Source organism: Salmo trutta, chromosome 19, assembly GCF_901001165.1.
Source record: "Salmo trutta chromosome 19, fSalTru1.1, whole genome shotgun sequence".
Classification (NCBI taxonomy): domain Eukaryota; kingdom Metazoa; phylum Chordata; class Actinopteri; order Salmoniformes; family Salmonidae; genus Salmo; species Salmo trutta.
Genome location: NC_042975.1, coordinates 42321618 through 42465796, shown reverse-complemented (window position 1 = coordinate 42465796; position 144179 = coordinate 42321618). Strand labels below are relative to the sequence as shown.

At 43.8% G+C, this 144179-nt stretch overlaps 4 protein-coding genes and 1 non-coding gene across 9 annotated transcripts; 2 read left to right on the top strand and 3 right to left on the bottom strand.

Annotated features, from left to right (window-relative positions):
• The first annotated feature begins 19465 nt into the window (after positions 1-19465).
• LOC115153711 (cornifelin homolog B) lies at positions 19466-21141 on the top strand. The gene is made up of 4 exons (XM_029699309.1): positions 19466-19589; positions 20071-20178; positions 20322-20476; positions 20717-21141. Exons 1-4 carry the CDS (start codon positions 19493-19495, stop codon positions 20834-20836), a joined length of 480 nt encoding a protein of 159 aa, XP_029555169.1. The 5' UTR covers positions 19466-19492; the 3' UTR covers positions 20837-21141.
• Positions 21142-58569: 37428 nt separating this feature from the next.
• LOC115154622 (T-cell leukemia homeobox protein 3) lies at positions 58570-67353 on the top strand. The gene is made up of 3 exons (XM_029701062.1): positions 58570-59443; positions 61613-61850; positions 65856-67353. Exons 1-3 carry the CDS (start codon positions 59002-59004, stop codon positions 66067-66069), a joined length of 894 nt encoding a protein of 297 aa, XP_029556922.1. The 5' UTR covers positions 58570-59001; the 3' UTR covers positions 66070-67353.
• A 1742-nt stretch (positions 67354-69095) lies between these two features.
• On the bottom strand, positions 69096-73603 carry npm1a (nucleophosmin 1a). Its single transcript, XM_029701061.1, has 11 exons — positions 73449-73603; positions 72139-72218; positions 71913-72032; positions 71706-71799; positions 71391-71497; positions 71071-71117; positions 70939-70990; positions 70772-70852; positions 70418-70558; positions 70173-70247; positions 69096-69918 (listed from the first exon to the last, which is right to left on the bottom strand). The coding sequence occupies exons 1-11, from the start codon at positions 73495-73497 to the stop codon at positions 69868-69870; spliced, it is 897 nt and encodes a 298-aa protein (XP_029556921.1). The 5' UTR covers positions 73498-73603; the 3' UTR covers positions 69096-69867.
• On the bottom strand, positions 69994-70064 carry LOC115155114 (small nucleolar RNA SNORD61). The gene has a single exon (XR_003868008.1). It is a non-coding gene; the product is annotated as a small nucleolar RNA SNORD61 (small nucleolar RNA).
• Positions 73604-76467: 2864 nt separating the features above from the next.
• LOC115154620 (Kv channel-interacting protein 1) lies at positions 76468-120500 on the bottom strand. Of its 5 annotated transcripts, XM_029701056.1 has the most exons (9): positions 120176-120500; positions 119341-119502; positions 80740-80864; positions 79497-79566; positions 79308-79378; positions 79057-79164; positions 78864-78968; positions 78634-78696; positions 76468-78407 (listed from the first exon to the last, which is right to left on the bottom strand). In XM_029701056.1, the coding sequence occupies exons 2-9, from the start codon at positions 119426-119428 to the stop codon at positions 78360-78362; spliced, it is 678 nt and encodes a 225-aa protein (XP_029556916.1). In that variant the 5' UTR covers positions 119429-119502; positions 120176-120500; the 3' UTR covers positions 76468-78359. The 5 variants fall into 5 exon arrangements, with proteins under 5 accessions (XP_029556916.1, XP_029556915.1, XP_029556919.1 ...); XM_029701055.1 differs by having other exon boundaries at positions 119341-120500; XM_029701059.1 differs by lacking the exons at positions 119341-119502; positions 120176-120500 and adding an exon at positions 105726-106032.
• Between the last annotated feature and the right edge of the window lie 23679 nt (positions 120501-144179).

Genomic DNA, 144179 nt, shown 5'->3' with positions numbered 1-144179 from the left:
TAACCCAACACCACCTGAAAGGGCGACAGGTTAGTAGAGGAGTGGCGGAGAAAGTTCTGCACCACCTCGCCCACTCTCCCGGCCGGTCCTGGCAATAGGACCACAGAAACCTGCCCACATCCTGGTTAATTCTCTCCACCTGCCCATTGCTCTCGGGGTGAAAACCTGAGGTCAATCTGACCGAAACCCCCAGTCGCTCCATAAACGCACTCCACACCCGGGACGTAAACTGGGGACCTCGATCAGAGACGATGTCCTCAGGCACCCTGTAGTGCCGGAAGACATGGGTAAACAGGGCTTCTGCGGTCTGTAGGGCCGTAGGAAGACCGGGCAAAGGGAGTAGACGGCAGGACTTAGAGAACCGATCCACAACGACCAGGATCGTGGTGTTCCCCTGAGACGGCGGGAGATCCGTGAGGAAATCCACCGACAGGTGGGACCATGGTCGCTGTGGAACGGGGAGGGGCTGTAGTTTCCCTCTAGGCAGGTGTCTAGGGGCCTTACACTGGGCGCACAGCGAACAGGAGGAGACATAGAGCCGCACGTCCTTCACCAAAGTGGGCCACCAGTACTTCCCTCTAAGACCCCGCACCGTCCGCTCAATCCCTGGATGACCCGAGGAGGGTAGCGTGTGTGACCACCGGATCAGACGATCACGGACACCGAGCGGGATGTACCTCCATCCCGCGGGACACTGAGGTGGAGTAGGTTCTGACTGCAACGCCCGCTCGATGTCGGCCTCCACCTCCCAGACCACCGGTACCACCAGACAGGAGGCTGGAAGTATGGGAGTGGGGTCGATGGACCGCTCCTCGGAGTCATAGAGACGAGATAGTGCGTCGGCCTTGGTGTTCCGGGAACCTGGTATGTACGAGATAGTGAACTGGAATCTCGTGAAAAACATAGCCCACCTGGCTTGGCGAGGGTTCAGTTTCCTCGCCGCCCGGATGTATTCCAGATTACGAAAAAAAAGAAATGTATGCATTCACTACTGTAAGTCGCTCTGGATAAGAGCGTCTGCTAAATGACTAAAATGTAAAAAAATTACGGTGATTAGTCCAGATGAGAAAAGGGTGTTGTGCCCCCTCAAGCCAATATCTCCACACCTTCAGGGCCCTGACCACGGCTAGCAACTCCCTGTCCCCAACATCATAGTTACGCTCCACCGACCTCAGCTTCTTAGAAAAGAAAGCACAGGGGCGCGCCCGAACGCTGTGACAGCATGGCTCCAACCCCAGCCTCGGACGCATCCACCTCCACTATGAATGGCAAAGAGGGGTCCAGATGCGCCAGCACTGGGGCTTCGGTAAACAGAGTCTTCAGCCGACAAAAGGCTCCGTCCACCTCCGCTGACCAGCGCAGCCACACCGGGCCCCCCTTCATCAGTGAGGTAATGGGAGCCGACACCTGCCCAAAGCCCCGGATAAACCTCCGGTAGTAATTGGCAAACCCTAAGAACCGCTGCATCTCCTTAACTGTGGTCGGAGTCGGCCAATTACGCACGGCCGAAATGCGGTCACATTCCATCACCACCCCGGATGTGGAAATGCGATACCCCAGAAAAGAGACGGCTTGTTTGGAGAACTCACATTTCTCGGCCTTGACGTACAGGTCATGCAGCTAGTAGGCCGGCGACAACGACCGCCGAGCGCCGCCCGAACGGGGAGAGGCGCCACCTTCTGTAGCCGTTGTGACACAAAGCTTGATGTAGTCATTGTGTGCTAGGAATATGGAACCCAATACTAAACATTTGACTACTTTAAAGTATTTGGAATTTGTCCAAATACTTATGACACCTTCAGATGGGAGGACTAGATAAATAAAGTGTTTTATTTGTAAACGGATACACTATATCCAAAAGTATCTAGACACCCCTTCAAATTAGTGGATTCGGCTATTTCAGCCACACCCGTTGCTGACAGGTGTAACAAAATTGAGCGCACAGCCATGCAATCGACATAGACAAACATTGGCAGTAGAATGGCCTTACTGAAGAGCCCTGACTTTCAACATGCCACCATCATAGGATGCCACCTTTCCAACAAATCAAGAAATGGGGTTCTATGGCTGAGCAGCCACACGCAAGCTTAAGATCACCAATGGCAATGCCAAGCTTCAGCTGGAGTGGTGTAAAGCTCGCCTCCATTGGACTCTGGAGCAGTGGAAACACGTTCTCTGGAGTGATGAATCACGCTTCACCATCTGGCAGTCTGATGGCCGAATCTGGGTTTGGCGGATGAAGAACGCTACCTGCCCCAGTGCATAGTGCCAGCTGTAAAGTTTAGTGGAAGAGGACTAATGGTCAGGGGCTGTTTTTTTCATGGTTCGGGCTAGGCCCCTCCAGTTTCAGCATGACAATGCACCCATGCAGAAAGCGAGGTCCATACAGAAATGGTTTCTTGAAATCGGTGTGGAAGAACTTGACTGGCCTGACCTCAACCCTTTCGAACACCTTTGTGATGAATTGGAACGCCAACTGCAAGCCAGGCCTAATCGCACAATATTAATGCCCGACCTCACAAATGCTCTTGTAGCTGAATGGAAGCAAGTCCCCGCAGCAATGTTCCAACATCTAGTGGAAAGCCTTCCCAGAAGAGTGGAGACTGTTATAGCAGCAAAGGGGAGACCAACTCCATGTTAATGCCCGTGATTTTGGAACGAGATATTCTCAGAGCAGGTGTCCATATACTTTTGGTCACGTAGTGTATGTATGAAAAAATGCATATGGGGGGCACGCATCACCGGGTGCACGCTGCACTCGGTGTCAAAGGAAGGCCAATAACATCATCAAGGACCTCAGTCACCCAAACCACGGTCTGTTCACTCTGTTACCTTCTAGCAGAGACCGAGAGACTGAAAGAAGCAGTTTATCTCCATGCCATCACTGATGAACAGCCATCACTAGCCGGCTGCCTGCCTGGTACTTTGCCCTGCACCTTGAGACTAATTCCCCATTTACAGAGTCATTGAACACGGGTCACCTCATATTCTGTTGTTTACTCACTGTGTAAGTATATACTGTATTCTCAGGTCAGCCTTGGTAGTACGGCGCACCTGGAGCAAATTAGGATTAAGTGCCTTGCTCAAGGGCACATCAAAATATTTTTTTCACGTTGTCGGCTTGGGTATTCAAACTAGCGACCTTCAGTTACTGGCCCACAACGCTCTAACCACTAGTTTACCTGCTGCCATAACAGCTGCAAATGTGTGTATGCAACCAATAAACTTTGATTTGAAATACCCTCAAATAAGAGGTGACATTCTGTACTGTCGCCTCATTTGAAACATTTGATCTCAAAACCAAAATGCTGGAATATAGAGCCAAATTAAATGTTTTAGCTTCACTGTCCAAATAAATATGTAGGCAAAGGTTCATCCACAAAGTTCTCTCAGATCTACATTTTGCCTACCAAAATAACACTTCTCCTCAAACCAAAAATGTTCTCATTGTCTTCAACAGTGATCTTGTGACTTAGGTTAATTTCCAAAGACTACCCAAAAATAGGTTCATTTCCAAAGACTACCCAAACAGGTTTTATTCCAAATGAATTACAAGTCTGTACTAGTTGAGTGAGACAAAAGTTCTGGGCAGAGCACTGTGTTCCTTTGACTTTATCACCATCTGGTGGTACTCTCACTGTACAACAGCATATCACATTCCAGGAAGTATAATCAAGGTTTTACATTAACACATGCCACTTATCAGACTCGTTCATACAAAGTGTAAAAAAAAACACCCACTTTAGTATCAGTTCAAGCATATAATTTATTTTTGTTTTAATGAGAATTGAATTACTGTAACTGGAGATGAAGTAGGCCTAACCCTTTTAGTGATAATAATTGTATAACTTTACAGCTATCGGGAAAAGGTCTGAGCCAAACTGACCAATGGTTCCATATTAAAACAATGTATCATTGTATTCATCGTTCTGATTCGGAACTGGATTTTACATGAACCACCAAAATGAATGATACACCAAGAGCAGAGGGAGGCAACTTGTCTGAATGTCATATGATTTTTTTTAGACCAGATTAGATTATTATGGTGATTGGTGAAGGACATTGGACAAGAAGCTAATTCTAAAAAAAAGTTGCCTTTACACCTCTATTCAGGGATACATTGAAGTTCACTAGTTCACAGTGAGAACTCCTTCGTCTAGGAGCTCAAGGGTAAAAATAAACTACATTACAACATAGACAGGGTATAGGCCTACTAAGCTTCTAATTAGGACATGCATGACAAATGAAAGTCTACAGTGTATCTATCATGTTTTAGAACAGATTTTACAGACACTTCATTTGCACCAAAACGAGACAGTGTTGTCGACCATCAAAGGCTAAAATAAAGTGTATTTGTCAACATAATATGTGAAACAATGAAAAGGCATAGGTCAACTCATTTTTAAGGGGCATGTCTTGATGGGTAGGGCCTTCTCGTATGTGCTTATGTTTCAGCCTGTCTGGCTCCAAATCTATCCAACTTGCTCCCCTCCTGTTCAAAACCAGAACAGCAGCAGAGATGCACCATGTTCTCTCTACTTCCTTGGGACACCCACCTTCCCCCCAGGAAGAGCTAAACTACAGGTGATGCGCATGCTGCTATTGTAAACTTTGCAATGGGCACCTGAACTGGGTTTGGTCCAGAACAAGTGGTATTCGCTTCAGAATTTCACAAATGAGCACGATAGCTTCTTGAGGTCTGGACAGTCTGACAGTGTTCAGGCAACAGGAGAGATATTGATTGATATGGGGAGGCCATTGTTGTTCATGACGTCATCCAAGTCCTCATCCTCTATCACCACTGTAAAAAAAAATATTATATATATATATATATATATATATATATATATATATATATATATATATATATATATATATATATATATATAAAATGCAGGAAAAAAGACATACAAGGTTCATCTGATTCTGTAGAATCATACAATTAAAATAAGTACATTATCTGGTCAGACTAACTTAGTTATTTTATCGGTAAACCTAGAATGAAACTATATTTTAGACAAACTATATTTTCAGTTTCTTTCGTCTCAATTCTCGTTCCTTATCTTTTGCTTGCTTCATCTGCCGCACTCACCTCTCTTCGACCGTCCTATTTGCCCTAGCTTCGGGGCCCGTTGGCCTCGTCTCCGCTGGGGGGAGTCAGAGCTCAGCACACCCCTGTTGAATCGACTCCCCAAACCAGGCACCTCACCAGACTCGAGTGGGATTACTGAGCTTGGCTGGAGTACGCCAGAGGGGGGTAGAAACTCGGGTATTCCCGCTATTCCGTACATTTCCACTGGTTGAGGTGCGCTTTCACGGTTCTTTCGGTTTTTCTCTGTCTCTAGAATTCCCGACACATCAGCAGCGTCCGAGCGCTGCTTCTCCTTGTCCTTGCTTCCACAACAGTACAGCATGCAGGATACCGGCAGATATTTTAGTGTTGATGAGATAAATGTCGTTGTTCTTGGCTAAAGACGTAGTTAAAATGGAGAATGTGGTAGATAACAAAACTCATGAAAATCAACTGAATACACATTTCACACTTTGCCGGCACAGTATCCCTGCTGATCCACAACACATTTCTTTTCATAAATGTCAGACTATTAAATTACAACATTCTAGAGGCAAATCAAAACGAAAAATATCAGCCCTTGAAACTGTCACACTAAATTTGTTGACGTCTGCAGACCAAGACGCTTGCTCGACCATTGCGCAAAACTTATCCCAAATGCATTTCACCATCAATATGGTTTCAGTATGATTCACTTTTCTGCTACTCTGGTAAAATATTGGTGTACATTATTTCAAACCTTTTCTATAACTAGTGGTCATTGCAGAGAGTCCTCTTCACATACTTCCCATTGCGATGTGTTGTTGTGATTTTACAGTTGAACATATGCCCACTCCCAGTACGCACAGTTTCGACGTCTTAAAGGTGTAGACCGTCAACGATAAATGCGTTATTACAATCCGGGATTTCCCAAACCCGCACCTGATAGCGTCATGATGAACGAATTGAAGTTGCAGGAATTGTGGCAACATGTTTAAAAAAAATCGATCCCTCATACACTCGTATTTATGGAATTCCATTACAAACAGGTAAATAATAAAGAGACTATAGAGGTTGTAAATCTGATCATAGTCACAGCATTGAACAAGTGCCTCCATTTAGCTGACTGGGTGGAGGTAGAACAGACCTAGTTCCGTCAGACACAGTCACAGAATAGGCCTGCATATTTCAGACATCTGGCCTTATTCATTTAGATGTGTTAAATTGGTCTTTCTGTTTGTATGAGTCATCAAACTTTCTGATGAAGGTGTTATTTGGAACCTGCATGGTATTCAGCTTTATATCCTGCTTCTCATGGTGAGAGAATGTTGGAAAGACTTGGTGTAGTACATGGCAGGACTAGCTGGGGTTTTTATTGCAACACACTTATGTCCAACATGTCTGTCCATTCACTCCCCTGCTGCAATTATATCCCACTTGTGAAAGGATTTGTCAAAGTAGTAGGACAGTTCTATGTTTGATTATCACATCTCCATTATTAATGTCCTTCCTGGACATCCCCAGTTCCTGGAAATGAGAGGTCGATAAAAGGGGAAAATGCAATGAAGCGTTTTGGTGTTGTGACCCTAATATCTTCCTGAACATGTTGGGTGCACAAGAGTTAAAATGCTAATCAACATTTTTTTAAGTCACTCTAATAAAATGATTCTGAGGTAAGTTGATCTAATATTTGGTCATTTAGAAACATTTATATATAATCAGTTATTCTGGTACGCCCATTTTCTAAAAACAACATATACACTTTTACCATGCTTTGCTATTTTTTGTGCCAGCAATTGACATTGTTCTTAGGTCAGACTAGTTACCCAGCCTGGTTTTGTTTACTTTTACATCATTTAGCAGTCACTATTATCTAGAGTAACCTATAAGAGCAATTAGGGTTAAGTGCCTAGTTGGTCTGGGGATTTGAACCAGCAACCTTTCAATTACTGGCATTGTGCTCTAAACCACTAAGCTATCTGCTTAGCAGTTAAGAATAGATGCAACATAGTAAACATAATTCAGGGACACTCAAATTAGTACAATATTTAACACGAACGACTAGCAACCCAAAGGTTGCGTGTTCGAATCTCATCACAGACAACTTTAGCATTTAAGCAACTTTACAACTACTTTCAACTTTTTAGCTACTTTGCAACTACTTAGCATGTTAGCTAACCCTTCCCCTAACCCAGGGGTGCCCAACCAGTCGATCGCGATCTACTGGTCGATCGCTGAGTGCTTGCCAGTCGATCGTGAGATGATTATACATCTACTAAAATTCAGCCACACAAATCAATGCCTATAATCTCTATCTGTTTTAACGTTTCGACAGTCCTCCATTCACAGCAATGTCTGAAAAGTCATGTGATTTACATGAAATATGACGAGTCCCTGCCCACTTATTGACTGACGTATGCTTAGTTAGCGCAGTCAGATGCCGCCCACCAACTCCAAGTTGAGGTAACGGTGATGCCAAGCAGGTAGCTAGCTAGCTAACTTTGTAGCTAGATTCATTCTTAAATTGTTTTTAAGTTGTGTGGTCGACAGCACCAATAATGAGTGAAGGGAAGAATAGAAAAAAAAACTGAAAACGTGTCATTTCCACAAATAATTATTTTATTATAATTTTTTCGTCATGTCAAACTCAAAATGTGTGTGTCTCATCTGCCATAATAGCATCGTTATCCCAAAGAAAAGTAACATAAAACAACATTTTAAAACCACACACAAAACCCAGGAAAGAGATTTTCCAGCAAAGACTGAATTACGAAGAAGAAAGGTACAAAAACTAAAAAATGAACTGCCAGCGCAGCAATCAATTTTCACAAGGCCTGTGACCAAAGGGAAGGCGGCAACCATAGCATCTTATTGTGTGAGTCGCGTTCTTGCTAAGCATAAAAAGTAATTCAAAGATGGGGAGACGATCAAGGAAGCATTTATTGAGGCTGCCATCAATGACATTCAGTTGTCCAGAAATACTGTGACAAGAAGATGTGAGGGAATAGCAGAGAACCTCGAGGATCAACTGAAGAAGGATATTCTCAACTGCGAGTGCTATTCCCTCCAGTTTGACGAGTCCACAGATATGGTAGATGTGGCACAGTTATGCATTTTCATCAGAATGGTATTTGACAACATGAGTACAAAGAAGGAACTACTCGCCATTTTTCCACTGAAAAGACACACTAGGGGCAAAGATATTTTTCAAGCTTTTATGGAGTTTGCTAACAAATTCCAACTGCCCTTTTGTAAGCTTGTCTCCATTACTACCGATGGGGCGTCCGCTATGGTAGGACGCATTAGTGGGTTCGTTGCATTGTGCAAGCAGGATGATTCTTTCCCGGATTTCCTTAGTTATCACTGCGTAATTTATCAGCAAGCTTTGTGCAGGAAGATGTTAAACATGAAAGAGGTGATGGATGTTGCGATGAAGATTGTGTGTTCTATTCGAGCAAGAAGCCTACAGCGGAGGCTATTTCGGGCTCACTTCGAAGAGACTGAAGCGGAGCACACAGACCTGCTGCTGCACACGGATGTGCGGTGGCTGAGCCGATGTACATTTTTAGGGAGATTCAGTGAGTTGTTGCCTGAAATCAAGGAGTTTCTCAAGGTCGAACATGCAGAATATGCACAGCTAGAGGACACACAGTGGCTCCTGGATTTAGCTTTTCTCACTGACCTAACTTACATGCTTAATGAACTGAATGTAGAACTGCAAGGAAAAGGCAAACATGTCATCGACATGATCAGCTCTGTGAACACTTTTAAATGCAAACTACAACTGCTCACAAGAAAGCTGCAACGTAAGGACCTGCACTTCTTTCAACACATACATTCAGAACTTGAACGTCAGGGGAAGGATACAGCACAGCTTGACAGTGCACGCTACATGGAGCAAGTCCAGAGCATCTTATCTGAGTTTGACAGTTGTTTCACTGACTTTGCATCACTTGAGCCTATTGCCACTTATATGTGCTTTCTGTTTGGCACAGACATAAATCTGGAAGTCATTGACTCCAAAATGGAATCACCTTTTCAGTTGGACACAACAATAGCAGAAATTACATTTCTCACCCTTCAAAATGACATTCAGCTGAAATCCAGGGCAGCCACTGAGATGAAGGAAGAGTTCTGGGAGCTGCTGCTAGAGGAGAAGTATCCCAACATAAGAAGATGTGCCCTCAACTTATCAGCCCTTTTTGGATCAACCTACCTCTGTGAGTCTGCATTTTCTCACATGAAGATAATAAAGTCCAAGTACAGACCTACTATGAATAATGACCACCTTGTGGCCTGCATGAGACTTGCAATAAGCTGCTACAGCACTGACTATGAAACCTACTTGCCTCCACCCAATGCCAAAAGTCACACTAAGGTAGGAAATTAAATGAGTTGCACTTATTTGTGGATTTTATTTTATTGGTCCACATTATATTTGGGTACCAAATAGGTATCATAGCAGCAGGTCCATGCTCAGTGGTGTGTTGCGTTTCATACATTTTGTTGGTTAGTTTAGATTTAGAGACTGGTAGATCTCATCAGGCTGGCAAATGAAAAAATAGATCTCACGTCAAAGAAGGTTGGGCACAAATGTCAAAACCTTAACCCCTTAACCTAACTCCGAATCTTAACCTAAACCCCTACCCATAGCCTAGCTAACATTATCCACCTAGCTAACATTAGCGTTAGCCACCTAGCCACAAAAAAAATGGAATTCGTAACATATTGTGGTGTTACAGGACATACAGTGCATTTGGAAAGTATTCAGACCCCTTGACTTTTTCCACATTTTGTTACTTTATAGCCTTATTCTAAAATGGATTAAATTAAAAAATTTCCTCATCAATATACACACAATACCCCATAATGAAAAAGTGAAGACATTTTTGCAAATGTATAAAAAAAAACAGAAATACCTTATTTACATAAGTATTCAGACCCTTTGCTATGAGACTCGAAATTGAGCTCAGGTGCATCATGTTTCCACTGATCATCATTGAGATGTTTCTACAACTTCATTGCAGTCCACCTGTGGTAAATTCAATTGATTGGACATGATTTGGAAAGGCACACACCAGTCTATATAAGGTCCCACAGTTGACAGTGCATGTCAGAGCAAAAACCAAGCCATGAGGTTGAAGGAATTGTCCGTAGAGCTCCAAGACAGTATTGTGTCAAGGCACAGATCTGGGGAAGGGTACCAGAAAAGTTTTGCAGCATTGAAGGTCCCAAGAATACAGTGGCCTCCATAATTCTTAAATGGAAGAAGTTTGGAATCACCAAGACTCTTTCTAGAGTTGGCCGCCCGGCCAAACTGAGCAATTGGGGAAGAAGGGCCTTGGTCAGGGAGGTGACCATGAACCCGATGGTCACTCTGACAGAGCTCCAGAGTTCCTCTGTGGAGGTTGGAGAAGCTTCCAGAAGAACAACCATCTCTGCAGCACTCCACCAATCAGGCCTTTATGGTAGAGTGGCTAAATGGGAGCCACTCCTCAGTAAAAGGCACATGAAAGCCCGCTTGGAGTTTGCCAAAAGGCACCTAAAGGACTCTCAGACCATGAGAAACAAAGTTCTCTGGTCTGATGAAACCAAGATTGAACTCTTTGGCCTGAATGCCAAGCGTCACATCTAGAGGAAACCTGGCACCATCCCTACGGTGAAGCATGGTGGTAGCAACATCATGTTGTGTGGATGTTTTAGAGCGGCAGGGACTGGGAGACTAGTCAGGGTCGAGGGAAAGATGAACATAGCAAAGCACAGAGAGAGATCCTTCATGAAAACCTCTCCCAGAGCGCTCAGACTGGTGCGAAGGTTCACCTTCCAACAGGACAACGACCCTAAACACACAGCCAAGACATCACAGGAGTGCCTTTGGGACAAGTCTCTGAATGTTTTTGAGTGGCCCAACCCGATCGAACATCTCTGGAGATACCTGAAAATAGCTCTGCAGCAACGCTCCCCATCCAACCTGACAGAGCTTGAGAGGATCTGCAGAGAAGAATGGGAGACTACTCAAATACATGTGTGTCAAGCTTGTAGCGTCATACCAGAGAGGACTCGAGGCTGTAATTGCTGCCAAAGGTGCTTCAACAAAGTACTGTGTAAAGGGTCTGAATACTTATGTAAATGTGACATTTCTGGGGTTTTTTATATACATTTCCGACAACAACAAAACAATTACAGTTTTGGTTTTGTCATTATGAGGTATTGAGTGTAGATTGATGAGGGAAAAGAACGATTTAATCGATAATAGAATAAGACTGCAACGTAACGTAAATGTGGAAAAAGTCAAGGGGTCTGAATACCTTCCAAATGCACTGTAGCTCTTCCTAGCTACTGATGTGTGGGTCAAGAATGGCCACGACAAGAATGATTCACATTTGGTGGATGTTTACTGAAGGATCTTCTCAGATGATACCGGTATGATGATGATGGGAATTCACATGAAGATACTGGCATTCCGTAGATGATCTTATACAAATGGTGATTACACAAGCTATGTCTAGGCGCCTTTGCTCGGGCACAGATCGTTGTCCACCTCCATGCCATGAGCTGTGGGAATTACTAGACAACTAGCTAACCTAAACATGGCACACCCATTAACGCTATCAAGCGTACAGAACGTACACCTTAGAACACATGTGGGGAACAAGGGCTATGCCATTTGCACTACACTACAGCCCTCCATGAGTACCGAGTCCCTAAGTTACATATGACATAACTACCGTCGTTACGGTCTAAACTTGCTGTAGACTGGTTTAAACAATAAAGATAAATAAACAATGTCCACAGTCTCTCTGACTTGTAACTTGACTGGAAACTACACAGTCCATGTTTTCTTGCTTTTCCTGTTTAACTACTGTTGTATCTCGCAGGTTTGTGAACCTTTCGTCCACGGAGTGTTGTCTACACTGTCTTGTTTTTCTTCGGGTCTTCTCCAGTCTGTGTTTTGTACAGCCGTCGACGGCGTGCAGCAGGCTGACGCTACTTTTCTTTGCTTTCCTGTCTCTCTTTTGGCTCCTGTTCAGAAGCGTCTGAAGCTGTGTCTCTGCCATCTGGTTGTGGCTCAAGTAGTTGCTGAGGTTCCAGGTGTATGGGAGTCTCAGTGGAGACTTTACTCTGCTGTAGGACTTGATTTCTTTGTTGCCTGATCCACGCCAGGATAACCTCACTGTCGTAGGGCTTGAGGCAGTCGTGGTAAATTATCCTTCTGTGTTGTTGTATCTCATACAGCACAGGGCCACGGCATGCAGAGACCATGTGAAAGGGTGCTTGGAGTTTGGGGCTCAGCCCTTTCTTCTTGGTGCTATCCTGGATGTACAGCTGAAGTCTGAATTTTACATACACCTTAGCCAAATACATTTAAACTCAGTTTTTCACAATTCCTGACATTTAATCCTAGTAAAAATTCCATGTCTTAGGTCAGTTAGGATCACCAATTTATTTTAAGAATGTGAAATGTCAGAATAATAGTAGAGATAATTATTTATTTCAGCTTTTATTTCTTTCATCACATTCCCAGTGGGTCAGAAGTTTACATACACTCAATTAGTAATTGGTAGCATTGCCTTTAAATTGTTTAAATTGTTTATTGTTTCGGGTAGCCTTCCACAAGCTTCCCACAATAAGTTGGGTGAATTTTGGCCCATTCGTCCTGACAGAGCTGGTGTAACTGAATCAGGTTTGTAGGCCTCCTTGCTCACACATGCTTTTTTAGTTCTGCCCACACATTTTCTATGGGATTGAGGTCAGGGCTTTGTGATGGCCACTCCAATACCTTGACTTTGTAGTCCTTAAGCCATTTTGCCACAACTTTTCTTGCAAGTATGCTTGGGGTCATTGTCCATTTCGAAGACCCATTTGCGACCAAGCTTTAATTTCCTTACTGATGTCTTGAGATGTTGCTTCAATATATCCACATCATTTTCCTGCCTCATGATGCCATCTATTTGTGAAGTGCACCAGTCCCTCCTGCAGCAAAGCACCCCCACAACATGATGCTGCCACCCTGTGCTTCATGGTTGAGATGGTGCTCTTTGGCTTGCAAGCCTTTGTCATTATGGCCAAACAGTTCTATTTTTGTTTCATCAGACCAGAGGACCGTTGTCCAAAAAGTATGTTCTTGTCCCCATGTGCAGTTGCAAACCATAGTCAGGCTATTTTATGGCGGTTTTGGAGCAGTGGCTTCTTCCTTGCTGAGCGGCCTTTCAGGTTATGTCGATATAGCACTCGTTTTACTGTGGATATAGATACTTTTGTACCTGTTTCCTCCAGCATCTTCACGGGGCCCTTTGCTGTTGTTCTGGGATTGATTTGCACTTTTCGTACCAAAGTACGTTCATCTCTAGGAGACAGAGCACATCTCCTTCCTGAGCGGTATGACGGCTGCATGGTCCCATGGTGTTTATACCTTGTTTGTACAGATGAACGTGGTACCTTCAGGCATTTGGAAATTGCTCCCAAGGATGAACCAGACTTGTGGAGGTATACAATTTTTTGAAGGTCTTGGCTGATTTCTTTTCAGTTTCCCATGATGTCAAGCAAAGAGGCACTGAGTTTGAAGGTAGGCGTTGAAATACATCCACAGGTACACCTCCAATTGACTCAAATTATGTCAATTAGCCTATCAGAAGCTTCTAAAGCCATGACATAATTTTCTGAAATTTTCCAAGCTGTTTAAAGGCACAGTCAACTTCTGACCCACTGGAATGTGTGATACAGTGAACTTTAAGTGAAATAATCTGTCTGTAAACAATTGTTGGAAAAATTACTTGTGTCATGCACAAAGTAGATGTCCTGACCGACTTGCCAAAACTATAATTTGTTAACAAGAAATGTGTGGAGTGGTTGAAAAGAGTTTTAATGACTCCAACCTAAGTGTATGTAAACTTCCAACTTCAACTGTATGCAAGATCTCCGGCAGTGTAAGTCCTCTTTCATATATTTTATTTTGACGCTGGTGAGCTGCTCGGAAATGCTCCCTTGCAGTTCTGTGTGCTTCCTTTAGACCTTCTCCAGGTTGTAGAGGAACTCTGGGCCTTCCATCCTGTCAGACTTTACCTCTGCTGCACCAGACCAGATATCCTGAGGTTGATGGATCTCTCTTCCAAGCATCAGCCGATTTGGAGTGAACCCAGTTATTGCCTGTAGGGAGCTGGGGTACGCTGACGTCAGGAGCTGCAAGTGTTCATCCCAGTTTCGTTGATTCTGGTGGACGTAGCAGTGGATCATCTGGAGTAGTGTGCGGTTGAACTGCTCAACCTGACCATTGGAAGCCAGATGATAGGGGGTTGTCCTTGTCTTTGAGATCTGCAAGAGCCTGCACACACTCTTGGACAGAAAACTTTCGAAGTTGCGACCTTGGTCTGTGTGCACCTCAAGTTTGGCGCTGAAGTGAGCATTGAAGTAATATACCAGTCTCTTAGTAGCAGTTTTAGCTCCTTGGTCAGAAACAGGAAAAGATTCAACCCACAGAGTAAATTGGTCGATGATGATGAGGATGTACTTGTTTCCGGAACTGGATCCTGGAAATGGGCCTAGCATGTCCACATGGAGACGATCCATAGGTGCTCCAGCCTGGTAGTTTGAAGCTTGGCTCTTTTAATGGGACCTGCAGATTTCTGAGAATTGCAGTGCTGACATCTCTCTATAAACAGGTGGACATCTCCTCCCATCCCATACCAGTGGTAGCTCTGGCGGAGACGGGTCGTGGCAAGCTCTGGCGGGTCGTTGCAAGCTTGCAACACTTCAGTCTGCATTGAGGCTGGCACCAGCAACAATGACGATGGGCTGAGTCCTCAAGCTTTCTCCCAGTCGTAGTAGAGAACACCTTTGCATAGTTCAACTTGAGGCCAGCACAGCCAGTACTTTCTTAGTGCAGGGCTCTCCAGGGCAACTTGATCCTTAGTGGGAAGGCTTCCTGATTCTTTCCACTGGCGAAGGATGGAGAGGACAGGATCTTTTTTTTTGCTCTTTGGCTAGTTCCTCACTGTTAAGTGGCTGTAGCCAGTTTACAGTTGGAGCTTCTAGCATTGGAGCATCTGGCTGGCTGTCTTCCTGTGTTGGGTGGCTACTGGCACTGTTGGGCTCCTTGTTCTCAGTCTCTCCAAGTCCAATGCACCTCAGCGCCAGTGGCACTACATCATCTACATCATCCAGGAAACTCGCCCACTGTTCATGCAGTCTCTGGTAGTGTTTACAACCTTGGCATGGTAGGTCCATTACATCCTTGCCTGCTTGATAACAGTCACATGCTCTGGAGCCGTCCCATCTTGACATCACATCGGCGTTGGAGTGGCGGTTGCCTGCCCGGTGTTCAATTTCAAAGTCATACTGGCTGAGCTTTTCCAACCAGTGAGCTAGCTGGCCTTCTGGGTGCTTGAACCGAAACAACCAAGTCAGGCTGCTGTGATCGGAGGTAGTGGCGGAATTTGCGGGTGTAGCGGACAATGGCCGGTAACTCGCTCCTAGTGATGCAGTACCTCTGCTGAGCTGGCATGAGGTGGGTGCTTGCATAGGTGATAATTATCTTCTCCCCACTGTAGTTGTGAAAGCACTGCACCCAATACTGTGGTTTGAGGCATCCATGTCAAGGATGTACTTCCCTTCTGCAGCTGGATACCCTAGTATTTGGGCTGTTCTCAGTTTTTCCTTAAGCTGAGTGAAGGTATTCTGGTGCTCTTTTCTCCACAGGAACTTAGCTTCCTTCCTGAGTAGAATGTTGAGTGGGCTGGCAAAGTTCTGCAAAGGCTTGAATGGAATTGCGGTAGTAATTGCCTAACCCTATGAAGGCTTGCAGTTCTTGCATATTACTAGGAGGTAGCCAGGCTTACACATCCTTGATCAGAGCAGAGTTGTGACTTCTGCCTTCACCACTCACAACATGCCCTAAGAACAGGACTTCTTCCTTGAGCAGGTGGCACTTGGATGACATCAGCTTCAGTCCGTAGCTGTGAAGGGATTGGAAGACATCTGCAAGCCGTTCTAGGCTCTTGTCAACTCTTCTCCCCAGGAAGATGATGTCATCCAGATAGAGCAGTAGGTGTTTCCCATTAGAGTCCACAGAGGACGAGCTCCATGGCCCTCTGAAACGTACTTGGGGCATTGCAAAGGCTGAATGGTATACGGGTGTATTGGTAGAGCCCATATCTAGTGATAAAAAACATCTTCTCCCGGTCCTTTTCATCCACTGTTATCTGCCAATACCTGGATTGAAGATCTAACGTGGAGAAGACATTGGCTCCCCCAAGGACATCAAGACACTCTTCAATCTTGGGCAAGGGGTATGAATCCTTGGCTGTCAGGTTGTTGAGGCGGCGGTAATCAACACACCAGGGGACTCCACCATCCTTCTTACGAACTAAGATGACGGGGGATACCCACTCTGAGGAGGATGGTGTGACGACACCTGCAACCAGCATGCCTTGAGGTGCATTTCCTCTTCTCCTTGGAACCCAAGAGGTGTCTGTTGACGTACTGGCCTAGCCACTCCAGCGTCTATCTTGTGGGTGACAGCAGACATGTAACCTAATTCAGTGTTGGATGTTTCAAAAAAGGGACTTGTACTCCAACAGGAGCTCAATCAACCGCTGTTGTTGTTCCCCACTGAGTTCGTCGCTTGAAGCAGCAAACATGGCCTGGAGATGTTCAGATAGGTCTGTGGCAGCAGTCACTCTTCTCATTTCTGGTCGCTGTGCACTTTCTGCTCAGCTGGACAAGATGGACTGGAGGGGTCATCAGTGAATGTTTCGACCAGGAGGCCAAGGCAAGCTCCTCTTGGTAGAGCGACCTTGTTGCTTGAAAGGTTGCAGAGCCTGACAGGCACCCTCTGCTCCATGGTTGTGGTGACACTTCCGGAGGACACCGCTTCGTTGATACTTAGAGGCTCAGGTACAGTAGAGACACCGGGCTTTGGATGGTCAATTTCACCCAGACTAAACATTCACACTGGTGGCAAGGTTGCGTCTTTCTCCAGGAGCACCCGAGCTATGAAGTAGTCTGGTCTGTCGCTTCCAACTATTTTGTCAGACAAAAGTTCCTCCTCGATGAAGACTTCCATTGGCATGAATAGTTACATTTGCAGCTCTCAACAGGTCCAGACTGAGGAGGAAAGTGTCATGTATACCTCCCATTCAAAGCTCCTGGTGCAGAACTGAAATGTAAGTTTCAGTCCACCCATGGCAGTCATGTCTTTCCCCAACTCAGCATTCCAAAGGAGTGTTTTCTTGAGAGCTGTCTGCTCACTCACAGGGAACTGCTGGTAAAGGCTCTCAGAGAGGATTGTCATTTCAGCTCCAGTCTCTACAACAGCTTGGACTGGGATGCCGTTGACTGTCAGAGCTATCTGCAAACTTGTCCCTCTGTTTGTAGTACAGCTGACTTGTACAGTAGGGGACTGGCTCCATTGGCTGACACGCCCACCTGCAGAAGTGACTTGGCCAAGTTCTTTACCACCTCGGGTATGGGGAGGGGTTAGGTTGAGGGGCCTCACACGTTCTCTCCGGAAGTGTCCTTCCTCGCCACATCGGTAACACGGCCCTGTAGCAGTGCGGGTGCGACTTGGTGAGCGGACTCTCATCCTGTTAACCTGCTGCAGTGGTAAACGTCCTTGTCTCCTCTCCTGACTCTCAAGACTGCTGCCCTCCAACTGCCTGAGAGAGTACTCTGGATCCTGTGGTCCACAGCGGCAGGCCGTTCAAGCTTTAGCTGTAGCTTATTCATCTTCTGCAAGTCTCTGAGCCTCCACAAGTGGGCTGGGATCTTGATTCATTTCCTCATAAGCCACATTCTGGTTCCTGACCCCCTTGAGGAATGCATTGGTTGCTAGTTGATCTCGCAGATCTAGTTTTTGATTTATTTCATTCATTAGGCTCCCCATTAGCCAATGCCAATGGTGACAGCTAGTCTTACTGGAGTCCGACATATAATGAAAAAGACATTACATTAGAGTAGAGGGCCTGACTTAATAAACACTCTTTCCTCAGTCATCAAACCTGATAAAAGAACCAATGCGTCACTCGTTCAACACTTTATCAACCTCTAGGTTTCTTCCTAGGTTTTTGGCCTTTCTCAGGAGTTTTTCCTAGGGAGTTTTTCCCAGCCACCGTGCTTCTTTCACATGCATTGCTTGCTGTTTGGGGTTTTAGGCTGGGTTTCTGTACAGCACTTTGAGATTTCAGCTGATGTACGAAGGGCTATATAAAAAAATAAATAAAAATAAATAAATAAATTACAGACAAAATACTTTACAATTTACATATGTTCAAAAACATTAACATGTAGTGTGTGTGCATCTATCAGTTACACAGACATGTCAGTACATACACACAACAAGTAGGTCACATGGGGAGAGGCATTGTGCCGTGAGTGTTATTTTATTATTGTTTGAAATCAGGTTTGCTGTTCGCTTGCGCTATATGAGATGGAAGGGAGTTCCATGCACTCATGGCTCTGTATAATACTGTACGCTTCCTTGAAAAGACCCCTAGTGGCATGTGTGGTGGGGTAAGTGCGTGTGTCAGTGCTGTGTGTAAGTTGACTATGCAAACAATTTGGAATTTCCAACACATTAATGTTTCTTATAAAAACAAGAACTCTGACGCAGTCAGTCTTTCCTCAACTCTTAGCCAAGAGAGACTGGCATCCATAGTATTAATACTAGCCCCCTGATTACAATGAAGAGCAATACGTGTCACCCTGTTCTGGGCCAGCTGCAGCTTAATTAGGTCTGTCTTTGCAGCACTTGACCATATGACTGGACAATAATCAAGACAAGATAAAACTAGAACGTGCTGGATTTGCTTTGTGGAATGTGGTGTCAAAAAAGCAGAACATCTCTTTATTACGGACAGACCTCTCTCCATCTTTACAACCATTGAATCTATATTTTTGGCCATGACAGTTTATACCAGGATAGGCAAGTGTGACCAGCCAGCGCACTTCCTCTGCAAATTCAGCCGACGACTCCTTGGATTGGCAAAGCTCTCCCAACTTCCTTCTGACTGTGGTCGGGGAGTTCCACTGACCAAAGCGCTGGGTGAGCTGCTCCTTGAGAAGGTTATAGTGCTCCCGAATTTACTCAGGCAGTGAGTATACATTTCTGATGGCTGATCCCCGCAGGCATTCTTGTAGCCGGTCAACCCGCTGAGCACCGTTCCAGCCATACTTCCAAGCCTGCCGTTTGAATGGCAACAGAAAGGACTCCTAATCTTAATTTCCATCGAACATGGCTAGCTTAGCTTTTGGGCCATCCTGTGTGGTGTGATAGTTCTGGTGATTTGCTTTTACTATGTCATGTTACCCTTACTCTTTGACCTTAAGTAGCCTAATTGCCTCGTCCTCTTTTTGACTCTGTTCTAGAGTTGAGGAACAAGGCCTGACCCTGACCTGGAATGTTCAGGATTGACAGGCTGGTGCGGTTTCTAGGAATGTATCTGGGACATGGGACTCTTCCACAGCTCTTATTCAGAAAATCCTGTATCAGATGTCAGTTCTGCTGATGTCATCAATTGTTCAGTCTCAAAGCTCTCTCTCACAGGTAAGAGGTGACCATCTTTTGAGATGTTCAGACTATCAATGGACTTTTATTTTTTACTTTTATTATATTTTATCAATAAACATTTTAAGATAAAATGCACTTGTGAGATTCAGTAAGGTTATACGGAGAGGAATCCTAGTGGTGTTTCAGATCATTTCTTTGGCTCCATAGTTTACTCTCTAATCCAAGTCGTTTTTTACCAGTTAAGGTTGAGATCTACTTTGATTATGTTTTCCTGATGGAAAAGGTTGTTGTAATCATTCGGTAATAACAGAAGACCGGACACTTTTTGAATTATTTTTTGGGGATTGAAGTTTGACGGAATGATTAATGAATGTGTCATCTTTTGGGAATTAGGAATTGTCTGATTACTGGCATTAGTTCTGTACAATGATGAGAACAGCTTAAGAACTGTCTCTCAAAGCAAACCAAAGCCATGAGGGGTTTATTGAAGATGTCCTCTGATCTCTGCCTTTTGTAGTCATCATGCCTTCATTTGTCATCGATCAGCCTCTACCCGTCATGGAGTCCAAGGAGTCTGACCAGTGGAGTTCCGAAATCTGTGACTGCACCGATGACATGGCAGACTGTTAGTGTGTGTGTGTGCATGTGTTTGTGTGATCACATTTGTTTGTGTATATTTGTATGTTAGAGTGTTAGTGTGCGTATCATTAAAATTCATAGTTTATGTAAGTGTGTTTTCTCGATTGGTGCTTCATTCACTTTGGCCAGGCTGTTTTGGATTCTGGTGTTGTCCCTGCCATGCCTGTATACATACAAGGGAGTACGGACAGTGTCTTTGTCTCCCTCTGCTGGACATCTTCGGCATCATCCCACACGTCACAATGTCCATGAGGGTGTCCATGTGCCACCGCTACGGCATCAAAGTAAGTACATTTAGAGTTGGCTGCTTCTGGAAAAAAAATATTACATTTACCGAACTCAAATAAAGTACATTATGATACACATTTTGTCATCCAACCACCTACCTAGTATACTGTGATATTCGTAGGTTTAATAGTTAGTGAACATTTTCCCTTCTCTAGGAATTAATAACTTTCTGGTGCTGGGCCATTCCAATGTCTGCTATATAACCATTGTCGTAAATTTGCTGACTGTGTCTCCAGGGCACCATCTGTAACGACTGTGTGAACGCCACCTGCTGCAACTGCTGTGTCTGGTGCCAGATGTCCAGAGAGAGGAAGAGCCACAACATCCCCATTGTCCTGGTCAGTGCTAGGAAGTAGGAACGAATGACCAACATGTTCCCATAACCTCAATGTCACCGTAGTCATCACAATACAGCCATAACCTTTTTCAGAGTCATGTTTCTGTGTTTATAGAATGTATATTTATTCCTACATGCCTGAATTGTCAGATTGTTTGACAAGAAGTCATTGTAAACAGTGTATATTAAAACAATATTTATGTATGCTTAAAGTGATGTATATATGTCATTCTATGAACTATTATGCCCACATTAAGAACATATATTATATATGTTTTATTCTATAAAATATATATATCAAATAAATATATTTACAAATGCTAACATTTTTCCTTCCTGTTATCTCTGTTCATCTCTGTTTGTTGAATATCTTCATATGTGTCTTTTGTGTAGCGAGAGATGGTGCAAACTGTACGATACACATTTTAGTTTGAGTTAAGTCAGGTTTCTCTTTCTCCCTCTCTGTCCCTCCCTCTTCTCTTCTCTCCCCCTTGTCGTGGATATCAAGTAATCTGGAGCAGTGCTCGATCCTGCCCATGATCGTAGGCCTGCTCCTGCCCATGTCAAACAAGCAGGTGTACTAGCCCAAGGTTTCCCAAACTCAGTCCTGGGGGCCCCCCCTGGGTGCACATTTTGGTTTTTGCCTTAGCACTACACAGATTCAAATAACTGAAGCTTGATGATGAGTTGGTTATTTGAATCAGATGTGTAGTGTTAGGGCAAAACCAAAATGTGCACCCAGGGGGGCCAGGACTGAGTTTGGGAAACTCTGTACCAGCCCACTAGTATAGCAAGCAACACAGTGGTGCTTTCCATCCGCTGGTGCTGGATTGAGGTGAGCGCTTTTCTCCGTGATGGATCGCCGCAATTGATAAGCCGAGTTTTAATAGGCACAATCTTAGTTACAACACCCCTCTCATTATCTCTCTCTTGTTGTAATTTTGCAGTAGGCCTTGTTACAGGCTTTGGTTTTACCATTTATATTTAGAGGTTGAACATTAGCACGTTGGGCACACCGATTGGCATCACCTCATTAGTCAATATGTATTACACCTGTGCTAGCTTGTCATCTCGTTAGTCAGAAGGTGTTTCAGCTGTACTGGCACCGAGGATATTTAAGAGTGGATGGCTCTCCCTATTTGATTTCTAAAATCTCTGTTTTCATTTTGCTCTCCTTTTTGGTTTGCTTCCCGTCTTTAAATTGTGTGGGTTTTAATTTTGTTTGCCTCTACTTGGACAAATTTAGTGGGCTAGTCAACTTTCAGTGAACACCCCCATGAGTGTCTATTAGAACCCCTCCTATTTTGTTTTGGTTGTTAGTGACTCTGTTAGTTTCCCCTTCTGTTTGAGCAACAACTTTTGGTTTCTTGCTAGGGAACATAACAGCCTACAAAGAAAAGTGCACTATTTCATAACAACGTATTCCTAGGCAGCATGTGAGTTTCAAGTTTGGGGAAGACTTAAAATGTATCCTACCATTTCTACCAACCTGCGAGCCAATTATGAACTTCATAAGTAAATTTTTTGTGGAATAGTTTCATTTCAATAACTTTTTAGTTTCTTAATCATTGTATTGTGGTTAATAATACAGATCAGAATTAAAATGATAAAGCTAAGTTCAAATTCCACTAATGCGAGAGCACCAGCCTCTGCCAAATGGACACATTGATTTACCATGAGCCATTGGCGGCTAAAGAAATAGCCTAGGCCAATGTAGCAGTAGGCATATAACCTCCATTGTCAACTGAGTCAAAATACATAAAGCCAACAAATAAACAGAACATCTTGATCAAAATACAGGTTCTTTAAATCACATTAATCTTTATTCCTCCTGTCTGCCTCCCTTTCTATCTGTCTTGACGTTTGCTATCGCTAGTGAAGTGCAACATTGTATGAAATCAATCAAATGAGTGTGGGTCCGGTCCAATTACTGTGTACAAAACATTAAAAAAAACACTTTCCTAATATTGAGTTGCACCCCCCTTTGGCCCAATTACTGTGTACACTGTGTACAAAACAAAAAACACACTTCCTAATAAATAATAAGTTGACTGCATGCCCTTTGGGTGGTGGACCATTCATGATACATACAGGAAACTGTTAAGTGTGAAAAAACTAGTGTGCCTAGCACCAACTACCATACCCCGTTCAAAAGCACTTGAATCTTTTGTCTTGCTCATTCACACTCTGAATGGCAGACATACATAATCCATGTCTCAATTGTCTCAAGGCTTTAAAATCCTTATTTAACCTGTCTCCTCCCCGTCATCTACACTGATTGAAGTGGATTTAACAGGTGACATCAATAAGGGATCATAGCTTTCACTTGGATTCACCTGGACAATCTGTCGTGGAAATAGCAGGTGCTCTTAATGTTTTGTACACTCAGTGTACACTACCGGTCAAAAGTTTTAGAACACAAGGGTTTTTCTTTATTTTTTACTAATTTCTACATTGTAGAATAATAGTGAAGACCTCAAAACTATGAAATAACACACATGGAATCATGTAATAACCAAAAAACTGTTAAAAATAAAATGTATTTTATTTGAGATTCTTCAAATAGCCACCCTTTGCCTTGGTGATAGCTTTGCACATTCTTGGCATTCTCTCAACCAGCTTCATGAGGTAGTCACCTGGAATGCATTTCAATTAACAGGTGTGCCTTCTTAAAAGTTCATTTGTGGAATTTCTCTCCTTCTTAATGCATTTGAGCCAATCATTTGTGTTGTGACAAAGTAGGGGAGGTATACAGAAGATAGCCCTATTTGGTAAAAGACCAAGTCCATATTATGGCAAGAACAGCTCAAATAAGCAAAGAGAAACGACAGTCCATCAATACTTTACGACATGAAGGTCAGTCAATCCGGGACATTTCAAGAACTTTGAAAGTTTCTTCAAGTGCAGTCGCAAAAACCATCAAGCACTATGATGAAACTAGCTCTCATGAGGACTGCCACAGGAATGGAAGACCCAGAGTAACCTCTGCTGCAAAGGATAAGTTCATTAGAGTTACCAGCCTCAGAAATTGCAGCCCAAATAAAAGCTTCAAGTAACATTTCAAAATATACTCAAGACACATTATCTTCACACATATGTTAGATGCATTACATTTCACTGGCAGCTTCAAATTGTGGGCTTCCCAACTAGGCATATAGGCTTGAAATATTCCACCTCATGATCCTCTGTGGCTAAATCATGCTGTCTGGAAAAGTATTTTGAATTATTATTTATTTCTGTATAGAGTAATTAAGCCTATATAATTTTGGCTAATTTATTTCAAGTTGTTTAGGCTGCAGTGATACTGTTACCGAATTTTGTCCTACGCTTAGGCTACTCATCACATTAGGAATTTTATTTCATTGTTAGCCTGCAAATTCTTAATTATAAAGATGATTTATTTTTCCTGCACTCAGCACCCCCTACTCAAAACATCTTCCTGCACTCAGCACCCTCTACTCAAAACATCTTCCTGCACCCAGCACCCTCTACTCAAAACATCTTCCTGCACTCAGCACCCCCTACTCAAAACATCTTCCTGCACTCAGCACCCTCTACTCAAAACATCTTCCTGCACTCAGCACCCTCTACTCAAAACATCTTCCTGCACTCAGCACCCTCTACTCAAAACATCTTCCTGCACTCAGCACCCTCTACTCAAAACATCTTCCTGCACTCAGCACCCTCTACTCAAAACATCTTCCTGCACTCAGCACCCTCTACTCAAAACATCTTCCTGCATTCAGCACCCTCTACTCAAAACATCTTCCTGCACTCAGCACCCTCTACTCAAAACATCTTCCTGCACTCAGCACCCTCTACTCAAAACATCTTCCTGCACTCAGCACCCTCTACTCAAAACATCTTCCTGCAGCTATGGTTTCACCATTTTCTTGTCAGGACAACCAGGGCTACAAGTAGAACACAAAACAATTTGACATAAACAGTTGCATTCATAAGTTTTATGAATGTCAATAAAAATAATGCCCACCAAAGCAAAAACCTGATAAAATAAATGTATATGAATGCTGTAAGTACAGAAATTGTTTGCTCACTGGGAAATGAATATCCAACCAGTCAGTGAGAACTGTGTGGAGTTTGGAGTTTGTGACAGCAACTATGTGAGCTTATTACAGTATTACAGACACTATGTCCTGGGATTTCCTCTGATGTCCTATGTAGAAGAACCCCTTACCTTCTAACGACGCTTGTGAGAGTCGTAGAGAAAAACATGTTACATGTGCATGTTCGCCAGTGTTTGTAGCTCAAACCATTCGGTCTCCTTCGGATTCCGCCCTTGTCTCCCAAACGCAGCTCTACCCTCGTTAATCACACAGACTAATGGTATCTATGGATGCAGAAGGGATAAACACATCCAATTGTTCAACCCAGAAGTCTGTAGCTCAACCATACAATGTTTAAAAGGAGTTAGAAGTCCAAAGTGCACCGGCAATACGGTGGGACTCATTGGGTTAAGCGTCAATCAAAAAGATTTAACACGTTAGTAAACAGGTATGACTAAAATTGTGAGATAGTCATTCAGTGCTTGACAAATTGTGAGCATATTAAGCTTGGTTGAATAACGGTTTAGAAATTCACTTAAAATGGTCATAAGACAACCTCTTATTTCATCATGGAACCTTGCAAGGGTTTCACGGTTGAGGAACATTCTCACTTTTGGATGGGATGCATTGGTGCACTTATATATTTATCCCAGAAAATAAGGCATCACGCCACAATCTGCCCATCTGTGCAACATGCTCAAAAGTGACAGTAGTGACAGTGTGCAAAATCCAGACATGAGATTGTCATGAAAGGGAGTGTTGTAGAGGAGACAAAAATGTCCACAGAGAGAGAAGGTAGGTCTTTCATGCAATTTGTTTGGCTTTTTGAGTACAGAAATTGTGCTGGATGATTTAGCATATAGGTAGTTAGCTAGCGTTTGCCAGCTATCTATTCTGGTGTTGGCTAGCTAAATAACAATAGCTTGCTAGCTGGCAAACGCTAGCTAGCTAGCGAACTACAACGCTAAATCATCCAGCATAATACCCAAGCTAGCTAGCAAACATTAGCTGCTCTTTTTGGTAGGCCTACCAACTAGGCTAGCTATCTAACTTAGTTAAAGAGGTTGTAGTTCTGAAAGTAGTGCTCATGAGCCAGAAGTGGTCCACAAAATTGCGTACCACATCATTGCTCTCTCTCGCTCTGCTGTATGTGTATCTTGCTAGCTGTCACTCAAATGTCGAGGGGCTGAATCTCATTGGCTGGAACTCAAATTGCTAGGGGCTGTCCCATGTGGGGGAAAATGGCGCCACACAGCTTCCAATAAACAGTCACTTTCAAACTAGGGATTTTGTGGCAAATTGAGGTAAAACAGTAATTCTGCTCATAGATTATGCATGTATGAACTAAGTTCCAGAGCATGTCTAACATACAGAATATACTTTCTATGCCTTGACCGCTAACATTAGCTAGCTAGCTAGCTACCAAAAGTTAGCTAACTGGGCTCGATGGTCTTATCTTCCATGAACCTTGTTCTCAGGGTATATTTAACCAAGGGTGTTACATAAGACACACCCAGCATGTTAACGTTAGCTAGGTAGCTAGCTACTTGTGTCAACACTACTATTATGAGTAGTTCCTTTTCAATGTAAACACTAGCTAGCTTATTAGTGTTAGCAAGCCCCATTATTAGTATAATGCTAACGTAAACTCACTCACTTTTGTACATTGCCTTGGTCCGTACAATTGACCTTATTTTAGCGCCACAAAAACGTAATACTTCCAGATCAGCTGTAATGTCAATACCATTATAAAGCACAATTTCTCCCCTTTCCAACAAAATCAATGATATGAGCTCCACGCTGCCCGTTTCTGCATAATTCAAGAAGGCAATGAGCTACGTTGGGTCTTTTTAAAAATGGCGGGTGGAGAAGCGAAACTAATGCGTGACAGTGAGAAGGAGAGGAGATGTGTGGGAAAATTGCTTTTTTTCACTCGATCTGTCCAACTTATCACCTTATTGCCTCTAAAATGTAAATGGAACACTATAAAGAGTTTATATAATGTGTCATTACATACCTATTTGAAGGTTTGTGTCGAATTTGAATTGGGTTTTTAGGGCGGTGCTAAAGTGATCTTCAGAAGTAAACAGCTGTCACGTCCTGACCATAGAAAGCTGTTATTTTCTATGGTAGAGTAGGTCAGGGTGTGACAGGTTTTTTTTCTAGTTTAGATTTTCTATGTTGTTATGTTCTAGTTTTTGTATTTCTATGTTGGGCTTTTTTGGGATGATCTCCAATTAGAGGCAGCTGGTCATCGTTGTCTCTAATTGGAGATCATACTTAAGTAGTTCTTTTTCCCACCTGGGTTTGTGGGAGATTGTTTTTGAGTTAGTGTATGTTTCACCTCTTCGTCACGGTTTGTTGTTTTTGTGGAACGATACACATGCTGCGCTTTGGTCTGCTCCTTCATCATATGACAACAGCGGCTTTGAGAGTCATGATCGCTTACAGTGATGACGCAAAAAATGACTAGGTATCCCCCCTTACCCCTGTCACTGTCCATTTTTTGTTTTTAAATGATGAGAGAAGTGCTACACCTGGTGGAGAGAGATTGTAAGACAGAAATAGTTGCTTTATGCGTGCTGTACGTTATGGCATGACACGTCACGATGTAACGGAGGGTCCGTTTTTTCAACTTTTCTCCAATACTATAGAGCCATTACCATGTCGATCAACGCTTGAATAGAAACGTAGTTCACACCCCAGATTTTGAAGTCAACACAGTCGCTACAGTCCCATTAGTTTTCTTTGTAGCCTCGTTTGAATGTCGTGGTTGCGCACATTTGTACGGAATGGGGTGAGTTTACGTTAGCTGGATAACACAACAACTGGAATAACTGCAGGCTATAGGCCTAAATCCTAAATGCTAGAAATCATAATAATGATGATGATAATGATTATAACAGAGATATTGGAGGAAGGTTTCTATATTGTCTCGGATGCTAGCTAGCTAGTAGGCTAATTGTAGGGTGTCATCAAGGCAAAGGGTGGCTACTTTGAAGAATCTCAAATGTAAAATATATTTTGATTTGTTTAACACTTTTTTGGTTACTACATGATTCCATATGTGTTATTTCATAGTTTTGATGTCTTCACTATTAATCTATAATGTAGAAAATAGTAAAAATAAACAAAAACCCTTGAATGAGGTGTGTCAAAACGTTTCAAAGGTAGTGTGTATATATATACTGCTCAAAAAAATAAAGGGAACACTTAAACAACACAATGTAACTCCAAGTCAATCACACTTCTGTGAAATCAAACTGTCCACTTAGGAAGCAACACTGATTGACAATGAATTTCACATGCTGTTGTGCAAATGGAATAGACAACAGGTGGAAATTATAGGCAATTAGCAAGACACCCCCAATAAAGGAGTGGTTCTGCAGGTGGTAACCACAGACCACTTCTCAGTTCCTATGCTTCCCGGCTGATGTTTTGGTCACTTTTGAATGCTGGCGGTACTTTCACTCTAGTGGTAGCATGAGACGGAGTCTACAACCCACACAAGTGGCTCAGGTAGTGCAGCTCATCCAGGATGGCACATCAATGCGAGCTGTGGCAAGAAGGTTTGCTGTGTCTGTCAGCGTAGTGTCCAGAGCATGGAGGCGCTACCAGGAGACAGGCCAGTACACCAGGAGACGTGGAGGAGGCCGTAGGAGGGCAACAACCCAGCAGCAGGACCGCTACCTCCGCCTTTGTGCAAGGAGGAGCAGGAGGAGCACTGCCAGAGCCCTGCAAAATGATCTCTAGCAGGCCACAAATGTGCATGTGTCTGCTCAAACAGTCAGAAACAGACTCCATGAGGGTGGTATGAGGGCCCGACGTCCACAGGTGGGGGTTGTGCTTACAGCCCAACACCGTGCAGGACGTTTGGCATTTGCCAGAGAACACCAAGATTGGCAAATTCGCCACTGGCGCCCTGTGCTCTTCACAGATGAAAGCAGGTTCACACTGAGCACATGTGACAGACGTGACAGTCTGGAGACGCTGTGGAGAACGTTCTGCTGCCTGCAACATCCTCCAGCATGACCGGTTTGGCGGTGGGTCAGTCATGGTGTGGGGTGGCATTTCTTTGGGGGGCCGTACAGCCCTCCATGTGCTCGCCAGAGGTAGCCTGACTGCCATTAGGTACCGAGATGAGATCCTCAGACCCCTTGTGAGACCATATGCTGGTGCAGTTGGCCCTGGGTTCCTCCTAATGCAAGACAATGCTAGACCTCATGTGGCTGGAGTGTGTCAGCAGTTCCTGCAAGAGGAAGGCATTGATGCTATGGACTGGCCCGCCCGTTCCCCAAATCAAATCAAATCAAATTTATTTATATAGCCCTTCGTATATCAGCTGAAATCTCAAAGTGCTGTACAGAAACCCAGCCTAAAACCCCAAACAGCAAGCAATGCATGTGAAAGAGGCACGGTGGCTAGGAAAAACTCCCTAGGAAAAACTCCCTAGAAAGGCCAAAAACCTAGGAAGAAACCTAGAGAGGAACCAGGCTATGAGGGGTGGCCAGTCCTCTTCTGGCTGTGCCGGGTGGATATTATAACAGAACATGGTCAAGATGTTAAAATGTTCATAAATGACCAGCATGGTCAAATAATAATAATCATTGTAGTTGTCGAGGGTGCAACAAGCACGTCCGGTGAACAGGTCAGGGTTCCGTGGCCGCAGGCTGAACAGTTGAAACTGGAGCAGCAGCATGGCCAGGTGGACTGGGGACAGCAAGGAGTCATCATGCCAGGTAGTCCCGAGGCATGGTCCTAGGGCTCAGGTCCTCCGAGAGAAAGAAAGAAAGAGAGAGAGAATTAGAGAGAGCATATTTAAATTCACACAGGACACCGGATAAGACAAGAGAATACTCCAGATGAAACAGACTGACCCTAGCCCCCCGGCACATAAACTACTGCAGCATAAATACTGGAGGCTGAGACAGGAGGGATCAGAAGACACTGTAGACCTGAATCAGAAGACACCCAGACCTGAATCCAATTGAGCACATCTGGGACATCATGTCTCGCTCCATCCACCAACGCCACGTTGCACCACAGACTGTCCAGGAGTTGGCGGATGCTTTAGTCCAGGTCTGGGAGGAGATCCCTCAGGAGACCATCCGCCACCTCATCAGGAGCATGCCCAGGCGTTGTAGGGAGGTCATACAGGCACGTGGAGGCCACACACACTACTGAGCCTCATTTTGACTTGTTTTAAGGACATTACATTAAAGTTGGATCAGCCTGTAGTGTGGTTTTCCACTTTAATTTTGAGTGTGACTCCAAATCCAGACCTCCATGGGTTGATAAATTGGATTTCCATTGATTATTTTTGTGTGATTTTGTTGTCAGCACATTCAACTATGTAAAGAAAAAAGTATTTAATAAGATTATTTCATTCATTCAGATCTAGGATGTGTTATTTTAGTGTTCCCTTTATTTTTTGAGCAGTGTATTTATTTAAAACTTAAAAAAAAAAAGTTCTATAATCCTCTTTCTCTTTAAAATTGTGGAGAAGGTTGTGTAGATCAGTATGAAACAGATTTATTTCCTTTAGGTTGAACCCTTGTGTGTCAGTTATGTCTGTGTACAGCATATCAGTCTCTCTGTTTGCAGCTGAATAATGACTGTCTCTACCTGTCAGTCAGTCTCTCATTAAGTCAGTCAGACTTAAATATCAATGTGTTTCTCTCCCTCCCTCCGTTAGGCTGCATCTTTTCATGATTAACTGAAGTATTAGAGTGGAGTGTCACTGTGTAAGTAACCCATGCTGATACATACAGTTGAAGTCGGAAGTTTACATACACTTAGGTTGGAGTCATTAAAACTTGTTTTTCAACCACTCCACTAATTTCTTGTTAACAAACTATAGTTTTGACAAGACGGTTAGGACATCTACTTTGTGCATGACACAAGTCATTTTTCCAACAATTGTTTACAGACAGATTATTTCACTTATAATTCACTGTATCACAATTCCAGTGGGTCAGAGGTTTACATACACTAAGTTGAATGTGCCTTTAAACAGCTTGGAAAATTCCAGAAAATGTTGTCGTGGCTTTAGAAGCTTCTGATAAGCTAATTTACCTCATTTGAGTCAATTGGAGGTGTACCTGTGGATGTATTTCAAGGCCCACTTTCAAACTCAGTGCCTCTTTGCTTGACATCATGGGAAAGTCAAAAGAAATCAACCAACCTCAGAAAATAAATTGTAGACCTCCGCAATTTCCAAACACCTGAAGGTACCACGTTCATCTGTACAAACAATAGTACGCAAGTATAAACACCATGTGACCACGCAGCCGTCATACTGCTCAGGATGGAGAGGCGTTCTGTCTCCTAGAGATTAACGTACTTTGGTGCGAAAAGTGCAAATCAATCCCAGAACAACAGCAAAGGAAGATGCTGGAGGAAACAGGTACAAAAGTATCTATATCCACAGGAAAACGAGTCCTATATCGACATAACCTGAAAGGCCACTCAGCAAGGAAGAAGCCACTGCTCCAAAACCGCCATAAAAAACCCTGAATTTCATGTTATGTCGAACAGAAGACATCTGTTCTGACTGTCCAGGGGGCACATTTTGTGACTATGAGTGCATAACACCTTAGAGGCGTAAAAAAAATTGTTTCTCCACATCTGTAAAATGTATGTTTCTCTCCATTGCCTTGGGAGTTGGCATTCATCTTGGCTATGTCATGATGTTGATCACTGTTACTCAACCTTCTCATTTGCATAGTATTTTCATTCCATGAAAAGATTAAATAGAAATTGAAGATGTCCTCTTGGCCCTGGTTCTGTCTTTTGGCCTTGTTAAAACTGATCCTTTCTGTATTTCCTGTTGGATCATTTGAATGATCCTTTACATGGAGAAATAACTTAATCAGTCATCCAGACATGCAGGGTGGCAGGTAACCTACTACAGCTGTCATCCCTGTGAAAACAACAGTAGTAACCCAATGACCAGAGCAGCACATTGGCCCCTCAGATGAGTCCCACTGGGCACACACTGGTTGAATCAATGTTGTTTCCACGTCATTTCAATGAAATGACTTTGAACCAACGTGAAATAGTAATTGAATTTACGTCTGTTCCCAGTGGCGGGCAGATAGACATGCTGCTAGAGTCAGGGCATACTGTATATATCCGCCATTGGCTCAGTCTGCTGTTAATATCCACTGCCCTCTCAATCAAACTACATTTGAGTTTATCTCAGTTTTAACTGATCTGAACTGATCTTAACTTTATTTGTAAAGCACTTTTTATACATTATACTCAAAGCATCAACCTAATGCCAGTTGTAACACTTTTGTTTTCCATGAATCAAAACGAAAGGTCCTCATTCAGGTTTTACAGCTTTTGAGTGAGCTTTCCATTAAGTAGCTTGCATACCTGCAGTTATTCCAGACATATTTTATTGTGCTTCATGACTAAGTCAAAGTCGTCTCCTGTCATCCCAGCTAACAATTCTAGGGAGAGAGAATGTATTTGTCATGTAACCTGTAATGATCCCCAGATGTTTGAGTGTCCAGTTTTCCATTAGTTAGGATGTATGTAAGCAAAAACCTCAACCATGTTTGGTGGGAAGTTGATGAAAAATTATTCTAACCCTCAGAAAACTGGAAGCATTTATGTTTTTGCAATGTTCTCACGAAACGTGTCTAGAACATTGATATTTTATATTCTGAGAACATGGCAAGCAACATCGCAACCACGTTGATGGAATATTCTCCTAAAGTCATGTTCTCAAATTGTTCAGAGAACTTTAAAAAACAACATTGTTCTGTGGGAATTTCAGTACTTCAGCATAACGTTTCCTACAGGCTTCTTCATGCTTCTTTAAAAGTCATGTTCTCAAATTGATCAGAGAACTTTAAGAAACAATGTTCTTAAGTAGAACCACATGGGAACGTGTGTGGAATGTTCTGTGGAAGTACTGAAATTTCCTTAGAATAATCCACACAAGTTCCCATGTGGTTCAATTTATTGTCATATTTTACTAAATTCTGGGAACGTTCTCAGAACGTTCAGAGAATGTATGGTTCTCTTTTATGTCAGTTCTTGGCAATATTCTGGGAATGTTCTACAAAATAGAAGTGTGCACATAAACATCAATAAGCTTTAAATTCCATTCTCAGAAGGTGAAGAAAACTTCCGACAAAAACCGCAAGAAAACTTGACTAGTGTTCAGAGAATGTTCTAAGAATGCTTTTTAAAAACATATGTGTTCCGTTCTCAGCATCAACAAATCCTGGTGCCACAGTGTACTAATTCAATGGATTAGAGACCAGAAAATCATAGGTTTGAATCTCACTGATGCTGTGTCACAATAAAAAAGAAACATGTTCACATGATTAATGCCTAAGGAAATGCATTTCTATGTGTCATATCTGTGCTTGGTGTTGAAAATAAGCTAGCAGTGTTATTTAAAGTCTTATTGAAACATTCAGTGAGAACATTTTAATCTCCAAATAACCTATCATTTCATTTCTCTGAGCGTTAATAAAACCGCCCAGTAAACATTCAAGTAACCAGAGTTAAACATTCTCAGAACCTCCATGCAACCTAAAAATAAACGTTCCCAGAACAGTCAAAATGTTCACTTCTGTTCTCAAAACGTTTTCTTTACAAATTCAGTTTTACCAGTCAGGAAACCTATGGCTTCGTTCCCACAACCAATGTGAAACCAAAAACATACGTTCCCACAACTTCCAAGGAACCGAATGTGCTAGCTGGGTATAGATCCAAAAATATTTCTTCATAATAAAAACTATAAATAATTGATAATAATGGATAATAGTGTAAAATGGGTAAAAAGGGTGCAGTAATTTTGTGGAAGATTTGGTCATATCTTTACAGGGTTACAGCCGGACTGTGAATGAGTAAACAGGAAGCCACAATTGTGTCATGCTGCTATACTTTCCTGGCAACATTTTTATGAGTTTACCTCTGTACACTGTAAAAAAACATCTGAGGGGGGCGAACTAAATAGGATTTAGCAACTAGTTACTCACACAACAAGTTTATTTTGCCAAGACTCGCAATTTAAAATACTGTGTTGGCTTAAGATACATCAGTTTAATAAACATATTGCCCATTGTGCCTTTCAGCAAGTACTTTATTTTATTCAATTTACTTGTTAAGGAATATTTACAATTCAAAACATAGATATCAGTTGAAATATGAGGCATTTAACCAAATAGAGTAAGAATGGGGATTTGTTCTCATTATTAGTGAGATTTTTGTACCTATTTATCTGGTCAGATAGATTTGAAAGATAGATTTGAAAGAACCCTCCATCTGGCCCATAATTGGACCATGGCTGAAATTAGAAAGGAAGTTAATTCTATTAGTAGAAGAGTAATTTACTTTTATTTTGTATTTATTTTGTATCAGTCATCTGTCTATCACTTGCTATTTCCCAACTTGTCTCGTTGACTCAGAAAAAGTTTTGGTCAACTCCAAATGTGAATTGCATGCAACACAAATGTTAGGTGAAGTTCAAAAAGAAGGGGAACTCAATATTTTTGAGTTGGACCACCTTGAATGATTTACAGTGCAGCCAATAATTAGGCTTGAACTTGATGCTGAAAAACCATTTTAAAAAGCCAAACCAACCCACAAGATGCCAGGTATATTCTGCTAGATCTTAGAGAACAATAGAAAGTTGACATTTAGAGCCTGGGGAAGCATACTACTGAAGCATGTTGAAGCATGTTGAAGCAATATCATGTGAACATACAACTCAATAGGAGCACAACAATTAAAACAATACTTATTTTGAAAATATTGAAGGCGTCATGATGCTGCATCTCTATCCAGCTTTAATGTTACTTTTAGGTGGTTTAGGCTTGTTAACAGCATTCCAACCACATCCATTTTTGTTCCCTCAGCAATGCTGATGCTATGTAAACAAAACCAAATCCTTGGGTCACTTGAGTAAAAAGCCAACAATATACAGCATATGTAAAGTCTGTTGTATCTTGCTACTTCTGTGTTATTACAAGACATATTGTCCCCCACAAGAAAATGACTATTAAGAGTGTTGTCTTCCTTGTCATTGTGTCTGCAGGCAGGTCTGATCACCATGCAGCAAATATCATAGTCCATCAGCAGGTGGCAGCACCTTCTCTGAAGGGCTGGAATACCGACCACTTCGACTGCTGTCTGGACATTCATTCCTGTGAGTATCCATTGGAAAACATATCCCATCAGCCCCTATGCTCAGAGTATCCTTTCACAAAGCCACCACTGTAACACTGATGAATAACAGACACGATCAGGCTATGACTGTTTTTACTCCTTGTCGTAAGAGTTACAAAACTAATAGTGTCTCAAAAGAGTGGTATTGTTGTTGCTCTCTCTGTTGATGAGGTGTGTCTGACTGTTTGTGTAGGTTGCTATGGTTTCTGGTGCTGTCCTTGCTTTGCCTACTCCACCTTGGGAGAGTTCAGATAGAGTACCTGTCTGCCCTTACTGGAGCTCATGGGCCCTGCTTGGTTGGTTGCTTTTCAGGTGCCCATCTGTGTGCCACCCGCAAGTCTGTCCTAACTAGAAAAACCTAGACAACACAGCAATCAAATTCAAAATACATAATGTAAGAATGATTCATTTGTAAGAATGATATAAAACATTTCAAGTTTATTTTACAACTCATTCCAACCTTCCAAATATACATTCTACATCTTAAAATACTGTACTTGTACTACTATTATGCATTGCATACATTTTTTTGCTATTATAAAAATAGATACACTTTTGTGTACATTATTGCCATTTCCCATGACTACGATCTTGTTTCTGTTCAGGTGAAAGAAATGTCTGAGAGTGTGTTGCAGGGCGGCCCGGGTGCTGGATGCAGCCACGCTCACTGAACGGGAGTTCCTGGAGGCGCTGCAGGACGTCCTGAAGAACCCCTCTTACCAGCGCAGCATGAAGAGACTGCACTTTAAACCGAGACCAGCTTCTCCACCCCTTGGAGCGTGCTGCCTTCTGGGTGGAGCTGTCCACCTCTGTACTGAGACCTACAGCATGCCCTGGTACTCCTACTACAGCATTTATGTGCTGGCTCTACTACTGACCATCCCACTGGGCTCTGTAGGGGCTCTGTTCTCCTTTGTCAGAGTGCTACTCAAACGAAGGTCCAAGAAGTCAGTGCCCCATCCAGAGAACATGAAGATAGAGAACAAACCTAAAACAAAGGGATAAAAGTGGAAAACACACAACTGGATGAAAAGAAAACAGAGAAAATGTCCCATGCAGATAGTGAGAAAATGTCCCATGCAGAACGGAGAAAACCCAGATAGTGAAGAGCAAAACGCAGTAAACTGGGAGACCTGGTCCTAAGATACAGATGTTTTGATGGAGATTTAAAAAACTAAGTCAAACAAAAGTTGTACTGTATTTCTTACTCACAATTCTCTGTGGATCATATGCGAAAGGTGCTTCTACATCTGCATTGCTTGCTTTTGGGGGTTTTAGGCTGGGTTTCTGTATAAGCACTTTGTGACATCTGCTGATGTAAAAAGGGCTTTAGAAATAGATTTGATTTGATAAACAATACTGGTACATAATGCAGGTTGCATAGTGCATTGTCCCATACATTTGATTGCTGTCACTTTCAGTTGTTTGCTGAAAGAAAGCTTATCTCACCAGTGACAAAATACCTGTCTAAAAAGTACAGAGCAGCATGAAACGTGCTGCAAATAAGATTGTCTAGTATTGTTTTGTCAATGTTCTAAGACAAATCTAAAAACAAAATGATATGTAGAAACTGATACATTTGTTTTTGAGCGCATGAATATAAAAAATCATAATGGGATTTATGTGTTTTAAGTCAATTGGTGATGGCTTAACAATGCATCTAATAATATCTGAAGTGATTGTTTACTATTTCAACAGTGGCGGTCAGTGCTGTTTATGATGAGGGAGGACAATCTTTTTCTCATGAGCATGGCCTTATTTCTATTACACCGTATTGGATGACTGTCATTCATATTGCATTCACCCAGCTCAATGTTACATCGATAGGTTTAGGCTACTACGTGATACTCTAATTTTCCCTGCACCCATCATGAGGTTGTTACAACCTAGCCTATAAATGAAAGCTTACAATGTAGTTGCACACAGGTCGAGAGAACATTTTGAGGTTACAGACAGTAACACATGGAAAGACAGTGACACATTCAATACTGCCTCTTCTAGCTGTATGTTTATCCGTGTTTTGTTCCGTTTGCTTCCATTTAAGAAATGTTTTCAACAGAATTGGTGGAATAAATACACCCCTGATCACTCATAAACACAGTTCACTTTCATAGCAGCCACTTTGCATTCCTTCTTACATCTATGCTCTCTGCTCCTCTCACATTTTCCCTTTGTTTGTGTTCTTCAATGCACAACACATCAGCTTTATGTAACCAGGCAAAAAAAACTTTCCAAGCCAAACCATATCATAACCACCACACACAGCCTACATCGTTGTCACCATATTAGCTAAAGTAACGTCCTAGTCAACATAGCTAATAGAACTAATGCGTTAGAGTAAATCTGCTGCAATCATGCAGTTACGTTACAGTTACTAAGCAGTTTAGCGGTTAAACTGGCGGACCCCTGTGGCAATAAATTCATAAAACTAAAAGCTTACCTTGACTTGGAAGAGTTCCAGTATTGTGTTGGATAGTCATAGCCAGCTAGCAAACTTAGCATCCCTCTGTTTGAGCAGGGTGTTTTGAGTAGACTAAACTAGCTAGCTGCATTTGCTAGCTAAGTGAAACTGAAAGTTTGCTTTTCCTTCATTTTTGAAGAAATTAATTTGTTCTAAACTGTTCAACTATTATTGTCTTTCTCTCTTTGAGTCATCTACTCACCACATTTTATGCACTGCAGTGCTAGCTAGCTGTAGCTTATGCTTTCAGTGCTAGATTCATTCTCTGATACTTTGATTGGGTGGACAACATGTCAGTTCATGCTGCAAGAGGTCTGATGGGTTGGAGGATGTCCTCTGGAAGTTGTCATAATTACTGTGTAAGTCTATGGAAGGGTGTGAGAACCAAGAGTCTCCGAGGTTTTGTATTTAAGTCAATGTACCAAGAGGAGGACGGAAGCTAGCTGTCCTCCGGCTACACCATGGTGCTACCCTACGAAGTACTGTTGAGGCTACTGTAGACCGTTCTTGCAAAACAGTGTGTTTCAATCAATTATTTGGTGACATGTGAATATATTTAGTATAGTTTTATCTAAAAAGGATAACTTTGAAAATGTTTTACTATTTTTATTTTTATGAAATTCACTGAGGAGGATGGTCCTCCCCTTCCTCCTCTGAGGAGCCTCCACTGCTACTGCATGAACATTGCTGTGTAGTCTTACTGAAAATGAAGTGTACATCGTGGTTCTCATCTCTCAGCTGCCACAACGACCACAGTTAGTTTGGTCTTTGATATCTACACCATTTTGTCATTAATCAACGTGACAGTCCACCATTATCAGTTATGTGGTAACTCATGTTGCATTCACTTGATTCCTAAGAAAAGTATCTCAATCTTTTCTTTCTCTTTCTCTCTCGTACACACACACACACACACACAAAAGACCAGTCAAAACAACGTGATTGTGGGTTGTCGAGAAAGCATGTTTAATGTTGTTGTACTCCATATTGACCGTTCAACTCTTTGTAGCATCCACAATGGCAATAATTTCCCTCGTCTGTTCTCCTTCTGACTCTACAGTATTCATCATCTCTTACTGCATCTCCAAGGCTGAATATTGACTCCAGTATGTGTAGTAAACTGGTATATTTATGTTTATGGTACTATTATGGTACTATTAAGTTTCAATCTACGAAAGTATCCCAAGTCACAGATAGGGACAACACAGTGACAGGTATACTGTATCTCAGAGCACATCAGAGACCTGAGCACTGTCTGCAAATTGAATGTGCTTTGCAAGTACTAATAACAGAAACTACACAATGACAAAAGAAAATAAGAACCTATGAGGCGTCTCTTTAACATTTGTTATTCCCTATTTTTTCCAGTCGTTTTGACGCCTCCAAAGATTCTTCAAGAAGAGTAGAAGAGTAGGAGAGTAGGAGAGTATGCCCTAGTCGAGGCTAATGATGTCTGTTTGAGGACACACCCTGAAGTCACACCATCCATAATGTGTGCTGGACGGATGGGGAATGGCATCTGCTTTGTTAGTCTATCACTCAGTGGAGAAATGATTGATTGATAGTTACTGAGGAGAGAAAGGCATGTATTTCTTATGCATAAAATATACAGTGATTACAGTAATTGCGTCCAATGTATAGGTATGATACAAATGCAATGGATTTATTCTCCTTTAATTTTCCGGTGTGTGTGTTATACTGTATTTGCAGGGAGACTCTGGGGGACCTCTGATTTGTCAAAATCACTGCCATTTTGCACTGGCCAGGATTTCAAGTTTTGTAAGAGGCTGTGGAGCAAATCCGTCTGTCTACACCCGTGTCTCAGAGTTCAGAGATTTAATCGACAACACCATCCGACGCTTCGCTCCAGAGCAGGACTAAAACCTGAGAGGAACTCTGCTGAGTGCTATGAAATGCTTGTCTTAGCAATCCCTATCAACTTAAAACTATTATTTTCTCGTATCTACTACTTCATTGAATATTTTTTCACTTACTTCCAGTCTCTCCATCATCATCTCTCCGTCCCGTTCGTTCCCTTTTTCTCCCCTACTTACCTTTGTTTCTTGTTAGTTTTTTTCCTCTTTTCCTCCCTTCTCTAGTTCATTCACCCTTACATATTCTACTTGTCCCTCTGTTATGCAGCATCACCTCTTAAGGTTGCTTTTGTCATTACAAATTGAACTCAAATTGAATAATCAAATTACAGCAAGCATGAACTCACTCTGGTCTTAACCTTAACCACGTTTTCCACCCATTTACAAGTTCGCTATTTATGGAGAGTAAAAACATTAAATGACTGTTCAAGATTCTATGAAACAATTAAGTATTCAATGTGATTTCAGAGAAATATGACTGACTGCTTTAGGGATATTTGTGTTATCCTAAAATCACCAGCAGAGGGAGACAGAGTAACACATCAGATGAGATCCTTACACTGAGCTTTCATCTTTCAGAGTCAAACATTCATTTTTATTTTACCTTTATTTAACTACGCAAGTCAGTTAAGAACAAATTCTTATTTACAATTACGGCCTAGGAACAGTGGGTTACCTGCCTTGTTCAGGGGTAGAACAACAGATTTTTACCTTGTCAGCTCAGGGATTCAATCTAGCAACCTTTCAGTTACTAGTCCAATGCTCTAACCACTAAGCTACCTGCCGCCCAATCTATTCATACATAGATGGCTAGCCTGGATGAAGTGTTCATACAGCACAGAGAAAAAATAAATATGGAAAAAAAACACATGCAAATAAATAGATTGAAGGATGTAGAATGAAGAGATATCGCTGTAGCTAACTGAAGATGCACACTGAGAAGGACTGTAGTCACTAATGTAAGTTTCTAATGACTCCTCTTATCTCATTATAAGCTGTCTCTCCCTCCCTCCTCCATCCCTCTACCCTCCTCCTCCTACCCTCCTCCTCCTCCCCTCCTACCCCCTGGTTGGTTGGAGATGATGGGAATAGCAATGAAGATGCTGCTCTCACAAATTGCTGTTTTCATTAGCTTTGTCTTAAGAGAGGGAGAGAAAGTGGGAAGGGACAAGTCCGCAAGTAGGCATACACAAACACACAGAGAGAGAGAGAGAGAGAGAGCGGGGGGAGAGAGAGGGGGGGGAGAGAGGGGGGAGGGGGAGAGGGGGGGGAGAGAGATGGTCTTAATATCAGTTTAAGATAGCAAGGTCATTAGCCTGTACTCAAGCGATGAGGAATCCTGCAGGTCACAGAAACGTATTACAGCAGCCTACTTAGTGCTAATCAAACTGCCCTATTTGTTTGAACCATGAAGAGATTAAAACTGAAAACCAATTAGAGTAAGACACCATGATCAAACCCTTCCCTCCTAGCCTGACCATTCATATCGCCACATTAATCTTCCCTGTCACTCTCAAAACCCTTTCGCTGACTGACACACACGCACGCACACGCACACTCACACAAACACACCTCTATTTTCCTCGCTCAGTATTACACGTCTCTCAACTGTTTCCATAACAGTTAACTTGTTGTTGATTTGTTTCTCACATGAAATCCTCCTGTCTAAATTCCTTTAGGGCCGCTCACTGTCCCAAAACAAGTCATCCTTACTCCTCATTTCTCCTCTTCAACTGCCCCCTCTCGCCCCATTTCCATTCCGCTCTTCTCAAAATTCTTGCGTTGAAACAAATTGGGCTCTTCACTTCCCTAATGTGGATGGTGTCTGGTATAACGAGTCTTACGAGAGAGCGGTAAAAATAATTGACTCTAAGTCTACGTTCAGCATGTTCTCTACCATTCTTAAGCTTTGCCTACTGTCGTCCTGATTTCATTTGTTATTATGAGGAAGAGATGTGAAGATTTTTCATTTCATGTTTCATGGTCTAATAATGTGCTCGCTCTCACTCTCCGAGATATTCACAAACATTACTCCACACACAGTGTTAAATGTCATTCTCTATGTCCACCCGACTGTGCAGGTTCAGTGTTTATCACACAGAATGTAAGCCACAACACACTAACACCATTCTCTTTGTGCTTTTCAAACATGTATTTTTATCAAGATCTGTTAGATTGAGTTGAAGCTTGAAATAGCCCATATCTGAGCACCTCTCTCTCACACACACCCGCACGCACACACACACACACACACACACACACACACACACACACACACACACACACACACGCACGCACACACGCACGCACGCACGCACACACACACAGACTAGCTGAACAACTCAGATACTATTACTGATTATACACCAACACCAGATGAATGGTCTACACCCAAATTGGCATCCCTTAGACATAAGACCCTCCCCTCTGCCTTTCATTCTCCCTCTAGTCGTTTTCCCTTCTCTTTCTAAAACACCGGTCTTTGTCTGCTCTCTCCGTTATCCATCCTTCTTTTCTCTGGGTCGTCCTCTCCTCCTGCACTGTGTCTCGTCTCCCCCCTCTTTGTCATCGTGTGTCCCGGGGTTATGATTCTTATGATTTATAAGACCCTGCAGTCGCTCTTTTTCTCCCTCCCTCCTCTCTCTCGTTCTCTCCGTCTTCCTCTAATCGTTCATACTTGCATCCCCTCAGGCCGATCTCAGAAGTAATAATGAAAATGATTTAACCCCTATGTGGCCAACACCTCTGACCTCAGTCACACACATGCATGTACACACACACACACACACACACACACACACACACACACACACACACACACACACACACACACACACACACACACACTCTACTACTACTCATCTCCTACTCATCTCCTATTTAACTATAATATGAAGAGCAAAATATGCCTTATTTTGGCATAGAAAACGTCAGCATTACCCCTCTTTCTTTGTAACTAACTTCCGGATTGGGTAGGTTACTTTCTAAATGTAATCTCTTACAGTTACTAGTTACCTGTCCAAACATTTAATCAGTAACGTATCTTTTGGATTACCAAATTGTAGTAATGTAATCTGATTAATTTCAGTTACTTTTGGATGGCTTTCCCCTAAAGAGCCATACGAAGAAGACAAAAAGGATCCATCAAACACATTAGATGTGTCATCATAGTGGTCTCTGACATCATTGGGGTCTCTGAAATCATAGTGGTCTCTGACATCATAATGTTCTCTGACATCATAATGGTCTCTGACATCATAGTGGTCTCTGACATCATAGTGGTCTCTGACATCATAGTGGTCTCTGACATCATAATGGTCTCTGACATCATAGTGGTCTCTGACATCATAGTGGTCTCTGACTTGTGGTCAGACTCGCTCAGGGGTAACAAATTGGCACCTTTTTTCAACGCTGAATTGAATGTCATTTTCGAAAACAGAAAGGTGTCATAATGTACTTTTTTTTCTTTTTTTCGCAAACATCCTTTCTGAATTAGTAATCCAAGAAGTAATCATCTATTTTTTTTTAAGTATCTGTAATCTGATAAAAAAATGTTTAAATCAGATAACATGTACTCGGTTACTCCCCAATCCTGGCTATCTTTACTGTCTCTCTGTCTGTCAGCTGCCAACTGAGGAGTCCATACATATCAAGTATCCTCAGAAATGAACATTTTCCTAATTAGGAACTGTTAATTACACTTTTGGACTAATGGGCTTAATTACCAGAACATAATTTGCTTTCAGATTCACAACATACCTCCCTGATTTAGACAATGATCTGTTTAGTAAACAATACGACTTAATTGCCTACATTTGCATAAACAAATGAACTAATTAATTACAATTAAGCTCATCCTGATGAGTCTGTGTACAATTAGAGTCTTCTTATCCCTGGAGTGAGACCTCACACAACACGTTACGCACAAGAGTGTGTGTGCACGTGCACGTGTGTGTGAGCACAAGATGGTGAGAAAACATAACCAATGCATTCTGTGAAGACTGACTTCGTCATTTTTTCTTTCTTTTCTCCTTCTTCCCTCTCTTTTTCTTTCGGGTTTGGAGATGGAGGGACCTCTCCCCTCCTTTTCTGTGTCGGAATTTAATATGCAACTTTTTATTGGAAAACAATTGCGCGTGCCTGCGTGAATCCTGACCGCAATATATCTGTTAGCGCCCCTAATCCGATCAGTACAGGGAGGGCTATTTATCACCGCAGATCCAGGGCATTTCAGCCTTCTTTTTATTATTTTAATATATTTCTGAGCTATTAAATCACTAAATGATGAATTAGAGCTGTCCGCCACCCTTTCACCAGCTTGACAGAAAATGATGCACTACCCAATTTGAGTGGTCATTTGGACTTTTAAAGACAAAAAATGAGCAAAGAAAAAGTCCAATACTTTTCAGTTTTCTATTTTTTTTCTTTCCCAGCCCCTCTGTGCCTTTCAACTGGGTGTTTCTTAATAATACTGCTTATTTGGGCTTTATTGCCATGTTAGTGAGGGCAGCACCAAAACTATCTTCAATATTCAGCCAATTACTAAACACACACACAAACACACACAATCTCAAGACAAATAGCACACACACACTCTGTATTTCTCTGTTCTGCTTTGTTTCCTTTCACACTTGTGAATACATGCATTGATTCACTTGGTACACACCATCACATCAACTGATCTGTTCATGCTTTGATTTCAACCAGTTGAAACAACTTTTCATTTTATTGTCTGATGATGCGATTTAAACACCTTGCTGGAGATGAAGCTGAGTGTCTACATACAACCCATACTTTCCCATTCATGTTCAGACATTTCCCACAGAACAATTGTTATACATAGCTAATAAAGGTTATATCCTGCCTGTTTGGCCCTGTCCTGGGGTATCGTCGGACGGGGCCACAGTGTCTCCCGACCCCTCCTGTCTCAGCCTCCAGTATTTATGCTGCAATAGTTTATGTGTCGGGGGGCTAGGGTCAGTCTGTTATATCTGGAGTATTTCTCCTGTCTTATCCGGTGTCCTGTGTGAATTTAAGTATGCTCTCTCTAATTCTCTCTCTCTTTTGCTCTCTGTCTCTTTCTTTCTCTTTCTCGGAGGACCTGAGCCCTAGGACCCATGCCTCAGGACTACCTGACCTGATGACTCCTTGCTGTCCCCAGTCCACCTGGTCGTGCTGCTGCTCCAGTTTCAACTGTTCAGCCTGCGGCTATGGAACACTGACCTGTTCACCGGACATGCTACCTTGTCCCGGACTGTTTTCAACTCTCCAGAGACAGCAGGAGCGGTAGAGATACTCTGAATGATCGGCTATGAAAAGCCAACTGACATTTACTCCTGAGGTGCTGACCTGTTGCACCCTCGACAACTACTTTGATTATTATTATTTGACCCTGCTGGTCATCTTTGAACATTTGAACATCTTGGCCATGTTCTGTTATAATCTCCACCCGGCACAGCTAGAAGAGGACAGTCCACCCCTCATAGCCTGGTTCCTCTCTAGGTTTCTTCTTAGGTTCCGGCCTTTCTAAGAAGTTTTACCTAGCCACCGTGCTTCTACACCTGCATTGCTTGCTGTTTGGGGTTTTAGGCTGGGTTTCGGTACAGCACTTTGGGACATCACTTGATGTTAGAAGGGCTTTATAAATACATTTGATTGATTGATAAACTCAATTTAAGTCATCAAATGTATCATTCATATGGTCTTGTTTGCAGTACCACGTTTCTGTAATTTACCGGATTCCATCATAACGTAACCCTCATCTGGTTTAACCTGCTCATTTTTGTCTAGCCTCTATAATCACTGTCATTATTAACAGACCGTTTAGTTTATGCACAGGTGGCTCCAGTGGATTTGGTTGGTTTCAAGGCCTGAGTCACTATTCAGATCATCACAAACAAGATCTTTTAAATTCTTCTTATTCTCTCTCGTTCTACTCTTTTTATTATTTCACTCTTCTCTCTCATTCTAATCTTTATTATTTCACTCTTCTCTCGTCTGTCTGTCTGTCTGTCTGTCTGTCTGTCTGTCTGTCTGTCTGTCTGTCTGTCTGTCTGTCTGTCTGTCTTGTCTGTCTTGTCTGTCTGTCTGTCTGTCTGTCTGTCTGTCTGTCTGTCTGTCTTGTCTGTCTTGTCTGTCTTGTCTGTCTTGTCTGTCTGTCTGTCTGTCTGTCTGTCTGTCTGTCTGTCTGTCTGTCTGTCTGTCTGTCTGTCTGTGTAGCAGTTCTGGGATTGGGGCAGATCTGGGGTTGGGGCAGTTCTGCTCCAGCCCAATAGAGGGCGTTGGTGTGGCCATGTCACAATGAGGGAGTCGTCCCCTGCCACCCTACTCAGGGACAGCTGTCTCTCCCCTCCGACCACCCCCAGGAGTCCTCACACCAATCAGCCCTACCCAGCCAGAATCAATTAGCACCGGGAGGGGGGTGGACGAGATGGGGGAGAGGGCGGCAAGGACCCACAGAGGACGACTGTCCCCACACATGGCCCTGTCTCTGGACACTGTCTCACTCCAGCACCCCCAAAGCCTCCACGCAGCACCTCGCCTCACTTTCCTGTGATCCAACCTCCTCTCTCTTTCTGTCCTCTCCCTCTCCTCCCTGATCCCTTCCATCTGTTCTCCTCGTCTCTTCCCCCTGTTCTATCACTACTGTATCTTATCTTCCCTCTCTTTTGATCTTATTTTTCTCATCCATCTTTTCAATGGTTTACAATCTCCTTATTTCATCCTTCCCCCCATCTCTGTCTTCATTAATAATGGTATGAAAGAGGAAAATATTATGAGAGGGGAGAGATGAAACTGAAGTATAGAGTCAGAGTGTGGACCTCATGAATTACCTGAGATGAGAGGAAGACTTGGGGACAGCGGAGGAGTGAACATGAGAGAGATGGCTTAAGGAACACTTGGTCTTTATTGCTGCTGAAAGTACAATTGAAACCAGTTAAAGATGTGTGTTAATAAATGTTAAATCGTCTTTCAGAGGACAGCTAGAGGGCCTGGAGTCGCCTCTCTTATTGCTTACCCATCCACCCAGCTTCCTCCTCTTTCCATCTCTCTGTCCATCTCTCGCTCTCTCACTCCACCGTCTATCTTTCCTCTCCTCTTTCATTCTCACCTTGGCCCATCTCTCTCTCTCTCTCTCTCTCTCTCTCTCTCTTCAGAAAGCGAGGGATGAATAATTTAGCTTGTAAAGGGACTTCCAGAATTCCTCCATATCCATTCCTTGATTTATTTTACCTCAGTAATATGTTCCTATGTGTTGCATCCCACAGTAACTGAAATGCAACTTGTATCATACATTGGTAAAGTGCAGCTTCATGAACAAGTGATAAAGTATGATAAGTGGTCAGAGCGCTGGACTCTCTCTCTCTCTCTCTCTCTCTCTGTGGATTAAGATGGTATTGATCACTCAGGCCATTACTGGGTGATAATCACTTAGACACTCAGAGATCTACTGACCCATTAACAAACACACTAATTGACAAGCTAGGATGCAGTGGCTGACAGAGAAGCACAGACAGAGATCCACATAACGCTCAATTAATATTGACATGCCTTAGAGAGGAAATCCTAGCACTTACTGCAATACTACAGAGGACCAGTGGGTGTCAGTCCATCTGGGGCAGTGCTCAGTTTTTCTGCTCCACATATTCACAGGAGGAGGGCTGACGCTGGTGGGACAGAGGGAGAAACTCAGCATCAAACAATATGCACTGACAATATTTACACAATGTATTTCCAACCAATAATGAATATCTGAATTCACATTTTGGAGGAAGTGAGAGAGAGAGGGAGAGAGAGAGAGAGAGAGAGAGAGAGGGAACAGGACATAGTTTTGGAGGAGGAGAGGGCGAGGGATTTTGAGATAGCCCTCTCCCACTCATACTGCGCTAATTGCGTTTTCCCAGAGTAGAATTGAGTTCCAGAGGAAGAGAGAAAGGCCAGAGGCTTTTCATAATTGTATCGACAGGAAAATGAATATGATGAATCGCGTTCATTCAGCACGTCCTGGATTTATTGTCTTTTCCTCCGGGCATTAATCGCTGTGAGAAGGAGAGAAATAAAAGAGGAAAGGAAAGAGGAGAGAGACCCCCCCACACACGCGCACACACACACACACACAAACACGCACACACACGCACACACGTTGAATCAGCAGCGGACGTAAGACCCAGGCTTCTTAGGTCCTTTGTAACCAACAGTAACTGAGTTTTCATTGCCTGTTCGTGTCTCTGAGACCCAGTGATGGCGGAGACTAGATGAAACTTTGTTCAGGCAAAGTTCAGTGGCTTAGTGACTGAAGAGTCATGCAATGTCGACCCTACTCTCCTCCCTTTCTGCATCCTATGACTCGCACTCTCCCCTTTCCTCCTGGCCAGTTCGGTCTTCCCCTCCTGCTCCATAGCTGAGTGACTCATTGCTAGCTTACAGAACAGGGCTGCTGAAAAACTAAACTTCCTGAGGCTTTATCATCCTTCTCCCTCCTCTCTACCATCCTCTTCCTCTGTATCTGCTGCAAAATCCATCCGCATTTTACCACTCTAAATTTCAAGCTTCTGCCTCTAACCCTAGAAAACTATTTTCCACCTTATCCTCCCTCCTTAATCCTCTACCCCCCCCCCCCCCAATCTCTGCGGACGACTTTGTCAACCACTTTGAAAAGAAGGTTAATGACATGCACTCCTCATTCACTCAGCCTATTGAGTCCACGGGTCTCAACTCACACAGAACTCCCCTATGCTTTGACCTCTTTCTCCCCTCCTGTGACTAGTGAGGTCTGGCCACCCGACAACCTGCCCGCTCGACCCCATCCCCTCCTCCCTTCTCCAGACCCCTGTGGAGACCATCTCCCGTTCCTCACTTCCCTCATCAACTCATCCCTGACCACTGGCTGCGTCCCCTCTGACTTCAAAATGGCCCGAGTTGCTCCCCTCCTCAAGAAACCAACACTCGACTCATCTGACGTCAAAAACAAGACCTGTATCCCTTCTTTCTTTTCTTTCCAAAACACTTGAGCGTGCTCTGATCAACTCTCTTGTTAACTCTCCCAGCTCAATCTTCTTGACCCTAACCAGTCAGGCTTTAAGACGGGTCACTCAACCGAGACTGCTCTTTTCTGTGTCATGGAGACTCTCCGCACTTCCAAAGTTGACTCTCTCTCCTCTGTTCTCATCCTCCTAGATCTATCCGCTGCCTTCGACACCGTGAATCATCAGATCCTCCTCTCCATCCTCTCAGGGCTGGGCATCTCAGGCTCTGCACACTCTACCTGGCAGGCCACTCCTACCAAGTGACGTGAAGAGGATCTGTGTCTGCACCATATACTCTCACTACTGGTGTCTCCCAGGGCTCGGTCCTAAGCCCTTTCCTCTTCTCTCTATGCACCAAGTCACTTGGCTCCCTCATATCCTCACATGGTCTATCCTATTATGACTATGATGATGATACTCATCTACTTTTCTCCTTCCCCCCTTCTAATACCCAGGAAACGACACACATCTCTGAATGCCTGGCAGATATCTCAGCTTGGATGTCGGCCCACCACCTAAACCTCAACCTCGACAAGACGGAGCTCCTCTTCTTCCCTGGGAAGAAGAGGAGCTCCGCTGGCTCAAAGTCCACTGGCTCAGCTCAGCTCCGCTCCGCTGGCTCAAAGTCCTCTCCATCACGGTTGACAACTCCACAGTGTCGCCCTCCAGACCCTGGACAACACATGGTCGTTCTCGGCAAACATCAAAGCAGTGACTCGCTCCTGAGGGTTCATGCTCTACAACATCCGTAGAGTACGACCCTACCTCACACAGGAAGCGACACAGGTCCTAATCCAGGCTCTTGTCCTCTCTCGTCTGGACTACTGCAACTCGCTGTTGACTGGGTTCCCCACTTGTGCCATCAAACCCCTGCAACTTATCCAGAATGCTGCAGCCCACCTAGTTTTCAACCTTTCCAACTTCTCCCATGTCACCCTGCTCCTCTGCACACTCCACTGGCTTCCAGGCGAAGCTCGGATCCACTACAAGACCATGGTACTTGCTTACGGAATAGCAAGAGGACCTGCCATTGACTACCTTCAGGCTATGCTCAAACCCTACAACCCAACCTGAGCACTCCGTTCTGCCACCTCTGGTCTCTTGGCCCTCCCACCCCTACCGGAGTGCAGCTCCCGCTCAGCCCAGTCCAAGCTCTTCTCTGTCCTGGCACCCCAATGGTGGAACCAGCTTCCCCCTGAAGCTAGGACAGCAGAGTCCCTGCCCATCTTCCAAAAGCACCTGAAATCCTACCACTTCAAATAGTATCTAAAATAATCGCCCTCCTCACCTCGACCCCCCCCCCCCCTTCCTTTCCAGCTCTGACTTTGCTGATACCTACTTTATTGAGGAAATGTGTTCTTATTATGCCTGTGATATGTGGTTGTCCCACCTAGCTATCTTAAGATGAATGCACTATCTGTAAGTCGCTCTGGATAAGAACGTCTGCTAAATGACTAAAATGTCAAATTTACATAAGTCAACCAGGTTACACACTGCCTCAGATACACCAGGGAAATGGCTAGTCTCAGTACAGTAGGTACTCTTTAGGATAGCATTTTTATGCTTGAGTCCAAATAGTCAACATTAAGTAAATAAAACATGTATTTTTCATTTTTCTGCATTTTTGTGACCTTTCAAAAAAAGGTATTCTGCATTTGATCCACTAATATCTCAGACTATTTCCTAAGTCCTTACCCCTCCATTCACAGCTACAGCTACCTCCCTCCCTCTCTCCCTCCCTCTACCAGAGTGCTCTGACTCCAGATGAATCCAGAGCTCATAAAGTGTGTGTTTGAGACCCATCCATCATGCTTGTGTGAGAGAGGGAGGGGAGGCGAGTGAGACAGGACTAAAACAAGTGTGGGCGGTGTGTGTGTGCGTGTGTGTGTGTGTGTGTGCGCGCGTGCGCGTGTGCATGTGTGCGTGTGTGTGCGCACGTGTGCACGTGTGTCTGCTTGTGTGTGTCATCGGGGTTGCGGTCGACTCCATTCCTGATATGCAAGTGTCTGTGTTTTGAAAAGCGATGTGTACGTACCACAGGAGGCTGCTGAGGGGAGGGTGGCTCATAATAATGGCTGGAACCGAGCAAATGATGTATTTCATACTGTTTCACTGATTCCGCTCCAGCCATTACCACAAGCCCGTCCTCCCCAATTAAGGTGCCACCAACCTCCTGTGGTATGTACGTATGAAAGTGCATTGGTGTGTGCCTGCAAACCTCAAACGCAATAAGCAGGTGATAACTGGTGATATCCTGCATTTAGAAAACATTATCGGTGGAGTTCATGGCTGGTTGTATTGGGCTTTAATGACTACTCCATCCATTTAGTATGATGATATTCACAAAACCCATTATTTAACAATATTCCCAGTCACAAATTCCCTTCACTAACCTCTGCACCAGGTTAGGTGACTAGCCCCCATACTCTGACACACACACACACTCACACACAAACAGGATTCAAAATGCAGAGTGTTTGGATGGACTGACGTTACCTCTATCAGATATATTAGCCATCTCTCTCTGAGGGATATTTCAAGCTAAGATGAAAAATGGAGGGGAGCACTGAGAGAGAAAAAAGGAGAGAAAGAGATGGATGAGGCCTATCGTAAACAAACAAAGCGCTAAAAAGGGTGGAATAAAGAGAGCGTTTATGAGTAGATGGAGGGTGAGAGAAAGAGAGAGAGACAGAGAGAGAGAGAGAGAGAGAGAGAGAGAGAGAGGAGAGAGATGGATGGATGAGGGTATGAGGGAGGTGGTGGGCTGCTGGGAGCCCCAGGCGAGGCACTCAGAGAGGGGATGGAGCCAGAAGAGGTAGAGGGCAGGGCTCTGGGCTGCTGCCCCCAGGCAGGGCAGGTGGGACAGCAGGGGGAAACTGGTGGCTCAACAGCTTGCTCCACCCTGAGGGCCCAGCAGGCCAGGAAAAAGCAGGGGGCTGAAGTAACGCTGCTGCCAAGGAGAGGGAGGCCACTGCTGGTGGCAGCTGGTCCTGGCTCCCCCCCACCAGCAGGCAGCAGGCAGGGTGAGAAGGTCAAAAGCCAGTCGTTAGGAGGACAAAGGGAGGCACAGCGACAAGAGAGGATAATCGGCTTTTATTGAGTGCCGTTGACAAGGCTTACAGTGCTGCCGACACTGACACCACACACACAGACATCCCTTGCCCCGCGGGTGGGCGTGAGCAAAACACAAACACACGAATGCACACAGACACACATGAACACACACACACGAGCACACACACTCGTGCACACACTCAAGCACACACACAATAACACACATTATTGCTCCATATCTATCATTATGACCCATCTCCTCCTATGCTTTTCAACGCACCACCCCGCGCCACCCCACGACCCCTCACCCCTTCCTCCTTGTTTTTCATTAGCGTGGTAAGCAGCCACGCGTTCAACCATCATGGGAGCGGTTCTGCACTCCACAGCACTTAACATCAGAGATCTGCGTCATGTCCTTCACTGACCTATCATCTAGAACTACATTCTACCTAAATCTACCTCACCACTCTTTATGTGATCCAAATCTAGAAATTCAAAAAAAAACGAATGAATCCTTCACTCTCATGTAAAAGCCTTTTCCTACAAAACACACCGTGTGATCCAAGGATTTATTTTCGTATCAACACTGTACCTCTCGTAGTATGCCTCTCACCTTTCCATCACTGTTGTCCCATAACCCTGTCCTAGATACCCCTCTCTCCCCCATCATGCTCTATTGTGCTACAGAGCTCAGACACTCAAACATTTGCATTTTAAAACTGATACAATTAATCTCCACTTACCCAAGTATCAAACTCTACCCGAGTATCAAACTCTACCCGAGTATCAAACTCTACCCGAGTATCAAACTCTACTCGAGTATCAAACTCTACCCGAGTATCAAACTCTACCCGAGTATCAAACTCTACCCGAGTATCAAACTCTACCCAAGTATCAAACTCTACCCAAGTATCAAACTCTACACAAGTATCAAACTCTACCCGAGTATCAAACTCTACCCAAGTATCAAACTCTACCCGAGTATCAAACTCTACCCAAGTATCAAACTCTACCCAAGTATCAAACTCTACCCAAGTATACACACTACTCTTGGACACTAATCCCTCTTCGACAATGACAACAAGCTGAAAAGGACTAAAGACAAACTTCAATATCCAAATCCGGACCTGAGACATAACCAACCCTGCGTTAGTGTCGTCAGTCCGCAGAGCATGACGTGTTAAGCCCTCTCACGCGACCGGGCCGTTATGTGAAACCAAAGCCCTGTACCCCTCTGTTTAGTGAGGTTACAAGACACACAATCAACCATGAGGAAGACAAGGAGATCGCTTCCGATTGCAGCTCGTCTCCACAGAGCGTGGCGCGTTAAACTCGGCTCAATCAAGCGTGGCTCTGCTGAGCGGGGCACGGGGGGGGGGGGGGGGGGGGGGGGGGGGGGGTCCAGCCTGGTAATGTGATACACACACACTCAGCCCTGTGAACATGATTGCTATGTTACTGTCTGTCTGCCTGTCTGAGCGTCTATCTCCCCTCCGCCAGCCCTCGTACCCTGTCGCAACACACACAGACACACACACACACAGAGAGAGAGAGAGAGAGAGAGAGAGAGAGAGGAGAGAGAGAGAGAGAGAGAGAGAGGGAGAGAGAGAGAGAGAGAGAGGCAGAGCACCTCTCCAAGGGGTAGTGGGCAGAGAGGGTATCCATTTCCTCCCTCAGGCAGACCCTCTTTCTGCTCTTTGTTCCTTAAATACTCCCAACTAGCAGGTTACTCTGGAGCATGGACCATTGTCTTAAACAGCTGTCAGTCTCACTATCATTATCTGCCTCCCCTCCACTGTGTTTAGCCATCCCTTTTTTCTTTCAGCCTCCATAATCAAGTGCAGCAGGCATTTCTGCAACCCTAACTCTCTGACCGGACTCTGCTGGAGGCCGCAAATGCTGAGGTCTGCTTCCTCTTATTCCTTCTTCCTCCTCTCCCTCCTCGTCTCTCTCCTCCTCTCCCTCACCCCTGGGACGGAGTTAGAAGACTACGATGCACATTTACCCGTTTTTGTCCATTGAACCATCACCGTCACTGTAGTTGAGTTACTCTGTAAACATCCAGGGTAATGGCCAACCTTGTTCCCCGGTGAAAACAGACTTGCTGCTAATCTAAATCCCATTCCTGCTTCCTCGAGAAAAGTTTAATGTTGGGTTCATCATTTCATGCTAAACTTTCAAAATCAATTTGAACACATTGGGAAACACACTGACAGTTTACATTACCTTTAAATTCGAATTCCCTTAGTTGACTAACGGTAACTTTTATAACACTTTATAACTATACTCATACAGTACAATAAAATGACACTATGTCCCTAATTTCCCAAATGAATTTGAATGGTGTCCAATGCCTATATAACCAGGTAATCAGACTGACAGAACAGCTGTAAAACAATACAACTGGTGTTTGTATTGAAATCCTTCCCTTATGCTTTACAGCCATTGTATTTCGATTATATTTTATTGATGATACAATTACTAAATGAATGTTTCAAAACACAAATGAAAGCATTTTTGCTAGCTATAACTAATAGAAGTGCATATACATTGGAGACATTTATACAATTGAATGTATGACCAGTGTAGGCCTGCTATTCATTTTTCCCGAAGATTCTAGGATTGGTGTGAACATTTCTGAGGTCCTACATATCCTTGAGGTGTCATATTACCCTCCAAACCCCTCTGTAAATAGGGCACTTAGATTTGTTTTACTCTCAGAATCTCAGAGGCAGATGCACATACGATTAGAATTGAAAAACACTATAAATTACTTTTTTTTGCAGACTACAGTAAATATGAATCAATTAATAAAACTGGAGGACAATTGATGCTGTGAATGTGTTTGTTTTGGCTTTAAATTGTGTGAGTGGGTCTGGTTGCATGTCATTTGTAGGCCATTAATAAGTAATGGAGGCCTTGTTTTAAGAGCAGATGCTGTTTGAACAAGTGTGTGTGTGTGTGTGTGTGTGTGTGTGTGTGTGTGTGTGTGTGTGTGTGTGTGTGTGTGTGTGTGTGTGTGTGTGTGTATGTGTGTATGCGTGCGTGCGTGCCTGTCGGTATGTAAGTGCATTTGTGTGTGTGTGTGTGTGTGTGTGTGTGTGTGTGTGTGTGTGTGTGTGTGTGTGTGTGTGTATGCGTGCGTGCGTGTGTGTCGGTATGTAAGTGCATTTTTGTGTGTGTGTGTGTGTGTGTGTGTGTGTGTGTGTGTGTGTGTGCGTGTATTTTCTGCTAATGTCTGTGCAGCTGTGAGTACTCTGAGGGAGTCCATTGGCATACGTGTAGGTAATGGAAAGTGTGCAGCAGCAGCTACTTCCAGGCTGATGGCCATAGAGAAAACCTCCTTGGGATTGATGACCTCAGGAAGGGTGAGTGGGGGAGGATGGAGTGTGCGAGTGTGTGCGTGTGTGTGCATGTGCTCGTGCTCGTGCTCGTGTGCGTGTGTGCAGCTAATTGTAGTTCATTAACACAAACTTTCATTCATTAGATTTACATTTGACATTTTAGGCTCTTATCCAGAGCGACCTGGTCCTCAAATGCAGCAGCGTTCAATCTAATCAGTTCTCTATGTCCTTTTTCATCTGGTGACTGCAAGGAAAGTAGAGCTTTGTTCAATCTATTTCTACACGTACCTCTTCTGTACAATTATCAATATTGTACTATTGACACTAGCCACCAATGGGACAAGCTAACACAAGCTGTGGTAAGAAAGGCAATAATATTCACACAAACACCACACTGAGCTTTTTTAGGTTTATTACTGTGCCAGTGGACTCTATATTACATAACTGCATGCCATTGTGTTGGATGGTAATCTAACCCGGAGTTGAGGGCAAACACATATTACTTTACATGATTAAAACACATATTGACGTTACCTCATACCTCCAGCATGCCAAAGTGTTTAACCTTGGGTGCGCTTGTGAGACAGACTATGTTATTTTCCCTCCACAACTTTTGAAACGCACTGAGAAATGGGTGCTCAAACCGATGGATTGACCAAAAAACAAATGAAAGCATGAAATCCCTCCATCTTCCACAAAAAAACAACAGATAAAAAAACAGAGAGGCATGCGAGATGCTAGAGTAATTACTGTGATCTGCATATGAGGGTGCGCGTGCCGGACCGCCCCTGGTGCTGTTTTTATTGCGTGTGTCTGCCTTTATCAATTTCGCCATGCATGGGTAATGGGAAGTCTGGCAGGCTCGCAGCTAAAGCGCAGCAGACAATATGCAAAAAGACGACGCTGCTTTTGAATAATAAATGATGCGCTTTTATAGCGCCTCTAAAACGCCTCTGATGGTACAATATGAAAAGGCTATGATAAGTAATAGTGCATTTAAAAAGGATCTAGTATATTTTTATTACTACGTTTAAAAAAAAGCCCAGAATGAGGGAGACGGGGAGGGGGAAATGGGTTGAATGAGGAGGGGTTGGAGTGAGAGAGATATCAGTATGATTGCAATAAAAGGAATGGAAGAGAAAAACGCCGAAATTCCCTCCCAGCGAAATAACCTGCTTAATGAAAGTTTACCGTCTCTCGTTCTTTTTCTTTGCCACTCTTGTCTCCTCTTATGAAATATTAACTACGTTTTTATATAAAGCTCTAAAGCGTAATGCCCTTTCATATTTTGCCATTGTTTTTCTTGTCGTTCTCTACCATATTATTTTCTGGGCTTTAATGGAGCTGCTTTTAATTTGGTTTACATTGTGCGTCATATGCGTCTTCTGCGGTGTGCTGGCAGACTGACACATTTTACTCCGGGATTTGAGATCAATGGTCGAGTATACAGAATATGGCATGCTTTTTCCTAGTCCTTCAGTTTTCTTCATGTCTTCTGGTCGTTGTCAATGCCCCAATAGTAGGCATAGGTGTAACGGGGATGGAGATGAGGAAGGCGACTGAGTGCAGTATTTTAGGTTTTTTAATAAATAAAATTAAAATAATTAGGGTTTATGCAATATGCATTGGACACAATAGATGGAAATGATTTAAACATGCACATTAAGCAAGAGTCAGAGAGGGCTCTGGGCTGGCCGTGAAGGGTTATCCATGTCCACCACTAAGCGCCATGGGATGACGTAAGTGTCCTCAGCCACTGGCTGAGCGCAGGTCTCAGTGGAATGGTGCTTCCTAGCATCAGCACTCACTAATGGTCTATTAAAATATCAACTACTTCAAAGTAAACGGATTTTTCCTCGGTCAGCTTGAATCCCCTGAAGCTAATCAAACGCGGTGGCCAGGCCCAAGGAGCATAATCGCTTTTACGCGGCAGATTACAAGGAACCACTTAGATCCCATGTCAGCAGATCCGGTGTCCTGGCGCTCCCCGTTCAGTTAGCGCGTGGAGTGGAAACTGTTTTCCACCGGTATAAATAAACGGTGTCCCGTGCCACTCTTGACCGCCAGCAAAAAGTAACCCCACAAAATCTTAAAAAACTAAATTTGAGCTCTGTTTAACATGAATTCGTATAACGAACGAATAGGTCTAACAATGACAATATCTTCAATTCGTCAAACTGAACAAATACCAGGCCTAATTTTAGCCTATATCCTAACCTGAAACATTGGCATAATAAACCGTTGCGATGCGTGTGATTTTTAATAAGCTAGTTGTTTTCACTGAATCTGAAAAACATGCCTTTTAAAAACAAAAATAAATCATGGCTTTTATGCACACAGCATAGCATATAGGCCCGTGCCCTTCAGGCTAATATTTAGCATTGAAACGACCCGCCACTTCGTTGGAGTGCGTGGAGTTCAGAATTTAGCAGCAGCTGATCTACTATTAGGCTATAGCCGACGTGTAATGCATTACACAAATCTGGCTTCCAAGATCAAAGCTCAAATTCGCTACTGATATGAATCGACAGTTTAAGTGAATGAAACATATACATATATATATATTTTTTTACAAAATAGGCCTATGATATCCCATCTTCAGATCAACCGTATAAGGCACGTGATACCATCTCAGCTCTTCATCGAATCAATAGTCTACGCTATGTATATAATTAATAACAGCCTAATAGGATAATAATAACAATAATAATAACAATAATAATATAGCCTAAGATTTTTAATAGGGCAGTAAATCAAGTCAGTTCATTTTCATTGTATGAAAACCATCGAACTTCCACTCTGATTTGAATGAAGTTTACCTCAGCCCCGGTGAAAAGTCTATGGTTGTGTCCAATCAACAAATGAGTGGCTGTTGACGAGGAGTTCTGCAAGTCTCAGTTCCCTCATTTCCACTGCGCAAAGACTGGTTGTTTCCACGTCAGTTTAACAAAAAAAATGCAATGTGATGACATTGGATCAAAGTGGAAAACTGATTGGATTTGAGAAAGTCATCAATTTAAAGCTGCAATGTTTAACTTTTTGGGTGAACCAACCTAATTCGCATAGAATGTGTTATAGATCTGTCATTCTCGTTGAAAGCAAGTCTAAAAACTGGTAGATATGTTCTATATACACTCTTTCTATGCTGCTCATTCTTTAAGTTTCATTTTTTGAATCTTTCACTTTTGGTTTTGTATACCAGCTTCAAACAGCTGAAAATACAATATTTTTCTTAATGAAAAATATATTTCACAGTGGTTTAGATGGTATAATTATTCTCTACACTATACTTTCTTGTTTTGTTACATAAACTGAAATTAAGCGAACTATTACAATTGTAGCAACAAGGAAATGGTGGAGAGATTTCTGCTTAGTCATCTTTAAGGACATTTAGTCTTTTTTTCACCCAACTTTTGACCTGAATCCAATGACATGCTGACGTATTTTGTTGATTTCACTTTGAATTCATGTTAGTTGACAACTCAACCAAATGTAAATCAAAACTAGAAGTTGAAATGTTGTCTGTGCCCATTGGGTTGCCACTGATGTAGAAATACGCAAATTTGGAATGCATGCTACTCATTAAGCCTATCAAAGCATTGTCATTAAATCTCCGAAAGCATTCGGTTTTTCATAAGCCGTGGTTATGATAGACTATAAAAACACACCATTGGTGGTCGACTATAGGCCTACAGCCAATATAATAATGAATCCGCCGCAATGAGCGCTTTTTAAGAAATGATGTCACTTTGGAATGTTCCCTCAGCTCGCATTCAATTCAGCAAATTAAAGTTAAAACTTCAACCAATAAGGTGCATGAAAGCTACTCTAACCAATCGGAGGAGGGGCATAGGAAACACTATTGCGTTCGGGGGGTGTAGTGGGCAAAATAGAATTGATCCCAACTGCGATTGCCCTGCAAAGTCAGTGTGCCAAACATCAGCAAATCGCAAATGGACGGATCCGTCAGAGCCGCGAAGGATGGTGGAAAACTCGCTGCCGTAGAAAGCCATAGAACGCAAACTATCCAAAACGAGCTTTAAACGGGAAAGAGCTGGATGCTTAACTCAACATAACCAATTTTTACTCGTAGGCTACATCATAACCTTTTGCAACATCGGCTCTGTCCGAGGACTGCGTAAAGGTACTGGAAAGGTTCTGGGAGCGAGAATGGAGCGGGCGCCAAGCTCAAGCCCCAGCGGCGTAAATCAGCCCTCACAACCTCCCCAGCATGAACCTATTAGTTTCGGTATTGACCAGATTCTCAGTGGTACCGACCAGGACGGTTCACAGAACACCAGCCGGAGTGGTTCGGATACTGGGAACTTCACAAGTGGAGGAAGTTACCACCTCGGTAGTCCAAGTGGAGCCAGTGCAGCGCCCTTCACGTCGCTTTCCGGTTCTTTCCATGGAATCGCATCATCATACGAGGAATCAAGTGCATACGGAGTGAACTTGACTTTCACCCCAGGAGGGGTGATACGAGTCCCGGCGCACAGGCCGCTGGCCGCTGCAGTGCCTCCTCCTATAGCCAGCGCTGTACCCGGGATAGGCAGCATCAGCTTCCCCTGGATGGAGAGCAGCCAAAGATTCGCAAAGGAAAGATTTGCAGGTAAACTATCTCCATTCAATGTGTAGGCTATTTTAGTCCAGGGGTGGCTTAATCTGGGACTGGGTAACCGACCCTAAAATCACATAGTTGGGATGTACTGCAGCAGACCTGATAATCACCGGGCTGTGGTCATTTCCATTTCACCCCGGTAAAATCAGGGTTTTCATAAGTTTTAGTCTATTATTTTTCAAAGAGGAATTTTCGTTTCACTCATGGAGTTTAAATGGATTTGACCAGGTCCACAAATAAATTATACAAAACTAGTCGAATCAGTTCACCAGATTAACTTGAATTGTAGCCTAATTCCGAAAGCTTTATATTAAGGGAAAACACGGATAGAAATAACATCAACAAGAACATAGCATGCAAAGAAAATGCAAACAGATCAAAATAAGGAAACACTGAATGATTAATTATACTATATTATTTCATATTTCAAAGTAAGGTTTAACCTAGCTCAAAGGAGAAAGACTAACATAAAAAAAGCTTTAAAACATGCGGTAGAAATACTGCCCGAATTAGGTTCGTTCTCTCAAAGCGATGCGTTGGGTACAACGTTACTTTGCAAGTTGCACCATTAAAACTATGTCAATATAACAATAAGCACACTTTTCATGCAGCTTTTACCACACAATTGAACAAGAAAATATGACAAATATAAAAACGCAACCCGTGTTATTGTAATAAATAAACACAGGCCTATTTCACCGGAAGACCAAAACTGTATACTCCCATTAAACTATAATTATTTCACTTTTCATCCATTTAGAACCGTTTATGAAAATAAACACATTTTATCCAAATGTGGAATTAATATTTCGATTTAGATCAATAGGAGGGGTGTGCTGTTATCGAAAGTGCTCAGATACATCGCACAAGTGTTTCAGACTTCTTCGTAGGCTATTAGCTACATCACTTGTCTTTAACTACTCGACTTAATTCTGTTACTACTGAAGGGACCGTTTTTGCTTGGATTTTGAATCCTGTGTGTGTGTGTGTGTCTTGCTAAACGGGACATATTATAATGCTAAGTGTATTATGATGATGATGATTATTATTGTTATTATTACTAACATTTGGCCTATAATTAATCATTATTATTATTATTATTATTTCCACAGAACATATACAGTTATTGCAGTATTTTAAAACCATAATTTGGGGTACTAGAAGGGGTAAAGCCTTTCTGTTTCTATTTATTCAAACTACATTTTTACTTGTAAATTCTAAATGAACTGACAGTATAAAATACTTGAAAGTTACTAAGCTATTCCTACATTGATAGAAATGAGAAATTAGATAATTGGCCAATACTTATGGTAGGCCTACTGTTTGCCATTGTCACGTTGTAATAAAATAATTGGTGGATGCCCTATAACATGTATCAGAACCTCTGTTTTTCTTCTGGGGGGCACTATGTAAAGTTTCATTAATATTGCAGAAGGGTTCTAGATGATGGCCTGTCAGTGTTTTGTGACAAAAGGAAGAAACTCTCCACATCAGAATTGAATGAGGAAAAACACTCCACCTCTTTTCATCGACATCATCAGCATTATTGACTGTCAACATGTCTTCATTTTCTGAATATACAGCCCTGCTACAGCAATATCTGCCACTACTAGGCAATAACCCACTGTGTAAGAGGAAATATGATACAACAATCTTTTGAGCAGTACTTTAATCGACTAACCATGGACTCACACTGAATTGATCATTTTGCCATGTTTCAAAATAAATAAGAATAATTTAAACATATGCTCAACTTGGATTTTCCGTTGATTAGAATTAGATTAGAATTACTCAGAGAAACAAATTGGCCTCTAAAGACCCATAAAACACCTATAAAACATATTCATCTGTACTCCAACATTCCACCTCTGTGAGAGAGAGGGAAGGGTGGTATATAGGTCAAACCAATGAGCATGTACATTTCTTTTGATTATAGTATCAATTTAGAGATTTCCATGCGGACTACAATGTCCTCCAACAAATTGAACTCAACATAAGATCTTGTGAACCTGTGCATGACCTGCTTTCTTTCTTTGTCCAATGTCCGTCCCCCCCTCCACTCACTCACACACACACACACACACACACACACACACACACACACACACACACACACACACACACACACACACACACACACACACACACACACACACACAGCTGCACTGACACCATTCACAGTGACCCGGCGGATTGGTCACCCCTACCAGAACCGCACCCCTCCGAAGAGGAAGAAGCCGCGGACATCTTTCTCCCGGGTGCAGATCTGTGAGCTAGAGAAACGCTTTCATAGGCAGAAGTACCTGGCCAGCGCTGAACGGGCCGCTCTCGCCAAGACCCTCAAGATGACCGACGCACAGGTCAAGACCTGGTTCCAGAACCGCAGGACCAAGTGGAGGTGAGACACTGGGCTGGAGAGGGGGAGGAGGGGAAAGATTAGTTGTTTTCTGAGTGGTGTCTGGAGAAAGATGAGGATCTAGTCTACATTTACTCTAGAGTGGTCAGCAGAGAAACATATAATCAGTTACCACTTTCTGATGTTAATTTTCCATTTTAAAAATGATAGCTTGAATACAATATCCGCAGTAACTTTGACTTCTAATACATGTTATAGAGGTGTGTTAGGTCCCGAGCTAATTGTGCATCAATGGTAATGGGAACTCAATAACTCAGGTGCGCAAAACCTAACAGGCATATTAACTCCGCTTTATGCTACTGTACAGCTCAGCCTCACAAACACAACCATGACCCTCTACAGCAGGGCTAGGCAAACCTTTGGGCTCAAGGGCCATATTGAGATTTCGAAATTCAACAGAGGACCGCACTGTTTGTCAAAATCAATTTAGGTGCCAGAAAAAGGTCAGTCATTAGAATATATAAAAGTCCATTGTAATTTCTCCATACTTTCTATCTCGTTTTAGACGTTGAAGAGTGGCCGGGAGTGTTTTTCTAACCCAACACTGCAATTTTTTTACTCAAACCTCGAGCGGGCCGGATTGAATGAGCTTGTGGGCCAGATCTGGCCAACGGGCCATAGTTTGCCCACTCCGCTCCGCAGTCAGGACACAAGACTAGGGACAGTCCATGGATTATGGTTTTCCTAACACCCGTTCACTCAGCTCTATAGAGTATCATTAATATTGGACAAAGTGTTTGGATCAAAGATTTTGTGACATATGGAAAATATGGCTTGACAGTTTTGGAGATAAAACATTCAGATGTAATAGCTTATCCTATAAAGTATTAAGTGGATCACTTGCACACCCACACAATCAAATGTAATGTAGGGACACAAAATAAATTGTGATGTTATATCACGAAGGAGCATTCTTGGAGCAATAAACCTGAATACAATAAACAGTGTTAAGAGAGTTAGTTTGAAAGAGCTAGCTTTATGAGTATTGCAAGGCATGGCTCTAATGTCATATGTGTTGGATTGGTTCAGTATTAAGATGTGCCTGCTGAAGTAGGCTTATCATTTCACTCATAACAAAAATTAATTAGCTTATCTTATGTAGGACTAGGCTAAATCTATGTGAGCTATGTTGACACACATATCTGCATTTTTTTGACAAAGAAAACCATAGGCTATATAGCCAAAAAGTGTACAACTAGCCTACAACATGGTAATATCAGCTGTGTACCGGCAGTTTCCGCAAGGTCTGAGAGAAGGGAGGGACAGCTAACTTTCCAAAATTCTACACACTTTGCTAAGGGCAAACAGAAACATTTGTTTTATAGCTAATCTCATGTTATTTTACACATTTTGCCATGACGCTGAGAGAAAATGCTGCCGTTTTTAAATAATTTCCTGCAAATCCACATATTTTGCTATTTTTATTTATTTAATCTTTATTTAACCAGGTAGGGCTCATTGAGATTTGAAATGTCTTTTTCAAGAGCGTTCTGGCCAAGATAGGCAGCACCAAGTCTTTACACAATTACAGACAGACAACAACTACAAGTAATCAGGTAATCTAGTAGTACCTGTAGAAAAACTACAGGTAATATAGTAAAAAAAAACATAGAATTCACAAGAGTATAACAAAATCATAAAACAGCAAATTAAAAACATTGACAGGTCAGGGAATCAGCCTCAACATCCTTCATCAATGATTTAAAAACACCAATCGAGACATGTTCTTCCAGTTTAAAAGTATTTTGTAAGGCTTTCCAAGCCGATTGCGCTGAGTACATAAAAGCCCTTTTACCAAATTCAGTTCGGACATTTGGAACAGTTAGCAGGATAAAGTCCTGCGAACGAAGAGAGTACCCACCACATTTCTGAACAATAAAAATGCCCAAATAAAATGGTAGTAAACCCAAAATGGCTTTATAAATAAAGTATTCCAGTGACTGAGCCAAAGATTGACTAGAGAAGGCCAGCCAATCGTTGTATATAAAGTGCAGTGGTGTGTAAAGGTTTTGTAGTTTAAAATAAATCTCAACGCTTCATGGTAAACGGTGTCAATTGATCTCAAACACTGAGTGGAAGCATTCATATATAAAATATCACCATAGTCTAGTAAAGGCATAAATGTAGCTGATACTAACCTCTTTCTGGCTTCAAAAGAAAAACAGGCCTTATTCCTAAAATAAAATCCCAACTTCAGCTTCAATTTTTTAGAAGATTGTTGAATGTGCAATTTAAAAGAGTAGCCATCATCAATCAAAATTCCAAGATATTTATATGAGGTTACAGTCTCAATCTCATTGCCCTGACAGGTAGTAATAGGTGAAAGGTTCAGAGGTCTATTTCTTTCTTTATAAAACACAGTTACTTTAGTTTAGTCAGTATTGAGGATAAGCTTCAATTGACACAAGGTATGTTGAACAGTATAAAAAGCAGTTTGCAAGTTCTGTAAAGCTTTTGTGAGAGATGAGGCACAACAATAAATAACAGTATCATCAGCATAAAAATGAAGTTGCGCATTATGCAACATTTTTGTCTAAATTATTTATACAAATAATGAATAAAAGGGGACCAAGTACAGAGCCCTGGGCACACCATCACAGACAGACAATTTAACAGACATGAGCCCATCAAATTGAGTGCACTGAGTTCTTTCAGACAGATAGTTAGCAAACCATGCAACTGCATGCTCCAAAAGACCTACGCTCGACAATCTCTGCCTCAGTTTAGCATGATCAACTGTATCAAAAGCCTTAGAGAGATCAATAAAAAGTGAAACACAGTGCTGTTTTTTGTCAAGAGCTTCAGTGATCTCATTTAAAACCTTCATGGCTGCTGTAATTGTGTTATGCTTCTTCCTGAAGCCCGATTGGTACATTGATAAAATAGAGTATAAAAACTATTTTAGCTGCTCACTAACAAGGGTTTCAGGTATTTTCGCCAGAGGTGACAGCTTTGAGATTGGCCTATAATTATTTAAAAGAGTTGGATCTCCACCTTTTATAAGTGGTAGGACAAATGATGATTTCCAGATCTTTGGAATTCCATTACATTCCAGTATCATTTGGAGCAGAGAGAAAAATGTGCAGTTTTATAGCTAATCTCATGCTATTCTACACATTTTCCACTGAGGCTGAGAGAATTTTGTATTTTGAAAGGGGGGGGGCATACGCCAGTGGGTAATATCATTATGAAACGTAGCCTATCCTAACCTACCGTTTAGGCTAAGAATTTATTTTGCCTGGTCATCAGCTGCGGACACACTGTTGCGCTCACAGTAGCTTTGGCCTACACACTGTCGAAAACAGATGTCAGGCTCAGTGCAAATTTATCAAACGTAAATACATGCAACATTGTAGCCTGTTATGAAACAATTTGGTGCTTGATTAATGTCACTGAAATACACAGAACTGTTTTATATTTCCCGAAAAATTAGCTTACGTGATGATTTTGTCGTCTAGTCTAGCTACTGCACAGGTTGCCGCTGGAAAACGTCAAAGGTCAAACAACGAATAATAAATTACCAATTTGATACGTTTGCAAATAATCAATACGTTACTATTTTTAGAACGAATAATAATAATAATATTTCTTATAGTGGTTTCTGCAAAATATAAAACATACACAGAAGGTTCTGTTATCTATATTATCTTCAAGATTATCTGCAAGAGTTGCTCCATCTTGAGTGCAATAATGTGCAATCATATTCTGTTTGGCAACATAGGTCAGTGTCCTCTCTGGTCTCTCCCATGAGTCATTATGGCTCATGCCAGTGTGATGTCTCTCCTGCTCTACTGAATCAACCATGTGATAGCTGCTGACAAGTGGTCGTCGTCAGTATCCCTGTTCTAATGTTGGCCTTGATGTCTCTGGGCACGTCACTTTTTCTGTCTGTGTAACCAATTCCTCTAACAGTGAATCTTAATAAGTGTCCTGTCTATGTCTGTTCTGTCCCTGTCCTCTCCCTACCCGCCCTGTCTTCGTTGCCAGGCGACAGACAGCTGAGGAGAGGGAGGCGGAGCGTCAGCAGGCCAATCGGCTGATGATCCAGCTGCAGCATGATGCCTTCCAGAAGTCCTTGAGTGACTCGGTTCCGTCCGATCCACTCTGCATCCACAACTCCTCCCTGTTCGCCCTGCAGAACCTGCAGCCGTGGGCCTCTGAGGAAGCAGCAAAGATGGGCCGTGTCCCCGCTCTAGTGTGACCGGGACAGGGTTGGTCCCTCTGGACATTACACACTCGGACTGGCCAAAATGCTCACCGACTGATATCTAAGAAACTGCACAAAGGTGATCGGTGAGCAAATTGAATTGAATGATTTATTATTGTCTTTCCAGAACATAGCCAAATTGTGTCCGAGGGAGCCTGAAGATTAAACAAAAAACTCCAGTTCCTAAGTACCCTGATATGATCTGGACATGCAGAATGTTTGCTGGGTCCTTTGTGTCAGACACATCCTGGGTGGTAGCCTATGAGCTGTGGCGATGTACGTGACACACGTCACTGAGCCAGCCCTATAATTCCAAACGGACATATTGACTGACTGACACAGCACAGATTGGCTCATCTGTTTCTCCCACGTCCCATCTGTTCCTTCACCACTACAGTTACACTATCAGCTCTGTGCCCCTGCATCTCAGAGCCGACCGGTCTGCAAAGGATGAGAAAATGGATGGGAAACAGAGAGAGATAATACACTAATGTTCAGAGAATATATAAAACGTTGTTGTTGCATGGAATCAATCTCATCATCCTCTCATTTTCCATCTTGAATTCCGTGTAATTGTTTCCTCTTTAGACTGCTAGTTAGCAGGATTTTTGTACTGGGTGGAGACGGACTTAGGCAACACTGATCCTAAAAAGCCACTGAATGTATTACATGCTTTGATTCCAATCTATTAACACTCTGAAGCTCAATTAGGCTGAATAATTACATTTGAATAAGAAGGCAAACTATAAAACCAGATAGCCACAAGTGAGATATTGTAGAATCAACTGCTTACTGTTCTATTGGGCAAGTGTTTAGTGATGTCTGGACAACCCAGATACCTGCTACCTCTTTAAACAGCATCCACCCGGAACACTAGCAAGACATCAACTTTTTATTTCTATATATATCTAACTCATCGAAGGGTTAACACACAGCTCAAGGGCTATTTTAGAATAATAACATTTGCCAGAGGGACAAGAAGCAATCCAGTAAAAGAGGAAGCTAATTATTTATAGTGTTGTTTTATTCATGCCAGGCTGGACCCATTCACTGGGAAGTGGGGTGCATGAGGGTGGTGTATCAGACCTGAGAGGTGGAGTCTGGTTGACTTACTTCAAATGTGGTGTAAAAGACTTTGTTGTATGAGTCATCTGAGAATATTTGAGGCAGTGTAACAGATGGATGATAACAGCATCTCTCCCCATGTATCATACTTTGTATTTGATAAATATGTAAATAACTAAACAAAACCTAATAATAAAAAAAAGCCTTCTCTTGTTTTAGCTTTGAATCACTCTTTATTTTTCAATGCCCTTCTGTTGGTCTCCGTAGCTACGTTGTTGTTTACATGTAAAGTGGAATGTCTGCAGGACATGCTCATTACGCTCAAATACAATGCAAACAAAAACAGCAGAAAGATCGATACCACTAACGTTCTCTCGCACACAAACACATTGACCAGGGAGGATTTAGTCTACGACAGATCTAAGGCACTTACAGGGGGAGATCCACAGAGACCATAAAAAGGCTCTCCCCATTAAAGCCCTCCTCCCCCTCCCTACTGAGTGCTGTTGACTCACATTCAGCTGACCTGGGGGGAGATTGATAGGTCTCAGTGCTGTGTCCATTATGAATGTGGTGAAAAATGGGACATCACAAAAGATATCTCAGCATTCCCATATAAAGCTGCAGAATCCCCAATAGCTATTTAGATAGGCCTATTCATACTCATACACACTAGAGCTGAGCAGACGTGATGGTGCAAGAGGACGAACCCTCTTCCTGATAGTCTGAGAGGCCATTAGGGAGAGCAGCCATTAATAAAGCCTCTCTGCTCAGGATAATTGATACAGGAAGTCTTCTGACCTCCTGGACCTGCTCCAGATCTGGGGGGGAGGATGAGATGAGATCACCCCTCAGGGATGCAACACAACCAAGGCTGTCATCAAAGGGCTTACTTATACACCAGCCCCCTCTGCTGGCCAGAGTCTATAGTGACTCATAAGGGAATGAGATTGTGTGACATTCCAAACCTATTGACTGAGTCTGTCAACCTTATTTGGGACCAAAGCAATACAGAAGATGCATAGTGGTAATTGGGTTACTGGCTGGTGTCTTGTATTTGTCAGTGAGGCAGTGGAGAATGGATCTCCCTGTCAGATACTTTGAACAGGGCTAAAACCATATTTTTAAGGTGTCATTCCATGAAATGTCTGACATTTTGTGTAAATGCTGATAAAGCATTTAACAGTTGGATAGCATACATCTGTGTTAAGCATAACACATCGACCCCGTTACCGATAGATCAATAGGTTAGAAATGCTCCAATAGGGTCATGCTCGTCTTCAATTTCCCCTCCCTGCTGCACACAAGCTTCCGTTACCTGTCAGTAGGGGGGTAATGGCTGATTTAAGATGAAAGTCAACCCACTCAATTTTATAGTAACTTTTCTTAAGTGAACATCAAGATGAGAAAACATGTATACAGCAAGAACAAGAGAGCCTAGTGGACACCAGTAGTCAGCGAGAGGGCAAGGTATGGACACACCTTTTCATGTCACCTGGCAGGAGCCAGGTATATCAACAGAGCGCAGGCCAAGACGTGAAAATATACAGATTGCATTTCTGTGAATCAAAGCAAACTTCAATCGTCACATGCGCCGAACACAAGTGTAGACCTTACCGCGAAATGCTTACTACAAGCCCTTAACAGTGCAGTTCTCTGCATCGTAGCGTTATCGAATTGTCAACAATGGACAGGTGCTGTCTCAGTCTAAGGTGTGCCAAACGCAAAGCAGATGTCTGCCAGACATCTAGGTTTATTTCATGTTCGGGCCTATTTATCAGAGTAGGCCAATAGTTAATCCTCAAAATTCCTTCAGAAAAGCATGTAATATTGTAGTTCATACTTCTGGGCCTATATTATGAGATTAAATGTCCTGCAGAGGCTCATGTAGAGGATTTCATCAAAGGCTTCACACAGAATTTCTATCATCTAGTCAACCATCAATAACACAAAGCCAATCTTCCCCAGCACTTTAATTGTGGATCAGAATATTTCTGTGGATGGAGAACTGCTCATATACTTCATGTATAACAATTAAAACAGAAATGACATGCAGGTTTAATAGAATATTTTTACTTTCAAATGACATTCATGTCACCAGGGAACTAGCTGCTTCACTCTACCCTTACTGCAAAAAATATAAACTATTGAGAATTTCTTAAAACCGTTCAATACAATGCTTGGCCAAAAGTGAACGTCTCAGACCTTAAAGAGCCTACCATCTGGACGGGAAGGACAAGCGTCGACAAACTCAACAGCTTATGGAAGAGACCACTTGTCATTTCACTTTACCCATCATTTAAATAACTCAAAATTAAACAAACATGAACAGATATCTTCCAAAATGCCAGAGGGACAGTTCTGACAAACTGACCGGACTTCAGAATGCCACGTACAACACAGTAAAAAGGATTTAATTTACACATTTACAAAATGCAAAGTTCAAAATGGGTTTCCCCAGGTCCATCCACATGGAAGTTGGAATAGTACCACCCCTCCAATCCTCTGGGAGAGGGTGATGCTGGAAGGGCCAGGGGTGATGGGGCTCAGTCTTATTAGCTCCACACTAGCTGGGCACTGGACATGAAATGCTGCAGCAGTTTAGAGTAACAGCACAAGGCATTGATTCAAACATGGGAAGGGCCAAGAGAGGGTAGAGTAGGCAGGCAGGGGGGATTGACGAGATGGCTGAAGTAATCAAACAAAAAAAAAAGTTTCAGAAAAAAGTTATTTGCTGTCTTCAACAGTTTGTCTCCACTTCCACAGTTCCTCTATGGTCTGAAAAAGATAGGGGGAAAATATTTACTGAAGCATAATCATAACTGTAACTGTCAGAAAACATGTCATTGATGAGAGCTCAGAACTTCTTAGAGGTATTGGTGATTTTCCTCATTGCTGATCAAAACCAAAATAGTCTTCATTGCTCTTTAGTGGTGTTTCGATTCCCTGACAGCACTACGGTCATTAATTTCCCAAACATTCAATTTAAACTGTGTTCTTGACAAACATGTCCCGGAGCAGCATTAACATACCTTGGTTTCTGTGACTTTGAAGCTGTTCTTCACAAAGCTCTCAAACTTGGGCTGGAGTTTAGGCAACTTCCCTCCCTGAAATAGCAAGACATTACATTAGTCTAGATATTCAGAAGTGTCCCTAGTCGTTCGGTTAACAGTTCTTTAGCATACATCAGATAAGATCAGCTAATCACTGTTAGAAGGCCTGTGTATTTCCAGATTATATCATACACATGAAGTGTTTTATAATCCAAGACACCAACCTTCTCCACAGTCACCATCATCTTGGCCTTGAGCTCAGAGATGTTGAGACCTGGTTTGGGGGTCTGGGGAGTTTTGGCAGTTGCTTTGGGGGTCTGTCCATTTTTAGGAGTCTGTCCACCCTTGCTGTCAGGGGTCTTTGCCTGTGAAAACCAGACAAATTGTTAAATAAGACATGTAACATGACTAACATGCAGCACTACAATAATGCTCTCAGAAACAGAAGTGGCCATCTTTAGTCTCAGTCTTTTGGTAAGCAGTGTTGAAAACGCATCAGTAGATCATCAGCTCAACAAATATCATCTTCGACTAGATGCCATGTTATAGTAGGGCTAAACATGTGTAAAAGGACTAACCTGTTTTCCGGCTGGTGTGTTGGCTTTAGAGCCCTTTCCATTGTGGGCAGGAGTCTGAGGTTTGGACGGAGTCTTCTTAGCCTGATAAAAACAGCAAGGTTTCTTGTGACATTTTTTATGCTTTCTCAAGGGCAGAATGAGTATAGGCTTAAATAAAATACACTCACCTTAACAGGAGATTCTTCAGCCTCACTCTCTTCATCCTCGTCATCATCATCCCTAAAGAGGAGTCACATGTTACAACTCCACTCTTTATAAAACCTCAGCGAGGAGCAGGTGCTTTAGTCAAACAGACTTACTCCTCATCGTCATCATCCTCGTCGCCAACGTCCATCTTCATCTTTTTCTGTGAAGGGGAGAAAGGGAAGGACATGGTTAGGGGCATGGAGGTGAGGATGTGTGTAGCAAGAGCTAAGACTGGGAACATTCTAAGAAATGGGAGTGGCCGACTTCAGTCTCAGTCTTTTGGTAAGCAGTGTTGAAAATGCTTCAGTGGATCATCAGCTCAACAAATATCATCTTTGACTAGAGGCCAACGCAACAGTAACGCAGCAGATATGTACACTGACAAGTGATTTCAGCTGGTGTGTTGGCTTTAAGGCCAGTAGTCTGGACTAACCTGAGATTTAAGAGCCGGTGCTGATGCAGGCCTTTTTTTGGACGTTTGTACCTCTTCTTCCTCTTCATCATCTTCATCCTCGTCAAAAGACTGGTCTCCTCCCATCACTGGTGGAATAGTTTCGGTTAACTTTGAGTAGATAGGCTACATTCGCCATACAAGGGAATAGTCATCTTCAGTCTCAGTCTTTTGGTAAGCAGTGTTGAAAATGCATCAGTAAATCAGCTCAACAAATATCATCTTCGACAACAGATGCCATGGCAGCACCAAAGAAACCATGGGAACAACACTGTCCTATAACAAAGTCATACTCACTGACAAGATGCTGGCCACTGATGTGGATGGGCCCGGAACCAGCCTTGAGACGGAAAACTGCTGGGGGTGTGATTGCGAACCCACCAAGACACACCTGCAAGACACAATTAACATGAACACTACACAGGCCATACAACCACAATCCCTCACTCAGGGATGGCACAGCAGTACAGCAGTATTGATGATACTCTAGGTCTGACTACTCACACTTGGCAGGGTGGAGGGTTTGAGCGAAGCCAGCACAGCCTTAACCTTCTGACCCTCCGTGTCCTGTCCTTCCACCTCCACGATGTGCAGCTCATCCTTGGTGCTGAGGTCCACACACAGCTAAGAGCAATCGACAAGAGACACCAAGTTTAGAAATTGTTTCTCATTCCTATGAGGAAAAACAGATTTATATTTTATTCTGCAGAAAGACAGCTGTAACACTCACCATCCTTAAGTCTAGCTGGTGCTCAAAGTCATCCTCTTCTGGGTTGAAGACAACATCCTTCCCAGATTTCAACTCGCAACCTGTTGAGAAAAATAGTAAATTAAAAAAGGGTAAATCATGTAAGAGAAAATTATGCAGTGCTATCAGCAAAGGGATCCAACGTTGGGGTGTGCAACATGTGGGATGCCATGGTGTAGTTTCAGGCCTTGTTTGAGACAGTTAAATAGCTGATACAAAAAGACTCAATAGAACACTAATATTTTTTAAAATCCGTTTGATTTCTTCTTTGGCTGGAGAAAAAGCCTGCACCCAAACCGGTCCTGGGGGAATAAGGTCGTCTACCCTGGACATATCCTTAAAAGGTAGACTGAGGTGAGGCAAACGTGGGCCACCAACCCACGTGGTTGAATGCGCACGTGCACCCTCACCATGTAAATGAAACTAGCTAGCCACCTAGGTAGGTAGACAGGCCATTAAGCAACAATTTTTGGGGTCGCTTAACTACACAATTTATAAAGACACATGTCACGTTTTATTTAAAAAAAATGTTTGTCCAATCAATTTCAATCTGGAACGGTTACCACCAAATCACTGACAATGCGTGCCATGATCATTGCACTTCAAATACTACCTCCATAAAGTGGAATAATTATAAACATAACTTTAGCCAACAATAGGAATTTGGCCAATGTTGACAAATTCGTTTTGCGCTGCATGGACATTATCTTGAAGGCCTTGTGCGCCATCTTTAAATAAAGCACGTGTTGAGAAATTTGATACGCATGGAGGGGTACCTAGCCAGTGAGAAGCTAATGTCCGTCACAAATAAGTCTGGCCCAGTTAACGTTAACACAACACATACAAATCAACCAGGACACCAAGACCCTCAAAACATAACTCAACAAATTTGGTCTCAAGATGCTTGACTAGCTAGCTAGGATGGCTAGCCAACTAAAATTAGCTCACATGTGCTAACTATCGGCTAGCTGGCTAACGTTAGCTAAGTTGAGAGCTCGTGGATAAACTAGAGTTGACAACTGGGTAAGCAAGTTCCATTACCAAATAGTGTAATGCAATGGTATTTAGACCATACGTTGATGAAACTCCGATATATCCCCCATTGGAGCTACAACTAACGTTAGTGGTAAAGTTTGCTAATTGTGCTATATTAGCTTGCTGTACCTCGTGTTGCTTGTGTCCGATGAACAGCATTTTTTTTCTCTCGATACAGTAGCTGATATGTTACTGATATGTTCATTAAAATAAAGTTATCCCGAAAAACTATTGTTAGTTCAAATAGAATATCTCACCATAGAGAAAGGTCTGTGGGCCCATTTGTTCCTCGTCCAGACCGTTCATTTTCTTTGCTGAGACAGGGCACTTCGAAGATAATGAAAAACTGACAGGCCCTCTCACTACGCAGACACACGACCCGGGCTCAATCGCCACGCCTTCTTTCTTCTTCTATTGTATTATGGCATTCCGCAAACACACAGAGGCGCATGCTGCCACCTACTACGTGGGGTGAAAAACTGGGGAACTTCAACGCAGAAAAAAGAACACGGGGAAATATGGATGTATCAGTGCTAGAGGTGTCACTACAGACCCTGGTTCGATTCCAGGCTGTATCACAACTGGCCGTGATTTGGAGGCCCATGGGCGGCGAACAAATTGGCTCAGCGTCGTCCAGGTTAGAGTTTGGCAGTCATTTTTTATAAGAATTTGTTCTTAACTGACTTGCCTAGTTAAATAAATAAAAATATTCACCATAAGTCACATAAATCCATGATCTGTAAATATATTCAACATAAATAAAACTACAATTTGAACTAATGCCGAACAATGTGAGCAAATGGCTTGCTTCCGAAGCTAAGCAGGTTTGGTCCTGGTTGGTCCCTGGATGGGAGACCAAATGCTCCTGGGAGTGTTGTTGGAGGGCACCCTTTCCTCTGGTCTTAAAAAATATCCCAATGCCCCAGGGCTATGATTGGGGACATTGCCCTGTGTAGGGTGCAGACTTTTGGATTGGATGTTAAACAGGTGTCCTGACTCTCTGTGGTCACTAAAGATCCCATTGCACTAATTGTAAGAGTAGGGGTGTCAACCCCAGTGTCCTGGCTAAATTCCCAATCTGGCCCTCATACCATCATGGTCACCTAATCATCCCCAGTTTACAATTGGCTCATTCATCCTCCCTCCTCTCCCCTGTAACTATTCCCCAGCTTGTTGCTGTAAATGAGAACGTGTTCTCAGTCAATTATCCATTCCATTCATTGGGCTATACTTTGTGTCACGTGATGCACAGCTGAAGCTAATTGGCCAATAATTTGTCTAACTCTTTCCAACTGCGAACACCCACGTCAAACTACACCCTGAAATGAATTCACTTTTGAATTCACTCAGTGTTTCTTAATGAACCAAATCTAAAACAAGGGCAAATCCGGAAGTTCAGCCGCCCTTTAAGATTCTGCATAATTTAAGGCAGACACAGGTCGCTGAAGCTGTAAAACAATAGTGTGGTCCAGAAAAAAACCCTAGAGTACAATACAGCAATCTGCTCAAAGGCCTTTGCTTTGCAAGAGAAGCTCTTTTACCTTTCTTATCCACTTTGAGTCATGATATTAGGTGTTGTAGTGGCGATTCCCTATGAACTGCCACTGGTATAGGAGAGCTGTCCATAATGCGTCCACAAAAATCAGCTTTCCTAACGTTACTCTTTCGGGGTGAAGTTCCCATTTATTGCGTATATAAATAGCTCCAAAACACATATTCCTATACAAAAGGTGCAGAGAGAAGTGTTCTATGTGATACAGTAACAACTGTATGTGATACAGTAACAACTGTATGTGCTCTCCTCGCCTGTGATAACTCTTCCTGGTCACCTGTGCTACCTATATACACACATGAGACCAGTGACCCCAACATATGTTGTGAATTGTGATAACCCTTTCCTCTAGTGTACAAAACAGGCCAAAATAACCCTTGAAAGACAACAAATACACAACTCATAAACAGGCCAAAATGGCTCCTACACACCAGCCCCTAATTGTTCTCTGACTTAGGAAGAAACAATTATATAAATGCAAAAAAAAGAGAAACGTATCCAACAATGTATGAGTCTTCACGGAGGGACGATCTTCAGGTCCAGAGGTTGCTAGCACTTAGCCCCAGCTCAGCCTATAACAAGGTAAGCTTGGTTGTAGGTTAGCAGGGGGTGTGCAATCAATAATGGCACACTAGCTATAGTATTTTGTTTTGTCTGTAACAATAGTTATAGTCTTTGTTGTCTGACATAGTAGTCAATGTAACAATGATGGGTTGTCCAGCTATTTTAGACATAAGGAAGCAATTTGTGAGTTTGTTTACTTGACTGCAGTGCTGCTAAAGGCTTTCTCTTAACTGACTTGCCTAGTTAAATAAAGGTTAAATAAAAACATATATTTTAAAAAGGCACTTGAAGGCTGAGTGTGGCATTCCTGTTGTTGTTGGTTAGCTAGCTAGAAAGTGTTCTCCCAAGAAATGACTTAATGAGAATGACACAAAGATTATCCCAATGAATGGAGATAGCTGACTCTCATTTGAACACAGATTTGTAGATAGTAATACATCAACAGACGGAAAAGATGTCAAAAAATGATGTAAGAGTAAAATACAGATCCACAAGCACTTTTTGAATGCGCAAATGCACATTCCACAGTTGTAAATGTTAGGGATTTCTAATAATTTGCTCACAAATCGTTATACATTTGTTCAAATAGTAGCTTTATTTATGAGCTATGTTGAACATATTTACAGATCATGGATTCATTTGGGATTAATCGTGAATATTACATATTATGGTTTCATTTGTGTAATATTTTATTATATTGTGAGTTATGTTGAATATACGCACGGATCGTGGTAGACACACTTACAGAATACAGAAACTATTCTAATAAATCTACTTTCTTCACTATCAGTATTTCTGATGAATAAGATTTTCTGCAGGCTGCGGGGCATCCATTGCCATTTCTTCCTAATTTCCACTCACTCCTTTAATTATTTGCACTGCCTCCACATAAGAGAAGTGCTGGACAGCCCTGATTCTTCCAATTCAACCTCCTTAAGGCACTCCTGGAACTCAGGAAGGTAGTTCCAACCACATCTTCTTTCTAGAATGCGGGAAGATTTTTATTGGTCTAGTCCTTTCATCATAGCTTTTGACGGAAAGAGGCGTATTTATTAATATATTCGATCATTGATTATCTTAATATTTTATTTGATTCACAGATCCCCCTTTCTCCCCCCCCCCCACACACACACACACACAGAGAGAGAGAGAACACAACATATTCTCAAAAACATTTTATTGATAGCATTTGCACTGTACAACATGACATGAAAGCTGAAACTCTCTCCCATCTAAATCTTTCCCAGTCTGAGATTTTGTATGAGGTGCACCTGTTCCTTACATTTTGAATTCATATTGTTTTGCCCCTTTGAAACCTGGAGCTAAACTAATTCAATATATTTACCATCTTGCACACTGAGGAGGAACTGACAAAGTCAACACAAATGAGTAATTCCTTGAAGAAAAATAATAATTTTTTGACATTAGAAGAGTGGTGGCTTTGTTCTGTGATATATATATATATATTTTTTTTAGCTAACTACTGTGTCTCAGTGTCTCTCCATACCTTTGTTTTACTGACACATTCCCTCACTCCATAATAATACTTAGTTCACATTTCTGTTTTCCTCAATGAGTTTAGACACATATATACTGTTAATGCACACTTCAACAGATTAGTCACTCCAGTCACATTGCATTACGCAGATGGTCATTTCACATCATTAGTTAGATCCATCCAACATACAAGATTATCTATCATCATAGTCATAAACTAAGTCTATTGGATGTATTTGTAAGCACACATTATAACAGGCATCCGTCAGAGACAGACAGACAACTACAGGAATAGACGGGAGAGCGACAGCAAAGCCAACACAGAGGTACGGAGGTCACCACGACAGTAGTAAAACAGACACGACATATGACACTTAAAACCAACAAATAATACATTCGGACAACCTCATATTTTACAGCATAAACACGTTAATAAATAAGTAGATAAGTAGATCATATTGGTCCATAAATCATTCACTGGACGCATGAGTTAAATACAGAGGTCAAGAGGTTATTAAAGGTCCATGTCCTGGTCAAGCACATGGATGGTCGGGCACAGAGTAGAATCACGATTCTATTTCTATGGTAGGGAGGGAGGGATCCCTCTGGGTCAAGCATGCATCTATTTTGGCAAAAAGAACAAAGTCAAAAGAACCCAAAGTAGCCCAGTGTAGTTTCCGGAGGTAGGGTTTCCACATATTAAGCGGGGAGCAGCGTATAGGTTTGCGTTTTTCTCAGCTGTTTCACACTTCAGTCTGTGTTGTATGATCATCTGATTTACAAACCTTCATGTCACATAAAAAGGCAGAAAGCATTATCCAGATAATTCATCTGCATGCTCCCGGGCTCAGCAATATGACAATCAAGTCCAGGGGTCTCTCAGCAGCCAGGTCGTTCAAGATTGACGTCGAAATTTGATGTGAGGACGTTAGGAAATGCCTTCAAAACTGTCCGCTAGGGGCAACAGGGGGCGCTATTACCATCAAGTAGGCTTGGGTAATCCTGTGACTCTGGATCAGAAGGCTGTGTGTTTGATCACAGTCGTGGATATTGGTTTGACATTTTTTCATTTGAACCCTATCCCAAACCTTAAGCCTTAACTTAACCATTCAGAATGAGTGCCTAAACTTAACCCTTAACTTCTAAATTTGATGTTTGGAGAAATGGAACGATACAGAGCAGCATGAGCAACAAAAACACTTTGAAATTTGACGTTTTGAGAACATGGATGAATGTCTAATTCTGCAGTGAGACTGTGAGAGCTTGTTGCTCTCAGCTGGTCATTTGGGCGGTTCTGGCTTCATCTGATCCATACAACAGCATGGAGCCAGGCAGAGACATTATTTGGCAAACACATGGACGCTGACAAGTTGGATGAGAGGATGAGAGAGATCGACATACATACACATTCATCCACTCTGACAGACACACACAGATAAACAAACACGCGTGCGCGGACGTACGCACAGGAACGCACGGACTGAAGCACACACACAGAATTCTCTCTCGTTTTTTTTTAAACGGTCTCTCTCCTTCCTTCCATCAGCTCCCTTTTTTACATCACATTTTCGAAGAGCTGCATGGATCTCATCATCATTTCATCCTGAGGGGAGAAGGGGAGAACGACGGTAAGACAGAATGTTGCAAAGCGTTTGTTTTACCACAGGATGTCCCCATTTCACACTAAGCCAGACAGAGGAGGGTTCTCTTATGTAAGCCATAGGGTGGCAATGAAGGAACTCAAAGCATATCATGAAATAGAGATAGCATCTTACATAGATACCGACAGCAATATCGAATGTAGAAACATATGCCTGTACTATACGTACCTCCTGGCATGCGACAATGAATTCCTCTAAAGTCACAACTCCATTTTTGTTTTTATCCATTTTCTATGGGGGAGGGAAGAGGTAAGAGAATTGTACATAATTTTTTCAATATGTATGAAATTGTTATTATGTGGTCTATACTGTTGCACACACCTAAGGGTTTCATAACCTTCTGCAGTAAGCATCTGTTTTGGTATTACATTGTACTGTATGATGCCGGGTAAAGTCACCTGGAAAAAAGCATCCACATGCTGCTTAGGGACATCTCCCTTGAGTGCAGGGTAGGTATATTTCCCCATCATGTCGTAAATGGCCCTCACAATCTCAGTCATCTCCTGTAACACAGAAATACAAACACTGTATTAATAAGTACGTCATATGTAAGTCTTTCAATATAACTGACATGTAAATAAACACACAGACCTCTCTGTTGATGTAGCCATCATTGTTGATGTCATACAGATGAAAAGTCCACTCCAGCTTGTCTCTCAGAGTGCCCCGCAGCAGAGTAGACAGTCCCATTACAAACTCCTGAGTGAGTCACCACATAGGGAGAGAGATTAAAGTGAAAAAATACTGTCTTCGGACTGAGTGATAACACTAGTACAAATAAGATGAAGACATGTTTTATTTAAAGCGTTCTCTGAGTGATGGTGGTGGTGTGTGGTTTGTACTTCAAACTTGATGGATCCATTGCTAGTCGTGTCAAACGCATTGAAGAGATAATGAGCGTAAGTGCTGGCATCTGCAACACAACCAGATACAGGCATGAGATTTGTTTTATCCCAGAGTGCTTGTAAATGAGTCGCAAACAAGAAAGGGCATGTTATGTATCTAAATGAGAGGTGTGTGGTTTACTATACCTCCATGGGGGAAGAACTGGGCATAGATGTGTTTAAATGTTTCTTCATTCACCACTCCACTCGGGCACTCCTGTGGAAACCATGTGAAAACATTACTTCAAACAATGAAATAATGCAGCTTCTTCTGGTGAGCGGCCAGATCAACCAATCATTTACACTCAAATGGCACCACCCTTGGTTAGAGTTAACATGTCAATCAAATCTAACAGCTAATTAACTAGCAATTTGTATATATCTTGTATATGGGGGTGTGTCAATGTGTCAGTGGGTGTTTGAGCATGTTTGTGTGTAGAGAATATATGTTTACATATATTTTCCCATTGGGTGTATATGGGTAACGCAGCATTTAATTGTTGTTATGGTGTATGACAGGCTTAGTTCGTCTAGCTGCAGGCCTGTACAAACCGATTAGCAGCATATGAAGTGATGAAGGCATGAGGCTGAATGCATTTACTTATCGGAGTAAGAGATAAGGGTGCTTTGACATTAACACTTGTAAAGAAGAGAGGCAACATAGGAATGTATACTTTAGAGTGGCAGGGAGAGAGATAGCGGAGGAAAGAGAGGGAGAGAGACAGCGGAGGAAAGAGAGGGAGAAAGACAGCGGAGGAAAGACAGGGAGAGAGACAGCGGAGGAAAGACAGGGAGAGAGACAGCGGAGGAAAGACAGGGAGAGAGACAGCGGAGGAAAGACAGGGAGAGAGACAGCGGAGGAAAGACAGGGAGAGAGACAGCTGAGGAGAGACAGCGGAGGAAAGACAGGGAGAGAGACAGCGGAGGAAAGACAGGGAGAGAGACAGCGGAGGAAAGACAGGGAGAGAGACAGCGGAGGAAAGACAGGGAGAGAGATAGCGGAGGAAAGACAGGGAGAGAGATAGCGGAGGAAAGACAGGGAGAGAGATAGCGGAGGAAAGACATGGAGAGAGATAGCGGAGGAAAGACATGGAGAGAGACAGCGGAGGAAAGACAGGGAGAGAGACAGTGGAGGAAAGACAGGGAGAGAGACAGCGGAGGAAAGACAGGGAGAGAGATAGCGGAGGAAAGACAGGGAGAGCGATAGCGGAGGAAAGACGGAGAGAGATAGCGAAGGAAAGACATGGAGAGAGCAATAGCAGAGGAAAGACAGGGAGAGAGATAGCAGAGGAAAGACGGGGAGAGCGATAGCGGAGGAAAGGCGGGGAGAAAGAGAGAGGAAAAGAAGATGAAGATAGACAGACAGTAGAAGGGAGGATGAGGTGCGTACATTCTTGAAGCCTCGGTAGAGGATCTGTAGCTCTCTCTTGGTGAAGTTGGTCTGGGCCTCCAACTGCTCCAGACCCTCTGGCCTGTGACACACCATGGTCATCTCCAACTCATCATCAATCTTGTCTAGAGAGAGAGAGGGCAGGAGGGAGGAAATGAGGGAGGGAGGGAATGAGGGAGTATGTGAGGGAGGGATGGAATGAGGGAGTATGTGAGGGAGGGATGGAATGGGGGAGTATGTGAGGGAGGGATGGAATGGGGGAGTATGTGAGGGAGGGGTTGGAATGAGGGAGTATGTGAGGGAGGGACGGAATGAGGGAGTATGTGAGGGAGGGATGGAATGGGGGAGTATGTGAGGGAGCGATGGAATGAGGGAGTATGTGAGGGAGGGAGCGAGTGAGGGAGGGAGATAGATATTAATTGTGTGTTTATGTAAATAAACCAGTGTGAAATGTCACAGATGCATCATCATTTAAACATCACAGACATCACAGTTTGTTTCACAGTAAACCATATCAATGTTGCCAGAAAGAATAAGCTTTAAAGTTACCCCGTCTCGAGTCTTTGTATAGGTGGTGAGAGAGGCAGACAGCGAAACATATGGAAAGTTAAGAGAAGTCTACAGAACAATTCTAGAGAAGATTGTGAGAGCGGAGAGAGAGAGGTGTAATGGAGGAGGATGAGGCATGGCAAGTTAAACAAACGGAAGAGGAGTTAAATATGAGAGGAGGAAAAGGGGAGTATGATGTTGGGAGAGGAAGAATACAGAAATGAGGCAGGGGAGAAGGTTTCAGAAGAGAGGAGACTGTATGGAGGAAGAGGTGGGAGGGAGGGAGGATTAGAGGTATGACATTGGTCTCCCCATTATGGACTTGGGGAACTTTATGGATGGTAACTTTGTGCTTTGGGTGCCAGAGAGAGATGAATGTTGGGTAATGATGTGATGAGCTGGCGTCCTCTCAGGAGGGGGCGGGGGAGGGGGAGGGACAGCCTCTGGCCCACTGGAGGAGACTAGGAAACATGCACAGATGTGTTCCTCTCAGAACTAAAACACACAAATACACGTCGCTATTTCAAAACACAGACTCTTGCATATCATGAATGGAGTCCCACGGGGGACCAGTACGGAAAAAAATGTATGAAATGTATGCATTCACTATTGTAAGTCGCTCTGGATAAGAGCGTCTGCTAAATGACTAAAATGTAAATGTAAATGAGTCGATCATCACCCCATCACGCATGCAAGCAGACCCACGCAGGCAGACACACACACACACACACACACACACACACACACACACACACACACACACACACACACACACACACACACACACACACACACACACACACACACACACACACACACACACACACACACACACACACACACACACACACACACACACACACACAAGCTTTGTGCTGGATGTGTCATAGTGTAGTTCATACATGCATAATCTATGAGCAGAATTTACCAGGATTTACCACCCAAAACCACTCCCTTTTATCAGGATAAATACCCGTGAGAAACAGTTAAATAATAATAAATTATTTATATGAACAGCATGACGTGAATTGGAACTATTAAATGATATGCAATGTCTAAATGTGGCTTCTCTACGGACACTGCATGATGAATCATCAATGCTCAGGGTGGGGACAGACAGCCCATCTCAGTATGGAACGCAGTTCACAATGCATGTAGACCTATCATCTATCTCATCATAGTAACTTTTTATTGTGACAGGTAGGCCTACATTTGCTGCAGCATTGTCTGTGCTACAGTAATATAAAGACTGAATGAGTGTCAAATTTATCCATCTCCATTTGGCTTTCAGGAGTCACCTTATTTTCTCCTTGTAAAGATATATATTTTTTAATTGCAGCTGCAGAGTTTAAAACAGCCTATCAATCGAATATCATTGCTTTAAATCAGGGCACGCTCAAGGACTCTCTCGCAGTCTGTGTCTCTCTCCATGAACCCCAAAATAGATAATCCTGTTCTAGATTGATGTATAGCCCTATATTAAGTGCCTTCGGAAAGTATTCAGACCCGTTGACTTTTTCCACATTTTGTTACGTTACAGCCTTAATAAAAATAAAAAAACATCAGCAATCTACAGACAATACCCCATAATGACAAAGCGAAAACTGTTTAAAAAACTTTTTTTTTTTGCAAATGTAATGAAAACCTCCACCTTTTTTATATAAATATTCAGACCCTTTGCTATGAGACTCAAAATTAAGCTCAGTTGCATCCTGTTTCCATTGATCATCATTGAGATGTTTCTACAACTTGATTGGAGTCCACCTGTGGTAAATTCAATTTATTGGACATGATTTGGAAAGGCACACCGGCCAGCCAAACTGAGCAATCAGAGGAGAAGGGCCTTGGTCAGGGAGGTGATCAAGAACCCGATGGTCACTCTGCCAGAGCTCTAGAGTTCCTCTGTGGAGATGGGAGAACCTTCCAGAAGGGCAACCATCTCTGCAGCACTCCACCAATCAGGCCTTTATGGTAGAGTGGCCAGACGGAAGCCACTCCTCAGTAAAAGGCACATGACAGCCCGCTTGATTGTTTGGCCTGAATGCCAAGCGTCAGGAAACCTGGAACCATCCCTATGGTCAAGCATGGTGGTCGCAGCATCATGCTGTGGGGATGTTTTTCCGCGGCAGGGACTGGGAGACTAGTCAGGATCGAGGGAAAGATGAATGGAGCAAAGTACAGAGAGATACTTAAAGAAAACCTGCTCTAGAGTGCTCAGGACCTCAGTCTGGGGTGAAGTTTCACCTTCCAACAGGACAACGGCCCTAAGCACACAGCCAAGACAATGCAGGAGTTGCTTCGGGACAAGTCTCTGAATGTCCTTGAGTGGCCCAACCAGAGCCCAGACTTGAACTCGATCAAACATATCTGGAGAGCTGCAAATAGCTGTGGATCAACGCTCCCTATACAACCTAACAGAGCTTGAGAGGATCTACAGAAAAGAATGGGAGAAACTCCCCAAATTCAGGTGTGCCAAGCTTGTAGCGTCATACCCAAGAAGACTCTAGGCTGTTATCGCTTCCAAAGGTGCTTCAACAAAGTCCTGAGTAAAGGATCTGAATACTTATGTAAATGTGATATTTTTAATAAATTAACCAACATTTCTAAAAACCTGTTTTTGCTTTGTCATTATGGGGTATTGTGTTTAGATTGATGAGGGAAAAAACAATTGAATCTATTTTAGAATAAGGCTGTAAAATAACAAAATGTGGAAAAAGTCAAGGGGTCTGAATACAGGCACTGTATAGATGTCCTAGCCTACCTCTTTCAGGTAATACATTCAATGCAGTATTAGCCTTACTGTACATTTAGCTAATTAATTATGGGTTTTGCATAATAAGCTTGTAACTTATATCCTCTGTTTCTTGCGCAATACGCACACGCCTGTGCTCCGCTGACCTCACTCCTTAAAAAACGCTCCTTAGATCTTGAAGTCCCATGCAGGAAAAACTAGACTAGAATAGCTTGCTGGACATAATTATTTTAGCATTTCTCATACCAATAGACTATTTGAAGAGAGACGCAAGCTCTTGTTTGCTGAATGTTAAATACAGCAGCCAATAGAACTCACGGGTAGTTTGAAAGAAGAGCGAACGCACGATGGCAGCAGCTATAGCAGTTATTTATTCAGACCCATAACCGTTCAATCCTCGTGAAGAGAAAGTCTTCTGAATCTAATTCTAGTCCTATGTTATTCAACGATGTCATGAGAATGATTGAGACAGGGACAACTAAACTTAAAGTAACTGTTGAAAGACACAACAATAGAGAGAGCAAGAGGCACGCTAATAACCTTAGGGGAAATATTATGAAAGGTGTGTGTATATGCATCAGCCTACTAATTATACAAATAGGCCCTATTATATTTCAAAATTCTAATTTGTTAGCCTATACTTGTAACTTTGTAGGCCGCATGTGCTGCACCAGAATCGTATGTTCTCTATCGACTTTATCATGGTTTGAAGATGTGCATAATTCCAGTCCATATAATGCAGTATAATACAATGCAGTACAGTAATACAGTAAAAATTATTAGCCTACTGGAGCTAGTTTCATTTCTTTACCCAAGAGAGCATATAGCTAGCTACATCTGTGGGCTTTTAATGTTTTTCTGTCGTGCGTAATGTGGAGTAGTGTCACTCCCTGATCTGTTTCACCTGTCCTTGTGCTTGTCTCTACCAACCTCCAGGTGTTGCCTATCTTCCCCATTATCCCCTGTGTATTATTACCTGTGTTTTCTGTCTGTCTGTTGCCAGTTCGACTTGTTTGTTCAAGCCAACCAGCGGTTTGTCTCAACTCCTGTTTTACCCTAGTCTCGCTTTTTCTCGTCCTCCTGGTTTTTGACCTTTGCCTGTCCTGACCCTGTACTCGTCCGCCTGACTACTGCCTGTCTCTGAACCTGCCTCCCATCCTGTACCTTGGCCTCTGCTCTGGATTATCGACCCCTGCCTGCCTTGACCTGTCGTTTGCCTGTCCCTGTGGCTACAATAAACATTGATACTTCACACAGTCTGCATTTGGGTCTTAACTTGATTCCTGATAAGTAGCCTATATCATATATCAAAAGCCCCCAATCTTTTGGGCTTTTTAATGTATTTAATGTAGGTCTCATCAGGCTCAGGTAGCATCAGGCTTGAATTTTGATCAAATCTCCAATCAAATCCAGACATAGGCCTATTTATATATTTTATAATGCTTTTACATGACGCTTCCAGTTTTGGCGGGAAACACTGGGTTACCTGGGAGAAAAGTGATTTATCCTTGGGATGGAACATTTGTAAAATACCTGGAAAATATTCAAAACCTCACACGCACACACACCCTACCCTACCCTGCAGGTCCAGCTGTAACTGTGCCAGCATCACTGAGACTTTGAGAAAGGGTGCAAGGGAGGGACATTCAAATGAAGAAGGGACTGTTGCAGAGGAAGTGGAAGGTGGTAATTACATTTGACATGTTTGACATTTTAATTCACAGAGGAAGACACTGATCCCCCCCATCATTCAGATTGAAAAGACTGACTGACTGATGTACTGATCAAATCTCACCTGTAACTCCTAATGAGCCACACTTCACAGATCTTACTACATCACATTGAGTGTTCTTGTCTGTCTGTAACTCATTGGTATAATACATCATTCCAACAGAATCTGCCCAAAGCTTCAATCCCCTTACAGCCGAATCAGCTGATCCTGAGTGCCTAGCTCCTGCTGGCATCTCCATGGTAATAGGTCCCTTAACACACTGTGAAATCACCACCATCCCGAACAGCCTTGCTGGATAGGCTTTTCTTTATCAGTTGAATCCCTTTGTGCAGTACAGCTTATATTGAATTGTGTTCTTTGTTTTGGATCCTCCACGCAATCCTTACATTTGATCAACTTCACAAATTGTGTTTTGGGTTATTCGAGGGTTAGGTCCTCTGCTCATTACTGTATCAGGTGGACATGGTTTCATTTGATTCCATCCTTGAACTGATTTGAATGAAGATCACGTATCAGTACCAACACTGATCATGCAGATGAAGAGGACAGCCTCCAGGTTTATGATAATCTGGATTATAGATGATGAGATGACGAAACATACAGGCTAGACGGCTCTTCTACAGGAGACAGACTTCACACACTCATCCACAGACTCTCACAAAGACACTCATTCCTCACTAACTACGAGATATATCTTTGTCACACACTCACTATGTGAAGTTAATTTACTGTGATTACTGTGAAATGGGCAAATTCTTAGACTGCAAAAATCTTCTCCCCTATCCTGGTCCACCTCTCTTCCAATATTTGTTATTCAACTACTCCAGTTGTTTTCATTTCCACTTGACCTCTTGGTCGATACACTTTCTCAATCCTTCAATCCCTCTCACCAATGTCTCCCTCAATCAGTGTCGCAATGTCTGACGTTTTAGACATTTCTTGTTGTCATGGAGGCAGACAGACGTGTAACATGGTTTGAACACAGGCACTAATTGAATAAATAAATTAAAAAAGATGCACATGCCTAGTTAAATAAAGGTTAAATAAAAATGAAAAACAAACATATAAATCAGCCAAGCGCATTCACAACCCTCCACCCACATAAACAAATATTGTTAAGGAGAACTTCACTGAATGCGTATGTGGTGGCTTGTTGTTCTGTGTGTTTATGGTGATCAAACAACAGTCAGCCTGACTGGGTAGGTTTACATTATGGATACTGACAGGGTCCATACCATAAAACTGTGCAACATACATTCATCTCAGAAAGCCCTTTCTGCAGATAACTACTCACATACAGCACCAGTCGAAAGTTTGGACACACTTACTCATTCCATGGTTTTTCTTTCTTTTTACTATTTTCTAAATTGTAGAATAATATTGAAGACATCAAAACTATGAAATAACACATATGGAATCATGTAGTAACCAAAAAAGTGTTAAACAAATCAAAATATATTTTAGATTTGAGATTCTTAGTAGCCACCCTTAACCTTGATTACAGCTTTGCACACTATTGGCATTCTCTGAACCAGCTTCATGAGTTAGTCACCTGGAATGTATTTCAATTAACAGGTGTGCCTTGTGTGGAAGGACCACCAGAGGGCAGGCTGGGCTCACGGATAGTAGCCCAACAAGGCATGTGTGGTTACAAGGTAACCAGAGGCAATTAAGCACAGCTGACAGTACTAATGACATATTCTCTTTCCCCTATAAGAGAGAGGATGGAACCAGCAGGGAGGGGGAAGATAGTTTATCTCTGTAGAATGGCTACCAAGAGAGGGGAGCTATTCAAGAAGATCCATTAAGATGGTGACAAATCTGTGATTGTTGTTATAGTTTAAAGTTAATCGTCTTGGGTTCCTGTGTCATCTAAAGAAGAAGAAGATGTATGTTGTTCCTTGGGAGATTCTCATTGATTGTGTTGGAGTGTTTGTATTGTCAGAAATCCCTCAATAGAGAACTGTGTTCAATCAAGAGAACCTACTGCTGACTCGTTTATTCCACCTTTCCGCTTTAGTGACACCAATTACTTGGTCCGCTCAGACTTGTTAAAAGTTAATTTGTGGAATTTCTTTCCTTCTTAATGCATTTGAGCCAGTCAGTTGTGTTGTGACAAGGTAGGGGTGGTATATAGAAGATAGCCCTATTTGGTAAAAGACCAAGTCCATATTATGTCAACAACAGTTCAAACAAGCAAAGAGAAACGACAGTCCATCATTACTTTAAGACATGAAGGTCAGTCAATCCGGAAAATTTCAAGAACTTTGAAAGTTTCTTCAAGTGCAGTCGCAAAAACCATCAAGCCCTATGATGAAACTGGCTCTCATGAGGACCGCCACAGGAATGGAAGACCCAGAGTTACCTCTGTTGCAGAGGATAAGTTCAATAGAGTTACCAGCCTCAGAAATTACAGCCCAAATAAATGCTTCAGAGTTTAACATCAACTGTTCAGAGGAGACTGCGTGAATCAGACCTTCGTTTATGTTTATTTTACCTTTATTTAATCAGGTAGGCAAGTTGAGAACAAGTTCTCATTTACAACTGCGACCTGGCCAAGATAAAGCAAAGCAGTGCGACAAAACAACAGAGTTACATGAACAAAGGTACAGGCAATAACACATAATTTTTTGGGGAAAAATCTATGTACAGTGTGTGCAAATGTAGGGAGGTAGACAATAAATAGGCCATAGATGCAAAATAATTACAATTTAGCATTAGCACTGGAGTGATAGATGTGCAGATGATGATGTGCAAGCAGAGATACTGGGGTGCAAAAGAGCAAGAGGGTAAGTAATAACATGGGGATGAGGTAGTTGGGTGTGCTATTTACAGATTGGCTGTGTACAGGTACAGTGATCGGTAAGTTGCTCTGACAGCTGATGCTTAAAGAGAGAGGGAGATATGACTCCAGCTTCAGTGATTTTTTGCAATTCCTTCCAGTCATTGGCAGCAGAGAACTGGTCGAATTGCTGTAAAGAAACCACTACTAAAGGACACCAATAAGAAGAAGAGACTGGCTTGGGCCAAGAAACATGAGCAAAGGACACTAGACTGGTGGAAATCTGTCCTTTGGTCTGATGAGTCCAAAATTGAGATTTTTGGTTACAACCACCGTGTCTTTGTGAGGTTCAGAGTAGGTGAACGGATGATCTCTGCATGTGTGGTTCCGAACGTGAAGCATGGAGGAGGTGTGATGGTGTGGGGGTGCTTTGCTGGTGACACTGTCAGTAATTTATTGAGAATTCAAGGCACACTTAACCAGCATGGCTACCACAGCATTCTGCAGCGATACGCCATCCCATCTGGTTTGCATTTAGTGGGACTATCAATTGTTTTTCAACAGGACAATGAACCAACACACCTATAGGCTGTGTAAGGGCTAGTTGACCAAGAAGGAGATTGGAGTGCTGCATCAGATGACCTGGCCTCCACAATCACCCGACCTCAACCCAATTGAGATGGTTTGGTTTGGTTGGATGGAAAAGCAGCCAACAAGTGCTCAACCTACGTGGAACTCCTTCAAGATTGTTGGAAAAGCATTCCAGGTGAAGCTGGTTGAGAGAATGCCAAGAGTGTGCAAAGCTGTAATCAAGACAAAGGGTGGCTACTTTGAAGAATCTCAAATATTAAATATATTTTGATGTTTTACACTTTTTTGGTTACTATTTGATTCCATATGTGTTATTTCATAGTTCTGATGTCTTCACTATTATTCTACAATGTAGAGAATAGTAAAAATAAAGCAAAACCCTTGAATGAGTAGGTGTGTCCAAACTTTGGACTGGTACTGTACATGTAGCACACGCACACACGCGCACACACACACACACACACACACACACACACACACACACACACACACACACACACACACACACACACACACACACACACACACACACACACACACACACACACACACCTGAATAAGTTAATTACAGTTTTTATCTTGTTATGTTAGTCACTGACAGTCACTCAATTAGCCCTTGTCAGCTAAACATTTATTTATTTTTTGTAAGTTAGTCTAGCCAGCTATCTAAACGTGTAGTAATCATGGTCGAATTACCGACTGATATATAAAAAACTGGAAACATTTCTCTCTACCCCATGGCAAAATGTGTAGAATTTCAGGAGATTAACTCCAAAACTTCATTTTTTTTCACTTCGTTCCCCCAAAAGGCTAGAGCAGGCTATGATTGCATGTGTGGGTATGGATATCCATCACAAACCCCCAAGCCACTGCAGCCCCTCATGATGAGTTCAGATTTTTTGTGGCCCACACACCCATCAAAGTTGCCCATCGCTGCTATAGAGTCCTCAACAAAGAGCTAGGGAAAGAGGGGGAGATCGATAAGGTGGGAATGATATAGAGGATGAAAAGCGGGTAGGAGATAGTGGGTGGTAGGATAGAGTGAATGTGTGAAAAGGAAGCAGGCTGAAGTGATGAAGAGAAAAGGAGAAGAGAAAGAGTGAGAGAAAGTGAAAGAGAGAGAGAGAAGAGGACACAAACAAACATGGAGGCAGAGAAGAATAAAGGAATCCAGATTATGTCTGGAGGGGACAGAGAGAGGGATAAGGAGAAGCGGGTGGAAGATTTAGACACATACCTCATTTAAATTGGAGTAAAAGAAAGAGAACCCCATGAAACCAAACCCAATGAGGGACATACCCTCATTCTGCTCAGCCTGGATACAAAGAGAAACCAGGCCTCTCAATACTAACGGCCTCAATACTTTTATAATACACAGCCAGAATACTGCCACAACTACAGTCTGATTACTTATGCACAACAGCCTTCGGACAGAGCTTCAATACCACATATCACTGCAAAACAAACCCAATTATCTGAAAGACAACAATTCCTGTGACTCAGTCCCATGGTGATCAGGACCAAATACATCCTCTGTGGAAATAGGTTTTTAAGCAGTCAGTCACAATTAGGAGACATCTCCCATGAGTCACAGCCAGGCCCAGACGGGACGGAGGCCAGTGGGCAAATCAGACAGTCAGAGACAGTCTCTGAGGTTAGTACTTCATTAGTTAATGGTTTCTCATCCAATGAATATTCATCAGCACCTGTTCTGACATGGCTGTTTAGAGAGTGGTGAAGGTGGAGGTACTGAGTTTAGTAGTTTTAGATCCCCAAGGTGGAATGTCTCTTTATCTGACACTGCTGTCAGAACCTCTGCGTCACACACTCCATCTATTCATCGCTCCATCTCTCCTCTCCAGGAGAAAAACACACGCCGTCTCTCCTCTCCAGGAGAAAAACACACGCCGTCTCTCCTCTTCAGGAGAAAAACACACGCCGTCTCTCCTCTCCAGGAGAAAAACACACGCCGTCTCTCCTCTCCAGGAGAAAAACACACGCCGTCTCTCCTCTTCAGGAGAAAAACACACGCCGTCTCTCCTCTCCAGGAGAAAAACACACGCCGTCTCTCCTCTTCAGGAGAAAAACACACGCCGTCTCTCCTCTCCAGGAGAAAAACACACGCCGTCTCTCCTCTTCAGGAGAAAAACACACGCCGTCTCTCCTCTCCAGGATGAAAAACACACGCCGTCTCTCCTCTCCAGGAGAAAAACACACGCCGTCTCTCCTCTCCAGGAGAAAAACACACGCCGTCTCTCCTCTCCAGGAGAAAAACACACGCCGTCTCTCCTCTCCAGGAGAAAAAACACACGCCGTCTCTCCTCTTCAGGAGAAAAACACACGCCGTCTCTCCTCTCCAGGAGAAAAAACACACGCCGTCTCTCCTCTTCAGGAGAAAAACCACACGCCGTCTCTCCTCTCCAGGAGAAAAACACACGCCGTCTCTCCTCTCCAGGAGAAAAACACACGCCGTCTCTCCTCTCCAGGAGAAAAACACACGCCGTCTCTCCTCTCCAGGAGAAAAACACACGCCGTCTCTCCTCTCCAGGAGAAAAACACACGCCGGCTCTCCTCTCCAGGAGAAAAACACACGCCGGCTCTCCTCTCCAGGAGAAAAACACACGCCGTCTCTCCTCTCCAGGAGAAAAAACACACGCCGTCTCTCCTCTCCAGGAGAAAAACACACGCCGTCTCTCCTCTCCAGGAGAAAAACACACGCCGTCTCTCCTCTTCAGGAGAAAAACACACGCCGTCTCTCCTCTCCAGGAGAAAAACACACGCCGTCTCTCCTCTCCAGGAGAAAAACACACGCCGTCTCTCCTCTCCAGGAGAAAAACACACGCCGTCTCTCCTCTCCAGGAGAAAAAACACACGCCGTCTCTCCTCTCCAGGAGAAAAACACACGCCGTCTCTCCTCTCCAGGAGAAAAACACACGCCGGCTCTCCTCTCCAGGAGAAAAACACACGCCGTCTCTCCTCTCCAGGAGAAAAACACACGCCGTCTCTCCTCTCCAGGAGAAAAACACACGCCGTCTCTCCTCTCCAGGAGAAAAACACACGCCGTCTCTCCTCTCCAGGAGAAAAACACACGCCGGATCTCCTCTCCAGGAGAAAAACACACGCCGTGTCTCCTCTCCAGGAGAAAAACACACGCCGTCTCTCCTCTCCAGGAGAAAAACACACGCCGTCTCTCCTCTCCAGGAGAAAAACACACGCCGTCTCTCCTCCCCAGGAGAAAAACACACGCCGGCTCTCCTCCCCAGGAGAAAAACACACGCCGTCTCTCCTCCCCAGGAGAAAAACACACGCCGGCTCTCCTCCCCAGGAGAAAAACACACGCCGGCTCTCCTCTCCAGGAGAAAAACACACGCCGGCTCTCCTCTCCAGGAGAAAAACACACGCCGGCTCTCCTCTCCAGGAGAAAAACACACGCCGGCTCTCCTCTCCAGGAGAAAAACACACGCCGTCTCTCCTCTCCAGGAGAAAAACACACGCCGTCTCTCCTCTCCAGGAGAAAAACACACGCCGTCTCTCCTCTCCAGGAGAAAAACCCACGCCGTCTCTCCTCTCCAGGAGAAAAACACACGCCGTCTCTCCTCTCCAGGAGAAAAACACACGCCGTCTCTCCTCTCCAGGAGAAAAACACACGCCGTCTCTCCTCTCCAGGAGAAAAACCCACGCCGTCTCTCCTCTCCAGGAGAAAAACACACGCCGTCTCTCCTCTCCAGGAGAAAAACACACGCCGTCTCTCCTCTCCAGGAGAAAAACACACGCCGTCTCTCATCTGCAGAAGAAAAACAAGCTGTTTGAAGGACATTTTTCTTTCACAAACCGCTGAAGGGGATTGTATGTGTTAGTGATGGTCAAATTATTTTCCAAGAGTTGCCAAGTGATTTTGGAGATGAATCCAACAGCTGTCTGCTGCTGCGTATATCAATGCATTTAATCTGTGGGATGCAAGGTCACATGATTATAACTAACGTCAGCCTTAATTAATGGCAGGATTGTAATCAAGGAGATCAATCTTCCTAACTGATTGTCAATGCGAGGATGTATGAATACAGAATTGCCCCCCTCACCCCCAAGCCATAACTCATATTGGTATTAACATTTTTAAGGTTGCCAAATGGGTTTTTCATTTAAAAAGAACATGCAGTATATTTGCATTCTGTTAACATCTACCATTAATATAAAAACATTTTAAACATCTGCCCCATTTTAAAACAAGAAAACAAACAATTTTGAGAATTTCATCACTGAGAATAAGTCTGGGCAAAAACATGTGAGGTATTTGTAGAAAGCCATGCCTAACATGATTCTGGTGGTGCACCTCATGTAATATCACACAGTGTGACTTATTGCAGTAGTCCCTGGAGTGTATACTCCATATCATAGTACCATCACTTCATAATCCACCCATGAGGCACCAGAGTATTGTTCACATCCCCCTCTTATGCCCCCACAACCCTGCAGTCTCCATGACAACAGCCTTTCAAGCATACGGACAGGAAGAGGTATGAGATGTGAGCTGAGTGCCAATGCACATGCAAAACACATACGCACGTTCTCCCTCTGCTTGTCTTGAGAGCACATGCATGTGCATCTGTGCACACGCAAGCAAGCGCACACGCACATACGCACACGCACATGCTCACACGTACGCACCAGAGAAGGCTGGTGGGAGGAGCTATAGGAGGACGGGCTTATCGTAACGACTGGAATGTAATTAATGGAATGGTACCAAACACGTGGACTCCGTTTCATTGATTCCATTCCAGCCATTGGAATGAACCTTTCCTCCCATAGCTCCACCCACCAGCCTCCTCTGACACACACCAACTGTAATAAAAGGCCTTTGAGTCAGGAGCAATGATTCTGAACCCTGTCTTTCTCAAGGGCATACTTATATATGACAACAATCTTTCAACCGTGCCCGTGGGACAGCATGCAATGTGCACCACAGGAAAGACGCCACATATCTCACACACATAGTCCTCCCCTGATCACTGTTCCTCACTCTCCTCTGCGTTCACTTATGTGTCAGTGATGCTATCCATCTCTATCTCATTTTTCTGTCCACTTTCAGTTTCTCTATTGTTCTGTCCCTTGACTTCTCTTCCTGTCCACACTTGTTACTATACAACCATTAGGGCGGTATGAGTGGACATCATTCCTATAGGTTTTTTATATCAACAGTAATGTCATCCATTTATGTAGCCCTATAGCACTTAATTTGTCACCTTACTGACTTAACTGTCCATCTAGCTATCAGACATATTAGAGAGGGTAACCTTTGACCTGAAGCCCACAACTATAATGCACTATAATGCTGCAATAAAGCAGTCTAAGACTTGTTCTAAGCAATAATGTCTCCCTTGTATTGTCATATTATCATCTTATTATGGCGAATTATGATCTGAATCGATCATCATTGACCATCAGATTTAAACAAAGTCACATAGAAACATCCAATATATCATTAGTTGATAATAAAACATCACAAGGTCTCATGCTTTCAAAGGGATACTTTGGGATTTTGGCAGTGAGGCCATTTATCTACTTCCCCAGTCAGATTAACTTGTGGATACCATTTCTGTATCTCTGTGCAGTTTGAAGTAAGTTGCTAACTACCACTACTAATAATAATAGCATTATCCTGTACATGCTAGCTTAGAGTTTCCATAGAGACTAAGACATGTCACAGCCAAACTCATGATCATTAGCTGCTGGTTAAGGACCATGATTATTCAGTCATAACCATGAGAGTATAGTTCAGATTCTCTATCCAGTTTGGGTGTCCCTGCTTGTCAGGCATTATTGTCTTCTATGTGTCTGTCTTTTGAGTTTGTCTCTCTCTGTCTCTCTGGTGTGTCTCTGCGGTCTGTCTGATTGATGTACAGTGCATTCTGAAAGTATTCAGACCCCTTGACTTTTTCCACATTTTGTTACGTTACAGCCTTATTCTAAAATGTATTCAATTGTTTGTTTTCTTGTCATCAATCTACACACAATACCCCATAATGACAAAGCAAAAACAGGTTTCTAGAATTGTTTGGAAATATCACATTTACATAAGTACAAGACCCTTTCCTCAGTACTTTGTTGAAGCACATTTGGCAGCGATTACAGCCTTGAGTCTTCTTGGGTATGACACAAGTTTCTCCCATTCTTTTCTCCCATTCTTTTCTGAGGATCCTCTCAAGCTCTGTCAGGTTGGATGCGAAGCGTCGCTGCACAGCTATTTTCAAGTCTCTCCCGAGATCGGTTTCAAGTCCGTGCTCTGGCTGGTCCACTCAAGGACATTCAGAGACTTGTCCCGAAGCCACTCCTGTGTTATCTTGACTGTGTGCTTAGGGTCGTTGTCTTGTTGGAAGTAGAACCTTCGCCCCAGTCTGAGGTCCTGAGTGCTCTGGAGCAGGTTTTCATCAAGGATCTCTCTGTAGTTTGCTCTGTTCATCTTTCCCTCAATCCTGTCTAGTCTCCCAGTCCCTGCCGCTGAAAAACATCCCCACAGCATGATGCTGCCTCCACTATGGTTCACCGTAGGGATGGTGCCAGGTTTCCTCCAGACGTGACACTTGGCATTTAAGCCAAAGAGTTCAATCTTGTTTTCATCAGAATAGAGAGTCTTGTTTCTCATGGTCTTAGTTCTTTAGGTGCCTTTGGCAAACTCCAAGCGGAGGAATGGCTTCTGGCCACTCTACCATAATGGCCTGATTGGTGGAGTGCTGCAGAGATTCTGGAAGGTTCTCCCATCTCCACAGAGGAACTCTGGAGCTCTGCCAGAGTGACCATTGGGTTCTTGGTCACTTCTCTGACCAAGGCCCTTTTCCCCCGATTGCTCAGTTTGGCTGGAAGAGCCTTGTTGGTTCCAAACTTCTTCCATTTAAGAGTGATGGAGGCCACTGTGTTCTTGGGGACCTTCAATGTTACAGACATTTTTTGGTACCCTTCCCCAGGTCTGTACATCAACACAATCCTGTCTCGGAGCGATTCGGAAAATTCCTTTGACCTCATGGCTTGGTTTTTGCTCTGACATGCACTGTCAACTGTGGGACCCTTATATAGACAGGTGAGTGCCTTTGCAAATCATGTCTCAATTGAATTTAATTTACCACAGGTGGACTCCAATCAAGTTGTAGAAACATCTCAAGGATGATCAATGGAAACAGGATGCACCTGAGCTCAATTTAGAGTCTCATAACAAAGGGTCTGACTAGTTATGCAAATAAGGTATTTACATGTTTTATTTAATACATTTGTAAAAATTCAAAAAACCTGTTTTCGCTTTCTCATTATGGGGTATTGTGTGTAGATTTATGAGGAAAAACATTTATTTAATCCATTTTAGAACAAGGCTCTAACGTAACAAAATGTGGAAAAAGTCAAGGGGTCTGAATACTTTCCGAATGCCCTGTAGTTGACATACCTCTGGATGGTCGTCTCCTCTGCTTAGTCTGCATGGTCAAAGTGCCGACCACTGCGCCCATGTTGTCGCCGTGGAAACCCGCCTGTTCAAACAAACTGAGGACTGAGCAGTCTTCCTCTCTCTATGGCTTTCTCCCTTTCTATATCTCTGAATAAGCCTCTGCCCTCCTCCTGTCTCTTCTCTGTCTGGTCCACGTTGGGTCTCTCTATGGTGGTACCCCTGTTCTTTTGCCGTCGTTTCTGAGTGAACGAAAAATTGCTCAAATTCTCCTTCCCCAAATGCACACAAGCTGCTCATGCTTCTCCATGCCCCTCCCACCCTGCTCTCATTCACTCCTCGGTCACCCCACTCTCTTTTTCCCTGTCTTTCACTCTTCACCCCCACCTCCCTCTTCCATCCTTCCCTCCCTCCCTCCCTTCCCCTCCCTCTCTCCTCATACTGACACTGCATAACAGCAGGGTAACTGCTGCTGTGCTCACACCTCCAGACTAGTGAATGGTATGGATCTAGAGTATGTCAGGCTGAGAGTGATCCATACTACCCACATTCACTATGCTACTTCATCTTCTCTCCTTCTTCCCTTCCCTCCATGCCTACTCTATGACAGGGTGGAATATCTTTAAGCTAAGTGGCCTCTCATCCTGCTGCATTAGAGCTCTCTAGATAGTACCATCAGAATCTATTCACACCCCTAAAATGGTTTTCATTGCCATTTTTTGGTCAACAATCTACAGAAAATACAAATGTTAACATTTGTAATGAAAATATGAAAAATAAGTATTCAGCCCCCTGAGTGGCATGTCAGAATCACTTTTGGCAGCGATTACAGCTGTGAGTCTTTCTTCGTAAGTCTCTAAGAGCTTTGCACACCTGGATTGTGTTATATTTGCACATGTTCTTTTGAAAATTCTTCAAGCTCTGTCAACTTGGTTGTTGATCATTGCTAGACAGTCATTTTCAAGTCTTGCCATAGATTTTCAAGCAGATTTAAGTCAAAACTGTAACTAGGCCACTCAGGAACATTCAATGTCGTCTTAATAAGTAACTCCAGTGTATATTTGGCCTTGTGTTTTAGGTTATTCTCCTGTGAATGGTGAATTTGTCTCCCAGTGTCTGTTGGAAAGCAGACTGAACCAGGTTTCACTCTAGGATTTAGCCTGTGCTTAGCTCTATTCCGTTTCTTTTTATCATAAAAAACTCCCTAGTTCTTGCCTATGTCAAGAATACCCATAACATGGTGCAGCCACCACCATGCTTGAAAATATGAAAAGTGGTAGGGTACTATGGGGCGAGGTGTGTGTGTGTCCCATAATTCTCAGAAAAACCACAAGATGTCCCCCTAAAAAAATTCTACAGTTCCTCTGGCAGCCACTAGTCTTGATCAATTACAAATGACCTCCGTTTCATCAACATTTTTGAAGTCATTCCATCGAAACGATTTTGAGGTACATTTATCAAATGTTTTGTCATTTAGAAAAAGGTCATTTTGGTTAGTATGTTGGGGACAAGATGCCCCCCCCCCCCCCCCCCTACAATGGGGTGAGATACGCCCTTATGGTTGATCGTTTGTTTCTAGCAGTAATTTAGTCAGTCTGAGGTGAAATAAATACTAGCCAGCTAGTTAGCATAAGGTAATGTCTGCTAGCATAGCCAGATAACCCCCAGTTAGCAGGGTTAGAATTAGGGTTAAGGGTCAGAGTTAAAATAGAGGCCAGGTTTAGGGTCAGAATAGGTGTTAGGGTTAGGGTCAGAAGGTTAGGGTCAGAATAGGGGTGAGTGTTAGGGTCAGAATAGGGTTAGAGTTAGGGTCAGAATAGGGTTAGGGCTATTGTAAGGAATAGGGGTTAGGTTTAGGGTCAGCAGGTTAGGGTCAGAATAGGGGTGAGTGTTACGGTCAGAATAGGGGTTAGGATTAGGGTCAGAAGGTTAGGGTGAGAATAGGGGATAGGGTTAGAATAGGGGTTAGGGTTAGAAGGTTAGGGTGAGAATAGGGGATAGGGTTAGAATAGGGGTTAGGGTCAGAAGGTTAGGGTCAGAATAGGGGATAGGGTTAGAATAGGGGTTAGGGTTAGAAGGTTAGGGTCAGAATAGCGGTTATTGTTAGGGGTCAGAATAGGGCAGGGCATTAACTGCACATGCTTTTAATGTGCAACCCCAAACCCTGAGGCTTCGTTGAGACAAGCAGGTCAAAACCCCAGGCCACAGCCATTTGGGTGGGTTACCAATCTCTTTCGAATGTAACCTGGTGAGTCATATCCCAAAAATGAAAAGTTCCCTCGGCTGTCCAGAAACTGGCCTTTGACCTGGCGGAGAGGACAGGAATCCAAAACGCATTCAGTAAAGAAAGGTGGTTGGCAGGCATACACTGGTTTTACAGTTTTATGAAGCAGCACCCAGAATTATCCATCCGTATCCCACAAAAAAACGGTCTTATTTGAGCTGTTGGCTTCACCCCCATTATGACCTCTACCCCTACCACAACCTCTGCCACAACCTCCACCCCACAGCCTAGCCAGCACCCATAGGTCTCCAGTGACATTGCTCCAAATGTTGGAAAGAAAAACAAAAACGTCAACACAAATTCTCTGAAATATATAGTAACGAATAGAGTGATTAGAAAGAAGTGTTTGTTGAACCAATGCTCATGAGTTCTTGTTGTTAATTTGTTTGTTACCTTTTGTTTAAAGTACCAGTTCTACAACGAACTAACAGCGGCAGAGGTAATAGGCCAAGGATACAGAAAGGCTGAGTCGGCAACAGTCCTGAAGCCTCACCCCACAAAATGTTCCTGGAGGACAAGGCAAAAGAATGGCGCCGTGTTACCCTACTCAGTGATGTGTTGTGTTGGATTTGCCACAAACATAATGCTTTGTATTCATGGCATGAAGTTAATTTCTTATTTTTTGCAGTATTTATTATTGCAAAGTTGTTGCAAACAGGATGCATGTTATGGAATATGTGTTATGCTGTACCTTATTTTCACTGTCAATTAGGTTAGTATTGTGGAGAAACTACAATGTTGTTGATGCATCCTCAGTATTCTCCTATCACATCCATTCAACTCTGTAACTCTTTTAAAGTCACCATTGGCCTCATGGTGAAATCCCTGAGCGGTTTCCTTCCTCTCTGGCAACTGAGTTAGGAAGGATGCCTGTATCTTTATAGTGACTGGGTGTATATGCTGAAAGGGATATTCAATGTCTGCTTTTTTTATTTCCACCCATCTACCAATAGGTGCCCTTCTTTGCGAACCATAGGAAAACACACACACACACACACACACACACACACACACACACACACACACACACACACACACACACACACACACACACACACACACACACACACACACACACACACACACACACACACACACACACACACACACACACACACACACACGATGACCTCTAAAATACCCCTCTGCTTCCCTTTCTGCATGATTGCTTTGACATATGGCAGTGTCCTGCCTTGCTGTTGCATGTGTATTTTCCCTAAGAACAACATGTCAGTGCCAGCGAGGAGGAATGAGTCGAGGAGACGTGGATTCTCCATTTCAGGAGAAAAAAGATAATGATGGAAATTAGAATTATGACTGATTTTATGTAAAAACGTAGACACAATCCCATCACCCACACAGAGTTGTGTACGCATGTAAGCATGTATGCACATACGCTCAAACACACACTCATGCACGAACTCACGCCGTGTTTGTGTGTCTCGTAGGGCAGCGCAGTTCCTTTAGCTGGAGCCTCCTCTGTCTCTAGTGGTCTGTATAAATAGCTGCTTGTTTTTGTTCCCTGCTTTGTCTGATGTTTGCTCTCATTAACTGAGAGGTTTGAGATGAGAGAGAGTTTCCTGAAGTTAAATCAAAACTTCACATCCTAATTAATTATAAGAAAAACAAGCTATTTCAGGAACTGAGATTCCGATTCGTCCCAATTATGTTGGATTTCTGACTGCAGAGCACAGAACGGCCTATTAGAGACTAATACAGTCTTTCCTCTGCACATGGCGGGATTCTACTCAACCCTATCTCTGCTCTCTGTAGCATTTGAGTAGTGAATATTGTTTTGCATAACTCTAAGTGTTCTACATGCTGTGGGAATATATATGCAACTGCCTTAGTATGATGATGGGACAATTGGTATTCAGAGAGGGGATTGATCGAGAGAGAGAAATAGAGAGGGGGAATAGGGAGAGAAGAGAAGTAGAGGGGGATAGGGAGAGAAGAGAAGTGGAGGGGAGATAGGGAGAGAAGAGAAGTAGAGGGGGATAGGGAGAGAAGAGAAGTGGAGGGGAGATAGGGAGAGAAGAGAAGTAGAGGGGGGATAGGGAGAGAAGAGAAGTGGAGGGGAGATAGGGAGAGGAGAGAAGTAGAGGGGGGATAGGGAGAGAAGAGAAGTAGAGGGGGATAGGGAGAGAAGAGAAGTAGAGGGGGATAGGGAGTAAAGAGAAGTAAAAGGGGATAGGGAGAGAAGAGAAGTAGAGGGGGATAGGGAGTAAAGAGAAGTAGAGGGGGGATAGGGAGAGAAGAGAAGTGGAGGGGAGATAGGGAGAGAAGAGAAGTAGAGGGGGGATAGGGAGAGAAGAGAAGTAGAGGGGGGATAGGGAGAGAAGAGAAGTAGAGGGGGGATAGGGAGAGAAGAGAAGTAGAGGGGGATAGGGAGAGAAGAGAATTAGAGGGGGGTGAGAAGAGAAGTGGAGGGGGGATAGGGAGAGAAGTAGAGGGGAGATAGGGAGAGAAGAGAAGTGGAGGGGAGATAGGGAGAGGAGAGAAGTGGAGGGGAGATAGGGAGAGAAGAGAAGTGGAGGGGAGATAGGGAGAGGAGAGAAGTGGAGGGGAGATAGGGAGAGAAGAGAAGTGGAGGGGGGATAGGGAGAGAAGAGAAGTAGAGGGGGATAGGGAGAGAAGAGAAGTAGAGGGGGATAGGGAGTAAAGAGAAGTAAAAGGGGATAGGGAGAGAAGAGAAGTAGAGGGGGGATAGGGAGAGAAGAGAAGTAAAGGGGGGATAGGGAGAGAAGAGAAGTAGAGGGGGATGAGAAGAGAAGTGGAGGGGGGATAGGGAGAGAAGAGAAGTAGAGGGGGGATAGGGAGAGAAGAGAAGTAAAGGGGGGATAGGGAGAGAAGAGAAGTAAAGGGGGGATAGGGAGAGAAGAGAAGTGGAGGGGGGATAGGGAGAGAAGAGAAGTGGGGGGTAAATAGGGAGAGAAGAGAAGAGAAGTAGAGGGGGGATAGGAAGAGAGAAGTAGAGGGGGATAGGGAGAGAAGAGAAGTAGAGGGGGGATAGGAAGAGAGAAGTAGAGGGGAGATGAGAAGAGAAGTAGAGGGGGATAGGGAGAGAAGAGAAGTGGAGGGGAGATAGGGAGAGAAGAGAAGTGGAGGGGAGATAGGGTGAGAAGAGAAGTAAAGGGGGGAGATAGGGAGAGAAGAGAAGTGGGGGGGAGATAGGGAGAGAAGAGAAGAGAAGTAGAGGGGGGATAGGAAGAGAGAAGTAGAGGGGGATAGGGAGAGAAGAGAAGTAGAGGGGGGGATAGGGAGAGAAGAGAAGTGGAGGGGGATAGGGAGAGAAGAGAAGTGGAGGGGAGATAGGGAGAGAAGAGAAGTAGAGGGGGGATAGGGTGAGAAGAGAAGTAAAGGGGGGATAGGGAGAGAAGAGAAGTAAAGGGGGGATAGGGAGAGAAGAGAAGTAAAGGGGGGATAGGGAGAGAAGAGAAGTGGGGGGGAGATAGGGAGAGAAGAGAAGAGAAGTAGAGGGGGGGATAGGAAGAGAGAAGTAGAGGGGGATAGGGAGAGAAGAGAAGTAGAGGGGGGGATAGGAAGAGAGAAGTAGAGGGGAGATGAGAAGAGAAGTAGAGGGGGATAGGGAGAGAAGAGAAGTGGAGGGGGGATAGGGAGAGAAGAGAAGTGGAGGGGGGGATAGGGAGAGAAGAGAAGTGGGGGGGAGATAGGGAGAGAAGAGAAGTAGAGGGGAGATAGGGAGAGAAGAGAAGTGGAGGGGAGATAGGGAGAGAAGAGAAGTGGAGAAGTGGAGGGGAGATAGGGAGAGAAGAGAAGTAGAGGGGAGATAGGGAGAGAAGAGAAGTAGAGGGGAGATAGGGAGAGAAGAGAAGTGGAGGGGGGATAGGGAGAGAAGAGAAGTGGAGGGGGGATAGGGAGAGAAGAGAAGTGGGGGGGGAGATAGGGAGAGAAGAGAAGAGAAGTAGAGGGGGGATAGGAAGAGAGAAGTAGAGGGGGATAGGGAGAGAAGAGAAGTGGAGGGGAGATAGGGAGAGAAGAGAAGTAGAGGGGGAATAGGGAGAGAAGAGAAGTGGAGGGGAGATAGGGAGAGAAGAGAAGTAGAGGGGAGATAGGGAGAGAAGAGAAGTGGAGGGGAGATAGGGAGAGAAGAGAAGTGGAGGGGAGATAGGGAGAGAAGAGAAGTGGAGGGGAGATAGGGAGAGAAGAGAAGTAGAGGGGAGATAGGGAGAGAAGAGAAGTGGAGGGGAGCTAGGGAGAGAAGAGAAGTGGAGGGGAGATAGGGAGAGAAGAGAAGTGGAGGGGAGATAGGGAGAGAAGAGAAGTGGAGGGGAGATAGGGAGAGAAGAGAAGTAGAGGGGAGATAGGGAGAGAAGAGAAGTGGAGGGGGGATAGGGAGAGAAGAGAAGTGGAGGGGGGATAGGGAGAGAAGAGAAGTGGGGGGGAGATAGGGAGAGAAGAGAAGAGAAGTAGAGGGGGGATAGGAAGAGAGAAGTAGAGGGGGATAGGGAGAGAAGAGAAGTAGAGGGGGGATAGGAAGAGAGAAGTAGAGGGGAGATGAGAAGAGAAGTAGAGGGGGATAGGGAGAGAAGAGAAGTGGAGGGGGGATAGGGAGAGAAGAGAAGTGGAGGGGGGATAGGGAGAGAAGAGAAGTAAAGGGGGGATAGGGAGAGAAGAGAAGTGGAGGGGGGATAGGGAGAGAAGAGAAGTGGGGGGGAGATAGGGAGAGAAGAGAAGTAGAGGGGAGATAGGGAGAGAAGAGAAGTGGAGGGGAGATAGGGAGAGAAGAGAAGTGGAGGGGAGATAGGGAGAGAAGAGAAGTGGAGGGGAGATAGGGAGAGAAGAGAAGTAGAGGGGGATAGGGAGAGAAGAGAAGTAGAGGGGGATAGGGAGTAAAGAGAAGTAAAAGGGGATCGGGAGTAAAGAGAAGTAAAGGGGGAGAGAAGGGAGAGAAGAGAATTAGAGGGGGATAGGGAGAGAAGAGAAGTGGAGGGGAGATAGGGAGAGAAGAGAAGTAGAGCGGGGATAGGGAGAGAAGAGAAGTAGAGGGGGGATAGGGAGAGCTTCAGTAGTTAGACAGATAGAATCCCCTCTGGGCTTGAATTAGGTGTAAGATAAATATTAGAGCATTCAGAGCCTGCCAATACATAGTTAGCTGTGTCTGCTTCTTACTACTTCATTCATAGCCAGTCCTCTCACACCACACCAACCTGGTTTATTTAGTCCTGAAGCAGGCCATCAGAGTCAGTCCCCACAGTATAAGAGTTCATCTGAACCAGGCATACACAGAAACAAAGCCATCAACCATAACCAGTCTACACAGGATCCAGGACTCAGAACCATGCAACAGCACCCCTATCTCCTTCCTGCCTGTGCAAGAGACTGAGACATTGACAGACATACAGAGAGAGTTACGTAGGACAGGACATTTTCCACCAGAAAGCTCTTGTGAATTTGAAGAAAGGGCTTCAAACATTCTGAGGGGTTTTGTGTTTTTGCCCAGAACTTCTAATCCCATTGGATCTGTACCAACACTGTACATCTCTCTCTCTCTCTCTCTCTCTCTCTCTCTCTCTCTCTCTACCTCTCTCTCTTTCTGCATGTGTCTGTGTGTGTGTGTGTCTGCACACGTGTCAGTGTTCTAAAAAAGTCTCCCATCGTTTAAAAATGCATCCCCACTCTTTTTTCTACACCCCTTTCAACTTTCTCTTCATACTTGAAAGGAATTCTGTTCTCTCTCGCTCTCTCTCAAATAGCAAAAAAGACTGAAAGGCTTGGAGAAGACGGAGAGTAAGTGGGCAACAACAAAGTGCAGATTTACATCAAACGGTTATATGATGCATTCTATTCCTGTGGAAGGGATGTTGATAACTATGATAAGAAGAGGTACAATAGCCAATATCTACTATATTCAGCATTTCCATGAAACCAGTTGGTGTTATGGCTATCCTTGGGCTCTGTCAGATGCCCTTTGTATTCATCTCAGTATTGACAACAGATCAGTATTTCTCCACTAATTCCTAACAACGTCCTGTATGTCACCATTGCTTGACCAGTAGAAATAGATGATCAGGCAGTGTATCTGTAGCACCACATACAGTAGAGTAGTATAGACAACCATCTGAAGGGCCACAGGTTATACACACACTTTCACTTGAAAGGTAGTGTCTTAGTTACCAAACCGAGCAAGTGATGTGAGGCTGTTTGTGTGTGCCTGCGTGTGTGCGTGTGTGAGAGAGAGTGTATTCATACATACAGCAGCGATTTAATTAAACATCAAGGCATGAATAATCATGGATGTGTAACCATCCGACTCTCCCACCCTTTTCTTCCTGTATCTCCCCTTCTTATCTCATGTTAACAGCCTCTTCACCTCTCTTTCTCTGCTTTCTATTGGCAGTGTCTCACTCCCTCGCTTTCCATTAAAAACAGCTCACAGCCAATTGTAACCATGAAGAGACTTTGCAACACTTTTATAATGGCCCAAAACATAGGGAAAATATACAAAAATGCCATCACAACATACATGACACACACACACACACACACACACACAGTCAGATGAACTGCCCTAAAACATGCTTGGTTTGGTAACCAGCTCTGTACTCCACAGCAGCCTCATATGGTATTAAGCACACTAACACAGAGTAACTCCTCTAAAACAAATGCAAACAGTGCTCTCTCATCACAGTTGTAATGTGTTTAAAGACTGATGTGCTGAATCCTCATAAACAAAATCAATGAACAATCAATATGTAAACAGGTTATAATAAACCTCTGAAATGCATCTCTTGGAGAGTGCTGTGCTATTGACTTGGTCTAGAACTCCTCAAGTGTCTACACACGCACACACACACACACACACACACACACACACACACACACACACATTTTCAGGTGTTCTCATACCTCGTCTTCTGTAGTCGACCTGTTTGGTGTGCACAGAGAAAGTCCCCAGCACAACCCCCATCTCAATGTCTAGGTCCTCTTCTCTTCTCAAGACTTTGGATTTCCCTACCTCTCTCCTTCACTGTCTTTCTGAGTTCCTCTCTGTTAGCCTGTTCTCTACCCCTCTACAGGCGGGTCTCAGTCCCTGCTGTTCTCTTACACCAGTGTGTGCTTCTCTCTGCAGTAAACCATTGTCTTTGTTTCAAAATGCTGTGATATTCGCTCTTCCTCTCTCCCTCTCTCTCCGAACTGCTCCCTGAATCCTCCTCTCTAGTTCCTCCTCCTCTACTTTCTATCTTGTGGATTTGGAGGGCTGCGTGTGTTGCACACGGCGATAAGCGGGAGAGATGGGAGTGAGGAGGTTCTGGATAAAAGTGTCACAAGTCCACAGGGAGTTACACACACAGGCCAAGTCACACATTGTGATTTAAGTGGGACATTTGACATTTGATTACATATTTTGTTCTTCTCTCCTTCTTGCCTCAATTCTTCATTACTCTCTATCTCACACAATCCCCGAAGACTTGAAGGGGACATTTTTTGTGTGATAAATCAATGGGTTTCTCTTCACAGTTTCCCTCTTGAGAACCCTTCACCCCTTCCTGTCGTCTGTCTGTCATTCGTAAAAGTCACCGGCATTAATAAACACAACATACTTGGAAACAAATGGCCAACATGCTAATTCAAATGCAGCAAACTAAAGTGTGACGTGATAATGAAAAGTTGTGAGCAGATTAATTAACAACACATCCTTGAATGCTCCTGCCCATGTCCTGTCGTTTGTCTCCACACATGCTCATTTGTCAGTCTTCACAGAAATAGTTCCTCTACCCTTTGCCAATGAACATTGCCCCACACTAGCTATTTTATGGATCTCTCAGGGTCACGCACACTCAGTGGCCCTCACACACCGAGGAGAGAGCGGAGCAGAGATTAAATGAGAGTTAATTACAAATCCCTGGGAGGAGGGTCAAAGGAGGAGTGTTCATCTGTATCACTGACTCGATGTCCCCCTACGGTGAGAGCAGAGGGATGACCACACACCAGGACAGTACACGGGAGATTGAAGTGCACCTGAACGCACCGAAAACAATGATTATTTGGAGGAAAAACCAATAACATTTGAGACCATGTCTCTTGTTCACTTTTGGTGGTGTAATGTTGTGAGAGAGAAAAGGTTATGAGTTGGTAGAGACTATTTAAATGAGGGCAAGAGATAAAGACTGAGAAAGGGGGATAAAGAAACTGATGATTAGATGAGAAAATAGCCTCAAAGAGAAGAGGGAGTGTTAGAGATCAGGGAGGAAATATGAGCGTTTTCATTTCTTCCCTGTCTACGTGGATGGTACTGTAAGAGGCCAAATGTGTAACAAAGCCTTAGTGCTTCTGGGCCTCCATTAAACCCCCTTTAATCTGTCCATACAAGAACTCTCATCCTTTCATCTCTCCTCTCGCTCTCACCTTAACCTTAACATCTCTCCACCTCCTGCTCTGCCCTCGTTGTCCCCATCTTCACACTGGGTCCTGACAGAGAGAACAGAGAAACCAACCAGCAGAGATGAGTCAGGAGGAGAGGAGAGAGTTTGTAATTGGTTTATAATGACGGCACTCTCTACTAGTCTCTACTATTGGATCATGACTCTTTCTGAATGATTCTAGCTATTAAATAGTGATATCAGACATGAATACCTGAGTGGATGAACGAGAGAAAAGAACCAAGGCATCCAGACGTACTACTGTTGAGACATGGACTAAGATCCCCTGAGTCTTTGACCTCTATATATTTAATTTAACCTTTATTTTAACAGGGAGTTAAATCCATCAGGATTAATCAGACACTTTAATGGGAGGTTAATCGTTAAATACTACAGGAGGAGTGGGACAGTACACTTAAGCTTCCGCTCCCCATTCATAAATATTCACCCGTAGCCCGACGCTCTCTCTATGTTCTCCCTTCCTGTCTTTTTCTTATCATTTATTTACATCTGTCACGTACGTCGTAAGAAGGAGACCAAGGTGCAGCGTGGTAAGCGTACATCTTACTTTTAATAGATGAACACCGAACAAAACAAAAATACAAAAGGAACGTAAAGTTCTGCAGGCTTCACAGTAGCTATACAAAAACAAGATCATACAAAAACCCAGTAGGAAAAGGCTGCCTAAATATGATCCCCAAACAGAGACAACGAAAGACAGCTGCCTCTGATTGGGAACCATATCAGGCCAACATAGAAATACAAAACATAGAAATACATAATCTAGAATGCCCACCAAAATCACACCCTGACCTAACCAAATAGAGAAATAAAAAGGCTCTCTACGGTCAGGGCGTGACTGTACCCCCCCCAAAGGTGCGGACTTTGGCCGCAAAACCTGACTCAATAGGGGAGGGTCCGGGTGGGCATCTAGCCTCGGTGGCGGCTCCGGTGCGGATCCCCGCTCTGCTCGCGGATCCGCCATCCTCGGTGGCGACTCTATTTCGGGGTTCGTCGCTGAAAGCTCCGGACCGTGGATCGTCGCCGGAGGACCCGGACCGTGGATCGTCGTCGGAGACTCTGGACTGCAGACCGTCGCTGCAGGCTCCGGACTGGGAACCGTCGCTGCAGGCTCTGGACCGGGGACTCTCGCTGCAGGCTCCGTGCCATGGATCATCACTACAGGCTCCGGGCCATGGATCATCACTGGAGGCTTTGTGCCATGGATCATCACTGGAGGCTTCGGACCATGGATCATCACTAGAGGCTTCGTACGTGGAGCCAGAACAGGTCTCATCGGACTGAGACGTACTGGCAGCCTGGTGCGTGGAGCTGCCACAGGGCTTACCAGGCTGGGGAGATGCACTGGAAACCTGGTGCGTGGAGCAGGCACAGGGCTTACCAGGCTGGAGAGACACACTGGAGGCCGGGTGCATGGAGCAGGCACAGGATATACTGGGCCGTGGAGGCGCACTGGAGGTCTGGAGCATAGGGCTGGCACAACCCGTCCTGGCTGGATGCTCACTTTAGCCCGGCAAGTGCGGGGCGCTGGCACAGGACGCACTGGGCTGTGAAGGCGCACTGGCGACACAGTGCGTAGAGCCGGCGCAGGATATCCTGGACCGAGGAGGCGTACTGGAGACCAGGAGCGCTGAGCCGGCACAACCCGTCCTGGCTGAATGCCCACTCTAGCACGGCAAATGCGGGGTGCAGGCACAGAGCGCACCGGGCTATGAATACGCACTGGAGATACAGTGCACATCACCGCATAACACGGTGCCTGACTGGTCACACGCTCCCCACGGTAAGCACGGGGAGTTGGCTCAGGTCTAAACCCTGACTCCGCCAATCTACCCGTGTGCCCCCCCCCCCCCCCAATTTTGTTTTGGAGCTGCCTCTCGGGCTTCCGTCGTTGTCGTGACTCCCGATCTCGTCGCCGTTCCTCCCTCCCTGCTTCCACCTGTTTCATGGGAGGCGATCCCTTCCGGCCTGGATCTCCTCCCACGTCCGGGATCCTTTGCCATCCAGGATGTCCTCCCATGTCCACTCCTCCTGGCCACGCTGCTTGGTCCGTTTTTGGTGGGATCTTCTGTTATGTACGTCGTAAGAAGGAGACCAAGGTGCAGCGTGGTAAGCGTACATCTTACTTTTAATAGATGAACACCGAACAAAACAAAGAAAAATACAAAATGAACGTAAAGTTCTGCAGGCTTCACAGTAGCTGTACAAAAACAAGATCCCACAAAAACCCAGTGGGAAAAGGCTGCCTAAATATGATCCCCAATCAGAGACAACGAAAGACAGCTGCCTCTGATTGGGAACCATATCAGGCCAACATAGAAATACAAAACATAGAAATACATAATCTAGAATGCCCACCCAAATCACACCCTGACCTAACCACATACACTCACCCTATAGCATACACTCAAATGACCCCCTATTCCGTATTCTATTCTGTTTGGTTTCACTCTGTTTCAAATATTGTCTCTCAATGCCATTCTCCCTTCTACCATGGCCCCTGATAGAGCAGGAGCACATTTCCATCTGTGGTAAAATGAGATAGAAATGAGATGATCACCAAAGAATAGCAAAAGAGCATTTTCTTCACATTTTGTCAACTCAGAGAGTTTATTTTTCTGTATTTGAGAGTTGCATCTCTAACAGATCAATTTATCTCTACCAAAGCTGTTGAGATTCTAAGAGTTGTATTGCAATCAAGCATACATACTTAGCACATCAAAAACACACAAACACCTGAGCACACACAAAACACGCACTTACTGTATTAACACATTGCTGTGGTGCAAATTCATGACCAACAGATGGCAGCATAGCACACCATTTCAATAGCTTTACAGTAGTCTTCCTGTCACCACCACTTCAAGCCAGGGCTATCTCATTTCCTTATAAGTGAATGGAATATCAGACGTACATACAGTTTACTGAAATAGTCAAGTATATTTCATTATATACTATATCATTTTGTAATGTACCATACTACACTATACCAAACTGTACTATAATATACAGTACCATACTGATGGCAAATGAGGATAGGCCAAAGGAGACAGAGAGAAAGAACAAGACATATAGGAGAGAGATAGAAACGAGGGCAGTGTTTGAGAGGGAGAGAGAGAGAGAGAGAGAGAGAGGGAAAAAGAGAGAGAGAGAGGAAGCCAGATATATAAATAAACTGAGAGGGAATGAGATTACGTAAAAAGGGAGGAGAAAGGATTTAAAAATTAAAAGTGGTGACGTGCACACTGTCAACTTCAATCTACTACCATTACACACACAGAGAGAGAGACAGAGGAGAGACACAGAGAGAGAGAGAGAGAGAGAGAGACAGAGAGGGAGAGAGAGAGAGAGAGACAGAGAGAGAGAGAGAGAGAGAGAGAGAGAGAGAGAGAGAGAGAGAGGAGAGAGAGAGGAGAGAGAGAGAGGAGAGAGAGAGACAGAGAGAGAGAGAGAGAGAGAGAGAGGAGAGAGAGAGAGAGAGAGAGAGGAGAGAGAGAGAGAGAGAGGAGAGAGAGAGAGAGACAGAGAGAGAGAGAGAGAGGAGAGAGAGAGAGAGAGAGAGAGAGAGAGAGAGAGAGACAGACACAGAGCGAGAGAGAGAGACACAGAGAGAGAGAGAGAGACACAGAGAGAGAGAGAGAGAGAGAAGAGTGTAAAGAAAGTGGTCCAGCCAGACTTTAGGAGCATCGCCTGTGTACATCTAAGTGAGCAGGGCGTTCAGGTGGATGTACTGTAGAGAAGGTTGAGTCCCAGTGAGTATGAAGAGTCAAATAATGTCACTGTACCTGCGGTGGTAGATGGGGGAGAGCACAGTCATGATTGTGAGGGGGAAGAGTGATGCTGCAGAGAGCAACTGGGGGTAAGAGAGAGGGGGGGATTAAATACCTAACACCTTGGTTCAAACTTCCGTGTACATCATCGTGCACATGTGATTTTGTCTATCCCCACCAGACACCATCAAGTTAAAATACCAAAACCAACTGGGAATCAATTGTATTCATTTTGGGGCAGGTCGAAGCACACATGAAACATTCATGTATATTTAGCTAGCTAGCTGTTGCTAGCTAGTTTGTCCTGGGAGATTAATATTGCGTTGTTATTATATCTGACATGCATAGAGTATGGTCCACTTTTTAGCTGGTTCTTTGTAGAATTTTAACCCGGAGTCATACACAATCGTCTTTGATTAATCTCTCTTTGTTCATCTGTGAAGCAGCCACGTGGGTTTGTATCTTTGTGAAAACCAATAAGGAGATGGGAGAGGCGGGACTCGCAGCGTGTCAAGTGTCTCAAATGGTGAAATAAGTTATATTTTACCATCCGGTAACGTAGACGCTCATTGACGTGCGCGAGCAGTGTGGATGAAATGATTGAATAACATATTCGCATACATTTATTTTGCAATGCTCTTGCACGCAATGTGGCCAGTCTAGCCAGGGTGTAAGGGGCAGGGCTTGGATATAATGGAGGGGGACAAATGACCTTGCTGTGGCCCCACACCCCAACCAGTGGGACCTGAGTCCAGATGTTCTAACTAAACTCACCCAAGTGTATGCCAATGTGCGTGATCAGACCTTCTAACCTTTATAGGAACGTAGATGTGCCTGTATCAAGGTGTGTGGGCCCATTTGAAGTGTGTCCTGTGGGTTTTTCTGTGTGTGTTTGTGTCTGTGTGTGTGTCTGTGTGTATTAGTGCGTAAGACTCTTTGTTGTGTTTGCGTGTTCGTGAGAGAATGTGTCTTTGTCTCTGTTTGTGTCCAAGTGTGTGAGTGTGTATTCAGTTTGTGCTCCTCTGGTCTCTCCAAAAAAAGAATGAGACGCCCAACTTTACCCATAATCCTCTGGGAGAGAGCTGAGTGACTGGGCAGAAGGTGCAGTCAGCAGCGCCTCTCTTGTTGCTCTCACTCTCACTTCAATGTTTTGCTTCACTCCCTCAAGCTTCCCCCTCAAGACCCCTGAAAGGTCTTTAAAAAAATAACTGTTAACCATAACCATGGTAACTGCTACAGCTCACTCACACATCTATGGTAATTAGTTTGGGATTTATTTATTTATTTATTAATTCAGCAGTTTAGATATGCCTGAACAAATCAGATCTGCCACAGTCCAATGGACACATTTGCTCAGACAAACACCTTGAGACTGGGATGTTATGCTCTAAACACAAGGTATAGAACACCAGCAATCACTGGATAATGTTCCAGGAAATAGTTACACCTTGTCTTCACAATGTACAAGGAGAGAATTAAGTGACAAAATAAGTAAAACAAATAATTATATCGCGTATCATACGGCCATTTAAATGGAGACAAAAAACGTGCCCTTAATTAATGGTCCGTACAACCCTCAAAGGGTTGAATAGAAAACATGGACCTTTACTGTTGTTTAGGGCCTGCTGCAATTAGAAAGGGCTCGCACGCACACACACACACACACACACACACACACACACACACACACACACACACACACACACACACACACACACACACACACACACACACACACACACGTCATATATAGCAATCCACATACAGTCCATGAGAGGCCAGGAAGGCAGGGCACTCTCCTTCTTTCACTCCATCTCTCCCATGCTCTCTCTGAGTGGATCTGAGTGGATGACTGGATGAGTGGTGTGGCAGAGCAGCAGTCCCATGGCACGCCAGCCAGGCCCATGCAGCCTGCAGATAGGACCTGACCTGAGATACCTCCTATCAGCATTGCTTGTGCTTATGCCTGAGGTTATGACGCATCCCAGGCATACACCTACAGACACTATTGCAGAAATACACAAAAACCTACAGAAATATACACACATAATCATCATGCACTCATTATTTACTCATTATGGGAGGAAAGAGAAGAGGTGGAAGGGGGGGAGGGGGGTTGCGTGCTTGTGTGGTGGGCCTGAATAAAGGCTTGCTGGATCTAATGTTACATTTACATAAGACTCTGCCGGAGAAGATTTGGCACCAGAATATTCCAGTGGTGCCAATGAGAGAAGAAAGAATCATCTCAACTGGAACTGGAATATTGGTAATGAGAGGATGAAAGGACAGAGGATACAGTAAACAAGGTAATGGTACTTAGTGGGAAGGAGAGAGAGTGAGAGAAAGAGAACCCTGAAATGGAAGTAGTGAGGGACATTTTGTAAACTGACACTTAAATTGCAGCTTCAGCCTCAAGGAGAGGAAGGTCTTAGTCCTTCATGAATTCAGGTTTAGAATCCAAACACACACACTGACTCAAACACAAGGAAACACACCCACAATGCTTTTATCTAACGCCTGAGGAAAGTGGTTTTACACCTGTACCCTTCCCAAAACAGCCAGATTGATCGCACTGTCATTCTCTGAAAATGTCAAGCACTTTTTCATTATCTTCCAGAGCTTACCGTGTCACACAGAGCTGTAAACCAGGGTGATAAATAAGAGCTAGCCTCGCTTTCGCTCACTGTAAAACACCTTCCAACACAGACACACCACCATGGTAACCGACCGTGGCACCTAGAGAGAGAGAAGGAATGCTCATCCTGACACACTACCAGTGAGTTTTATCAGGCTCTGCCAGAAATCCCTCCTGGGGACCCCTCACACCTATTTGCTTATCTGAATTCAGGGGTTTTACACACCAACCAAACTCCTGGGAGAGCGCGATGGCCCCCATTTGATTAGACACCCCTTCAGTGAAAGGTTCACAATTGGGTTTTAATTGAACTGCCATCTAATTATGCCTGGTTCATTTGGCACTGATGGATTGTCTGTAGTGTAGATGTTCCTGCCCAGAGTAAGAGAGAAAGTGGACAGGTTGTTTCCTCCTTATTCAGCCGGTGAGATCATTGAGAACACAGACCAGTTGCCAGAGGCTGAATGACTTCATTAGTCTTTGTTGAAGAAACTGAAGTTGAAGATCCTGAGCCCGTGCCTACAGCCAGTCTCCTAGTCCTCTGAGGATCCTGAGCCCGTGCCTACAGCCAGTCTCCTAGCCCTCTGAGGTTCCTGAGCCCGTGCCTACAGCCAGTCTCCTAGTCCTCTGAGGATCCTGAGCCCGTGCCTACAGCCAGTCTCCTAGTCCTCTGAGGATCCTGAGCCCGTGCCTACAGCCAGTCTCCTAGTCCTCTGAGGATCCTGAGCCCGTGCCTACAGCCAGTCTCCTAGTCCTCTGAGGATCCTGAGCCCGTGCCTACAGCCAGTCTCCTAGTCCTCTGAGGATCCTGAGCCCGTGCCTACAGCCAGTCTCCTAGCCCTCTGAGGATCCTGAGCCCGTGCCTACAGCCAGTCTCCTAGTCCTCTGAGGATCCTGAGCCCGTGCCTACAGCCAGTCTCCTAGTCCTCTGAGGATCCTGAGCCCGTGCCTACAGCCAGTCTCCTAGTCCTCTGAGGATCCTGAGCCCGTGCCTACAGCCAGTCTCCTAGTCCTCTGAGGATCCTGAGCCCGTGCCTACAGCCAGTCTCCTAGCCCTCTGAGGATCCTGAGCCCGTGCCTACAGCCAGTCTCCTAGCCCTCTGAGGATCCTGAGCCCGTGCCTACAGCCAGTCTCCTAGTCCTCTGAGGATCCTGAGCCCGTGCCTACAGCCAGTCTCCTAGTCCTCTGAGGATCCTGAGCCCGTGCCTACAGCCAGTCTCCTAGTCCTCTGAGGATCCTGAGCCCGTGCCTACAGCCAGTCTCCTAGTCCTCTGAGGATCCTGAGCCCGTGCCTACAGCCAGTCTCCTAGTCCTCTGAGGATCCTGAGCCCGTGCCTACAGCCAGTCTCCTAGTCCTCTGAGGATCCTGAGCCCGTGCCTACAGCCAGTCTCCTAGTCCTCTGAGGATCCTGAGCCCGTGCCTACAGCCAGTCTCCTAGTCCTCTGAGGATCCTGAGCCCGTGCCTACAGCCAGTCTCCTAGCCCTCTGAGGATCCTGAGTCCGTGCCTACAGCCAGTCTCCTAGGCCTCTGAGGATCCTGAGCCCGTGCCTACAGCCAGTCTCCTAGCCCTCTGAGGATCCTGAGCCCGTGCCTACAGCCAGTCTCCTAGCCCTCTGAGGATCCTGAGCCCGTGCCTACAGCCAGTCTCCTAGTCCTCTGAGGATCCTGAGCCCGTACCTACAGCCAGTCTCCTAGTCCTCTGAGGATCCTGAGCCCGTGCCTACAGCCAGTCTCCTAGTCCTCTGAGGATCCTGAGCCCGTGCCTACAGCCAGTCTCCTAGTCCTCTGAGGATCCTGAGCCCGTGCCTACAGCCAGTCTCCTAGTCCTCTGAGGATCCTGAGCCCGTGCCTACAGCCAGTCTCCTAGTCCTCTGAGGATCCTGAGCCCGTGCCTACAGCCAGTCTCCTAGTCCTCTGAGGATCCTGAGCCCGTGCCTACAGCCAGTCTCCTAGTCCTCTGAGGATCCTGAGCCCGTGCCTACAGCCAGTCTCCTAGCACTCTGAGGATCCTGAGCCCATGCCTACAGCCAGTCTCCTAGCCCTCTGAGGATCCTGAGCCCGTGCCTACAGCCAGTCTCCTAGTCCTCTGAGGATCCTGAGCCCGTGCCTACAGCCAGTCTCCTAGCCCTCTGAGGATCCTGAGCCCGTGCCTACAGCCAGTCTCCTAGGTCTCTGAGGATCCTGAGCCCGTGCCTACAGCCAGTCTCCTAGCCCTCTGAGGATCCTGAGGAAAGGAAGACCCAGAGTTACCTCTGCTGCAGAGGATAAGTTCATTAGTTAACAGCCTCATAAATAGCAGCCCAAATAAATGCTTCAAAGCTCAAGTAACAGACACATCTCAACATCAACTTGCTGCCATGAAACCACTACTAAAGGACACCAATAAGAAGAAGAGACTTGCTTGGGCCAAGACACACGGGCAATGGACATTAGACCAGTGGAAATCTGTCCAAACTTTAGATTTTTGGTTCCAACCGCCATGTCTTTGTGAGATGCAGAGTAGGTGAAAGGATGATCTCCGCATGTGTGGTTCCCACCGCGAAGCATGGAGGAGGAGGTGTGATGCTGTAGGGGTGCTTTACTGGTGACACTGTCATTGATTTATTTAGAATTCAAGTCACAATTAACCAGCATGGCTACCACAGCATTCTGCAGTGATACGCCATCCCATCTGGTTTGCGCTTAGTGGTACTATCAATTGTTTTTCCACAGGACAATGAACCAAAACAAACATCCAGGCTGTGTAAGGGTTATTTGACCAAGAAGGAGATTGATGGAGTGCTGCATCAGATGATCTGGCCTCCACAATCACCCAACCACTGCACTGAGGCTAGGAAACACTGTCACTACCGATAAATCCACTATAATTGAGAATTTCAATAAGCATTTCCCTACGGCTGGCCATGCTTTCCACCTGGCTACCCCTACCCTGGTCAACAGCCCTACGCTCCCCACAGCAACTCGCCCAAACCTCCCCCACTTCTCCTTCACCCAAATCCAGATAGTTGATGTTCTGAAAGAGCTGCTAAATCTGGACCCTACAAATCAGCCGGGCTAGACAATCTGGACTCTCTCTTTCTAAAATTATCTGCAGAAATTGTTGCAACCCCTATTACTAGCCTGTTCAACCTCTCTTTTGTATCGTCTGAGATTCCCATAGATTGGAAAGCTGCCGCGGTCATCCCCCTCTTCAAAGGGGGAGACACTCTAGACCCAAACTGCTACAGACCTATTTCTATTCTACCCTGCCTTTCTAAGGTCTTTGAAAGCCAAGTTAACAAACAGATTACCGACCATTTCGAATCTCACCGTACCTTCTCCGTTATGCAATCTGGTTTCAGAGCTGGTCATGGGTGCACCTCAGCCACGCTCAAGGTCCTAAACGATATCATAACTGCCATCGATAAGAGACATTACTATGCAGCCATATTCATCGACCTGTCTAATGCTTTCGACTCCGTCAATCACAACATTCTTATTGGAAGATTCAACAGCCTTGGTTTCTCAAATGATTGCCTCGCCTGGTTCACCAACTACTTCTCTGATAGAGTTCAGTGTATCAAATTGGAGGTTCTGTTGTACGGACCTCTGGCAGTCTCTATGGGGGTGCCACAGGGTTCAATTCTCGGGCCGACTCTCTTCTCTGTATACATCAATGATGTCGCTCTCGCTGCTGGTGATTCTTTGATCCACCTCTACGCAGACGACACCATTCTGTATACCTTTGGCCCTTCTTTGGACACTGTGTTAACTAACCTCCAGATGAGCTTCAATGCCATACAACTCTCCTTCCGTGGCCTCCAACTGCTCTTAAATGCAAGTAAAACTAAATGCATGCTCTTCAACCGTTCGCTGCCCGCATCACTACTCTGGACGGTTCTGACTTAGAATATGTGGACAACTACAAATACCTAGGTGTCTGGTTAGACTGTAAACTCTCCTTTCAGACTCACATTAAACATCTCCAATCCAAAATTAAATCTAGAATTGGCATCCTATTTCGCAACACAGCATCCTTCACTCATGCTGCCAAACATACCCTCGTAAAACTGACCATCCTACCGATCCTCGACTTCGGCAATGTCATTTACAAAATAGCCTCCAACACTCTACTCAACAAATTGGATGCAGGCTATCACAGTGCCATCCGTTTTGTCACCAAAGCCCCATATACTACCCACCACTGCGACCTGTATGCTCTTGTTGGTTGGCCCTCGCTTCAAACTCGTCGCCAAACCCACTGGCTCCAGGTCATCTACAAGTCTCTGCTAGTTATAGCCCCGCCTTATCTCAGCTCACTGGTCACCATAGCAGCACCCACCCGTAGCACGCGCTCCAGCAGGTATATCTCACTGGTCACCCCCAAAGCCAATTCCTACTTTGGTCGCCTTTCCTTCCAGTTCTCTGCTGCCAATGACTGGAACGAACTGCAAAAATCTCTGAAGCTGGAGACTCATATCTTCCTGACTAGCTTTAAGCACCAGCTGTCAGAGCAGCTCACAGATCACTGCACCTGTACATAGCTCATCTGTAAATAGCCCATCCAATCTACCTCATCCCCATACTGTATTTATTTATTTATTTATTTATCTTGCTCCTTTGCACCCCAGTATCTCTACTTGCACATTCATCTTCTGCACACCCTACCATTCCAGTGTTTAATTGCTATATTGCTATATTGTAATTACTACGCCACCATGGCCTATTTATTGCCTTACCTCTCTTATCCTACCTCATTTGCACATGCTGTTTATAGATTTTTCTACTGTATTATTGATTGTATGTTTGTTTATTCCATGTGTAACTCTGTGTTGTTGTATGTGTCGAACTGCTTTGCTTTATCTTGGCCAGGTCGCAGTTGCAAATGAGAACTTGTTCTCAACTAGCCTGCCTGGTTAAATAAAGGTGAAATAAATAAAAAAAATAAAAACCTCAATCCAATTGAGATGGTTTGGAATGAGTTGGACTGCAGAGTGAAGTAAAAGTAGCCAACAAGTGCTCAGCATGTGTGGGAACTCCTTCAAGACTGTTGGAAAAGCATTCCAGGTGAAGCTGGTTGAGAGAATGGGTGTGCAAAGCTGTCAATAAGGAAATGGGTGGCTACTTTGAGGAATCTAAAATATATTTTGATTTGCTTAACACTTTTTTGGTATGATTCCATATGTGTTATTTCATAGTTTTGATGTCTTCACTATTATTCTACAATGTAGAATATAGTAAAATAAAGAAAAGTCCTTGAATGAGTAGGTGTGTCCAAAACTTTTGACTCTTACTGTATTTGTGATACATTTTTAGACTTTTTCCCGTTTTCTAAAACCTCCTTTTCAATGTCTTTGACAAGAAATCAAAGCCTTTGCTCATTCTACATTTTTACAATTTAAAATGGTTGAAAATGTTATATATGCCTTAATAAAAATATTCAAAAATATAGTCTCTTAGCTGTCCTTTGACACCCAATTTGATATGCTCCGATAAACTTCACATGTTGGTGCTCATGGGTCCTTCTACATGGAAATGACCAGACGTAGTGACTTCCTTTCTCGCATAATATTTACAATATCATATCTACAGAACATAGCTAGCGTGAGAGTAAAGGAGGATGCCAAGGAAAATAAGAGAACTGAAAGAAAACAGAGGAGGATAAGGCATGTTAGATGAGGCGGGTGCAGTACCTTTGGTAAGCGTCCCAGAGACAAGCCTGCGTAGAGACTGAATGAACTTGAGCACCCCCTGTCTGCAGCGGCAGGTACAACCAGCCATCCTGACAGAGACGGGCCAACGTGGCCACTGGAGCGTCACTGGAGCTGATCTGCCACTGTCCTCCTCACCCACTCCTGATGGGGTAGAGAAGAGTAGAACAAATTGTCTCTCAAAGGTTCATTATATGTGCTAGGAATGCCTCCTTCAAAGAGTTGACGGGAGCCTAAGGTGGAGAAATGTCTCCTTCACTGGCTCCTTACACTCAAAGGATGTACCCTTTAAAATTATCCAGTGTGAAAACACATATCTTCTTGATGAGGCCCTTAGAGAAGAAATTTCAAAGTCCCGTTTAGAAAATCCTCATGGGGAAAACTGTGAGGAAAGATGAAGCCGCTTGTAAGTTAGAGGTACAGTACCTGTCTTCCGGCCTGTCTTACATTGAATCCAAAACTCAATAATTCACTCACTCAGACTAACACTCACTCAATCACTTATACGCTCAAACACTCAGTTACACACTTTCTCACTAACACTCACCAACTCACACATCCACTCACACACTCACACCCCCACCCACTCACACACACACACTCACCCACACACTCAGGCACACAGGTAAGATCCAAAGCCTGTTCTGTTGCACAGACAGAAAAACAGCCAGCAGTATCAGAAACAAATATATGTTGGTAGGTAAGAAATACCCAGACGTCCGTCTCTCAAACTTTAAAAGGAAAAGTTGTGTTTCAACATCAGATGAGAAGGGAAAGATTAATAATTGAGTGGCTCAGGAAGGCGTAGAATGCAGACCATCGTAGAGAGCTCAGTGCGCTGTAGAAAGTTCTCTGTGTCCGTGGAGATGCCGTGTCCACTCCTCTCTCCTGTGTCCTCTCCTCTCTCCCCCCTCTGTGTTTCTGTCTTTTTTGATCACCCCTCTCTCTCCCTCAGTCTCTGGGGTGTTCCTCTTGAGGTCTCTGTGGACAGCGGGTTCTCTATCTTTATATACACCTCTCTCTCAATCTCTCTCTGTGTTGCCTGGTCCTCTCTGGGCCACTTATAACTGGAGCCCTGCGTATGTGCTGTTCTGTTCGGTTCTGTACTGCTGTGTATTGCCTCTGCCTAGCTCTGCTCCTGGACAGATCCCTGCAGCAGAGAACGCCACCCACTTCCACCGCTGTTTGCTCCCTCGCTCTCCCTCCTCCCCTTTCGCACATTTGCTCTGTCTCTCTCTATCTCTCTGTTGGTCTCTCCCTCATTTTCTGTCTCACACACTCTTCCTACTTCACACTCTTCCTACTCTTCCATTTTCTGTCTCACACACTCTTCCTACCTCTTCCTACCCCCCCCCCCCCCCATAGCCACATGAGGATGAGGCAACATTTAACATCCCTTGGTTCTCTCTTCCCCTTCCTTTTGAATCTATCTTTTCTTTATTTTAATATATATTATTTCATCCTTTTCAAGTTAGCCTTAAGCGCCTGATTATTGCTTGCCGTCATTGGGTTAATACACCAGCCAGCTACAGGGATTGTGACTGCTAGAGGAGGAAGCCACTGAGATGACAGTAGTAGGGCAAGTTACTGGGATTATTGTGTGAAGAGGCTGTGGAAGGAAGGGATGGAGAATGGATGGAAGGGGGAGTGGTGAGGAATAGGTATGCAAAGAGGAGAAAATATGCTTCTAAAAAGCCTTTCGTAGTTCTAATTAAAGTGCAGATTAGTGTTGGACCTTGCTCGGTCCATAGAGATATTCTTATCTGGAATGGTGTGAGTTTGAAAAGTGGATTATCCCCACGAGAAGGCATATCTCATTTTGTTATTACTAAAGCTGTTCAAATATGAACACTATCTACACTGAGTGTACAAAACATTAAGAACACCTTCCTAATATTGCCTTCTTAATATTGAATTGTATGGACACTACAAGGTGTCGAAAGCAGGTATGCTGGCCCATGTTGATTCCAATGCCTCCCACAGTTGTTCCAAGTTGGCTGGATGTCCTTTCGGTGGTGGACTATTCTTGATACACTTGGGAAACTGTTGCACGTGAAAAACCCAGAAGTGTTGCAGTTCTTGACACAAACCGGTGCGCCTGGCACCCTGTACCCTGTTCAAAAAATGGAAATATAATATTATTTTATACTAATACAATTCATCAGAGAAATATATTTTATTTAAGAAGTAATATGGGTCAAATTGATTGGATCCCTTGTTTTCAATAATGCGGCACTCTACCCTTGCGACTCTACCCTTACAGCCTTCCCTGTAGCTCAGTTGGTAGAGCATGGTGTTTGCAACACCAGGGTTGTGGGTTCGATTCCCACGGGGGGCCAGCACAGAAAAAAAAAAAAAAAAAAAAAATGTATGAAATGTATGCGTTCACTACTGTAAGTCACTCTGGATAAGAGTGTCTGCTAAATGACTAAAATGTAAATGTAAATGCGAGGATAACGACACTGAGCCTTTGAACACAAAATCTACTTTTTGCAATGGCAGTCTCCGGACTTGAACCCCATTGAAAACCTGTGGTTTGAATTGAAGAGGGTAGTCCATAAGCGTTGTCAAAGCATATTAACGATCTGGACAGATTGTGTATCTAGGAATGGTCTAAGATCCCTCCCAATGTGTTCTCCAATCTCATAAACCATTTTCGAAAAAGTCTCAGTGTCATTATCCTCGCAGGGGGAGGGGTGCTGGATTATTGAAAACAGGGGCTCTCTCTATATATTTTTTACTTCTTAAATAAAATATTTTTCTCTGAGTAATTGTATTAGTATAATATAATTTAATCTTTCCATGTTTTGGAGCATACAATATAGCTCAGTATTTGTATTGTTCATTTTATACAATATTTTTTTATCAGCTTTATCAATCGATCCAATAATTCCGGACCCCACTGTATACAGCCACTGAATGGAAACAACACACAGAAAGGTACAGCCGGGGAAAGAGAGGAGAGCATGTAGGCTATGCGCAGTGTCTTGCCTGTACGGTTACAGGCACACAGCTGCGTACCAGGATAGCAATAAAAATAAACAATTCATCTGCAGAGAGAGAGAGAGAGAGCGAGGGTTAGGGAGAGATATTTTTTTTTAAGGGTTGTAAATGATAAACGCGTATATTGTATATGTCTAATACGGAACAGGAACTTCAGGGGGGGGGGGGGGGATGAGAGTATATCAAATCAAACTGTATTTGTCACATGCGCCGAATACAACAGGTGTAGACCTTAAGGTGAAATGCTTACTCACAAGCCCTTAACCAACAATGCAGTTTTAAGAAAATCCCTAAAAAAGTAAGAGACAAGAATAATATATAATGAAATAGCAACAGTAAATAACCAAAGCGGGGTTCTATACAGGGGTACTGGTACAGAGTCAATGTGTTCCTTCTGCTCTGGCACCCCAATGGTGGAACAAGCTCCCTCACGACGCCAGGACAGCGGAGTCAATCACCACCTTCCGTAGACACCTGAAACCCCACCTCTTTAAGGAATACCTGGGATAGGATAAAGTAATCCTTCTAACCCCCCCCCCCAAAAAAAAATATATAGATGTACTATTGTAAAGTGGTTGTTCCACTGGATATCATAAGGTGAATCCACCAATTTGTAAGTCGCTCTGGATAAAAGCGTCTGCTAAATGACATAAATGTAAAAAAAATTAAATAATGTGTCGATGTGCGGGGGCACCAGTGTCGAGGTAATTGAGGTAATTATTTGCATGTAGGTAGGGTTATTAAAGAGGCTATGCATAGATAATAACAGAGAGTAGCAGCAGGCAATGCAAATAGTCTGGGTAGCCATTTGATTAGCTGTTCAGGAGTCTTATGGCTTGGGGGTAGAAGCTGTTTAGAAGCCTCTTGGACCTAGACTTGGCGCTCCGGTACCGCTTGCCGTGCGGTAGCAGAGAGAACTGTCTCTGACTATGGTGGCTGGAGTCTTTGACAATTTTTAGGGCCTTTCTCTGACATCGCCTGGTATAGAGGTCCCGGATGGCAGGAAGCTTGGCCCCGGTGGTGTACTGGGCCGTACGCACCACCCTCTGTAGTGCCTTGCGGTCGGAGGCCGAGCAGTTGCCATACCAGGCAGTGATGCAACCCATCAGGATTCTCTCGATGGTGCAGCTGTAAAACTTTTGAGGATCTGAGGACCCATGCCAAATCTTTCAGTCTCCTGAGGAGGAATAGGTTTTGTCGTGCCCTCTTCCCAACTGTCTTGGTGTGCTTGGACCATGTTAGTTTGTTGGTGATGTGGATGCCAAGGAACTTGAAGCTCTCAACCTGCTCCACTACAGCCTCGTTGATGAGAATGGGGGCATGCTGGGTCCTCCTTTTCCTGTAGTCCACAATACTCTCCTTTGTCTTGATCACGTTGAGGGAGAGGTTGTTGTCCTTGCACCACAAGGTCAGGTCTCTAACCTCCTCCCTATAGGTTGTCTCATCGTTGTCGGTGATTAGGCCTACCACTGTTGTTTCATCAGCACACTTAATGATGGTGTTGGAGTCGTGCCTGGCCGTGCAGTCATGAGTGAACAGGGAGTACAGGAGGGGACTGAGCACGCGTCACTGAGGGGCCCCCGTGTTGAGGATCAGCGTGGTGGATGTGTTTTTATCTACCCTTACCATCTAGGGGCGGGCCATCAGGAAGTCCAGGATCCAGTTGCAGAGGGAGGTGTTTAGTCCCAGGGTCCTTAGCTTATAAATGAGCTTTGAGGGCGCTATGGTGTGGAACGCTGAGCTGTAGTCAATGATTAGCATTCTCACATAGGTGTTCCTTTTGTCCAGGTGGGAAAGGGCAGTGTGGAGTACAATAGAGATTGCATCATCTGTGGATCTGTTGGTACGGTATGCAAATTGGAGTGGGTCTAGGGTTTCTAGGATAATGGTGTTGGTGTGAGCCATGACCAGCCTTTCAAAGCATTTCATGGCTTCAGACGCGAGTGCTACGGGTCGGTAGTCATTTAGGCAAGTTACCTTAGTGTTCTTGGGCACAGGGACAATGGTGGTCTGCTTGAAACATGTTGGTATTACAGACTCGGTCAGGGAGAGGATGAAAATGTCAGTGAAGACACTTGCCAGTTGGTCAGCGCATGCTCGGAGTACACGTCCTGGTAATCTGTCTGGCCCAGCAGCCTTGTGAATGTTGACATGTTTAAAGGTCTTACTCACATTGGCTGCGGAGAGCGTGATCACACAGTCTTTCGGAACAGCTGATGCTCTCATGCATGTTTCAGTGTTACTTGCATCAAAGCGAGCATAGAAGTTATTTAGCTCATCTGTTAGGCTCGTGTCACTGGGCAGCTCCCGGCTGTGCTTCCCTTTGTAGTCTGTAATAGTTTGCAAGACCTGCCACATCTGACGCGCGTTGGAGCCGGTGTAGTACGATTCAATCTTAGTCCTGTATTGACGCTTTGCCTGTTTGATGGTTCGTCGGAGGGTATTGCGGGATTTCTTATAAGCCTTCGGGTTAGAGTCCTGCTCCTTGAGGGGACTCTAACATGTCTGTGGGAGGAGGGCTTGATTGATGAGAAGTGAATGATGCACTCTTTTAGCTGGTTTAAAAATAGTTTGGCATTAAAAGCAGAGAGGGAGTGAGAGACATAGGCTGTGTTTACACAGGCAGCACAATTCTGATATTTTTTTTCTCTCACTAATTGGTCTTTTGACCAATCACATCAGATCATTTCACATTAGATCTTTTTCAGATCTGGTTGGCCAAAATAAACATTTGAATTAGGCTGTCTGTACAGCCAAGAACTGACATTGTAGCGAGTTAGTAACACACACTAGTGGTGCTTGGGTCAGCTGTTTTTTCACCAGCACCCGGTCGCAATTGTTAATAACCCATCCACAACCACCTGACCATGTGTGATAAAGTGAAAATCTGAGGCCCTCACCCGACCCTAACCCGCAAATATAGAAAATGCGCTATAGGCTACAGTCTAAGACTGCAGAGCAATTTTTTGACTGGGGGTGCAGTATTTTTTTGTTGTTGCCTGATTTAGATATGTTTCTGCTTATCATTTCCGACCATTTGGAATCCATTCGATAGAATGAATTCTTGAATCTAGTTGACATCGGTAAAGTTCTCTGTCATTTTTCAGGGAGCAAATAAGTTTAGGGAGAGAGGAGAAAATACAATAACGCTAAATAAAAAACGGGAAAGATTTTCTGTGAAAAATGTCCAAATGACATCAGTTTGACCAGTTCTGACGAAAACGAAAGCTGTGAAAACAACCCAATGTGTTTTTGATAAGATTTCAGGTCGGTGTTGATGCATATTTGATGTGGTTGAAATACCATCAGCCTTTATGATGCTTTTATGATTAAGACAGCACCTCTATAGATTGTATCTAACTGAGCATTACATTCCTTAAAGATGCAGAAATAAATAAAACATATTTCTCCACTCCTGTTCCCAAGTCAAATCAAATCAAATGTTATTTGTCACATGCACCGAATACAACCTTACCATGAAAAGCTTACTTACAAGCCCTCAACCAATAATGCTGTTTTAAGAAAAATAAGAATTAAGAAAAATATTTACTAAATTAACTAAAGTAAAAAATAAAAGAGAAACAATAAAATAACATTATGGAGGCAATGTACAGGGGGTATCGGAACCGAGTCAATGTACGGGGGTACAGGTTAGTCGAGGTAATATGTTGGCCCTACATGTAGGTAGGGGTAAAGTGACTATGCATATAGTCTGGGTAGCCATTTGATTAGCTGTTCGGCAGTCTTATGGCTGTCCATATTTTGCTGTCCATATTTTGCCTACATTTGGTGTATAATTGCACTGCAATAAATGCTTAATTCTGAAGGAGTTAATATTAAGGCTATTCGCACGGGACTGGTATTACAAAAATGTTTCTATAATTTGAAAGTTATGACGTAAGCCTGGATGTTATTTTCTAGGCATGAAGATACTTCAACAAGTCCAGACGATAACAGGCTACACTGATGGCTCGAGCTTGGTTCCCAAGTTTCTAAATTATACCAAACCATCGTTGGTATAATATTTGTTAATATAATATTTGAATTGAGGAAGTGTGATCATAATCATTAGGATATTTTAGCGTTCCGCAGTAGACGTCCTAAATGCCCCCCCTGCCTTGAGATGTGAGCTAAATAGTGCCCTTGCACTTAATATGCATTTTTAGGCTATGGATGAGAAAGTCAACTTGTTCCAGAGGTTTAGCTCTGTTGTATGCTGCTACGCTATGCGATCTATTAACAGCAAGGGTTGCATTAAATAGGTGGAATATTTTTTTGTAATGATGCATTTGGTGACGTTCAATGCATTCGCACAAAACGTATAAACAAAAGCATTCACTGTGGAAGTTGATACATGTAGGCCCTTCATATAGTAGGCTATAGGCAGCACGTCAATTGATCAAATCAGTTATTGTTTTCTTGCTCAAACCTCGTGCAATACCTGTCAAACTCAGACATTTCTCTCAAAACACAGGGATGCCGATTTGCAAGGGGACTAGTGTTATCAGAGGATTTTGCAGTTTGCAAAAAAACAGTAGGTTAATCTGGTTAGTCAGTTTCCATTGAGCCATCTAAACAGTAGGCTACAGTTCCCTTGACGTGCCACGGGCCTATTTGAAGTCCCCATCTTGTGACTGTTATCATCCCCTTTTACTACTTTATTTTAGATTCAACTCTCCTTTCGCAGCTTTTGTCTTACTGAATTAAACTTTGACAGTGTCCTTTTTGCCTCTGTGGAAAGACATGAATTGTTTCTGCATGTTCCCAAAAGCATTATTTGGGACAGGCTGTGTAGGCTATTTGGCGTGTGTACAGTTAAGCCCTACATTTTAAGCTTATGCACTGATGCCTAAAATAATTAAAGAAAAACTTATATGTAGCCTATATACATTTCACAATAATTATACATTTATGGAATTGTGTATGTATTGTTTCTCTTTATTCAACCGCCTGCCATCCACCAGCCCTTCAGCCACACAATATTTAATGACCCTAAACCAGGTTGACTGCGGGCTATGAGTCAACCCACGCATCACTAACACACATATCATCATCACTTACTCACAAAGACCGATACCACTCATTATGATATACACTGAGCGAACAAAACATTAGGAACACCTTCCTAATATTGAGTTGCACCCCCTTTTGCCCTCAGAACAGCCTTAATTAGTTAGGGCATGGACTCTAGAAGGTGTCGAAAGCGTTCCACAGGGATGCTGGCCCATTTTGACTCCAATGCTTCCCACAGTTGTGTCAAGTTGGTTGGTAGTGGATATCTACTCAGAATAGCTCTTTCCACCTTATCCCGCAGATGCTCATTTGGATTGAGATCTGGTGACTGGCCAGACCACTGCAGTAAGCTGAATTCACTGTTATGTTCATGGAACCGTTCCTGGACAATCCTAGCTTTGTGGCATTTTTATTTTTTATTTAACTAGGCAAGTCAGTTAAGAAAAAAATCATATTTACAATGGCGGCCTACCCTGGCCAATCCCTAACCCGGACGACACTGGGCCAATTGTGCACTGCCCTATGGGACTCCCAATCATGGCCGGTTGTGATACAGCCTGGAATCGAACCATGGTCTGTAGTGACGCCTCTAGCACTGAGATGCAGTGCCTTAGACGGCTGTGCCAGTCGGGAGCCCACATTATCCTTCTGAAAAAAATCTATTCGCAGATGAATAAACTGCTACCATGAAGGGATGCACCTGATTGGCAATGATGTTCAGATATCCTGTGGCATTCAAATGTTGAACCACTTTTATCAAGGGGCCCAATGTGTACCATAAAAACACATCCCACACCATCACACCACCAGCCTGCAATGTTGACACACGGCATTATGGATGCATGTACTCGTGGTTTCCTGCATACCCTAGTCCTCCCATCAGCATGAAACAGCAGGAACCGGGATTCATCAGACCAGCCAATGTTTTTCACATTCTCCAGTGTCCAGTGTTTTCGCTCCTTAGCCCACTGCAATCGCAGTTTCTTAATTCTTGCTGAAAGAAGAGGAACTCTGTAAGGTCATCGACTGCCATACCCCATTCATGTCAAGGTACGAGAAGTTGTGCTTTTTTTTATGGGTCTTTGGGCACCAATGTTGTACTGGACTGTCAGTTAACTGTAGCCCGTCTGTTGCTCTGCACAATTCGTGTCAGCCTCCTTTGTCCTCTTTCATCAATGACTTGTTTTCGACCACTGGCCTGCCGTTGGCTGGATGTCATTTGGGTGGTGGACCATTCTTGATACATATGGGAAACTGTTGAGTGTGAAAAACCCAGCAGCGTTGCAGTTCTTGACACACCCAAACCGGTGCACCTGGCACCTACTACCATACCCTGTTCAACGGCACTTAAGTATTTGGTTTTGCCCTTTCACCCTCTGAATGGCACCCATACACAATCCATATCTCAATAGTCTCAAGGCTTAAAAATCCTTCTTCAACCTGTCTCCTTTATCTACACTGATTGAAGTGGACATTGAAAAGGAATCATAGCTTTCACCTGAATTCACCTGGTCAGTCTATGTCATGGAAAGAGCAGGTGTTCCTAATGTTTTGTACGCTCAGTGTACATCAGCTGTGTCACAGTTGTCAGCTATTTGCATGCAATCTAAATTAAGAATATCTACTGGATAATTGATGAGTCATGTGATTTGGATTCTGTGTATTCAAACACTCCTGTTTTTGTCTTCTAGGCGGCCGCCTACAAGAAGCAAATGCAGTCCGAGGCATGGTGGATCCTAGGTTTTGTTAGTGCTTTGTTTGAGAAGCGGGTAGGTGCATTCCAATATGGCGACCGGAGTATTGGCGAGTGGGTGCGCAAAAGGAATATAGTGGCATGTGGAAAAGTGTGGGTGTGTCGAAAGGGCTTTGCTATAGGTTAGACAGTTTTGATTCAGCTGTGTTTTTTTTCTTTCCTTTCATACCAGGCTGCAACTACCGTACATTGAGCTACCGTACCACAAGAGTTTGGACTTCTGTTTTTAAGCCAGAGGATTAGTCTGAATTGTATTTCACTGTTAGTTTTACACAAATAATTGTACACGTTGAGTTATAACATTGAAGATTGTTTATTTTTTATTAAAAGTGTTGATAATGGGTGTACTGTTTTTTTATTTCACCATTTATTTAACCAGGTAGGCTAGTTGAGAACAAGTTCTCATTTGCAACTGCGACCTGGCCAAGATAAAGCATAGCAATTTGACGCATACAACAACACAGAGTTACACATGGAATAAACAAAACATACAGTCAATAATACAGTTGAAAAAAAGAAAACAAAAAGTCTATATACAGTGAGTGCAAATGAGGTAAGATAAGGGAGTTAAGGCAATAAATAGGCCATGGTGGCAAAGTAATTACAATATAGCAATTAAACACTGGAATGGTAGATGTGCAGAAGATGAATGTGCAAGTAGAGATACTGGGGTGCAAAGGAGCAAGATAAATAAATAAATACAGTATGTGGATGAGGTAGATAGATGGGCTGTTTACAGATGGGCTATGTACAGGTGCAGTGATCTGTGAGCTGCTCTGACAGCTGGTGCTTAAAGCTAGTCAGGAAGATAGTCTCCAGCTTCAGTGATTTTTGCAGTTTGGTCCAGTCATTGGCAGCAGAGAACTGGAAGGAAAGGCGACCAAAGTAGGAATTGGCTTTGGGGGTGGCCAGTGAGATATACCTGCTGGAGCGCGTGCTACGAGTGGGTGCTGCTATGGTGACCAGTGAGCTGAGATAAGGCGGGGCTTTACCTAGCAGGGTCTTGTAGATGACCTGTAGCCAGTGGGTTTGGCGACGAGTATGAAGCGAGGGCCAACCAACGAGAGCGTACAGGTCGCAGTGGTGGGTAGTGTATGGGGCTTTGGTGACAAAACGGATGACACTGTGATAGACTGCATCCAATTTGTTGAGTAGAGTGTTGGAGGCTATTTTATAGATGACATCGCCGAAGTCGAGGATCGGTAGGATGGTCAGTTTTACGAGGGTATGTTTGGCAGCATGAGTGAAGGATGCTTTGTTGCGATATCGGAAGCCGATTCTAGATTTAATTTCGGATTGGAGATACTTAATGTGAGTCTGGAAGGAGAGTTTACAGTCTAACCAGATCCAGATGAAAATGTTCAGAGTTTGCGGTAGGAATCCGGGGATATGGAGAGAAAAAATAAAATAAAATATTTTTAGAAGTAGAAGCTCAAATTATTTGGGTACAGACTTGGATAGTAATACAGAACTCTGCAGGCCATCTTTGCAGTAGATTGCAACACCGCCCTCTTTGGCAGTTCTATCTTGGCGGAAAATGTTATAGTTAGAGATGGAGATTTCAAGGTTTTTGGTGGTTTTCCTAAGCCAAGATTCAGACACGGCTAAGACAGAGTTGACAGAGTGTGCTAAAGCAGTGAGTAAAACAAACTTAGGGAGTAGGTTTCTAATGTTAACATGCATGAAACCAAGGCTTTTACGGTTACAGAAGTCAACAAATGAGAGCACCTGGGGAGTGGGAGTGGAGCTAGGCACTGCAGGACCTGGATTAACCTCTACATCACCAGAGGAACAGAGGAGAAGTAGGATAAGGGTACGGCTAAAGGCTATACAAACTGGCCGTCTAGCACGTTCGGAACTGAGAGTAAAAGGAGCAGGTTTCTGGGCACGATAGCATAGATTCAAGGCATAGTGTACAGACAAAGGTAAGGTAAGATGTGAGTACATTGGAGGTTAACCTAGGCATTGAGTAATGATGAGAGAGATATAGTCTCTAGAGACGTTTAAACCAGGTGATGTCATCGCATATGTAGGAGGTGGAACAACATGGTTGGTTAAGGCATATTGAGCAGGGCTAGAGGCTCTACAGTGAAATAAGACAGTAATCACTAACCAGTAATGGACGAGGCATATTGATATTAGAGAGAGGCATGCATAGCCAAGTGAACATATGGGTCCAGTGAGTGGTTGGGCTGACTGGGGACACGGCGATTCAGACAGTTAGCAGGCCAATGCTAACAAGCTAACAGTTAGTAGGCCGGGGCTAAACAAGCTAGCAGTTAGCAGACTGGGGCTAGCAAGCTAGCAATTAGCAGACCGGGTTAGCAAGCAAGCAGTTAGCAGACCGGGGTAAGCATGCTAGCAGTTAGCAGACCGGGGCTAGAAGGTTATCAGAAGGGCCTTTGGGGGACGTCACGATGGAGGTTTTTGCCTCTTCGTGCGGTGACGTCGATAGACCAGTCGTGGATTAGTAGGGTTCCAAGTAGCTCTAGGTAGCTAGCAGGCCGCGGTTAGCAGAATGGGCCTTCAGCGGACGTCGTGCCTGAGGGGCCTGTTGGAATCCTCGGGCAGATTATGTCGGTATTCCAGTCGTAGAGGATCGGCGGGGTTCCGTGCCCCGTACCGGCAGTAGAAGGGGTCCGGATAGAGTTTGCGGTAGGAATCCGGGAATATGGAGAGAAAAAATTTAATAAAAAATAGGTCCGTTATGCTCTGCTTTGAATCACGTTGTTCGAACTGGCGAGAGCTTTCCGAGCTAAAGGTTAGCTGATGACCGCTAGCAATGGTTTGCTAACTGATAGCTGGTAGGTAGTTAGCTGGCTAGCTTCAGTTGAGGGATTCCAGATCCAAAGTAAATAGAAATACTTTAGAAAAAAGCCCAGATCCACACCACATTGGGTGAGGCGGGTTGCACGAGAGTATTTAGAAGTTGAGGTTTAGAAAAATATTTTTAAAAGATATGCAAAGAAAAATATGTCAAAAGATATATACGAGGGACACGACTGGACAAAGACAAAGACGTCTGACTGCTACGACATCTTGGTTCGTACATTGTATGCGTGTGCTAGCGACTCGTAGTGCAGCCCAATCAGTCAAGCAAAATGGTCTTAAGTGGCAAACAATCTGCCCAATTAGCTGATTCACTTTCCATACACCCACTCCTTTCGACTCACCCACTCGCCCATTCTGTGGTCGCCAAATTGGGATGCAGCTACCCATACTTGCTTTTTTTGGTGAGCTCATGGCTAATGGAGGTTCTTTAAGATAAAATGTAAATGTTGAGAAGATGGATGCCTGCCTTCCGTGCTGCACCACTTCCGGTGCCCCTTTGTTTTCTTTGTTTTGTTTTGATGATTTTAACTAGCATGGTTTTAGAATAAAAAGTTAAATAAATGATATTCATGGAAACAAAGCAATTGAATGGAAATGAGAAACTGGAATGTGTTGAAATAGAAATATGGAAAACCATGTCTTAATAAATGTTGTCACCTTTCCACCTCGTGACACATGCATAATTCATAATACACTAGCTGTCATATATCATCTCAGTTCACACTCAGTTAAAACCAGATCGTTGTACTGGAGCAAGAGACGTATGATACAGTGATCTTATGTTTGCATTGAAGTGTGGATAATTACATATGTATCTAATGTATTTCCCAGTATCTGTGCATGTGTTGTGGTATGTGTGTGCGAATATAAGCAAATTAGTGTAAAATTGATTGATCTTGGTTTGATGATATTCTCTGAAACAGCCTGTGAGGTTTGAGTTAATATGTGGATTATACCGAGAGATACGTTTAACATCCGCTCTGCTATGTGTGGCTTTATGATGTACTCATTGTGTGCTTTTAAATGCAGTAGAAAGCTTACTCTAAAATAGATGCTATTTAGAATTGAGAAATACTAACTGTACTTACAGAAAGCTGAGACGCTCCTCTCTTCGGCAGTGACAAGGGGACAAAGCTTTCAAAGCTGTGTTTTTCCAGCAATTGCATTTTGAAATGTTATACTATCAGAACACATCTTTCTCTCGGGTACATGGGGGAGATGAGAGTGGCATGCTCATCACAGCAGCAGGCCTCAGTGAGGGTACGGGCATAGAGGCAGGGCTGTAATGAAGACGCAGGGAGTCAGGAAGCAGGTGCAGATGGTGAGTTTAATAATAACGAACATGGAGAGTTACAAAACAATAGAAACGTCTGGACATATGAAGAAAGAGTAATCAAGGTGGTGATGAAGTCCAGGTGTGCTTATAGATGGGAAGCAGGTGTGCGCAATGATGGTTGCCAGGACCGGTGGTTAGTAGAGGGAGGAAGCAGAAGTAGGCATGTCCGCCACCGGGACCCCTCGATGTCCAGGGGAGGTGTGTCGCGGGGGATGGCATCAGCCAGGGGACCAGGAACCACCGGCCTGAGGAGGGAAACATGAGAGGAGGGTGAGATCCAGTAGTTGGTGGGAAGTTCTAAACTATAGGTTACCTGCTGGAGCATGCCGGGGAGATTTGGATTGAGTACATACCCAACATGAGTTGACATAGTGGGCGACGTCTGGCACCAAGGTGGGCCACCAATATTTACTGGAGAGGGATTGGATGGTGCGGCTGATACCTGGGTGTCCAGCGGTGAGGGATGTGTGTGCCCAGGTCAACAGCTGTCTCACCCCCATGGGGACGTAGATGCGCTCTGGAGGGCAGGTGGCAGGTGCGTGTTCCCTCTCCTGGCCGCAATAGGGACAGAGCCCCAGTTGTCTCCGGCGATGCCAAAGGAGGGAGGTGAGTGGCAAGGTGGACACCGACGCTTCCGAAAAAGATTATGGCCATCGAGATGAGGATATGTTGTTATCCCGACATGGCAACTCCGTCTGGACCTCCTCACGCAGTCCACTGCAGAATAGAGTGTGGAACGCTGGCTCATTCCATCCGCTGGAGGCTGCCACAGTCCGAAAGGTGAGGGTGTACTCCGCAGTGGTCTGGGCACCCTGCTAGAGTTGGAAAAGTTGCTCACCTCCCTCTCTGCCCTCTGGAAGATGGTCGAAAACTGCCCTGAACAGAGCCATGAACCTCTCATAGGAACCCAGCTCCTCTTCTCCTCTCCCAGATGGTCGTAGCCCATTCCAACGCCCGTCCGGTCAGCAGGGAAATGACCGTGGCAACCTTGGACCTCTCGGTGGTGGGGGCGCCCTTCTGATAGGCGAAATAGAAGTAAGAAGCCACTGCATTTCGAAGGAGTGCCATCATACTTCTCCGGAAGGGACAGAAGTATGAAACAAAAAGGGCCGGCCATTGCACACAGATCAGCTAAAGGCTCATTATAGATTAGTATAACAGAGAAACGTAAAAACATTAACAGGCCCGTGGGCTGCTGGCCATGTCACCTTTTCATTTAAAAAAAAAATCTTTCTATAGAAAAATGTGTGTGTGTGTTAATTTCAACCAGTACGCCCAACAAAAAAATGGTCCAGCCAATCTGGAATTTGCCAGAGTTGCCAGATTGCCAATCCGCCCCTATTTCCCAGGTCCCGCTGTACCACTACAAAGGTACTGCATAATTAGATAGTGGTGTTAACACTGCACAATTAAGTACAGTAGCCGGTTTATTGTCCCATTGGTACGTCGTCATCATGCAAAGCTAGCCTAACTCAAAACCCATGATACTGCTCTACCTTTAATGCAGTGTTGCCACTTTGCTACCTGTGCAATAAAAACATCCTAAAGACAAACAAATTGTAGTGCTATTGTGTAACTGGAAAGCACTTATGTCAAAAAGGTATGAAATCAGGAGAAGCTTCGTTAGCATTAGCATATATTATAAACTGGGTGGTTCGAGGCCTGAAAGTTGATTGGCTGACAGCCGTGGTATATCACGGGTATGACAAAATATACATTTTTACTGCTGTAATTACATTGTTAACCAGTTTCTAATAGCAATAAGGCACCTCGGGGGTTTGTGGTCTATGGCCAATATATCACGTCTAAGGGAAAGGAAAGGGAAAGGGAAAGGGGGATACCTAGTCAGTTGTACAACTGAATGCGTTCAACTGAAATGTGTCTTCCGCATTTCGCTGTATTGCATTGCGTCGTGCATAAGAACAGCCCTTAGCCATGGTATATTGGCCATATACCACACCCCCTCGGGCCTCATTGCTTAATTGTACAGTATATCAACCACTGTAGCATTTCTTCCTTATAGAATACAAACAATAATACTACATAAACAGCATACAAGAGTACCCAAAACCCCCATCTCAGGAGGCTAAAACAAAGCTGCTGCTACTGCAGTATTTCCACCCCATAATAACGGCATAAAAATTGCTATTACCACCTCATTAAGTAACTCATTACATAAACGGTGGTACATGTAGGTTAAAAGGGGATGGCATCGTTTTCTCCTGTGGCCAGGTCACCCCAGGTGTATTCACACACTCTGTCAGAACCATTAGCTATTACTACCCTTCTTATGGGGTCAGCACACGCCCCAGAGAAGGGTGGCTAATGTTAATCATTGTCTATTTTTAAAGCCAGATATTAAATAAGAGATAAAATGTCTATTAGCCTAGAGCTGAGAGAGCTCAGGGTTTAGAGGCCAACAAAGGAGGATGAAACTACAATTACTCTATTTCTGTTGAACAGGAAGGAAACGGCTCTAGCCTGGAATAATACATTGGGTTATTTGCGCTTACTTCTGAATTGCGATTTGGTCCCCTGTTAAACAGAATAGACACATCTGTCCTCAGTATCCCTGGCAGTAGACAGCAGTGTGAAGCTACAGATCCAGTGGGAATGGAGGGACATGTAGGTCAGAGGAAGGCAGGTTAATGGAAGATGTAATGAGACACACTGTCTTCCTCTGTTCCAAGTTTAGAGTGCTCCCTCTGCACAGTCAGAACTCTCAGACACTGAGTGTGCATGATCTCATTTGAGCTGCGTTAGTAAACGGGTGTGGAAAATACAAGTGGAAGGTTGGCTTTGTGGGAGTGTGTGCTGTAGGCCTGTGGACTCAAGGTGTGGCTGAGTCTTCATCTCTTGGGGTTGGGGTCAACAAGAGGTCAGATGACGTTTATTGGAGTGAGCGCTGGGACAGATGTTAACTCCTAGTTTGCCGCAGTGAGAGACCATTTCAGCGTAACATGATCTCTAGAACAATGTTTCCCTACCCTGATCCTGGAGTACCCCCAACAGTACACATTTTTATTGTAACCATAGACAAGCACACCTAATTCAACTTGTCAACTAATCGTCAAGTCCTCAATGAATAGAATGAGGTGTGTTTGTCAAGGGCTACAATGAAACTGTGTACTGTTGGGCGGTACTCCAGGACCTGGGTTAGGTAGCACTGCTCTAGAACACAGTGTCGTGTTGGGGTCTGTTGTATTACTGTGTACAGTAGGTATGCGGTAGGGTTGCAGGAGGATGGCCCTGTGAGGCAGAGCTGTAGAGATGAACCGGAGCAGTGAGAAGGAGAATTAAAGGCTGGTCGCCATGGAGATGCTTTCTGACATGGAGGAGGGGAAGGAGGTGAGTTTAGAGCAGAGCATAGCAATCAATGGATGGCCCCTGACTCCCATGCTGTATGGAGCACCTTGTTCTTTCTGTTTAACACTTTAGATGAGGAATAATATGATGATAAATATATGTACAATCGGATCAGAAATGATTGACACCCTTAATACAGATTAGCAAAAATTACTGTATAAAATAAATAATTCAAATACTGAGCTATATTGTAAGCTCAACATTTTTTGGAAATTATATTATTTTATTCTAATAGGATGGCTCAGAGAAAGAGATTTTGCTATTTTTTTCTCTCAAAAAGGCAGGGGTCAGTGTTTCCAATACCTTTCAGTACCTCATCTTGTGAGGTTAACAGCACTGAGCCTCTTTCTAAAAGGTTTTATGAGTTGTAAAATTCATTGGGAGGGATCTTAGACCATTCCTACATTCAAAATCCGTCCAGATCCTTGATAATCTTCATATACCCTTATGTACTCCCCTCTTCAATTCAAACCACCAGTTTTCAATGGGTTTCAAGCCCGGAGACAGAGATGGTCATTGCAAAATCAGACCAGTTGTAAAACTGTGCACATGTGAACGAGCATTATTACTCTGGCCATTATGGTGACAATAACGCCCTGATTTGCTGTATACTTTCAAAGTATTGGAATTAGGTCAATACAGTGTACCTAAAGGAAATATCAATTGGGTGTTGGCAGAATGTTTTTTGTTTTTCAGTGACATTTGCTGTATCTGACTATTTCTGAAACACAAAAAACAATTGCAAATTGTTTTGGACCTGTAAACAGATTGTTTGAATTCAATTGTGTTTTACATTTACTCTCTCCCAAACCTAAATATGCTGCTCTGCCCGCAAATTCTGAATCATTGTATAATCTGAAGAAGAAAAAAACTACAGTAGGGTTTCTTACAGTGGTAGCCTACACACTTCAACTTAAAATATCAACTGTCTGTTCAGCTGTTCAATTCTACTGTATGTTATAAACCACTCTCCCTTTTGGATGCATAGAGCAAAAACCTGACATTATAATAGCCTTTCTAATAGGCCCAATTAAATGAGAGATGCACATGGTAATTTGTTGTATGGCTACTTGGGTAATATGAACTCTTGGCCAGAAAAGATGCAATGTTTATGATATATGTATTATGTTTATACATTAAATATTGTCTAGACTCCTGTTGAAATTACAATATTCAGACGTCAATGGAAAAGGTGAACCGTCTGTTCTACCATTAAACTGCACTTCGGATCGGATTGCATAGAGCAAAATAATTGAAATAGGCCTATAGGTAGCTTATCTATTTACGACTGTGAAATGGGTCCAATTAAATGAGAGATGGTTTGAATGGTAGCCTATCCTAACTTGTTGTAGGCCTATAGGTTATTTGACGAGTATGAAACCCTCACAGTCAGAAAAGGTGAGGAATTGAATCTGAAATGAAATAAATAATCGGAAATAGATGTCAAATTATTTTAGAATGCGATGATAAAATAAACAGATATTCACTCTTCTCACTAATAGCAATTGATTGCATCTTGTTATTATGTTTAGCTACCAGTTTTTAGTTTTTTTTATAAATAAGCATCATAAATTCCCCATTCCTGCAAGGCTTCTACTACTTTTGCCTTCTTGTAATGCAATACTTCAATCACTATAAACTGTGCGTACGCGTGGTCTGAAGTTTGGGGCAGGACAAGCACATTCTCACGTCAAGTTCCGTTTTTTTATGAATGACAACTTCTGGCATGTATAAAACGTTTAGAATTGCAACATTTATAAATGAGTCTCCTGGACACTTTCTGATATGAATCAGCACTGCATTTCCGTCTGTTACTGCAGCTGGGCCTCTGCTCTAGCTCTAAGTTCTTCTGGGCCTCCCGAGTGGCGCAGTGGTCTAAGGCGCTGCATCGCAGTGCTAGAGGCATCACTACAGATCCGAGTTCAATCCCGGGGTGTGTCGCAACCGGCTGCGACCGGGAGACCCATGAGGCGGTGCACAATTGGCCCAGTGTCGTCCGGGTTAGGTGAGGATTTGGCCGGGTGGGATGTCTGTGTCCAATCACGCTGTAGTGACTCCTTGTGGCGGCTGGGGGTGCATGCATGCTGACTTCGGTCGTCAGCTGGACGATGTTTCCTCTGACACATTGGTGCGTACAAGCCTGTTTTAAGCGCAGGAGTCATACTGTAGAGAAAATACTGTGAGGATCTATTGCACTTTTCTTCTCTACCTGGTGCCCCTCATCGATCCGTAATTAAAGATAATGAGTTCATTTGTGACTCGTCCCCAAAACTTAAGACTATCACCTCAGTGTTTCAGTCGGTGTCCTAGACCTAGTGAAACAAACCACTAAGTCTAGCATTGCACTAAAACGCAACTATACCCCTTTATGATGACTCTATTCTCATCTGTCCCTTGTTACAATGACTCCGCACATCCTCTTACATATCTCTGGTAATACATTGTGTCAATCTTTTCTCTTCCTAGTAAACCTCTCTGGACTCCTCTATTCTCCCTCCTGTCACTCACATTTCTAATTCTTCCTCGTTTCTAAAAACCTTAAAATGTGTTTGACATCAAGAGTTCTCCGTCCTACCCCTCCATCCCTCTAACTAGAACTCAGGCCTACGGGATGGTTGTGTTGAGTCAGATAAGAAGCCTAGGGTTGCTCGGTAAATTAACTTATTAGTGCACCATCGCAGGGGTACTTTAGTGGGCCGTTGTTTTGCATTCAGTGAAGCAATTTGAGAGCAGAATCTTTATGGAGCGACTCTGTTCTGTTCACTGCTGCCTTTCCCCTGTGTTCCCCAAAGGATATGTAATCACCATAATGGAGTATTACAGCTTTCACTGAACATGCATATGCACAAACACCCACATCCACAAATACACATCCACATACACACACCTACATCCACACACAAACACTTACTCCCAATGCATACACATCAATTTGGAAACACAAATACTGAAAACAAACATACTAATATATATACAGTACCAGTCAAAAGTTTGGACACAACTACTAATTCCAGTGTTTTTCTTTATTTTTTACTATTTTCTAAATTGTAGAATAATAGTGAAGACATCAAAACTATGAAATAACACATATGGAATCATGTAGTAACTACAAAGTGTTAAACAAATCAAAATATATTTTATATTTGAGGTTCTTCAAAATAGCCAACCTTTGCCTTGATGACAGCTTTGCACACTCTTGGCATTCTCTCAAGAATGCTTTTCCAACAGTCTTAAAGGAGTTCCCACATATGCTGAGCACTTGTTGGCTTGTTTTCCTTCACTCTGCGGACGACCTCATCCCAAACCGTCTCATTTGGGTTGAGGTTGGATGATTGTGGACATTTGTGACGTCATATTTTTCATTCTCAGTGAAAATAGCCCTTGACCAGAAAAGTGACTTTGGGTGAAAAAAAAGTTTTTCTCCTGAAACAGCAGAGCAGTGAGTTTTACAATCATTAATAATGCAGGCTTTCACAAATACAATGAGTCATAAGAGGCTGCAGCAGGAGACTGCCCCTTAGGTCCTAAATGCACATCTCTGCCTAGAGATGTAGGATCTTAATTTGTGCCAGTTTGCTACAGCAGGAAAATAATGGTGCAGCAACAGGAATTGTGAAAAATTATTTGGATTATCATAAACATTTCGTAAGGTGTCACGTTCGTCGTAGGAAGGAGACCAAGGCGCAGCGTGGGTATCGTTCCACATCTTTTATTATAATGTGAAACTTTGCAAGACAAACAATAAACTATAAACAAAACACAAACCGTGACGACAGAGGTGCAACATGCACTAACTCCAAATAATCTCCCACAAACACAACTGTAAAAACAACTACTTAAATATGATCCCCAATTAGAGACAATGATGACTGGGAATTGGGAATCATACAAAAACCCCAACATAGAAAAAAGAAACTAGAACACAACATAGAAAAAAATAAACTAGATAAAACCCCCCAGTCACGCCCTGACCTACTCTACCATAGAAAATAAGAGCACTCTATGGTCAGGATGTGACAGTACCCCCCCCCTCCCCAAAGGTGCGGACTCTGGCCGCAAAACCTGAAACCAAAAGGGAGGGTTGGGGGGGTGTCTAGTGTTGGTGGCAGCTCTGGTGCAGGACGAAGAACCTTCTCATCCTGCGGATCCGCCGGCATTGGAGGCGGCTCTGGTGCAGGATGAAGAACCCTCTCATCCTGCAGATCCGCCAACATTGGAGGCGGCTCAGGTGCAGGACGAAGAATCCTCTCATCCTGCGGATCCGCCAACATTGGAGGCGGCTCTGTTGCAGGACGAAGAACCCTCTCATCCTGCGAATCCGCCAGCATAGGTGGAGGCTCCGTGCCGCGGACTGTCGCTGGAGGCTCCGGACCGTGGACCGTTGCTGGAGGCTCCGGGCGTGGAACATCGCTGGAGGCTCCGGGCCGTGGGCTGTCTCAGGAGGTTCCGGACTGTGAGCCATCTCAGGAGGTTCCGGACTGGGAACTGCACACCGGAAGCTCTGGACTGGGAACTGTTGCCGGATGTTCTGGACTGGGAACTGTCGCCGGAAGCTCTGGACTGGGAACTGTCGCCGGAAGCTCTGGACTGGGAAGGGCGCACTGGAGGCCTGGTGCGTGGAGCTGGAACAGGTAGCACCAGACTGGTGACATGCACTTCAGGGCGAGTGCGAGAAGCAGGCACAGGACGTACCTGACTTGGCAGGCGCACTTCAGGGAGAGTGCGAGGAGCAGGCACAGGAAGTACCTGACTGAGGACATGCACTTCAGGGAGAGTGCGAGGAGCAGGCACAGGACGTACCTGACTGAGGACATGCACTTCAGGGAGAGTGCGAGGAGCAGGCACAGGACGTACCTGACTGAGGACATGCACTTCAGGGAGAGTGCGAGGAGGAGGCACAGGATGTACCTGACTGAGGACATGCACTCCAGGGAGAGTGCGAGGAGGAGGCACAGGACATACTGGGCTGTGGAGGCGCACTGGAGACCTGGTGCGTAGAACCGGTGCAGGATATTCTGGACCGTGGAGGCACACTAGCTCAGTTGGTAGAGCATGGTGTTTGCAACGCCAGGGTTGTGGGTTCGATTCCCATGGGGGGCCAGCACAGAAAAAAAAGTATGAAATTGTATGAAATGTATGCATTCACTAATGTAAGTCACTCTGGATAAGAGTGTCTGCTAAATGACTAAAATGTAAATGGAGCGTAGAGCAGGCACAACACGTCCTGGCTGAATGCTCACTTTAGCCCGGCAAGTGCGGGGTGCTGGCACAGGACACACTGGGCTGTGAAGGCTCACTGGTGACACAGTGCGTAGAGCCGGTGCAGGATATCCTGGACCGAGAAGACGCACCGGAGTCCAGGAGCGCTGAGCCGGAACAACCCGTCCTGGCTGAATGCTCAATTTAGCCCGGCAAAACCAAGGAGCCAGCAACGAGCGTACCGGGCTGTGAATGCGCACTGGAGATATGGTGCCTGACTGGTCAACGCTCCCCACGGTAAGCACGGGGAGTTGGCTCAGGTCTAAAACTAGACTCCGCCAATCTCCCCGTGTGCCCCCCCCCCGACGGAAGCCCGAGCTGCCTCTCGGGCTTCCGTTGTTGCCGTGACTCCCGATCTCATCGCCGTTCCTCCCTCGCTGCTTCCACCTGTTCCCATGGGAGGCAATCCCATTCGGCCTGGATCTCCTCCCACGTCCAGGATCCTTTGCTGTCCAGGATGTCCTCCCATGTCCATTCCTCCTGGCCAGGCTGCTTGGTCCTCTGGTGGTGGGAGATTCTGTCACGTTCGTCGTAGGAAGGAGACCAAAGCTCAGCGTGGGTATCGTTCCACATCTTTTATTTTAATGTTAAACTTTGCAAGACAAACAATAAACTATAAACAAACCACAAACCGTGACGACAGAGGTGCAACATGCACTAACTCCAAATAATCTCCCACAAACACAACTGGGAAAAACAACTACTTAAATATGATCCCCAATTAGAGACAACGATGACCAGCTGCCTCTAATTGGGAATCATACAAAAACCCCAACCTAGAAAAAAGAAACTAGAACACAACATAGAAAAAAATAAACTAGATAAAACCCCCCAGTCACGCCCTGACCTACTCTACCATAGAAAATAAGAGCACTCTATGGTCAGGACGTGACATAAGGTTTGATACATAATTTAAAAAAAAGTAGAAATCACAAAATTTAGATGCCTTTCTAAACCTCAAATACACTACAAGTTTGCATTCTCAGCAACAAAAGAGTGATCAAATTAAGATCCTACATCAGTATTCAGACAGCTAGTAGAGCTGGCAAGACCTTACTAACGGGAAAGAGGCTGGGAATGTTTGTCATTGAGGACCGAGGAAATACACACATATACACTTTGTCACAGCAATTATCTCTCTCTCAGCTGGATGCGCAAGGATCAGAGCCCAAGCTTTTTAGCATTTTTTTTCTCAAATCAGCAATATAGAGTCGCATCATGAGCCCATATGCTTTGATTTATCAGACATTCCCAGGTTTATAGGCCTCTCACAACACAATAAGTCATTTTATTTTAATGGTGTAGGCTATATTCAATTGATTACCGTGAGATCGGCAGTCATTTGCATGACAATTACCGTCTGACAGAATTTCATGCCCGCCACAGCCCATTCATACATGAGGACACTAGTTTGCATGGCTCTGAAGAAAATATTTATGACACAGTATAGACTGAACATACATATACATCACCATACAGCACAATGGGTAGACACACACACACACACACACATGCATACGGTCCCACCAAGCACGCAACAAACAGGCACAACCGAGAGAGACATTCACCCAAACATGCAAATCCACATTCACAATACGCCCAGACAGTCATATACCGACACTGGATTGGGAACCATTGCGTAAGCTGGTGCTGTATGGAGACAGAGCTTTTAGACATCATTCTGTTGCTCACTCCACTGAACTGGCTCAGTCAGTCAATGCAGGAGGCTCTATTTCTACCTCCACCCTTTTTCTGTCTAGAAGGGCTGACAATTCTTGCTCAGAGACTATTTTAGCCCCACAATAACCTTTCATTCTTGTCACTCACAAATACCAACAGAAAGTCTTCACACCCCTTGATGTTTTCCACACTATGTTGTGTTACAGCCTGCATTTAAAATGAATTAAATTGAGATTTGTTTGTCACTGGCCTACACACTTCCAATAATGTCAGTGGAATTATGTTTTTCATTTGTTTTAAACAAATTAAAAGTAAAAAAAAAAAATGTTGAATTGTCTTTAGTCAAGTATTCAACCCTTTGTTATGGCAAGCTTAAATAAGTTTGGAGGAAACGTTTGCTTAACAAGTCACATAATAAGTTGCATGGACACACTCTGTGTGCAATAATAGTGTTTGAAATTATTTTTGAATGACTACCCCATCTTTTCCCCCACACGGTTGAGCAGTGAATGTCAAAACATGCATCCTGTTTGCAACAATGCACTAAAGTGATTCTGCAAAAAAATGTTGCAAAGAAAT

Excerpts from the sequence above, each read along its gene's own strand:
- LOC115154622 (XM_029701062.1), top strand. The coding sequence starts at position 59,002 with ATGGAGCGGGCGCCAAGCTCAAGCCCCAGCGGCGTAAATCAGCCCTCA. Across the intron at positions 59,444-61,612 it reads CGCAAAGGAAAGATTTGCAG|CTGCACTGACACCATTCACA; the intron begins GTAAACTATCTC and ends ACACACACACAG. Across the intron at positions 61,851-65,855 it reads AACCGCAGGACCAAGTGGAG|GCGACAGACAGCTGAGGAGA; the intron begins GTGAGACACTGG and ends CTTCGTTGCCAG.
- npm1a (XM_029701061.1), bottom strand. The coding sequence starts at position 73,497 with ATGAACGGTCTGGACGAGGAACAAATGGGCCCACAGACCTTTCTCTAT. Across the intron at positions 72,033-72,138 it reads ACCAGCTAGACTTAAGGATG|CTGTGTGTGGACCTCAGCAC; the intron begins GTGAGTGTTACA and ends GATTGCTCTTAG. Across the intron at positions 71,498-71,705 it reads CAGTGGCCAGCATCTTGTCA|TGATGGGAGGAGACCAGTCT; the intron begins GTGAGTATGACT and ends CTATTCCACCAG.
- LOC115154620 (XM_029701055.1), bottom strand. The coding sequence starts at position 119,428 with ATGGCTGGTTGTACCTGCCGCTGCAGACAGGGGGTGCTCAAGTTCATT. Across the intron at positions 78,969-79,056 it reads ATGGCTACATCAACAGAGAG|GAGATGACTGAGATTGTGAG; the intron begins GTCTGTGTGTTT and ends TCTGTGTTACAG. Across the intron at positions 78,408-78,633 it reads TCATTGTCGCATGCCAGGAG|GATGAAATGATGATGAGATC; the intron begins GTACGTATAGTA and ends TTCTCCCCTCAG.
- LOC115153711 (XM_029699309.1), top strand. The coding sequence starts at position 19,493 with ATGGGACTCTTCCACAGCTCTTATTCAGAAAATCCTGTATCAGATGTC. Across the intron at positions 19,590-20,070 it reads CTCAAAGCTCTCTCTCACAG|TCATCATGCCTTCATTTGTC; the intron begins GTAAGAGGTGAC and ends TGCCTTTTGTAG. Across the intron at positions 20,477-20,716 it reads GCCACCGCTACGGCATCAAA|GGCACCATCTGTAACGACTG; the intron begins GTAAGTACATTT and ends CTGTGTCTCCAG.